The sequence below is a fragment of the Crotalus tigris genome, unplaced genomic scaffold (assembly GCF_016545835.1).
Source record: "Crotalus tigris isolate CLP2741 ecotype Arizona unplaced genomic scaffold, ASM1654583v1 scf7180000024362.2655971311:6658466, whole genome shotgun sequence".
Lineage (NCBI taxonomy): Eukaryota > Metazoa > Chordata > Lepidosauria > Squamata > Viperidae > Crotalus > Crotalus tigris.
This window is the reverse complement of record NW_024100530.1, coordinates 6,392,347-6,536,525: the sequence shown is the minus strand read 5'-3', so window position 1 is coordinate 6,536,525 and position 144,179 is coordinate 6,392,347. Positions and strand designations below refer to the sequence as shown.

At 37.8% G+C, this 144,179-nt stretch overlaps 1 long non-coding RNA gene across 1 annotated transcript; it reads right to left on the bottom strand.

The window, feature by feature from the left end:
- Positions 1–50,024: 50,024 nt before the first annotated feature.
- LOC120300920 lies at positions 50,025–118,266 on the bottom strand. The gene is made up of 5 exons (XR_005554782.1): positions 118,133–118,266; positions 90,231–90,320; positions 62,103–62,408; positions 58,755–58,852; positions 50,025–51,068 (listed from the first exon to the last, which is right to left on the bottom strand). It is a non-coding gene; the product is annotated as an uncharacterized LOC120300920 (long non-coding RNA).
- Positions 118,267–144,179: the final 25,913 nt, after the last annotated feature.

The following is a 144,179-nucleotide window of genomic DNA, read 5'->3' as shown; positions in this document are numbered from 1 at the left end:
ACTGAAATTAAGAATAGTCTTAGGGTTCCAGGCAGTCCTCAGTCTAATTTTAAGTTTATATTACACCAGAAAAAGGAAAGTTCAGACAGCGTTCCAAATGTTAATTGCTAAGGTATTAATTGCATAAAATGACATAAAATGGCCCTCTTTCTCCTGTTAGGCATAGAGAAAGGTGATATAAAACCGCGTATACTGCCTTCATTCAGAAGAATTACAATAATATTAATTAGGAACAGAGGTTTATTCCCATAAATGCAAGGGGGTAGAGGAATTCAAAGTGTTACACAGATACGGTTACACAAATGCTGTGGGAGGGGAAAATTTGATAAATGAAGTATCTACAACCATTTGTCATTACAAAACAACCTGAATTTTTATTTCACTAGGAATAAAAAAAAGAAAGGAAGGAAAAGCAGAAAGGGAAACCAAGTATTGTGTGTCTCTGGCAGCGCTAGTGGCTAGAACACTTTCAATTTAGTGTATTATTAATTGCCATGTGAACATATATTAATGCAAGTACCAAGGAATCACTTCCTCTGATTGTTATTCAAGAGCACATGTAGGAAAATACAAAAATGCAACCTTTGATTTCCTTGCCCCTTTTTGTTTGTTATTAGCAGGCTTTCGTAGCAATACAAATAATATATATTCTCTCCCTCTCAAAGAAAAAAAACACATGATGATTTTATGATTTTATGTAGGTACAAATGCTAACATGAATGTAGCATCCCATCTAGATTCTGATTAGGCACACTGTTGCCGATCCCTTCTCTTTCCTTCCTCTCATCACAGTCTAAATGCGAAATCAAAAACAGTAGCCTGACTTTAATTTCTCAGCTTTGCACCTGCTGCATATCAAAGCAATCTGGCTGTGCATTGCGTTGAAAAAAACAGAGCAAAATTACCATTCATTTCAGTATTTTGTTCTTGTCCCCACACAAGTGCACGCATGCATATTTGATGCCCAACATATTGCTTTCTAAATGATTACCTCCAAACATAGATACACAGAATTTTTCAGCAGATGCCAGCGTACTTGGGAGAGGAGGGGGAGCACCTTAATCTTTGATCTAGAACTGTGATGATGTGGTGGAATAAAATCTGGAGTCACAGGAGAGGATGGAGGATTTTTCCCCAAAGGGCAAAGACACAGTGGAGCTTGGAATGTCTGGTGGGCAGGAAGAGGGAGAGGATGGACCCTCCTTAGCAGCTTCCAGTGGCTACCTAAGCACCCAATCTAGCTGCCTCCACTCTGAAAGCAATAGCACTTAGACTTATATACCGGCATTACAGCCATCTTTAAATAGTTTACAGAGTCAGCCTATTGCCCCCAACAATCTGGACCCTCATTTTAGCAACCTCAGAATGATTGAAGACTGAGTCAACCTTGAGCTGGTCAGAATCGAACTCCTGGCAGTGGGCAGAGTCAACCTGTAATACTGCATTCTAACCACTGTGCATCATGTATGTATGTATGCATGCATGTAAGGATGGATTGATGGATAGAAGGAAGGGCAATAGCAATAGCACTTAGACGTATATACTGCTTCACAGTGCTTTACAGCCCTCTCTAAGGGGTTTACAAAGTCAGCCTATTGCCCCCAACAATCTGGACTCTCATTTTACTGACCTCGGAAAGATGGAAGGCTGAGTCAACCTTGAGCCAGTCTGATGGTAGAATAATTGTTTGCTGTTGAGCAAAAGGCAAAGTGCATTCCTAATAAAATTGTAAAAATTAGACTATGTCGCCAGATAAACTGGAGAGCACTACATGAAATGAATTGGGTGCTTTAACTGAATCTTCTCCCAGGACAATAACTCTAATGTGAAGACAAGGTCTGGGGAGGTCATAGTTGGAAATCCTCATGAGGCCATTCAGAAGAGAAAAGAAACGTTATTTTGTCAAATTCGCTTCACTTCCTAATATATCTGAAGATCTGCATTGAAATTAGAATAACAGAATAAATAGAAAATAGAATAAAATAGAATAAAATATAGTGCTCTTATTATGGGTCAACATTTAGATAATAAGCACCATTAGGAAATCTCCAAAGGTGACAAACTTAACCCTTTATGAAGTTAAAAGAGAACATTGCTATTAATAAGCCTGGTTTATTTTAATCATGACTGAGGTAAAATATGGCTTGTTATAACTCTCAAATAAAATGTTTCACACTGTTTCACAATCTGCAATCCCGTAATTTTAAGTGAATCTGGTGACCGCTGATATCCGTTGACCATTAAGCTACCGTAGAATGAATTTTATACTTGAAAAAATAAATAAATAATAAATATTTATTTAAACATATTTAAACATAATTAGGAATTTGTCTTAATCAGCTGTCTGCATACATCTATTTATGCTTTTTTGGGGGATGCATTCATTCTGTGGGGAAATAGGAGTTAAAACTGTCACACCAAACTCTATCAAGTCCATATCAACCTGAGTGGTACTTGGGAAACAAAACAGTGCTTAAATTTTTGAAAGAATTTATTTTTAAAAAATAGAATATATACTTGTGAGTGTGTTCCAGTAGCCTACATATATCTCCTAGTTACTGGGATATAAATAACAATACATTAGATTGAAAAGTTAGCATGAGTGTGTTTTTGTAAAACTTGACTTTGATTCTATTGGTGGTGTAGGGCCAAATGTGTGTCAGAACTAACTGATGGCCTGGGTGTGATTAAAACTGACACCCTAACTATGAATTCTCTGTGTCACTAAAAAGCAGATAATGTAGATATTGCCTTTGCTCTCTAATCCAACAAGTCAACTTAGCTATTTCAGAAAGTTTTGTCATCTACCCCAACCATTGCGCCATTGTAGGTATCGCCAAATATTTCCATCCTTGTGCATGCAATAATCTTGTGGCAGTTATCATATATAAAAACATGGCTGTTTTCTAACTATCAGTCCTCAAAAGAAAACAATCTGGTTTCAATTGAATATTAATCTTCAAAATCCTCTGAATCACTATGTGCGTTTGAACCCAAAATTTTCTAGCATTTTTATATATTCACCAAGCATGATAAAATGGTCCCTCTTATTGTTCACATTTTCAGCAATTCTAATATCTCACAATATGTTAATCTTGTTTAATCATTTAACTTTGCCTATTATTTCTCTTCAGCAATGTGAGACTGTCTAAAAATCACCAGCAGGATTTTCAAAGGACAAACACAAAGAAATTGCCCTAAAATAAAACATAGTTTTTAAAAAGGAGTCACCAAATCTAGAAACAATCAAATAAAAGCTGTATTTTCCCCATATGTTGAAGATCGTATCATCTTTGTAACATCGGGCTTCAAAGTGTATCTCATTCTTTTCAGAGAGATGCTAGCCGCCAAAACTTGTCCATCTCTGTTGTTACAAAAATGGGGAAAAATGCATACCCCAATATCACTGGAAGATTTATTCAAGTGAGTAAAAATTTTGAGTGTCCTATTTCTTATTTGGTGTGAAAGATTCTTTATTTTGCCTGCTGTCCTCAGAAGACAATTGCTTCCAGAAATGGAATAGGCTGATTACAATAACTCAGCTCAGAAGCTTCCATCAAATATGATGGCAGGTTATTTGTTTTCTGTCCTGTTTCCTTCACTCGCCCACCCCCACACAGCCTGTAAAAAAAAATACCCTGTGATATCAAAGACAGAAGAAATGAATTCCTCTCAATGTATTTACAAATGTGGGAAGCTTTTCAAGTTGTATTTGCATTTCTCTTTCCAGCAATGACCTCTATTTTCATAATCCTTCATGGAGTATCATGGTTTTACAGCTCTTTTCTTTCCCCGCTGTTTTTGTTAAATGGTTTTGTGGAGGACCTGTTTGGTAAGGCATTTGAAAAGTCAGATGCTGCATTTGAATATTGTCTTTTCACAGTGATAATATTTATTTACACGCCATCTCTTTCTTCCCACCCTTTGCCCTACTCATTCAAGCAATTTTGCTCTTTCTTGGTCATTGTTAACAAAACCATGAAAGCATGTGGCATTAGCTGGGATGGCAAAGCAGTGAGGATTACATTCGCTTCCTTGCCTGTGCCCCCAAAGAGAAGTGATGGCCAGCTGCCTTGGGTGGGAGTTTTATGGCAAGGAAATTGCCTGGCAGCTTGACAGCTAGGAAAATAGCTTTGAGTCACTTAAAGGCTGCCATGTCATGGACACTTGCAAAAAAAAAAAAAATATCCAAAACTGCTTAGTTTTTTTTTTTGCTTGCATGCTTTCTAAATCGATTGCATTTGAAGAGAAGGGCAATTTATACTCGATGTGATGGATTTGCATCTAAATAATCCCCAAATCAAGAGTGGCAAAGAACAAAGTATGTAGGTGTGATCAAAGAGAAGGAAGAAGAAGGAGGGAGAAGGGGAGAGAATTTGAAGCTGTTGTAGCAGGGCAGGCAGCCTTGTTATAACTAGAGACTAGATGGCTTGTTTAGTGTTTAGTGTCACTGTCAGCAGGCAGAACCTAGAGGTTGGGCAACTTATGACAGTGGCTTTCTTCGTCCAATAGGTTCCACTTGTCACCTACTAATTTAGTTATAAATCTTCTCTGTTGGATTACACAAAGCACAATAACCATCCTTTTGGAGAAGGCAGAGTCCCTGCTTATTTCTTCCAGCCCTATTTTGGATCCCACAAGCCTTCAAACGGGGAAATTACTATATCATTGGCAGCAAGGAGTGAATTTTGAGTACTGCAGTCCATTATTTTCTGGGAGATGGCAAGCTTTGGCAGCAGCCTTTGTCATGGAAAAGCATTGCTTTTTCAACTGCTTTACCATTTCATCATTTTCTTGAAGTTTGGAAATGATTGACTGGATTTAGACCTCCCACAATGTGGCTGATCAGGGAAAGGCAAATGGCCACGTGTCATTGGGGTTTAAAATTGCATTGTCCTCTCTAGTCTTGGTTGAAGGCTGTCTTCACCCAATACAACATCTCCACATTAATACTGTTTAAATGTATTCTGAGAATCAAGCCACAATATCTTAACACTGATTATTTTATTTCATTTTTTAAAACGGGGATGATTGTGGTTATAGATGTCTCTTTCAAGTTCAGCTCACCTTATCTCTCTAAACCAGTGAGAAGTGACATGATTGATATGTCACTGCATTTCTACAGTGGAAAAATGGGGGGGGGGGGGTTCTAGGAGCTGCAGATAAGGCAACTGAGGAACTAATGTAGGAGAAGAGCAGGCAGAGCTAGAGGCAGAGTTAAATGCATCATCAACTTAGAGTTACTACATTGCCACAAGCAGTCCAAGTTCAGCTCCCCTTGAATTCTTTTGACCCTTATGTGGTGCCAATTCAGTACTGAACTTTAGTTGACTAGATGCTAGAATTTAGGCTTGAGTAATCCATCTTCTGAACTGCAATTTAACGTATGGTCTTGATCCTTTGTTCCTAACAACTACATATGATCCATGCCAGTATGTTGCCTAACCCTGTTAGATGAATTTTTTTTGAAAGATAACGATATTGCAGAAACAATATTAAAAACCCTTACAGCAGTTTGATTTTCATTAATGTATTCTGGCATAAACTCAGTTTACTTCAAGTAGCCAAAGGATGAACAGAACAGAATAACAAAGTTGGAACAGACATTGGAGGTCTTCTAGTCCAATCTCCTGCTCAGACAGGAAACCCTATACCATTTCAGACAAACGGCGGTCTAGTCTCTTCTTAAAAACGTCCATGGAGATGCCTAGAAAGTCTTGTTGTACAGACATAAAGCTTTCTTTATAGAAACAGAAATATTTAGTAGCGTATATTCCAAGAACAGTTGTTTATAGCAAAGGTCTTTATTGGCTAACGCTGCCCTTCTGTATTTTGTAATAGATATAGAGATATGAATTTTTTTTTCTCATATTAGTCCTTAGGCTAGCTTTCTGTCAGTTTCAACTATTTCTTTAAACATATGTCTAATTGCTTTTTTCTTGTCTTCTCCAAAATTCTGCTGAATCCAGTGGGCTTTAACTCTGCTAAATATAGGAATGAAACCCAATGAAGTTTAATCTAATTTTAATGATCATATACTATTTTTTGTTAGATTTTATGCCATAAAGTGCTATATTAAAGGAACTTCCAGTTGAATAGAGATATTAAGTTTCATACCAGCTTCAGTAAGATCTAAGAATATACTAATCCTTAATTGATTTATTTTTTGATTAGTGTGCTGGAGAGATCATTTATTCATTTCTATTCATGGAATTTGAAAAAAAAATCTTGAACATAGTGAGATTTCTTATTCAGTGGAGGCAGAGTTTTGGATGGGACAAAAGCTTCCTACAATAAGCTAAACATAGGGCAAAATGCAAAAAGCTTCCATTGAGATATATAATATTAGAAAGTTTAATTCATTTTTCCAGCATATAAGACACAAGGCTATTAAATTTTTAAAGCAGTGTTTTTATGAAGTCTTTTCTTTATGAGGGTCACCTTTATAAAGGTAAATGGTTCCTTTTGCTGAATCAAATGCATATTTGAAAGAAATTAAGTTAATGTTCGACAATGCAAGGTAGAATGGATAGGGAAACTGTTTTATTTTGCATTGCAATAACCATATACCCCTAAATCAATAGCTGTGGAGGTGGAAATAAAAGAATCTGGCAATAATTGCAGAAAATGAAATATAGCAAGATTGGGTGATGGGAGCATAGAGGAAGTAAACTACAAAAAGATATGGATTGGGCATTTCATTTAAAAAAAAGGGGAGGAATGAAATTGAATATAAACCATAACCAGTAAATTTTATTTCTTACAATAACACAAGATGAGTTAAAGTTGGCCACTTCTTAAGATAAAACATTTTTTTTTATCTTTGTCTTATATTACCCAGTGGTTTTACATTTAAAATCTCCCTAGCAGTGCTGAAGAAGAAGTGAACACATTTAGAAAATATATATATTCTAGAAGTAGGCACAGCTGTCCAATTTTGTTTAGCTCTTTTTTCTAATATTTCCCACTTTAAGTTTGGTCCAATTCATTTTTGCAATGCTCTTTTTAAAAGGTCTATGTGAAAATATACTTTTCCCAGCAACGCAAGTCAAAGGTCTTTTAACTGAAGATGAACCTGGCTGGCACAAGCCTATGCAGAGGCCACTTATCATACAAAGTTACATTCTACTGAATCAGAGGACCTGGCTGTTTTTTAAATAAATCATAAAACAATATCACTTTGCTATCATTCTCGGGCAAGAGTTCATCTAGAGAAGAATAACTGTGGATGGATAATCTGTAGCTTTGTTATTCGTCTACATTTTCTATCAGCCTTAGCCATGCTGGTTAAGATTAAAAGAAGGCAGCAACATCTGGAGGATACATATCATACACCCTTTTAAGAGAAATATCTTTATATCATCACTGAATCAGATTAATCACCAACCTATTCCAGGATTCTGGATGCATAGATTTCTTTCTGGAATACCATGATGGATCAGATCTCTGAACCATCTAGTCCAGCAGCCAATGGCCAACCAATTGCACTAGAAAATCCACTAGTATCAAGGTACAGTAGATGTCCTTCAGAAGCTGTCATATTGTCATCGGCTAATAGCCATCGATCCTTTCTTATGTTTCCAAATACTGCTTAATAATTGCTTTGAAGTTTAGAATATTGTCATGTTGCGTTCTGAATTGTAAGACAGACCAAGTTCAAGGAGATCCACGTGAATAATCTTAATGACAATCCTCAAAACTGTAATCATAAGTTTCCCTCTAGAAACCACCCTGACCACCCAAATCAGCTTTGTCTTTACATATTTGGGCCCTGCAATTCCCCCTACTCACCTCAATATAATCATCACCATAATCAATCTGCACTTAGCAGTGACATTCAATTATAAGGACACCTTCAGTAGTCAAAAATTCAATCATGGTACGTGGCTTAAAGCACACTGATGAGACAACACAGAAGCTCCTTGCCAGCTGAAGTGAAGAAACCGATGCTAAAGAACATGACAGAGTTTCTGGAGCATCACCATTGCCATCTGTTGACAACTTATAACACTGTGGGTGCTCCATCACCGGAGGTTTTTAAGAAGACATTGGACAGCCATTTGTCCAGAATGATATAGGGATGGACTACAAGACCTCCAAGATTCTTTTCAGCTCTGTTACTCTGTTGTCTACTTGTCAAATATAATCATTGCCTTTGAAATATGCACAGTTAATGATGGAGTTTCTGCAAATAGGAGTAGCCTTTTTAATATTTTACTTATTGTGATCTGATTTCTCCTAGCTATCGGTGTGCACAATTTCTTTGCAGTTCATTTGCTTTAATAAGAGGCAGATCAAACTCTGAATGGAAATAAATACATATTTATTTGAAGCAATTCTGGCACTTTCATGTTTTAAAAGAAATGGAATAATGCTAACACTTTCCATCTGCTTTCTTCTGCTTGCTACATCAAAACCAACATGTGAATTCACTGAAGCAAAACTTATTTTCAAAAATATTATTAAATCAATATCTCCTACTATCAGCTCATAGTGATATTGTTACCTATGAGCAATCTAGCAATAATTGTATACCATTATGATGATGATTGTTGTAATTGCTGTAGTATTTTACTACCATGACCTGTAGCTTGCTTGTAAAATATGTTTGGCCACATATTATTATGATGCATTTATTTCCATTCAGAAAGGAGAACTGTCAAAGGGAATCATTTTCCTCTGTAAAATTAAAGATGTATAATAAAAATGACTATACTGGTATCCATACTGGTATCCATATCTCCTTAGTTCTAGGTTGTTTCTCTCCTTGGTTAGTTTCCATCCATTGCTTCTTGTCCTGCCTTCAGGCGCTTTGGAGAATAGCTTAACTCCCTCTTGTTTGGGGCAGCCCCTGAGATATTGGAAGGCTGCTATCGTGTCCTCCCTCGTCCTTCTCTTCATTAAACTAGACACACCCAATTCCAGCAACCGTTCCTTATATGTTTTAGCCTCCAGTCCCCTAATCATCTTTGTGGCTCTTCTCTGTACTCTTTCTAGAGTCTCAACATCTTTTTTACATTGTGGTGACCAAAACTGGATGCAGTATTCAAGTGTGGCCTTGCCAAGGCCTTGTAAAGTGGTATTAATACTTCAATAGAAACCCAATCATTGTAAAAATAAGTAGTGGCCTTTTTTTATTTTTTGGAGCCACTTGGAAATCAAAGTCTTTCAGGGTGAAAGCAAACAATCAGCTTATTTATTTCCTGCGTTGTTCCACCAAGCTGGGCTTTAAAAGATATTGCTTTAATGAGACGAGAAAGCACTTTTTTTTTTTAATTAAAAAGAGGAACGAACTCCCTCTATCAAACCTGCGCCCCTCTGAGCTTAAGTATCTCTTCGAACTCAAGCCTGGCTGATATTCGTAAGGTGTGAGGATAACCCCGTTTGATCCTTAAGCGTCTGCAGTATCTTTTTCATGCCAGCTCATTCCTTCGACTTAATTAAAACCTAGTTCACTCTTTTATTCAATTTATGAGTCCTAGCCAGTCGGATTAAGCGATTACAGGCAAAAAGCTCCATTTGTGAAACACTCATAAGCTGAGGCTATTTGGCTGTTCAGCTGTACTCCATTAAATTAATAAGGAATGAACCTGATCCATTATGAATATAGCAATAGGGAGCCGGGTCATTGCTTCTTTCCTGGCACACTCTCCTTAGAGAGTGCAGGGAAAAAAGAAGAAGATTGTGCTTATATTCCTTCCATTGGAATTCTGCAAAAGGGGAATACATAAATTACCCTAAAGATTGGGAGGGGGGTTATGCCTTAAAAACTTAATTATTTCTGCGAAAGAATAAGACCATTATAATACCGTTAGCATTCAGATGTATTTACCTTTGTGCGATCGACATGAAAACCAAATCCAACAGTTTCTGCTAATTGGTATTCTCCTTGTGTGATCAAGCTGTGGTTCATTTTCCCTGGTAGTCAAAATATTTATGGACCGCAATTATTCTATTACAGATCCAAGTCCCTCCCGCCCTTTTCTGAAAAATGAAATGAATAAGATAGTGTGTTTCAAAAGAGCTGGAAATGCGAGAGAGAGAATGAGACAAAGAGAGAGATCCTTGTAGATACATGAATAGGAGTGAAAATGGTCCATCAATGGGTTTTTTTTTTTAAAAAAGAACTAATCACATTTCCCAGCTCTGTTTAATTTAATAAGAAATACTTTCAATTATGCATCTACTGAACAATTGATCTTCCAAGAATTCTGTCATAGTGCCCTAAATTTAACAGCCTAAAGTGGGTTTTTGAACATTACATTTCTAAGTACATTTTTAGCATCCCACTCAAATAAAATGCAGGTTTCAGGTGAGTAAATTTGCTCAGATTTGGGCTGTCAGCATCAAATAATGCAATGCTAAAATAGATTTATTTCAAACTTTAAAAGGATCCCTGATAAGTAGAATCTGAATTGCCTTAATCTTTTCCCATTGCTTCCTTTCTCCAATGGCAGAGACTGTGGTAAAAATAATTGGTTTCACACATTGTCTCTCGATGCATATTTTCACTTCAATAGCATACAACGGGAAGGATGCAAAAATGCAAGACATAATAACTGCATTGGGTCTTTAGCAGTGGTTGCCTAACTTAACTGGCACAGGCAGAACTAATGATGATTAGATGTATTATGGTTGTTGCATGTCAGCCAGATAGTAAAACTGGATTTAGTATTTTTATCCACCTATCGTGTCCTTCCCAAGGACCTGAACTATATTTTTCAAAGATCCTGGAACACAGGGGAACTACCAGAGGACTGGAAAAGAGCTGATGTAGTTCCCATCCTCAAAAAAGGAAAAAAAATGGATCCAGGAAATTACAGACCTATCAGCCTGACCTCAATACCTGGGAAGATCCTGGAAAAGATAATCAAACAACGAATCAACGAACACCTAGAGGCAAACAAAGTCATTACTAAAAGCCAACATGGGTTTGTCAAAAATAGATCATGCCAGACAAATCTTATTGCATTCTTTGACCAAGTGACAAAATTAGTGGATCAGAGGAATGCTGTGGACATAATTTACTTGGACTTCAGTAAGGCATTTGATAAAGTAGATCACAACCTACTACTTGACAAGATAGAAAAATGTGGGGTAGACAGAACCACCACCAGATGGATCCGTAGCTGGCTGACCGGCCGTACTCAGCGAGTGGTCCTCAATGGAACTGCATCTATATGGAGGGAAGTGTGTAGTGGGGTGCCCCAGGGCTCTGTTCTGGGCCCAGTACTCTTCAACATCTTCATCAACGATTTGGATGAAGGGATAGATGGGGAACTCATCAAATTTGCAGACGACACCAAGCTGGCAGGAATAGCCAACACTCCAGAAGACAGGCTTCAGATACAGAAGGATCTGGACAGACTTGAACACTGGGCACTAACTAACAAAATGAAATTCAATGGTGAAAAAAGCAAGGTTCTACATTTAGGCAAGAAAAACCAAATGCACAAGTACAGCATAGGTGGCACCATGCTCAATAGTAGTAACTGTGAGAGGGACCTCGGAGTCCTAGTAGACAATCACTTAAATATGAGCCAGCAGTGTGCTGCAGCTGCCAAAAAGGCCAACACAGTGCTAGGCTGCATTAACAGAGGGATAGAATCAAGATCACGTGAAGTATTAATACCACTCTTCAATGCCTTGGTAAGGCCACACTTGGAATACTGCATCCAGTTTTGGTCACCACGATGTAAAAAAGATGTTGAGACTCTAGAAAGAGTACAGAGAAGAGCAACAAAGATGATTAGGGGACTGGAGGCTAAAACATATAAGGAACGGTTGCTAGAATTGGGTATGTCTAGTTTAACGAAGAGAAGGACAAGGGGGGACATGATAGCAGTATTCCAATATCTCAGGGGCTGCCATAAAGAAGAGGGAATTAAGCTATTTTCCAAAGCACCTGAAGGCAGGACAAGAAGCAACGGGTGGAAACTAATCAAGGAGAGAAGCAACCTAGAACTAAGGAGAAACTTCCTGACAGTGAGAACAATTAATCAGTGGAACAGCTTGCCTCCAGAAGCAGTAAATGCTCCAACACTGGAAGTTTTTAAGAAGAGACTGGACAGCCATTTGTCCGAAATGGTGTAGGGTTTCCTGCCCGAGCAGGGGGTTGGACTAGATGACCTCCAAGGTCCCTTCCAACTTTACTACTATTACTTACCTGGGATAGGCAGATGTTGTCTGATGGTTTTAGACGTATCGCCGCAGGATGTGAGCTGTTCCAAGTGAACACTTCCTGGTTGAAAGGATTGTACAGTGACATCACCATTGCCCAAGGGACACCCAGTTGGGGGCTCCTTTCATGTCCCCATTATTTACTCAAGTTGCCCCCTTTCAAACTGCTGGATCGGCAGGAGCTGTAACATGTCATGGGGTATGAGTCCCTTAATGACTGCATTGCTTATTCTGACCCTAATTGTTATTATAAGTCAAAGACTACCTGTACTAAAGACAATAAACAATGAACAGACCCACAAAACAGAACTACTGTTTGGCTTAGCCCAGATTCAGCTTTACTCCATTTCTGTCAGGTGCAAAAATTAGGTTCACACATGAAGGTTCCAATAAACCGATTTAGTGCTATAGCCTAAGCACAAGAATCTTCTCATCTAATAGTCAGCAACTGTGTAGAGTTAAACAAGGGTCAACAGCATTCAAGGAAGATTTTTGTGAGTACATAGGGACTCTAGGCTGAGCCCTGTTTTTACCCCACCTTCTCCCCCAATTTCACTCCAATCCATTCTCCATATATCTTATTCTTATTATGTATTCCCTGATTCAGCAGAGCAGATGATGGAATGGGGTGGGATAAAGGGGGAAAAAAAGGATCTCCTTTTTCATGAAACTGAGTTTTACATGAGATAAATTTTTATAAAAAGAGAGTGAACCATTGGATAACCATGGATGCTTAAGTTATTTGATATAATACAAGGGTGGTTTCTTTTTTGGGGGAGGGGTGTAACTTTTAACTTAAGGGGGAAAAAAAACCCAAGAAGTGCCAAGTTGCTTGCTGTCACTCAGGCAAGACCCAGCGTTATTTAATCCAGGCTGAGTTGGAAGGATTAATAAATGAATTCTTGATTGAAGCTGCATGCAAAAATTATATTGGAAGAAGAATTATCCTTTGGCTCTGCTCCAAAAGAAACTAGTCGTGATGAATGTCAGAAAAATTTATAATGGTCTTTTCTCTGGAAAGACTTAAGAGCAATAAAGTTCCACATGCGTGCACTCCCCCCTTCTGCTATGGATGGGGGGATGGGGGAGGTGAGAGATAGAGACAGAGAGTAATAAAGCAGAAATCGGAGAAAGTACATCATTTATTGCATTTAAATATTACTTTTTACCACTAACATGGGAAGCATGTGTCCAAAGGTATGCAGATTTATTTATCGCATTTCTACCCTGCCCCAATCAAAAATGACTCTCAATGCAATTGTGTATATTTCATGACTTCCCTGCTTGCCCCAGATACCTTCATTCAAATACACAATAACAACTTTTGCATGATGTCCCTGCATGCCAGTTGTCATTCTGGCATAAGCACAACCTGCTACAGATGTTGCTGTCCATAGGTTAAAATTTATACTAGTTTTAAAACTTCCCCCAGTTTTCCAATATATATATATATATATATATATACGAATGAAGGCAAATACACCTGTCCCAGGATAATGTTGCAGGATCCAATCTAGGTCGGTCACCAGAACCAGAGGTTTAGTCTTCCAAGCTTTTGGATTCCTGCTGGAGCCCATCTTCAGAGAATTTCTCTCTAACAGAGTGTGTGCTTTTCTGTGCGTGGTGTTTCGAGTCCGAAAGCTTGGAAGACAAAACCTGTGGTCCTGGTGACTGACCCAAATTGGATTGGATCTTGCAGCATTATTCTAGGACATGTATATTTGGGACTAAAGAAACTGTTGTGTCAGAACATGCACAGTCTTATTGTGCTGAGGTAACCCAGGAGTAAATACAATAAACAGTGGTCTGTATTAAATGGTGGTTTATATTATAATATCTATAAATATACACTAGAAACAAGATGCATACACGTGGTCATTCAGCAAACTCCAATACACAGCAATTACAGCAGGAAATGGACAAGAAAGACTCCAGCAAGGCCTTCCCTTTTATACTCAAGCTCTTAAAGGGATACAGACACAGTCCCTGCTGAGTCGTTCTTATCATCGCATCATTCATCTCACATTATACAAGCTGGTTAACTTCTAAATCATTACCTTGACATGTTGTAAGTCAAGGACTACCTGGATGCTGAAGGAGAAAACTCTCTGAAGTTCATGTTATCCATTCTCGCATTTTCAGCTTTCATGGACTGCATAACTAAAGCTTATCCTGTCATCCGCTGAAATATTATATGACAGTCTAGGTTCTGTGCAATTCTCCAAAATAATTTTAAGAATTGTTTGGAATGGTTAGGCTGCAAGTGTTGGAAATGGCAAGACGTCGGAGGACTCTTTTGAACAGGCTGGCTGTAGAGCATGGATTTCCCTTTGCTAAACACTAACATAGCCTCATGTTAAATGAACCATGTACAAACACTACTTCAATTTAATTTAAGCACAGTAATTTTGAAATTTGGGGGATTCTCCAGAGTCTTTTGGAATGAGCAAATTTATAGCATGTTGAAATCTAAGATGCTGAATAAATAGCCATGTAATTTTATTATATCAAATAAATCTGAACAGATGCAAAAGTATACATGCCTACAGCAGTATGAAGTATATAATCTAACATCAACATTAATCATCATCATAAACATGGTGAAAAGGCTTGGGAAATTATACAGTAAATAGATCAACTCTATACCATATTACCTGATAGCTATTTTGTATATGTAGCTTTTTTAAAAAAATATTCTATGTTGAAAATATTTCTGTACCTCATCCTGCTGTTAAAATTATTTAACATTCGATAAAATCTTGAGAAGCCCTTCTTTTTGTTTATAAGAAAGAACCAAAAATGCATCTTGTTGTTATAGCTACACTATTCTTTTAATAAGCATAAGATAGCAAAAATAACGGAAAAAATGGCAATGTACTATCGGCATGGTCTATTGCATGCAGTTTTATTTGGAGAATAAATTCCAATTCCTCTTCAAACATTTCCCTCAAGACTTTTTCTAACTTTAATCTAAAAGCTGCCTTTGGAGGGATCTAATAAGGTATGAAATGCCTTACTAATATAGGAATGTAATAGGGAATTTTGCTCATCAAAGAGATACCAATTGTTATTAAAAATCTGGGGTGGCTGGACCTGGATAGGTTTGGTCTGATCCACAGTCCTTTTACTTTGTTTTGTTTATTCTCTTGGCCAAACTCTATCACAATATGTGTAAGAAAACGGCCGTCTCATGGTCAGTTGATCAGGCATTGTAAATCTCTCAATGTATCTTGCCAGGGAACGCAAGCATGAGGCTTTTCTTGGCTTCCTGATGCCTCTTGGATCTCACCAGCATGTTGTTAGAATTCATAAGCTTCTGTTGGGCTAGCCAGGGGTAGGCAATCTTGGCTCTTTTATGACTCGTGGCCTTCAACTCCCAGAATTCCTGAGCCAGCCATGCTGAGGGGAAAGAGAGGTTTCCAAGCTGAGCCATGCTGGCTCAGGAATTCTGGGAGTTGAAGTCCATGAGTCATAAAAGAGCCAAGATTGCCTACCCCTGGGCTAGGCCAATTAGACCCAGGATTCTGTGCTACACAGTGGACAACCATGCACATCTGGGAAAATCATAAGAAAGGCAGACGTCTCTACCATTTTTGTTTCTCATCAATAGTATTTAAATAAAGTTGTCATGACTGATTCAGGAGATAGAGTGCAGCCATCATAATTAATCAAAAATGATAGCCTGGTCCCCCATGAATAAGCTAACTTTTCCATTAAAACTATCAAACTATATGCTTCTAAGGCCCAGCACAAAAGACAAAGTACTTTGTTGCATTCCTATATCTATCTATCTATCTATCTATCTATCTATCTATCTATCTATCTATCTATCTATCTATCTATCTATCTATCTATCTATCTATCTATCTATCTATCTATCTATCTATCTATCTATCTATCTATCTTTCCTCTGCCCATGTTACCCAGCAAGTCAAGACATTAACAGGGGCCACTATGCTTTTAATAACATCTATATATCCTTTCATGCCAGGATAGAAGATTTAGAATGTGCCTTAGCAGGTAAAATGCATTAGGGAATTCATCTGGGAGGTTTAGCAAGGTAACTGTGGTAACCCAGAGCCATTGCAAACCACCTTTTGTATATAAATCACAGCTTGCTTGGTTGAGTATTACAAGAGAGCAGGGTTCCCTGCTGCTAACAAGAGAAAACCTGAGCTGCATTTTATACAAGGTTCACTCCAGGAGGAGGTGAAATGTTTTAGGAGAAGATCATTTGCCTTACCAGGTGGAAATACCCTCTTCTGGCTTGAATTATGAACTTATGGACTGAAAAACCCATTCTAATGACTGGTTAGTCTAGGCTTCCAGTGATCACTTTTGCAGAATGGCAGTTCTTCTGCAAATTAGTATTTCATTCCAAATGTGGATGGTTTGCTAGTCATAAAAGGGCCAAGTTTGAAGACCCCTGTCATAGAGTTTTCCAGGCAGCAACACATTTGCCATCGCTGTCTTCCGGATTCCTCTCTCTCTCTTTCTCTTTCTTTCTTTCTTTTTTTTCCTCCCTCTCCTTTCTTTCTTTCCTTCCTTCCTTCCTTCCTTCCTTCCTTCCTTCCTTCCTTCCTTCCTTCCTTCCTTCCTTCTTTCTTTCTTTCTTTCTTTCTTTCTTTCTTTCTTTCTTTCTTTCTCCATCGTAGATACATTATCTTATGACCCAGCTTTCTGGAAAAGAATCTAATGCTGGGAATGCATTAGATTCCCTTCCTCCCTCCCTCCCTCCCTCCCTCCCTCCCTCCCTCAGTATTGAGCTGAAGGCCTTTCAATGATGTGATAACTTAAGAAACTCAAGTGCTTTAGTCAATCTGCCTGCCCTCAGTGTTCCAGGATCTTAAAAACTAATATTTTTTTAGGAAGACTATCTTTCCAAGCCAGTAGCAAACTAAAAACATCCAATCTCCTATAAATGTTAACCTTCCTATGAACCCCTTCATTTTCCATGCTGCGTTCCACTTCCATGTCTATCTTTTGGGATAGGCAACAACATTCCTTGTTAAATCAGGCCACACAATTAGTCCTTGCCAATTCTTGCAGTTCATAAAGTATATATTATTAAAATACTGACCTCCGAATATTCCAGTGGAATTATTTGCTTCCAGAGAAAGACTGTTTGCTATTCAGTTACAATAGCTAACCACAGCTAAAAATACTCCTGTTTCATATAAAAAAATCATATGAAGGAATCAGTTCTTTATCAATTCATACAGTCAAATTTTTCAGAAGTGATCTCTTTTCCTATGGGCAAAACTGGATCCTCACATTCTGATTTGACCCCACGTCAAAGCTATATGGAGTCTGGGTTCACATATTGTGCTGTAAAAACAAAAAAATCTTTGAGTTTGATTTAGAAATATTGATATAATGCAAAATTTAACATACACAAACGTGCCAATTGTGGCATGTTAAACTGTGGCATAGCACAACGTTTATATCCAAATCAATCAGATATTCCACAAATATTCACCCGTCCACTCTTCTTTGTTGAAAATTGCTTTTAGAAAATCTGTCATATTGCAAGAACATTGATTAAGTGCTTTATTCTGAGGTTTACACTGTCAATCACATTATTATTAATAATAACCATCTAATTTCACATAACTGCAAATTGGAATATTAAAGCCTTTACCACTTGGGTAACAGATGGCGAGCCAGCAAACAGAAAAAGATTGTCAGCAGGTAAATGTAAAACGTGGCTGCAAGGAAGCCCAAAAGCAGTTGCAAAATTGAGATTTGTCTCAATTAAATTTGATAGATGAAGTACATGCACTAGCAAACTAAAGACCTATTGGAAACGTTCTAGATACGAACTGTCCAAAATACTAATAGAAAAGAAGCGCTAACATTCTTTTCCTTGAAAAAGTGACTCTTTGGCACACACAATAAGATTGTTGCACTATAAATATTGCAAATGTACACACAATTAAACTAAAGAAACCCTAAATCATGGCTTTCTTCATTAATGTCCATTACTGAGGAGACTCCAAATAGCTTTATATCACCCCATTCCTATATGCCAAGCGGTTGACGGGGAGCTTGGGGCCAGGTGGTCACAGTGGCATGATTGTGGGAGTCTTGCAATACATTAGATTTAGCTCATCTGATTGTGTTTCCTATCTGGCTTATCTGGGAGGGTTGACACTGACTGAGATGCTGTTCTAGTTCTGGGCAAAAACATCAAACATGCACAAATACATTTGGAAAGGATGACATGACCACATTGAAGCTGTAGGTAAATTGAGTGTCAGAAGTCTCTGCATTGAAAGCCCACAAAGGACTTTGTTTTAGAAAGATATCGTCAGGTGCAAAACATCAGGAACCAAGGTTGTTCAAATCAGTATAAATGTAATCCATGCTAGCTCTCTAACAAGAATCTGAACTACTAAGTGTCAAGGCAAATTAGCGGTAGATAAGAGTCAACAGAATTCTCTTAATAGAGTTTTGCAAAGAAATTTTTTGTTTATTGCCAATACCTGCTTTAAGCAACTTAAATGTAGATTCTTCATCTGGATATAATTGGAAACACTGGGATACAATCAACTAAATAATAGGAAACAGGAGACAAAAAATTGTAATCTAATCAGCCATGACCATCAGATGCAGATTGTGGAACAGCCTATGAATTTTTGGTGTCAAATATTTGGGCTAACCTTAGAAAATTGAAAGAGTTGTCCACAAGGTTTCACCTGAAGGACATAATATGAGATCAGCATAAGAAAGAGATTTAGTATACTTAACCCATATAAAATATAACCTGAGTAAGAGGTAATAGATATTATGAAAATTGAAGCAGAAAAAATATTGCCAAAATTTAAAGTAATGATCCAAAGAACAAGATAGAAGATAAAAAGATATATGATGACTGAACACAGACATAGAAGATCAAGCAATAAAGGACAAAGAAAAATCTCAATCAAGAAAAAAAGGAAAATAACAAGAAAAGGAAGATGAGATATTCTGAAATCTTCACCAGAAAGTGAAGTATAACAATTAGTAGACCAACTGACAAATAACAAAGTGCCACGCTCAGATAAAATAACCTCTCAATTGTTTAAAAATGCACAAGAAGAGACAGTTAATGGGTTAACATTTCCATATCAACAAATATGGAACAAGATTACATGGCTTACAGACTGGGGAAAAACAGTGTATCTATTCATGCAAGAGAATGTACAATTTGTTCAAACATTGCACTAATTCCTCATGAAATCAACATTTTCCTGAAGATCTTACAAGGGATAAATGAACGTGTAGTTTTCAGGAAAAGCAAAAACAAAAACAAAAAAAACAACAACACAGTGTAAGACAGGTAATATCAGATCGATAAGAGAAACACCAAAACGATATAAGAAAGAGGTTTTCTTTTGACTTATTGGTTTCATTGAGAGCTGGATTGTGTAGATCATGCATGGATGGGTGGTGTATCATGGCCACTTGGCACGCTAAAACAGCTGAGAATCTTTACAGTGAACAAAAAGGTATAATAAGAGCTACATCTGAAGAAACAGAATGACTCAGCATAGGAAAGATATGACATGTAGCAAATATATTATAAAAGTGACAGAAATGGAAGGAATGTTAGCAGTAATAGGAGGCCCAGACATTTGTAATTTAATGTGTTGTTAGCCAAAGATAAAGAATACTTAAGAAGGATTGCAATGCAAGTAAAAAAAATAGAAAGTGAAATATTAAGGTTAGAACTAAATATTAAGAAGACAAAGATAATGTCACCCAACCTGATACATGAGCTTCCAGTTGATAGCAGAAACAGTGACAATGGTAGATAGCTTGTTTTCCTGGGCTAAAGCACAGATAGAGATGGGCAGTGTACTAGTAAACAGGATATTAATCCCATGAAAGAAGGCAATGATAAACTTAGACAAGATTGCAAAGGATAAAAATATTTCTATGACAGTAAGAATCGGAATAGTTAACATAATGGTTTTTCTAGCAGCTGTGAAAGTTGGCTGGGTATATAGCTGTGAAAGCTCAAAATTAAGAGTACTGATGTTTTTGAATTATGGATTTAGAGTATTGTGAACTATCAGGAATGATCTGGACCAAATAAAGACTGACTTCTTTTTCAAAGCAATGATCTGCCAGAAGAAACTCACATATTTTGAGCATGGGATGCAAACAGGTGAGCAGAGAACTCAGCTCTTCAGGATTGAGAAAAGAAGTAGGAGAATAGGAAAAAAAAAGATAAGATAGATAGATTGGATAGGTCAATTTATTTTCCGAAACACCAGAAATCAAGAAGCAATGGATGGAAACTAAACAAAGAGAGAAGCAACCTAGAACTAAGGAGAAATTTCCTGACAGTGAAAACAATCAACCAGTTAAACAACTTGCTTTCAGAAGTTGTGGGTGCTCCAAAACTGGAGACTTTAAAGAAGGGACTGGACAACCACTTGTCTAAAATGGTATAGGGTCTCCTGCTTTAACAGGGGATTGGATTAGAAGACCTCCAAGGTCCCTTCCAGCTTTATTATTCTATATTCTGTGTTCTGGATCAGAGATGTCTTTGATAGATCTACTGTTGCTAACAGATCAAGGGAGTGATCCATAACTCTGTAGTTGCATGGAGACAACTCCAACCTATTAGCATCCAACAAACTAACTTCCTGCTATTGTAATCCAAGAAATTTAGTCTTTAAGTGAAAAGGAAAACAGCCCATTCCTTTCAACACTTCTCTGCAGAATTAAATAAAATCATTCTTAGGCTGATAAAGCGAAGGAACAAAAGCAAGTACTTTTGTATGCTAGCCAAATAAAATAGGAACGCTTCTTCGTAAATTCCCATTAGAACCTTGTACTTTTGTAATCAAGTACTTCCAGCTATTCTTGGCTCCTGTTGATGCAATTAACTTGAGCTTCAATAGCTTGGATTGCATCAATGGAAAAAGAAATATGCTTCTTTTTTATTACTGGTGTTAATATCACAGTATGGTTAAACCTGCTATGCAGAAACTACAATCAAAATTAGATAGTTGCTCATTAAGCTGAAATGAATTGCATTCTTTTAGATGTGGTGAATGTCTCTTGGGAATGTCTTATATTAAAGTGATCTTCAGTAGAAAATTGAGGAATCATTGTATGCTCTGTAGTTTTTTTTAGAGAAGTGGGAAAATCTATTATTAAACTACATCTAACTATTGTACAAATATGGGCAAATCAGCCTGTAATTTTTTCCTGTTATCATATGCTACTTCATAAATCTATTCCAATCTGTTCCTTATCCATTAGATTTTCAATACCTTGAAAATTTGCATTCTTTGAGTGTGTTTTTTCCATAAAATGCACAACTGCAGATATTAAACACCAAAGTATGCAAATTAATACTTTGCACGACATATGTTCACAAAATACATTTCGGTATGCTTATTTCACTTAATATCCATTCTTTCTATAAAAAGCTCAAAATTATTCTTATTTTTTTTTCTCTCTTCTCACAACAACCCAGTGAGATAGTCCAAGTGAAGAGCTGGTGATTGGTCCAGATGAATTTCATGGACAGAAAGAACATTATTATCCAAAACTGCTCAAAACTAAAGATAATCTTGCTTTACAAATAATGATACTTTCAGAAACGATCTGTAGAAGAGCAGGCTGAGCTGGGGGCAGGGGTGGTGGTGGAGTTAAGCACGTTATCAGCACTTCAAGTCCAACCTCTCTTTGAAGCTATTCATCTGGTCAACTAAAGTTCAATGTGAAATTGGTGCCAAATAAAGGTCAATAGAATTAAAGAAGGGTTGAAGTTGGAACACATGTGGGAACGCAATGATTCTATAGTCTGATGATGTGCTTAACTCCGCCCCCCCAGCTTTGTCTGATCTTTCCTACATGATTGATACTATTCTTAAAGTGGGTATAATAAAACCGGGGATAAAATTGATTCTAATTTATGCAATACAAATTGTAAGAAACCAGAAAGATTTTATTTAACAAAGCAAGCAACAATTTTCATGAAATTACAATAGACTACATTTGCAGAGTTAATACTAAAAGTACAATGTTTGTCACAGCTCAGCCATGTGAGAACTTCCTGAGAAAAAAAGAATTACATATTTGAGAGGAGTTTTGCTATTAGGAAAGTATATGCATGCTTTACCCTGCAATTATTACTCATTTACAAAACTGAGGTAATCCAGTTAAGTTGATTGGTGGTAAGAGAAAAGAAAGCAATATTTTGCAAAACATACAATTAAGTCAGAAAGTTCTTGATCACATGATAGTTGTAGGGAGGGCCTCCAGCTTACATGGCAATAAAACAGGAATTATACACAACACGTAAGCCTCGTGTTCACTATTGGAGATTGAAACCTAGCAAAGTGTCTTACTTTCCCAACATTAAGCTGGTTGCATTTCCACATAAATTCACAATTTTTAAGAAGCCCCATGAAAATTCATTCATGAGTTGGTATACAGTTTCTCATTCCTACATTTCTGTTTCCACCTTTCACTGTACACGTTTCCCTAATGTAAGTGCAGGATGTGAGATGTTTCCTCCTGTACTAGCTAGTGTAGCATTACTGAGCCTCTGAAGTATTTGACGTTTTTCCAGCGGTAGCATTCCTCCCACTGACTTATGCTTTTTAAACGCAGATGACAATGTTCGTAATAGTATCCACTAGCCATTTTTAGAAATACATTTTGCTGATGTAGATGTATCTAGAGAAACTGCAGGAGACATGTACCCATTCTTAATCAAGTCTATATAAGATCCTAGTCTTATGTAGTTATGGAGGTGGGAAATTGCTTTGCTTCTAAATCAATAGTGCATTGCATACATGAGACATATTCAGCACATCAAACATCCAATGTTAAAAGAAGAGGGAAGGCAATCATGGACTTTCATATCACTGGAGGTTTTCAAGAAGAGACTGGGCAGCGGTTTGTCCAGAATGGTATAGGATCTCCTACTTGAGCAGGGATGGACTAGAAGTCCTCCAAACTCCCTTCAAACTCTATTATTCTATGTTCTATATTCTACAAGCTCTTTAAAAGGGACACACAAATCAGCACTACAAAGTTTTTCCTTATTTATTTGTTGCCACCTAAAAATGGGAAAAAGCTGGAAGGACCTCAGTTACTCTACATTCTGTCCCAACTGTGTCTCCTCTTACAACAGAATAACAGAATTAAAAGGGACCTTGGAGGTCTTCTAGTTCAATTTCTTGCTCAAGTAGGAGACCCTATAGTATACCATTTCAGACAAATGGCTATCTAGTCTCTTCTTTTAAAAACCTCCAGTTCTGGAGCATCCACAACTTCTGAACGCAAGCTGTTCCACTGGTTCATTGTTCTCACCATCAGGAAATTTCTCCTTAGTTCTAGCTTGTTTCTTTCTTTGATTAGTTGAGCCCCTCAAACATTGGAATGCTGCTATCATGTTATCCCTAATCCTTCTTTTCACTAGACTAGACATACCCAATTCCTGCCACCTTTCTTCATAACAATAGTAATAATCAGAAAAGGATGACAAAATGTCATTCTGTTTCCAGAGCTCTCTCTCTCTTTTAAACTGTTCCTGTAATATATGCTTTTATTTTTTATTTATTTATTTTTTTAAAAAAACCCTGTCCTTAATACAGATCCTTCTCAGATACAATTTTTGGATACCACCCGTTTTAGATGCTTCTTTTGCAAATATGCATGTTATGACTGTGTGCAAGAAAACTGAATTCTGATGGCTGGTAACCTTTGGATCCCATGGAAACATGGTCCAAACTCCTTGACCTGCCTTTCTTTCTCTGGTTCCCTTCCCATCCTGATTTAGACCTGCTGATCACTAAATGATGACACACACAATTTGCCATCTAGGAATCTGTACGTGTGGTTCAGTTTCCAAGGAAGTGTCTCCGAGTTTGGGATAGAAAAGGTTTTACAAGGAAAGAAAAAGGGAGAACTTCTCCACCCTTTCAGAGTAAGCATTTCGCGCTGATGGTTAAAATACATACTTTTTGGATTCTAATGTCTAACTTTCCAAGGAGTATCCAGCTGAAAACCTCAGGGAATTTTATATAGTGCATGTTGTCAGTATTTTAATCATCCCCAGCTGTCAAAACGCTTGTAACCCGCCACTTCTATTTAAAATGTGTCTTCTAGGCATAAAATAATTAAAGGTACAGGACCATAACGTAGGTTTAGAGTCGCTGCAATGTGACAAAAGCCTACATATGAAAGGCATTATTCCTGGAAGTTTTAAATATAAATTTTGTTTTGTCAGAAGGCTGCAGGGCACACATTTTCTATACTGTCAGGCTTGATAGTAACAATATTTATATTTCAAATAAAAAGATTAAATTGCAATCTGATGTGTTTCTGGCTTTTCATATGGATTGAACCAGTGTATCATAGTGTTTCACATCTGGGTATCACCGAAACTTTCTTATTTTCCCCCCTCTTCTTCCCCCCTCCCTGTCTGCTGACACCGTTTCTGCTTTTTCTTATAGTATTAAGTCTTGCACTGTCAATCCCTGAATTGAAATAATGAGGCTAAGCTATACAATGGTGTGTATGTGGGTGGAGGAGCATATAGGTTTTAGTTAATTTTGTTTTGTCCACTTCCCTGTGTCCTGCTGGAAAATTCCTACCCCCTAAATTATAGCAAGAAAACATCTCAAATCACATTTAATATCTTTTCTCTCATTCTCATTCTCTCTTTTAAGAGTTTGAAATTTATTTATTTGTTTGTTGAATTTATTTGTCGCCTATCTCACCATGGGGCTACTATAGGGCAGTGGTGGTGAACCTATGGCATGCGTGCCAGAGGTGGCACTTAGAGCCCTCTCTGTGGGCATGTGTGCCGTTGCCCCAGCCCTGCCTCCCCCTATGGTTCCCTCCTCCCCAGCAGCCCCCCAGAGGAGAGTCGTCCCCGGGTATGGCCCACGCAGAACAGCACAGCCAAGGACATGGCAGCTGGGCAACAGGGTCAAGACTCCGCCCTCATGCCCCATCGCGTGCAGATGATGCTGCGGAGCACGGGCAGAAGGCGTGGCCACCATGGCACTGCTGGCCACCTGGGCATTCTGTGGCAGTGGGCCATGTAGGCGGTGAGTGGGCGGGCAGGGGCAGGATGGGGGGCAGGGTGGGAGTAGGGCAGGGGCGGTTTTGGAGCACTCAGTCTCTAAAAAGTTTCGCCATCACTGCTCTAGGGTGTTTTACAACTATAAAAACAGAAATGAAAAGAAGTATAAATGTCTTCAGAAGGATTTGAAAATGAATTAATACACATATCATGGAAAAGTAGAAAGTATGTAGACTCAAAACATGGCCAAACCTACAGCTGTGGAAAATAAATATCTTTCTCTTTCAGATCTGCCAGAAACTATGCTAAACTATATTGAGTCAAAAAAGAAAAAAGGTCATCTTTGGCAAGAATCCTAAACTTTGTTCGCTGGTCTCTCAAGAGTGCATAAATGTTGGTGAGTATAATATGAATGCATGAAATGGGAAATAAGTTATGATCAGAGCAGAAATTGGAACATGGGTTATGTCCAGATCGACTTTGCTAACGTTTTTTTTCTTAGTCTATAATGTCTTGACATTATAATGCGGTATCATTTATTCCTGAGGACAGGATTTTATCTGCACACAAGAGTTAGTTTTTGTTAACAGTTTTGATGAGTTGGATAAACCTTCCACAATGAGTCCTCCTTCTCCTTCTTCCTTGTGCATGGCCACCAGGAAGATATCAAAAGAATTTGTTTTCCATTTTCAGTTCACTGAACAAATGAAATCTGACATTGTCCTGATTTGTGCAGCATACTCAACTTTAATTCGTGCAAGTAAAATGGATTAAATAAGCCTCAATTGGCTAGGTTCCAAAAACCTGCCAGAAACAAAAAGCCCAGATTACAGCTTAGTTGGCTGCATGGACCTATTGTGGAACCAGTATAAACATATTCTTAACTGGTTGCATGAAAGTGAGCTGGGTAGTGTTTAATTCAAACAAGCCAGGATCAACTCTGATATTTAAAGCTTGAGCAAAAGAATAAAGTCTATTTATCTGGAAACCATAATGGAAGCTTCTGATATCCTTCCTGCCACTGAACTGTAAGAAAAGAATGCAGATTTCTAAATGTACAACAAGTGAAAAATTGTACTTGTTTTAGCTTTTGTGTCATAGGGACTTTTCATTTGTCATGATTTGAGGATCATGACAAAGTTCTGCTTCATAAGTGGGCGAGCATGGACAAAGAGGCAATTTTTAACTGGAATAAAAATAACTGAACTTAAATCAGTTAGCTTATTAATTTTACGATCGTGTCAAAATATAAACCAAAAATAAAGTACAGGATTGTAAGTCCATGATAAAACGAGTAAAAGGAAAATACAATAAACATATGTGTTAAATACAAAGAATCAACTTTCAGGTAAATATACGGCCTTTATAAGGTACCCCAATCTGTTCGATACCCTGGCATTAAATCAGTTAGAGACAATTAGTGTCATTATTTTGCCTATATTTAAGCATCCCATGTTATGTTAAAAAATTATATTTAATGGTTTGGGGGACTCCCTAAAAACCACATCCAAGATTTTCAGAGGCCACAAACATCCTTGTAACTGCAGATTGTACAACACAGTGTTATGTTCTACACCGAGCTCTGAAGATCACTGATCAGAATTTAGGGATGCAAAAGAAATCCATCACGTATTTTGGAAGCACTGAAGGGTTATAATTTTGATTACAACACATTCAGGCACTGAGGAGCAGATCTGGTGAGTTTGTGTTATTCTCCAGTGAACTATTTGCATTGGAAAGACAAAAAGATAGCAGATGTGCCAGCGATGGTGGCATTTGTTCGGATTTACTTCCTGCCTGCATCATTTCTTCAGCCCCATTTCCTCCTTTGCATAAGACCAAAGAGATGTTTTTAACCTTGGGTGCTTCCTTTATGGTCTGAGGGGGTTCCACATTTATGCGCCCTGCTTTAGAGGGAGGACATTTTTTCCCACGCTTTGTGATTGACAGCTAAATCACATGCAGATTGGAATATAATATATTTCTATAATGATGCAATGGGTATTTGAATAACACCATTAAGGATGACATTGCAAGGCACAGGAATGAAGGATGCCCTCATCAGAACAGTAAATAGCTAAATTGAATTCAGATTGTTCAATCAATTTAAATGCAAATTGTACAGATCCACCACAAGGTTTTAAAACACCAACATTAATGACCATTAGATGGCATGATTTGGCCTCCAGATAAACTTCTCATGGAGATAATAGAACTGTGTCTACTAATATTAATGTAATATTTCAGGTTTGTACAAGGGTGAGTTCCCATGAATAAATATTTTTCCGTTAAATCCAAAAGAAACAAAAGCAAAACATTTGCACATAGAATATGAAACTTGTCGGGAAGGGGACCAGTGTAGAAATGTCCCCCTTATCTGGTATATTATTATTAATATTTGCAAATGAAGAATAATTAATCACGACAGGTCCTATTTTAGTCTCTGGGTTTCTCAAACTTGGCAATGTTAAGGCATGTGGACTTCAGCTAATCTAAAAGTAGTTTTACTAGTCTTAAAATAGTTTTACTATAAAGTAGAATTAGCTTATTTGTCTGTGTTTCCAGTCTGATCTCTCTGGTAAGGCAGACATCAATCTCGTAAGCTAGAGTACAATTTTCCCCGCCTCTTTCATGGCCAGAGAAACTAGGAACAATCCTCCAGAGATTCTTGCTCCATTCCCTATGCACTGGGGATTGTGTCTTCTCCTATCTGAGTATTCCCTAGGCCAGTGTTTCCCAAACTTGACAATTTTTAAGGCATTTTAAAGCGTTGCTGGCTGTGGAATTCTGGGAGTTGAAGTCCACATGCCTTAAAATTGTCAAGTTTGGGAAACACTGCCCTAGGCTTTACCTGATTTCCCAAGGTCATTCACATACACCATTACAGAGATGGTGCTTCAGTTATGACATTGTGGACTCCATTATTGCAGTTTTTAACCCGATACCGCTGATTGCTGTTGGTTTCTGAGAATTATTAGCCAGCCTGGCTTTTAGTATTGCTGAGTATTGCTATATGATCGCATCTGGAGGTTGCAGAGTTGAACTTAGGCCATTGCCTTCTATTTCTGTCATGATTTCTGCTGTACAGACAGCAAAACTTTGGTCAATGTCTATGCTGGCTTTAAGGCTGCAAGGAACACCTGGCTTGTTAACCAAGAAGCACCTGCACAAAATTATATCGGCTCTGAAAGTTGTTTTGCAAACTTTGTTAATTAACAAGAGGCAATCTAATCAGAGAAAAGTGTAAAGAAGGTGACACATTAAGCATATTCTTTGCCATGCAAACTGCTATAGTATCTGCTTGCAGTTATTTATTTAAAGGCTGATCCTCTCCCTTCCTTGAATTTCTTGGGGATTTCATCTAGAAAAAATGATAACTAAAGAGTAAATTTCATAATCAAAGTTGATAGTCTTGTCAACCAAGAATGTTGGGGGGAAAGGGGATTCAGAGATACATTTTACCAAACAGAATCTTCTTCAAATTTCCTTCAGACTGTTAATAGCAATGAGGAGATTCCGTTTCTTTCCAGTGTAGACCTTTGTTTTCCAGTTGATAATCCCTTCATTTGCAGCTTTGTCTCGTGGGAATAGCCAGTAACACATTGCCAACATATCCTCAATATGAATGAAACATTTCATAGAACTATTCTACACATCATATTCTAATGGCCCATCGCTCTAATTCCCAAAGCAGAGAATTAAACATCTTTGAGCAAATTTAATTATTAATGTATTTGTTCCCCTAAAAGTCTGGGAATTTTTCATATTGTATTGTAGCCAATGGTTGCACTTTGAAATGTGTGTGTGGTCCAGTGTGCTAAATAGCACCTTGAAAAATGTCTTTCAATGCATAATGTGACTTTCTCAGTTGGTTTCTGACAAGCAAAGTCAGTGGAGGAAGCCAAGTTTGTTTGATTGTAGTTAACAAATGACAAAAAAAAAAAAAAAATACATAAAATTGGCTGGGACTCACTTAATTTCATTCCTTAGCAGCGGAGGTTCTGATCCCAATTGTGGTTGTAAGATGCGAACTACCTATATTTTTGTTCTGTTTTAGCTCCAGTTAGCAAAACCCATGCCTTTTCCTAAGGCCCAATTTAACAATGTGCAGCCAAACTCTCTGCCCTTTTACTTAGAAATAAGTGTTTAATTTGGCTTACTACTTGCATGGACCCACCTTGTAATCTCAGCATGTTGATCTGTTTGCTATCAGAACCAAATTACCAGGCAGTGAACAAAGTGACATTGGAGGCTGTACAAAATGTGGGATGGGAAAAAGTTGTATTGGATGGATAATTCAAATGCTTTTATCTACTTCTGTAAAGGACTGGAATTCATTGCTCACATTATGGTTTAAGGTTCCTTTACAACAATGTTTGACAGCATTCCATAACCTAGATTCTTATTTTTCTAAAATAACCAGGCTACAAATAGACTGCATTTTAAAGTTATTTTTTTAAAAATTACACTGTTAACAAGGAAAGAGGAGATTGCACTATCCGAGCTTTGATAATACGAGAGTGAAACTAGTTTGAATGCAGTGCAAGAGGGAAACAAGAACATTTATTTTCATCTTACTAGGGATAAAATAAAAAAATAAAAACAGAATGAAACCCCATCCATTATACATTTTGACTTAATACTAATATATTCATGAAGAGTTTGAATATTCATAGGATAATATAACTCTGAAAATATGTGCTGAAAATGTAGATCATGCTCCATATTGTATTACTTTAATTAACCAACATATTATTTTGTATTATTTGCCCTAAGGGGGGATGGATGGTCATGAGAAAGGACACTTGTGGCTCTGATGGTATAATGGTATGTGGGAATGATCTTGGGAGACAGGTAGAAATGTTGCAGACTAGACAATGGTCAGACAACCAGCAGCTGAGTCTGCAGAAGGAATGTGGATGTGACACATATCTCAGAAGAAACTGTCCCTAGTTTTTTTTTGGATTGGAAAGGCAAGGGGGGAGAGATGTAATTTCAGATTTGCAAGATTGACGTCAGCCTTGCAAGATAGTCCAGATGAGAACATAGAATAATAGAGTTGGAAAGGACCTTGAAGGTCTTCTAATCCAACACCCTGCTCAAGCAGGAGACCCTATACTCTTTCAGATAAATGGTTGTCCAGTCTCTTTTTGAAAGCCTCCAGTGATGGAGAACCCACAACTACTGAAGGCAAGCTATTCCATTAGTTGATTGTTCTCACCATTAAAAAAAAATATCTTTAGTTCTAGATTGCTTTTCTCCTTGGTTAGTTTCCATCCATTATTTCTTGTCTTGCCTTTTGGTGCTTTGGAAGATAGGCTGACCCCCCCCCCCTCCATTTTTGTAAGAGATCTTCAAATATTGTTATACATTTGTTCCAATAAAATATAACATAAAATAGAAGTATATCTAGAAGGACTAGCTTTAATTTTCATCTGTCCTCCCTCAGGAGAAAGTAGGGAAGGTCCATTCTGAGATGTTTGCCATGCCCACAATTTTTTTGTGGCCTAAGTTGCCACTTATCTGATCATTTCCCTGGCTGCAGGTGTTCTCTCTGTCACCCAAGACGATTCCCACATACCATTAGAAATTTAATCAGATCCACTTGTTGAATCACATACTATTGTTCATGGTGACCAGCCAATAAGGTAATCTAGAGTAGATTATTTTATTTATTTCCCTCAGAGAACTTTAAATGTGTCAAGTATTGCATTTATTTAGTTACAAGGAGTGAAGGGGTTGGAGGTACGAGTTCTGCCTTTCGTAGTGAAATTTTCTCTCAAGAAGTCTTCCATTGCCTTGTTTCTCCTCCCATGAATAGTGGCTGGTTTGAGAAAGGTACTCAAGATCATAAAACAAGATTTTCACTGCATATATTTCTCAAGCTGAAATGCATAATTTTATATAAAGGTGTCATGTAAAGTCAGTTCCCAGGACTATATCAGGGAGCATTTGTCTAGGACAAGGTTGAGCACGTACATGTCATGAGTGTGACACTTTATGTCATTGCTTCTCCTGGTCCACAAAAACCCAGCAAATGCAGCCTTCAGGCGGTGAAATGTTAGACTTACTGTGCTTGTTTGGCTTCACCTCTATAAAGCAAAGAAGTAATTTGAATTGATCTCAAGGAGGCGTTTTGCTTTGAAGCATGAATCACCAATTCCATTCACCAGACAACACTTCAGCCCTCGTGTTGACCATGCACTGTGCATTAAATAGTTTTCCAGTTTTTGGAATTAATCTCAGAAACCAAAAGGGAAGCGACAGAACCGTGCCCTTTGATTCAATAGCATCAACATTGAATCCAGTCCTGTAAAATATGTGCATCTCCATTCTACCAAGTAAAGATTCTGAAATTGCATCTCTTTTATCTAGCCATGGTCCCACTTTACAGAAAGTGCCTCAACTATGAATGCATTCTCCAGAGCCATTTTAAAAGTTACTACTGACTCATAACAGAAGCTGGGAATCATTAAATGCTTGAGAAGTAGCCCTGTACACTATAGATTATTTGTTTAATTTGGATTACATTTTAATTAAATCCAAAGTTACTACAGGTAAGTCCTTGATTTATGGCCACAAATGCTGAACACTTTTGTTGCTAAGTGAGAAAGTTACTAAGTGAATTTTGCCCCCTTATACGACCCTTCTGCCACAGCTGTTAAGTGAATCACTGCATTTGTTAAGTTAGTAGCAAGGTTGTTAAGCGAATCTGGATTCCCCATTGACTTTACTTGTCAGAAGGTTACAAAAAGTGATCACAGGAGCCCGGGACACTGAAACCATCATAAGTATGAATCACTTGCTAAGGGTCTGGATTTTGATCATGTGACCTTTGGGATGCTACAATGGTTGTAAGTATGAAAAACAGCCATAAGTCATTTTTATTTCAGTCCTGTTATAATTTCGAATGGTCACTAAACAAACTTGTAAGTTGAGGACCACCTGTCTTTCCATCGCTACTATTTTCTCCTGTACTAATTCACTCTTTGGTATGAATTCCACCCCCCCTCCCAAATTCCTAAAAAAAACCCCTCAACCTAAGTAGATTAAAGCTGGGACTTCAGTGCTTAGTGTTCAAGTTTATTCTGGGAGAGGATCCTGGGTTAATGGCTCCAACTTGGTCAATCTTATCTGGTAGGGTGATGATGATAACAAATGTACCCCCTTGGAATGATCCTCTTCAGAGCTGTGGGAAAATACTCTAGTCTGCTTGATGAAACAGTGGGGGAAACTAAATAAAGGCCTACATTCTCATGGAGATCATTTGAATAGCAGACAGCTTGTCTTTCCACCTATGAATCAGTCCCCTCAACCAGGTCTGTTTCCACGATCTTGAAACGTGATGGCTGAGTTTCCTTATAACTGTCTGGTATTTCTCATTTACGAGCTTCCTTCAAGTCCAGAAGCTCAGAGTAGACGATAATTGGTTTTCATTGTACAAAGTGGTGCTTGTCTGTCCCGAGGGTTGAGGTTTTAATTTCCTAGCAGCAGAGTAACTGATCTGGTGGATCCTGTTTTAGCAGAGGGAGCACGATCAGATTACATTTTGAATCCTTTCTATCTCAGCAACTCTATGGTTTTTATATACAGAAATGAAATTGATCTACAGATAAACCAAGGCTTTCATAAGTCATGGACTCCAGGAAGAAGTCTCTAAGTAGCTGGGAAAGGACCTTAGTGGCTGGGAAAGGACTTTGTTACCCATGATCAGCAGTGGTAGGCAGCCATAGAAGGTGCAAGCATTAAAAACAAACCCCCAAAATGCATCAGCATATTTTAAAAGCAATGAATAAAAAAAGGAAAAATCCATAACCACACAGCATGCTTCATTTTTTTTTTCAAAATATCCAAAATGACCTATCTGTTGGGCAGGGTTCCTAATCAATTGCTGTATATTTCAATCTAATTTGGTTTACATAATTTGTACCAGAGACTAGAATTTGCCTGCAAATCGCAGTCAGTTCTGTTTATTAAGGATGGAGAGAACTGGGAAGAGAGACAGAATAACAGAATAACAGAACTGGAAGGGACCTTCCGCTGATTAATTGTTCCAGTCAGGAAATTTCTTCTTAGATCTAGGTTGGATCTTTCCTTGATTAGTTTCCATCCATTGCTCCTTGTCTTGCCTTCAGATGCTTTGGAGAATAAGTTGACTCCCTTTTCCTTATGGCAGCCCTCAGATATTGGAACACTGCTATCATGTCACCCCTTGTCCTTCTTTTCATTAAACTAGAGATACCCAATTCCAGGAACCGTTCTTTATATGTTTTAGCCTCCAGTCTCCTAATCGTCTTTGTTGCTCTTCTCTGCACTCTTTCCAGACTCTCAACATCATTTTTATAAAACATAAGAGGAACAGTTGCAGGATTTGGGTATCTCTAGTTTAATCAATTGTCCATGGTTGAATATTTTGACATTAATATGTGAGATAAAGAGCCCAAATCTTTCAAAATACTGGGCACTTGTCTCCTAAATTAATGCGAAAGTATGCGAATATGAACAGTCTGGTTCCTTGCTTTCTATTGGGACATTATATGCTGGGGCAGTACCTGCTTCAAAAATGATCAGAAATAAGATTGAACAAATGTCTCTCCATTGTTTATCAACGATTATTTTTCAGGCCTTGGATCAAGACCTAAACTGAACTGAAAAATACATAAGAGGATCTTGTTCCATGTAGACTTGTTCAGCAGGTCCTGAAATAAATAAATGTGTCTGTGTGTGTGTCCTGCCCCATCTTGTTTCATAGCTTCTATAGTTGTCATAGTATAGTGTACCATTGTCCCATCATTCCACTTCATTGTTCATATGTCTTCTACTACAGTCAGATGCAATATTGTAAGAGTTAATGGCATAATGAGAATATTTTGCCATCCTAAAAACAGGGTACAGCAATTTTTGTTCAAATTACTTCTACCCTACTTCAGGAAAGTCTGCCTCAATGGTGCATTTCCAATATATACTATTACAACTGTCATTATCTCAACACCAGAACAACCCAACACTTTGTTGTTTGTGTTATAATGTGAATTGTAATCCTATTTTTTGAAGAGGTAATCATATTGAGGGAAGCATCCTTAACACCTCCATCTACTTTTTTAAAATTTGGGAAGTACGCAACATTTTTAGGCCATTAAAGAATGTCAAATGTCAAAACATTGTGTTTGCAACTGAAAATGGATATGGTCAGTCATCATCATTCGCCTGGACACTAAGGATGATGTCCTTTTAGACATATTTGCAGCCTTTGAGTGTCAGCCACTTTGACTATCAGGATTGAGCCACTTTAAGTATTAGGATTTGGATTTGGCTAGTCTAGGGAAAAGATGAACTAGGGGGAACATGATAGCAGTATTCCAGTATTTGAGAGATTGCCACAAAAAGGAGGGGGTCAACCTATTTTTTCAAAGCACCAGAAGGTAAGACAAGAAACAATGGGTGGAAACTAATCAAGGAGAGAAGCAACCTGGAATTACGAAGAAACTTATTAACAGTGAGAACAATTAACCAGTGGAACAACTTGCTGTCAGAAGTTGTGGGTGTTTCATCACTGGAGGTTTTTTAAGAAGAGACTGGACAGCCAGTTGTCTGAAATGATACAGGGTCTCTTGGGCTAGAAGACCTCCAAGGTCCCTTCCAGCTCTATTCTGTTTGAAGACCTTCCATTTTGATGTAGTCTATTCACTTAATTTATAACCCAAATTTCTGGGTTTTCTATTGGTCCAAAAACATCCCAAGACATGATGCTGATGCTGAAAGCTTGTGCTTTGTTTTGTAGCAGCAAAGCTTCCCATATAATATTAGAGTCTTAGATCAAAGAAACAGCCTTGGGATCTTGATAGCTATCAGAGATACATTGGTCCTTAAGGTGCCTCACTGTCTCTCCCTGGACTTTTCAGTGGTATTTACATCTTTTACTTATTATTATTATTATTATCTTTAGCAGCCTCCAAACTGGTAACCTGAAGATGTGTTAGAGGACAATCCTCAGAATTTACAGTGTGGGCTTCTTGCTTAAGAATTCTGGATGTTGTAGTCTGACTCATTTGCTGAACATCAAAGTGGAGAAGGCTGAGCCACAGTGTTCTGTCACATTATTGTAGTCTCATTAAATAACTACTAATATCCTTTGGGGGATGGAAGAGACCATGTTCAGCTGATTGGTGGAAGATTGTGATACTGGGACAATAAACTAATGATCATGTGGCTTAAAATGCAACTAGAAACTTGAAGGTGAGGGAAGGTTTGTGTTACAAGAGTAATCTCCTTAAGCTCAGTGAACTTGGAGGGTCTAGGGCAGGGGTCTTCAAACTTGGCCCTTTTATGACTTGTGGACTTCAACTCCCAGAATTCCTTCTGGGAGTTGAAGCCCACAAGTGATAAAAGGGCCAAATTTGAAGAATCTTGGTCTAGGATCTTCTTCCCAGCGAACCGCAAGGGATAAGAAGCAATATGTCCCTCACTACAGTACTGCTCTTTGCATTTTGCTTTCAGATGTGTATATTAATGGCATGTCCACAATTTCTGCCAAATTGGCTTAATCGGAATGAAGCTATATAGTTGTCCCTCTTTAACGCTCAGCACAACATGGAACTCTTGCAATGCTCAGCTTAGTGCTGGCATGGGAACTGTGGTTAGGATCCAAGCTTTAGAAATTATAATTGGCATTGTTGGTATTATAAAACTGCCTTGAGGCAACACTTAATATTAAGAGATGGTGCCTTCCTCAATACACATTTTAACAGACTAAAGTGAGGAGACAGACGAAGTGTGGGAGGAGAAGCAGAGAGAATGGCATGGAAGCTGGGGGAATTGCTCAAGATTATTTCTTGTGACAGCCAGAAACAGCACCTGAGTACTTTTTGGTCTAGTCTAGTCTGGTGCTGGGAGGGGGTGGGAAACAACTGCTTGCCTTAATTGACTGGGCTGTTGGGAAACATCTGCATTGGACAGCCATCAGTAATCCTACTTTATTCTAAGGAAAAGCAAAGTTCAGTTATTAGAAAATCAGAACACTGAAATTTCTGTCAGTCCTTCAAGGTCGTCCAGCCAGAAAATCAAAACCACGATTATTACCTTTCTTGTAAGATTATAATAACATGCATGTCTGAAAGAACATCTTGCCTTTATCTTCCAGAGAATTATGGAGAGTCCCTTCTGAGATGCTTTTTCTATCCTCCTTTGGACTTAAAATTCTCTTATGAGACTATTGCCTAGACTGAAGCTCTTCCTCCTGTCTCCTGTGTTATTCTCACAGCCCATTACAGGTTCCATTGCAAGAAAAGATTAGAGCAATGTTTCCAGATTTTCTCCTTCAGAGCAAAAGAAAAAGGGATCAGCACAAATAAACCACGGTTCACCATTCGTTCATGTAGAACTTGCGCTCTCCATTCAACTTAAATCAAACTTAACGCAATTTTTTCCATTCCCTCCCCCATCCTTGTTCTCTGCTATCTATTCATCCATCTTTCTTTCTCTGTATTCTCTTTCACTGTTTATTTTACTGTTCTACTATCTTACTTCTGCTCATGCTCTTTTCGCGTCTTCCTGTTTATTATTGTAAGCCGCCTAGAGTAGCCCCACAGTGAGATAGGCAGCAGATTAATTTAAGAAAAAAGTAAAATAAAAATAATAAATCTGAAGAGATTAGGATCAAAAAAACAGAAGGACTTCCTTTTGCGGCACAGGGCTAAATGTGGAATTGGCTGCCAATTAAATTGCTTGAATGGTGACTGGTCAAATTAATGGTGGGTCAGCAGTTCATAGGTTAGTGGTGTTGTGAGCTGTATATTGTCTTTTCAGTCACAAGTAAGCTTCTTCAGAAGCTTCTTGGATGAGAAGCAAAACATCTCCATGGAAAAACAAAATCCAGTTGCCTTCTGAAAAGGCACCTTTGGGACAACGATGACCTGGATGACTTTGAATCTCCACAGATATTTAGCCTGCCTTAAATACTGCTGCAAGAGAGTAAGCCTGGAAGAGCATGAGCAGTTTGTCAGCTTCCTATGCATTTCTCATGGCTTAGATCAGTTCCAGATCCGCTAAGGTTATTCTTACTTTTATCATCTTACCTTCACCTTCTTGTATTCTGGCCATCTCCTCTTCCTTCTCATTCTGCAGCATGCTAAAAGCTGAGCCTCCTACACCTTCACCTGTGCTTCTTTAAAAACTGGAAATAAGTGTTCCCTTGCTACTTACAGTGATATACATATATTTATACAGACAACATACACCTTCAACATTGGCGGTAAACTTTCAGAAACCCTGCCAGGATAAAGATTTAAAGGACTGACATTTTGCATTCTCTCCCTCTCCTTTCCTCAACCGTGCTCATTATTTCTGCATATCTTTATTTTCTAACTATTTACAATTCCCAGCTAAATTTACAGTTTAATTTGCTGCATAAACTCCTTTATGGACTGATAAAGCTCATTACAGAGGCCTGGCTAGGCCAAAGAGTGCCCCGGCCGTTTTAATTCCTGTAGCAGCAGGTGATTGCAGGAGAAAAACAATCTTGTCACATTAACGGCAGGGGTCTAAATTATTCAAATGCTCTAAATCCTCCCAGAATAGTCCCCTTGCTCACAATTTGTCTTTTCTTGCCAACAATTAACTAGCAAGATTTGAAGTTAACTATGCCAAGTATTCTGAAGCACATGGAAATATGTACATGCAGTCAAAAGTGCTTTGATTAAACTACTTCACAGCAGGAGGTGACATCTGATCTGCTCCTGGATATACTACCTTCTTACCCTAGGAGTATGCAATGCCTGCTTTGCTTCTTTGTTTATTATTTCAATCGGGAGGGGAAAAAAGCAGCATCCATTTCATTATTCATTCATTAAAATTGCATTTGCACTTTTACTCACTTTTATGCTGGGCTTGTTTTCCTTTCCTTTCTTTTCCTGCTAATGTGGCCATGGACTTTTCAAGACTGCCTATTAGCAAATTGTTGTATTTTTTCCCCCTTGAAAACCCTAGGTGCTGTTATTCTGGAATAATCTTGAAAAAAAAAAACCCTTTTCTATATAACAACAGGAATATTCTAAAACTATCTATCTATCTATCTATCTATCTATCTATCTATCTATCTATCTATCTATCTATCTACCTACCTACCTACCTACCTACCTACCTACCTACCTATCTACTCACCTACCCACCTACCCACCATCCATCTTATCCATCCATCCATCCATCCATCCATCCATCCATCCATCCATCCATCCAACAATTGCTAAGGAGTTTATATAATTATACATAAGGCTTATAAACCATTCCACTCCAAACTGTTCTCTTTTGCCACTAGATAAGAGTATGATAACCTGTATTACCTATTATTACTGTAACAATGACTGACTTCTTTTAAGGGTAAAATATAAGCTAGTTAACTGTCAATCTCATCTTCTGTCTTTCTCTGGCATAGATTGGAAGCCTACTGCTTTTGCATTTTCAAAACCAATGTTTTTAAGACTAATAGTTAAAGTCTGCACTGAAACTGAAACATAGCAGTAAAATAATATATAAAAAGCATTAGGGTGGGGAGATGACCTTGGATAAATTCTACATTAGGAAAAAACACTGCAGTAAAATAGAAGACTCATGCAGCAATGCAGATGTTAATTTTTGTACACTTTTAAAAATAAATCAAATTAATAGTGGAGTAAACTAAACTAAAAGTTGGAAATATGTGAACATGGTAGAAAGTAAAATAAAAAGATTTTCTCTTCCTGTCAGGCAGGTGAAGAATTGTTTGGTAACATGTTGGGAAATTTCCAATAGTGACTCTGGGCAACCAACAAAGCTTAAAAACTCAAACACAACTAAATAATTTCAAATATTTAATGCACATATAAACCCACAATATGGTAACCAAGGATATCATCAATCATCATCAGATAATGTAACTCTGGTTTTCTTATTGAAACAATGTTCATGATGTGGAACTTTTTTTGTTAGGGAGAAATTTGGCCCTAACATCTTCTCCCTGATGTGTTAATTTTCCATCTAGGGACCGGGTTGTCTATAGAAGCATTTAATGATGTGAACACTCTACCTGAAGGCAAAATGGTATAGCCCAGTTACATCCCAGGGTGGTTTCTACAAACTAGCTTATAAGACAACTTCAGATGTTCCTATGTGTATAATAGGAATAACTTTGTGTTATAAGACAACTTCAGATGTTCCTATAAGACAACTGTTATAAGACAACTTCAGATGTTCCTATGTGTATAATTATTGCAAGATTTTTTGCTGTTGCTAAAAGGAGATGTTAATGTACCATCAAAAATGATGGGAGGAGAAACTGCTGTGATTATTGCTATAATTTATTGAGCAATAAATATAAATGTAGAGGAAGCTTTTATTAGAGTATGAGTATTTATAAAATGCATTTTGTAATATGTACACGCTTCCTTTCCATTTCAAAATAACTCCTGATTGAAACTGGAGGGAAAAGAAAGAATTTCCAAATTACACTCACTTTGTAAGCTAGAGACTAAAATTAGTTAATGCAGTGGTTTTCTGGGACTTCATAAAGTTATGTCTCATTATTTTTCTTTAAAACTCTCCCTTTGATCTTGATTCAAAAGAAGTGGGTGGGTTGTTAGCGTCTTAGCTGTGTGGCTTTTACAAATGAAAAGCCTACTTAGAATCGGTTATACAATATTGGCTTGTGTTTCTTTCAAACTGGGACCGGACCACCTTTGATTTTTTTCCTTTTCCTTTCCTTTTTCCAAGGATCCATTACCAGTACAGGAAGGTTGTAAAGGATTTCTTTTAAAATAACAATTAATATTCAAGATGAGGTGTTTGTTGAGAGATTTAAGGACAGAATCAAACAAAAATAGTAGTTCCCGCAAAATGATATCATTTACCCATAATTACCCGTAATTTATTATTACCCATAATAAAAAGTCTCTCTGTGAAGGAGATGTGTGATTGATAAGTTTGACAGATAAACAAACAAATAAACAGCACACCATTATTTTAATGTGATGAATTTATAAATGCATTCTGAAATCTCATGGAATTTTTTTATGAGAAAAAGTTATAGGAATCAAGTGTCTCAGTCATCCAGGTTATGATTGTCCCGAAGATGTTTTTTCAAAAGGCAACTGGTTTTTCTTGAAGTTAAGTCCAGTTGCTTTTGAAAAAACACCTTTGGTATTACTAGATGCGAGGTTAACATGCTTTTGCAATCCAGATTAATTCTGGATTGAGCTAATCTCTTTCAAGTCAAGCTGGATTCCTGGTGATTTCATGGATGGATACATCCATGAATATTTTTTTTGGGGGGGGGTGGAACAAGATGGATGCAGTTTGCTAATGCGCTTGTCCCACTTACTTGCCACGAGCTAAATAAACAAATAACATTCCTCTGGAGAGAAGTTCCCTGAAGATGTCTCCAACACCAGTCCAAAAGCTTGGAAGATTAAATCTCTGCTACCTGATGACAACCCAGATTGGATCCTGCAACATTATCCCGGGACACATATATTTGCCTTCGTTCGTAAATAAATCAATCCCAGCCTAGTTCACAACCTTGGAATTTCCTAGTGGCTTCTATTTCAAGTATAAGCCAGAACTGATCTTTTTTTAGTTTTTTATTATTAGTCATGATCTGCAACAAGTTGGCTAATTGTGGATTAGAGTATCCTAAATCCAAGGAAATTTGGAAAGACAACTAAATTCAAGCAGAAGATCTGGGCTGTGATCCAGAGAAATTTACATCCTTTTTAACCTAAAGGGAGTCTTACTGATTAACTCCCTGGTAAGTTTGTGTAAGATTGTGTTCATTTAAGTGAGAGGAAAATTGACAATATGTTTAACTCAAAGGAATTGTATTTCTGGGGTTACAAATCTTGACAAAGATAGCCTCCTAATTCTATTTAATTTTAGTAGAAGAAAATTGGTACTCATTTAGCCCCCTGAATGAAACTAACAGGGTAGAAAAGTACTTAATTTGGCTGGATCAGTGTTAATAACAACAAAGAACTTCGGCCACAGTTAATCATTTTAAAATCCTATTGATTTTGTCAGTTGAAATGAACTGCAGCTCTTTCTCACTGAAATCAAAGACTCTGAAATGCTAATTTTGCTTGTGTTATATCTATCATTTATGGCAAGGAACGCAGCAACATTTTTCTTTGAGAGCAACATTTGGCCTTGAGGCTTTATATAAAGCCCACATTTTTTTTAAAAGTTGGTGGGACCAGGACAAGGAAGGCAAGGAGGCAAGATAAACCCTAACTATGATTTAATGTAAATGTGAACATAGTGAATACAGTATTATGTTAAAATAATAAACATGGGTACCACACAAATGAAGGCAAATATATATGTCCCAGGATGATGTTGCTGGATCCAATCTGGGTCGGTCACCAAGACCATAGGTTTAGTCTTCCATGTTTTCAGACTCATGCTAGAGCCCATCCTTAGGAAACTTCTTTCTCATCAGAACATGTGCTTTGGGCTATTCTATATGTAGTATTTATATGGTCTCTGGTGGTGTGTGGGTACCACAGTTCTTCACATAACAAAGGGTTTCTCTTGTCATAGAACCTAGAACTGTGGTGGCGAACCTACAGTGGGCACGCGCGCCATTGCCCCAGTCCTAGGCCTTCAGCTGGGTTTTATAAAACCTTTTCGCTTTAGGCCTCCGCCGCCAAGTGCAAAAAAAAAAAAAAAAGGTTCAATCAATCAATTTCAACTTCTCATGGGAAAAAAAAAGATCTCGCAAAGTTGGAATTGATTGATTGAACTTTTTAGTCCCACCCAGTCTGCCGTTACCATCACAACCACAACCACCTAATGGGCCACACCCACCCAATGGGCCGCACCCACCCGGCACCCGACGATACATAAGTGGGTTTTGGGTTGCAATTTGGGCACTTGGTCTCTAAAAAGTTCCCCATCACTGACCTAGAATCATAGGGCTGGAAGGGACCTCAGTGGTCTTCTAGTTCAACCCGTTGTTCAAAGCAGGAGACCTTACACCATCCTGGTCAAATGGTTGTCTAGTCTATTTTTGAAAACCTGTAGTGAAGAAGCACCCACAATTCCAGAAGGCAAGCTGCCCATTGATTAATCATTCTCACTGTCAGAAAATTTCTCCTTATTTTTAAGTTGAATCTCTCTTTGACAAGCTTCTACCCATTACTTCTTGCCCTGCCCTCTGGTGATTTGGAAAACAAGTTGACCCACTCATCTCTGTGACAACCCCTCAGATATTGGAAGACAGCTATCATATCACCCGTAATCCTCCTCTTTGATAGGCTAGACATACCTAGCTCCCTTAACTGTTCATCATACAATTTAGCCTCCAGACACTTTATCATCTTTGTTGCTCTTCTCTATACACTTTTGAAGGTCTCAGTATCTTTTTTGTTTTGTGGTGGCCTTAACTTGAGGCAAAATGTGGCCTTGCTAGTGCAGTAGAAACTGGTTTTATCACTTCTCACGATCTTGATGCTACCCCAGAACTGCATTGGTTCTCCAGTTAAAAAACATGCCACAGCAGTGTGTGTTGTTTAGATTGCCACATGCAGTCCCAAAATCAGAAATCTGACCCTTTGTTGGGGTCTTTTCTCTATCTCAACTATTTATAACATACAAAGATATATAAGAGTGAAACTAGCCACTTTTATTAATTGTACTTAATTCAACAAACTGTGCCGTATTCCATGACTTGCTTTACTGGATCAATGAGGCAATTTAGGCTTTATTGAACTGTCAAAAGAGGATCATCTGATTAATCAACTAATTCCTCAGTTGGTCAGATTTAGTTCCAAATTAATTAGATATAGTGCTGATAATTACAGTAGTTCAACTCAATCACTTAAATTCCTCAGTGCTGTGTCAACTATTGCTAGAGTTGTCCATATAAAAGCCTAGAGGGGGTACTTGGATAATAAGGCCTCTCTAGATGCTCCATCATCTGGGTCTTTTCCAGTCTTGTACCAGTGGCTACATGGGAGGAATTCAATATCCTTATGACCCTTTCCATACACATGCCAACTATGATTGTATCATCACAGATATTTATTATTTGCTTCTAGTGTGAGAAAATAATAAAAAAAACAGGGAGGGAACTGTGACATGGCAGCCTTTCAGTCTCCTTTATAGTAGCTGAGAAGGCTAAACACATAGCAACCAAATAAATATTCCAATTATTTTCTGTCACGTGTTGCTAGTATGCAAAGTGAGCTAATTGTTTCTCCTATGTGAACAAGACTGGGGGCCAGAAGTAACGCTGTTTTTTAGCATCTGTGTAAGCCAGGCAGCTTACAAGGATAAAAACCCAATATAAATAGAATAAAAAAGCAATAATCTCCCCCTTCCACTCCTCTGGCAAAAACAATCAAATGAACCATTTGATGGGTTCCATCCCACCCCAGGCCTGGTGACAAAATCAGGTCTTCAGATATCTTCAATGTTCAGCTTGAATATCTGTCAGATATCAGATGCCTATCTTTAGATAGCTACTGAAGAGGTATGCACAAACTCAGTATGTAAAGACCAATTAGGTAACTTGCATGTAAAAGAAGAAATAGCTAAGGATAAATATTCAATAGCTTTTCTATAGCTTTCTTACGGCTAAACTCAAAACATAGTTTGCAAACTGCAATGGAAACAGATCAAAGCAAACGTCAGCCTGGAAAAGTGACAACTTGGAAGAAACTAAAATGATGGTCCATTGAGAAACTTTAAATCTTTTTTTCCCCTCTGAATGCCATATTCTCACATGTTTCAGCACTGTTGTTAAACTGAAAATTCTTTCATTTAGGCTGAGAAAGGGTGGGAGGGGGGAAGGAGAGAATTAATACATATTTTTATGTAACATTAAGCCAGAGTTGGAATTTAGGGGCAGTAAAGCAATTCCAGAAATATTGTTTGTTGAATTAATTCAGTACATCTGGGAAAGACTAAAAATAGCTGGGAAGTGTTCCAGGTTGGATGGCTGATGTGCCAAAAAGCTATTCATTTTTATATTGGTGAGATAGCAGTCCTGGTGCCAACACACATGTCATTTTGCAAAGATAACTAAATAGACTCAATTTTTTAAGTCTCTGCACCATGACATCCTTTCTTTTTCCCGGCTTGCCTTTTTATCAGCATCTATCACAATTTTTTGTCTTGGTGATATTAACATTGTATACTAAATAGCAGAGAACACTGAGAGCTGATATATCAATCTATTGGTACCTAGTAGTATTTAGTGAATAATTCCTTATATTCCTTATATTTCTGCTAAGTCAAAGGCATTCAGGGTCAACAGGATACATTTTTCTGAACATGGAGTGCGGTACCAAAATACCTTCTGGATTTGTTTACAGTTTTAACCTCTGGTTTCTTCCTAATCACAAAAGAAAGTGGTAAATGGTAAATTGTTTATTTGTGTCAGAAGCATCACAATTAAAATAAGGCAATTTATAAGACATAAAATTTAAATTTTAAAATACAAGATTAAATTATGTAGCCGTTGAACAGATCTTGCCCAGGAACTAGAAGCATTAATTGCAATCTGTCATGCTGCCATAAGAGCAGTAAATTAATAATGGAAAAAAAAGTTGGGTTCTTGTATTCACCTTATGTACAAGGTATCCAGGAAAGTTATAGAATACAGAATATCAGAATTGGAAAGGACCTTGGATATCTTTTAGTCTAACCCCCTGCTTGAGCACAAGACCCTATACTATTACAGACAAATGGTTGTCCAATCTCTTCTGAAGGCAAGCTGTTCCACTGGTTAATTGTTCTCATTGTTAGGAAATTTCTTCTTATTTCTAGGTTGGCTCTCTCCTTGATTAGCTTCAATCCATTGCTTCTTGTCCTGTTTTCAGGTGCTTTGGAGAATAGGTTGACTCTCTCTTGTCTATGGAGATTCTCAGTCATCCAGGTCATAGTTGTCCCAAAGATGCTTTTTCACGAGGCAACCGGACTTTCTTGTTTTTTCTTTGAAGACGTTCCACTTCTCATCCAAGAAGAGAGCTGAAGAAGATTCTTGGATGAGAAGCTGAACATCTTCAAAGAAAAAACAAGTTGCCTCGTGAAAAAGCATCTTTGGGACATCTTCTTTGTGATGTTAGATATTGGAAGACTGCTATCATGTCATCCCTAGTCCTTCTTTTCATTAGAGTAGACCTACCCCATTTCTGCAACTGTTCTTCATATGTTTAGCCTCCAGTTCCCTAATCATCTTTGTTGCTCTTCTCTGCACTTTTCTAGAGTCTCAGCATCTTCTTTTTTTTATTAATATCATGACAACCCAAACTAGACTCAGTATCCCAGATGTGGTTCTATCAAAGCAATATAATCACTTTATTTATTATTTTATTTATTATAACCACTTATATGTATGCCTCTTAGTCCTTTACTATCACAGATCTCATTATGGAACCTTCCCTTGTCAAAATGAAGGGCCCTGGCTCCAGTGGGTCATCCAGCAAGTCTACTACCTGAAGAAATGAATTTGAATCCAGTAGTTGGGTTGGTCCTACCCACTGAATTCACACCCATCCATACATATCTGTGCAGAAAATCTACTAAAAGAGTCTGCAATTTTGAGATTCCATTCAGCCTCTGACAGGAAATCTTACTGATTTCCAATATTAATCCTTTCAAGGTACTATTTTATTACTCCTAGGTGTTTGTTTTAGTAGATCAGAACATTGACCTGATTCTGTGTCAGTATAGTGTGTATGTGTGTGTGTGTGTGTGCATGAATGTGTGTGTGTGTGTGTTTGTAAGAGACAAATGTTATTGTTGGCCCTGTTCTATTTGTGACTACTGAAGGATCCATATTAAGTATTCTTTGAGGGGGGAAATGAATTGGAGTTATATTTTCTAGAGTTGGAAATTGCTTCGGGGTTTCAACGATGCACTTGCAAATTTTTAGAAATGTAGCTTAGCCTGTCAGGAAAATGTCCAATTATGGCCTGTGTTCTGTGAGATAATGACACTCCTCTAAAGGTACATGAATAAGTCAGTCAAAATGTAAGAGCAGGAAAAAAAAGATATAAGTACCGTATTGGAGAGAAAGATGACATCGCATTTTGTGCGGAATCTTTATTTCTGATCAGATCACTGGTTCTTGCGTGAAAGCAATTCCTGTGCTTCAATATGTCATGCAAACCTAGAAAACTGGATTATTTTAACAAACTATGGTTTAATTAACCAAGGTAAGCATGCTATGCAAGTTACATGGGTGTAACCAATTTATGCAATAACCTTGCATGGTCTATTTAATTATATGCATGTGCATGTGCTAACATTTATGACTTTAATCATCTTTTTAAGAGGATTCAGGCTCCAGCTTGGCCTTTTGTTATATCTTTGTCAATTTTCTACCAGTATATTCAGAAAATATATTTCTAAGGCAAGAAAGCATCACTTTTTCCTCCCTAGATTGAGATCCACACATCTTTTGATGAAACAATAACACTCCTCAAAATGGATGGGGCCAGGACAAAAATTAAAGTTGATTTGATTTAATTTAATGAAAACTACATTCAGTTAATTCAACATCTAGTGCTGTGTGAAGATTTCACCCAAGGAAGCCAGCTAGGGGCGATTCGCTCAATTCCTTTTTCAGATCCAATCTTCAGATTGGTTCACGGTATTGAATAAGGTGCATTCCAATCGATTGATTCAATTGTTTGTTTGTTTGTTTGAAGCATTGATGGACCTTATCAAAACAATTCTTAGAGCAACTCAATATACATTTGTAAATTGGATCTGAGGTGATCTTAACATTCAATACATAGCATCTTTTTTTAAAAAAAGATCAGAGGCACATTTTAGAGATCCTCTGAGGATCAGTTTTGGTTCCCTCCTATAGGACCTCAGGGTCTTCCTGAATTTTACCATGAAAAGGGTGGAGTGTCTGGCCTTCAGAAAATTGTTTCCTCTATTATTCTCTATGAAGGCTACTCAATCCTCATTTTCTGTCTATTGTACGCTCATTTACTGGCTGAAAGGCACAACAAAAATCTTTGGAGACCTGATCAGCCTGCCTATCTTTGGATATTAACACATCACTCTAGGCCAGAAGCTCAAAGCATCAATCCTGCCCTTAGCTATTATTGGGGTGTTATAGATTTAATTCTCGTAAACTATTTTGAACATTTCTACCACCCTCAGTTGTGGCAGAAGAAGAAAATAAAAGAGAGGGAGTATTCCATTTCTCCCTTTAATATGCAGATGAACCTTGAAATAATTGTTTGATAATGACACGCTGTTTTGGTATATGTTTGGAAATATCTCTTGATGATAATTTATCCTGCAATTATTGTTCCTTAGCCCCATCCTTATAATTACGGCAAAGGAGTATTATGCATCACTTCATTTAATATTTTCTTTGTCGGCAGCCTTGCCTCTTTTTAATACAGCTCAGAGCTGATAAAAAAACGATTATATGCAAAGCCAGGCAGCCTGGAAAACTTTGATCTCCTCCCCTCACTTTTCCTTGATTTCAGAGAATATGACTTTTGTGTGAAGTGGGTTTCAATACCGGTTTTCAGATCATTGTTTTAAACAACTTTCAGGAGTTATAAATATGCACTCGCTTTGATTTTCAAATGGCCTTGCAAGAAACGTGTTTTCTTTTCGAGAGCATTTGGAGAGGAATGTTAGCATGGTGAAAAGAATCTTGTTCTGCATTTGTTTGTAATTGCCAGGATGATTTTACAGGATCTGTAAAATCCTGAGATTCCATTCATGAGATTCCAAGGTTCTGTTAATGTAATGTGCTATTTGGAAGCTACTGTCAGGGGCAGGAAACCATAAGCCAAGGGTTCAAAAGCACTGTTGAGTTTATTCCATGCAATCTATAACACAAGGATCTGAGATACTAACGGTCAAGGTAAATTGGCACCTTCAAAGGGAGGGGTGGAATTTAGATCTCTTCCAGGGATGTAGGGATTCCAAACAGATAATGTGTTTGACCCAGCCCTCAGGCTCTGCCTGGTCATCTCCTACTGCTACAACTGGTGCAGAATGAGGTGGCATGGGCAGTTCTTGGGGCCCCCAGGCTGGATCATGTTACACCACTGTTTTGCAAACTGCACTGGATGCTTCTGGGCATAATTCAAGGTGTTGTTTATCACCTGGGTCCAGACTATCTGAGAAAGTGTCTCATCCCAATTAGATTGGCTTGCCCCTACCATGGGGCAAGGAATTTTGGCTGACGGGGTCCAGAAAAAGAGCTTTTTCAGCCATGACTCCTGCCGTTTGAAATATTGTGCCCCTCCTTCCCAAATGAGATCCTTCTGACCTTCCATAAAGGCATAAAGACCTGGCTCTGCCAGTTGGCTTGGGACCCTAGCAGGGGTAAATCACTCTGAAGGTGACTATCAGATCAAGAGAAGACCCCACCTTTCCTCATGTGCATCTTGCTCTCTTCGTCCCCATCTTTTAATTGTAAATTATTGGTTTAATGTTTTTACTGTCTTTTAATGTAAGCAGCCTAGAGTTGTCTTTGGAGGGGATGGTTGACATACAAGTCAGATGGATGGATGGATGGATGGATGGATGGATGGATGGATGGACAGACAGACAGACAGATAGACAGACAGATAGATAGAAATGTAACTTTACAATAAAGAGCTAATAATCCTGACTGTGCTTCTTGGACTATCTCACTAGGCTGACGTTGATCTTATGAGTCTAGGGAAGATCTCTTCTGAGATGTGTGCTACACCCCTATTCCTTTTGTGGGCTAAACTGCCTCTTATCTGACCATTGCTAGTCTGCGGCTCTTCTTCCTGTCCCCCAAAGTCATTCCCACATACTATTACAGGTGTTGCCTTTCAGATAATTACCGTGTTTAAAGGAACTTTAGTTTAATTAAGGATTTTGCTTCAGTTCCATCAGCCCGTGATGGCTCACTAACCCTTTTCTATGCTAATAGAGCTAATGGTAGTACATTATGTTGTCAAGCCCTGTAAGTGAATCTGTGAGGATAGCTGCTCAAGGCTAGATTTTGTTTTGGGTTTTTTTTTTTTTAATAAAAACTCACCTTGAGCCAGGCGGGGTAAATTTAGGCACCTCCATAACTGAAAGCACAATGAAAGCAAGCCAGAAGAGAACCCCAGGTAGAATTAAAAAGAAACACAATTTGGGCACTGTGTTATATGCATGCACACCTGCATATTGCGGACTTATTTTTTATAATATTTTATTAATTTTCCAATTTTACATTTAAGTATTTACAAAGCAATGTGGTGGCTGGGTTAGTCAATAGTTTGATAACAAAATCTTTAGTACAAATCTCAAGTTACAACATGAAATATTTCCTCTCTTTTTTCCCTTAACATTTACTATCTCATATTTAAGCTAATACAGTTATAATATCAACTCAGTAAAAACATCATTATTACATTTATCAATAAATTTTTAGCTTATACGTAAATTATTTTTACATTCAATTTTCATAAACAATCCATATCTGTTATTAATTTTTTCCCAATTTTTAGTTTCCCATCAATATTCCAATTTAACCTTTGATATTTATAATTTTCAGGCTTTAGGTAACCAAGATTTCCCTTATCTCAATTCATAACAGAATCTAATATCCAAAATACACATTTTATCTATTTGAATATAATCTTGTTCTATTTCCTAAAAGTTATCTATTTCCCACCATACTAAATCATCTACTTAATAATACAATATCCCCTTTAATAAATCAAAACCATTATATATGTTACCTGGGTTAATCAATAAATCAAACATATTCATAGTATTTGTTTTTCTTTTAGGTCTAATTTTTAAATATTAAACATATAAAATCCTTATTTTCAACTAATTTCCAAATATTTTAAATCTAATGACCAGAATTCCCCTTATCTCAACTTCTCCCTTTAACCCTCTAATTAATAATACAAAATCCCCTCTAATAAACCAAGACCCCAATTTTCTTGGTTGGTATGGGTGCTTGTTATGTTATCCTTTTAAATCTGTGTCCTTGAGTTAATAAGAAAACTTAGAATAGTTTAATTTACTGGTGTGTTATTGTCTTTGGATCCAAAAGAAACAATTGCCTGATCACTGTCCTGATAAAATAGTATGTCATTTGGGCAATGATATAACATTTTTATGGCATCATTATGCAAACCTGTAATTGATCACAAATGATGGACTTTGGGATTTAATGGACTTCCCTCTCCCTTTCTATGAGATTTTGCTTTACAATGGATAAACTGAAGCCATGTTTCCATTGAATTTTTGACATCTTCCGAAGATGAACAAATCTATTAAATCTATTTTTTAAATCTCACTCCTTTTCTATCCACTTTATGATAAAATGTATATCAATTTATGGATGTGTAACAGTTTGTTAAGTGCTCATTCAAAACTAAATTGATTGTAATTATTTCTCTCTTAATGAGCCAAAATCATAGAGCTGTCTTTAACATGAAGAAGACGAAAGAAGATCAGCCTGTTTCATGCTTCTTCTGAATCCCAGTTGAGCCATCCAGGGAAATATAGGATTTTAAAGACAGCCTCTTAAGAGCAAAACTCTTAAGTCTTCTTCTCTGAAAGGATCAAAGTATCACTCTCCATTGTCTTGCATTCAGACTTGTTAAGATCTTTCCATCCTTTGTTGTTGTTGTTGTTGTTAGTTGCGAAGTCGTGTCCGACCCATCGTGACCCCATGGACAATGTTCCTCCTGGTCTTCCTGTCCTCTACCATCTTCTGGAGTCCATTTAAGCTCCCATCTACTTCTTCAGTGACTCCATCCAGCCCCCTCATTCTCTGTTGTGCCATTCTTCTATTGCCTTCAATCTTTCCCAGCATTAGGCAATCTGTAACTGTTAGATGCAAGTAGCCAGAATAACTCTGTGAATGGATCAAATAAGATTCTTTATTGTTGATCACCAGTCTACAAGAATCTCACCAGACTGCCTGTCTTCCCTTGGGGAAGGGTTTGATTTGAAATGTCTCCTAGCCCTAATGGACTCTTTTAACACCCCACCCCCCAAACTGGGGCCTCCTCGCCTTCAATCGGTGGCTGTACCACAATGTTTATTATTTGCTCCAAAGGAATGTAAGAAAAAGAACGACATTCTTACCCAATCTTTCTAGTTGAAGATCAGCAATTACATTTCTAATAAAGGTAAGTATCATATTTATCTAATGCAATTACACATGGCACTGATGTTATTTAGTGAAGGCAATGAATGCAGCTGGGCTCTTCCAGATAACGCTAATTCCATCGAAAGCACTCATGTTGGCACTCCTTGTCGGGAATCTTCAGGATCTTGAGGAATAAGCACGTCTCTCCTTATATGACACTGGCACTAGCATCCCAAATTATGACACGGAGGAGTCCTGAGGTTTTACAGGCTTGTTGTGCAATAATGCTTTGTGGGTTTCTTTGCAGACTGAGCGAAACTAACATGGGTTCATGAACTTTACCTTCACTCTTCTTGCTGAAACCTGTGTGTTTTTCTCCCCCAGGTGTTTCAATTTTTGAAAAAGTTTTCTATCAAAACAAGAAAGCTTGCTAGTGGCGTGAAGTGTCTTAGAAAACTAGCTTTTTTTAAAAAAAAAAAAATCTTGCCTCTTCTGAATAACTCATAGATTTGGTTCAGTTTTTCCTCCAGATTTCTGGCTGCTTGTCTGAATGTAAACATATTTTAAGTGTTTCACTTTTAAAACACACACTTTGGTGTCCTTCAGTAATATTATTCCTAAATAGATTAGACATTTGCATGCCAAAACAACTAGACACAGAGACAGTTTTTTTTTTCCTTGTGCCATCACTCTGCTGAACACCTAATTCCCACAGGGCTGTCTTATGTCTAAGGATATTTACCCATGTAATAGGCTGCATTACTATTATCCTTCTCATCTTTCTTACTACCTTCTCTTATTGGTATCTTATCATTATATTACTTTGTTGTTTGTATGTATACTGTGAGCTTATGCACTGGAGACAAATTCCTTGTGTCCAATTACACTTGGCCAATAAAGAATATTCTAATTCTTATCAAAGTATTATACAGGGACACAGCTGCATACAATAATTTTTGTAGTCCCTGTTTTACAACACACACATACACACACACCCTTTAATTATACAGTTGCTGAAAACTAGTGAGATAGTTGATTGCTGTTTTGAACTGGAGAATGGAAGAAGACTCCATTGGAAGTATTAAAGCACTAGAGCAAAGAAAACCAGCTTGCTGCTGCTGCTGGTAGTGGAGAAGGAGGAGGAGGAGGAGGAGGAGGAAGAGGAGGAGGAGGAGGAGGAGGTGGTGGTGGTGCTGGGTGAGAACTGCAGACACCCAGATTCAAGTCCACCATCACTCAACGTGGGCCAATTTTTCTCCCTCAGCCCACTTGCTTCAGAGAGTAGTTCTTATGGGGAAAATAGGAGCAGAGACTAAGATGAATGTTGCTTTAAGCTCCACAATAAAATGCAGGGCAAAATTTTAAAAATGTGTAGTATAAAATATATATATAAAGACTGGTTTAACTAGTGCTGAGTAGAAAAGTTCAACTGTTTCCCCATCACTAGTACCGTCATCGTTCACATTCAATTTGATGGAACAAAATTTTCTTTAGAATGTTTTTTTACAGAGGGAATTCTTTTGGAGAAATGTTTAAAGGTAAAGCATCGTATTCTTACACCTCTGTGGTTCATGAAGGGGTGTGGTGGATGCCTGTTTGGTCTTCCATTTTAGGGGCAACTGACCCAGGGTCTGCAGCTTCCTTGTCACTCACTATTCTATAAAGGCCTTTAGGCTTCATGAGGGATCCCTTATCTCTAGGGGCTGGTTTCATTAATGGTGCTGCTCTGTCTGCTAAGGGGGATGTCTGACTTTGACAAGAGGCTGGGATATTTTCTTTTCCCTGGAAAAATTCTAGAATAATTGACCATAATCTTGTTCTTGTCTCCAAAATGATGGACAACTTCAAAGGCCAGCAATAGCAGCAAAAATCAGAACATTTGTTTCCTCCATCCTGATCGAAGCAGATAACAATTTTTAAAATGCATCCTGGACATGCCAGAGAAAATAGGAATTGGTTTTGACTGCGTTATTGGAATTCAAATATTAACTCACATGATTTGGGCTTGTTCTATTGTTGGCTTATTTTGAATTGATATTCATAGAATTATTCAACTCGACTGGAATATCATTAGTCACCCAGGATTAATAAATACCTTTTCAAATTTAATTTAAAATTAAACTTTAAAATAATACATATTTATACGTTTTAGAATTTAAAAGCAAGACATATGGATTGAGTAGGGGTAGGGAGTGTCCAAACATTTGAACTAGATTTTTGGGACAAAGGGAAGGGAAGATTATTTATCTACCTTTATCAAAGTTTTCTACAGTTATTATTTTTTTTCTCAATGCATTTGTAGCCTTTCTTTGTTTCTTTTCAAATTGTTTTACAGTTGGATCCTTTATATTGGAAACATCTTGACCAACCTCTGCAGGATAGTGTAAGATGAATTTCGTATCTGCATAATTTTTTCCACTACTGCCACTATTATTATTTGTGTCTTCCATAAAGCACAAGTGTAACTCACAGGACACTTTCCTATTTGACTCTCCCATTGTAGGCTGATGGAATCGCACCCCACTCCTCTTTTCATTCTTAAGCGCATGAATTTTCAGAGCTATACACAGGGAGGCAAGCTAATGCTTTTGAAGAGATACGAATCTCACACTGCGCTGCAATAACCAATTAAAACAGCCTTAGCAGGAACCACATGCCGTTTATAGCTCTGAAAGACCAGTTAGAGGCACTGCTAAACAGAGCCATGGATGTCAGCCCACAAGCAGATTTTAGCATGAATTTCCACTGCACACAAGAATGTCATAACGCTCTTGGCAGACTTACTTTTGTCAGCTCATTACAGCCTACACCTGCAATCTATTGGCAATGCCATGAAGGATGTAGAAGCAGTTCTGAAGATGAATGGGAGAAAAAAATCTTTTCCTTTCATTGCTGTTTTTTTCCCCTCCTAATAAGAGAATGCAAGGTAAATTCTCTCGGTAATTGTATTCTCTTCCATATCTGAATATTGCAGTCTAACCCTTCTAGCTGGCATTTATGGACTGACCGTTGCTGCCACAACATAGGCCCAACCTAAAAGTCACTTCAAATTCTACCCTTTTTAACTGAGCCCATCCCAGTACATACATCCTGTTCATTCAAGATTGATTGAGGTGGTCATTCATGGAATTTATGATGCATGGGAATGAATGCCATGACAAGGTATTTTGCTCAGTGAGTTTTGTAAGTTTTAGAGGATTGATTAAAGGCCCAAGTGATAAAAGTCCTTCTGAAAAACTGGATCAATGTTTAAGGTGCTAATGATATTTTGCAGAGGGGAGACATTTTGAAAAAAACGAGGTGCCCATAAGTGTTCATCTATTTTTTTTTCTCTTTCTGTTTCTTCCCCGTTCTTTCTCTTTCTTATTTTTATAGGCAAGCTTGTAAAAATCCTAAGAAATTTCCACTTGCCCCCAAACTAAATCAATATTATATAGGATGCAGAGAGTTTCACAAGGAAAAAAAATATTCTGCAAAAAGGGAGGGAATATTTTGTTTGGATTGAATAGGAAACTGCTGCCAGTCTTAACTCTCAGGCAATGTGATATAAAGGATAAAACGATGGACTAGGATCAGGGAAGGAGAGGCTGTAGAGCTCTCTCATCCATAATAATTACCTTTCTGCTGTAGACCCCTAACCACCAAATACAGGGTAGATAGCACCACGCAACTTTCTTTCCTTCATTTCTAATGCAAGAGTTTTGAACACCTGGAAAGGCTCATGGATTGATTTTAAAAAAGTACATTAAGTGGGTGTAGATGAGTTAATTAATGGGTAGGAGGTAGTGTGAAATTGAGGATCAAGGAAGCATTAGGTGTTTCAAGAAGGGGTGGCATTAATGTGGCTCCAAGGGGACAGACTGGTTGATCCAGGGATAGGAATCGATGTGAAAAAAGTGTGAATGGGAAATAAGGCTTTACTCAGCCTTTATCCTGTTTTGAACGTCCTCTTCTGAAAGGCTGTCAAAAACAAATTGTAGCTTGTTTCTGTTCAAGATTAATGGCACAAGAATTATTTGACTAATAACAGCAGTCAATGAAATTATAAATTTGGGAGTTGAAAACAAGAGAATTCAAGAAACAAGAAATATCTTTTACCTCTTCCTCTTCCTCCTCTTCTTCTTCCTCCTCCTCCTCCTCCTCCTGCACCAGCACCAGCACCAGGTTTATTTAGATGCAAATGAAGTTAAATTGTTGCAAATGTCCTGTTAAGTGCACTTGGCTTGACAGTTAGAAAGCTAATTTTCCTTAGTAACCAACAATCCCAGTGAGAATCTGCCTGCTTCTTCCCAAGAGGTCACTTTCCTGTAGTTTCTAGAATGTTTCCTTCATGATTTATCCATTCCTATGTTTAAAAAATAAATCAATTGCAGTTGACCCTGCACTGAAAATTCTATTATGAATGGCTGCACACCTCTTAATACCCATCTTCTTGTAGGAGAGGCCATTCCTTCCTTGACTACATAATACCAATATGAAAGAAAGTTAGGGAGCATAAATATAAATTTAAGTGGTTTGTGACCTGTGACACTGACTTTGTATGTGCTCTAAAGATAAGCACCACTCAAGGATGCCGACTGTCTTGACAAGGTTAATAACATGCCCTAAATCTCATATCAAACTCAAATGAGCATCAAAAAGGGCCTTGTTTAAAAGTCATGAAGTTGCACATTGCTTACATGCCTTAAAATTAATAGGGATATTTAGACACTTGCTTCCCTCCCTGTATCCATATTCATAACTTGACTGAATGATGGCAGGTGTGCCTTCAAACATTTTTCCCCCATTCCAGCTTCCTTGAAAGACATGGAGAACTAGGCATTGTGCTCACAATTGCGTTGAGTCTATTTTTAAATCCAATATCACATTTTGATTTATGGTATTGATAGGTCTTCTATTCTTCCAGAAAGACTTTTAATGTTCAACCCAGATTTTGCTTTACATATTAAAATAAACACAGAGACACACATACACAAAGATGTGAGAGTTTATTAAGTTTTGGACTGTTACTCATTATCTTTGTTTGTCCTTTTTCTGAGATAAATTGAATTCTGCTTATCACCTTTTCTCTTACACACACACACACACACACACACACACACACACACACACACACGTATACATGTACTTTCTTTTCTGCCTTCTGGTTGCCGCTCCAAATTACCCTTTGAGGAAGGCTCTGACCTCAGACAAAATTTCTGTGCCCTTGCACTGTATCTAAGGCTGTCACCTATTTGGAACTGGACCATGTGACAGGTAGGCCAGCGTGCATGCAGCTCAACCTGTGCAAGTGGTGGGCCAGCGTGCATGTGCATGCACCTCAACTTGCAGTCAAGCTGCATGTGCATCCACATGCACACTGGCCCATTGCTCATGTGAGTTGAACTGCACATGCGCACCAGTCTGCCGCTCACATGGCCCGGTTCCTCTCTCCCCCTGTAGCTGGGCCACCAAGCCACAAAGGTTGGGGACCACTGATCTAAGGGACTTGGACATTGTGTCAAATTGAATCAGTTTCAAGAAAAACCAACAGTCAGTTCTCCCTCCCTCCCTCCCTCTCTTCCTCCTCCTCCTCCTCCTCCTCCTCCCTTCCCTCCCTCCCTCCCTCCCTCCCTCCCTCCCTCCCTCCCTTCCTTCCTTCCCATTTGCATTTCTATTTCCATCTTCACTGTCCTATGCCAGTATGGGAACAAAATATTTTATAAGAAAAATAAATACCAAAGCAATTTAATATTTCAGTGGCCAGCTCCTGAACTATAAACATACTATAAAAATTGACAAAGAAAGGATATTACCGCATAAACTCTTGAAGTAGCCCATAACATTCCAATACTAACAGTACTATCATTTCCATCACTGCCTGCTTTTTTAACTGCATTCACAAAACATGTTAACCTGCTTACTCAATTTACCAGTTTCTGGCTTCTATGTAAATATTTTGTGTATTCATGTGCTTTCATTTTGTAAATGTCTTGGGAGTTTTGTTCCTAATGGAAATGATACCCTAGTTTCTAGGTATGAATTATATGGTGATTATTTATTAAACTGCAGAAAGTGCAGTTGATTTAAGAAAAGTGAATATAACAAGCCAGTCTGCTTCCCTTCCCTTTGCTTTTGATTTTCTGAAAGCCAAAATAATTCCGAGCATTTTGCAGTATAGCTAACATTCTTTGAGCAAATATTATGCCACAACATGGGAGATGGGGAAAAAAACACCTTCAAGTCAGTTTACCTTTTGAGTAATCCTTAGACAAAATTAGATATAAATTGCCGTGCTGTGATTGGGATGCAGAAATGACCTAATTAATTAATTCTCCCTTTACATATTGTATAAGAGGTATGATAATTTGAGGCTGGACCTTTATGCCTTGAGTAAGAACTCAAGGGTTGATTTGCTTTGATGATCCATTTGTTTTCTTAGCTCCCCATGGTGTTCTCAAGAATCTTTTCCAGTAACAAATTTCAAAAGCATCCAAGACTTGTAAACAGATAGATGACCTTGAAGCAAATTTTCAAAGACCATTACAAGCAGTCCTCAACTTACAACCACAACTGGGAGCTGAATTTGGATTGCTAGGCAAGGCGATTATTAAATGAGTCGTGCTTAATATTATGATCTTTTGTTCAAGGGTTGTTAAGAAAATCACTGCAGTTGTTAAGTAAATAATGTGGTTGTTAGCTTCTCCCATTGACTTTCCTTGTTGGAAGTCAGCTGGGAAGGTTACAAATAGGGATCACATGATCCCAGAACGCTGCAACTGTCACAAATATAGGCCTGTGGCCAAGACTCTGGATTATTTTCATGTGATCATGGGGATACTGTGAAGGTGGTTAAGTGAGAGGACTGGTTGTAAACCACCTTTTTCAGTGTTGTTGTATCTTTGAATGATCGCTACACAAATGGTTGTAACTCAAGGACTACCTGTACGGACAAAAATAGACTTATCCGGAATAGACTTATTATGAATATTAAGTATTCAGAATTTTTCTGTTTTTATATTTTTGTAGTATTTTATGCTTATAGCTTTATCTTTTTAATACCGTAAGCCTACCCAGAGCTATCCTGTGGTAAGATGGGTGGCCGATAGATAAATAGTAACTTAATATTATGAATATTAAGAAGAGAGGCAAGTTGGCTCCCTGGAATATAAGAGGAAAGGAGGAAAAGTATAGTCTACAAGATCCTGTTACTTTAATGTTCCAAGAGAATATAGGTCTAGCCTTCCCGTGGAGTTGATTTTTGGGTCTGGTATCTTGTGGGGTTGATAAATCTCTTTCTGTCCTGCTTCTTCAAAGTCCAGCTTTCTCTTCCATAGATTCTGATCTTCGTTGATCTAGACAGGTTCTGGTGTTTGACTATCCCGTCCAAGGCCTTCATTGCAACTCTGTCAAATGCTGGCTTATATCTTGACTGCTTATTAGTGATTCTAAAAGGCAGCTGCTACTCACCAGTTCATTATCTTCCCTGTCTCCTAAGGCTGGTTGCTGCATTTGTCCAGTTTGCTCTTTTTCGGACTAAATCTTAGTCTCCTTTTGGTGCCATCAGGCTAGCATAAAATAAATAAAAAAGAGGTTATTTATTCATTTCTACTCTTCCATCTTTCAGAAGTTCAATTCTCTCCCATCCTATCATTGGAATGATTGCAAGTGTTGGAAACAGCACAGAGAAGGTGAACCTGGCAAATATTGTTTTAGGTGATTAATTTATCATCCTGCTGACAAATGCATGGGTCCATGTTTTGTCCATTTTAAATAAAAAGGGGCCTACAACTGGGAATTTGAGAGGGTCAGCAGAGACCCTTTCTCCATCTTTCTGTATATTTTCTCCCTTGGATTCTTTGGGCCTCCCAGCTTTTAAATGCACTGCTGTAACAAGCTCAAGCAATTATATACTGTAGTAATTCAACATGGCATTATTTAATTTTCTACATTTAGCACCCAATGCAATGTGACAAGAAGTAAATTACTCAGCCCTAAGCACATTGCTTTAGTGTTATTCACTGCTTCAGATAAGTTTGTTTTATAGTTGTCAGTCTTGATTTTCTTCTATACTTGCTGTCTTTATTAAATGATAAAGCAACATGTTTATCTTTACTAATCATTCCTGGCCAGGCTAGTAAGAAAAAAAAAATCTAGGTGATTAATGGATTTTTTTTTTTTAAAAAAAGATAATTTAATTTCTTTTGGTTTTCATGATCTAATTTGTCTGTTAGTGCTGTTCTGTACTGTTAAAACCAAGCAACTGCTAAAGGAGAAGGGAACAAAGAGAAAAACAAAGTAAGACCAATAAATTTTGCCTCTCGAGTTGCTTAGAAACTAAAGCTCATTTCATTCAGTTTTCCATTAACTGAAAATGTAGCCACTTTATAGATTTCAACAGAATTAAACTTAAACCTACAGAATTGGGTTTATTAATTTCTGTCATGGTTCAATGGGGAAATAAGAGAGGACATTCATTAAGTATACACAATTATCAGAGACAAAAAATGAAGTGCAGTGCTATTAAGTATAATAAAAACGTTGAACACCAAGGAAATTTTCATTAAATAGAATCTATTCTGTATATGACTCCACTTAATCCTTTCTGTCCCTTTCCCCCATCCCTTTGCCTGCTGCATCCTGTTTAATTTTTATTGCTTAAATTTATATATATATATATAAAAAATTCTTAATATAATTATGATTAAATATTTGCAATGAAATGTGCTCTTATTTAGTGAAACAAGCTTTTTTCTGGCCTTTAGCTCTTTAGTGTTAAAATAGTTGTGGAGACAACTTGGGTACTGAAGAAGGCAAAGTTATTATGGGAATTTCTGAATACAAAGAAGACAATGCCTTGGGAGGAAAATGCCTTATAATCCATGGCACTCTTCATGGTCTTTCTCGGGGGCAACCTGATATAATATTAGTATTTGCAGACAATTATTTTTCTCCATCAGATACAAATGTTGGATATCCTCTGTCCTGGCTCACAAATTAATTCCATCTGTGTTTTTAACATGAAAGTTCTCATTTGCATCTCTGTACGTAAAGGATGGGAATAAGACAAGGTGGTCCATCTTAGTAGATCATATTAAGCCTGCAAGTTGGAATTCCATAGTTTTGGTTTCAGGACTGTCTTCAAGAGGGCCAAAAATCAAGATTTACCTTAGAGAAAGTGGGGTAAACAATGTTGAGATGACAGCTATGAACATGGGATAACAGCCTTGTTCCCTTCCACTTTTTTTACAAGAATTTGTTCCTATTCTTACTCTTCCCTACAGGCTCCCCTACCTGATCAGACCTATTTCTATTTTTATTTCAGCCCCATATGAAACCCATTTGAATACTTGGGTTTGCAACACTTTCTGTCCCAATCACTATAATATGCTAAAATTAAAAAAAAACCTTCCAGGTAGACGGTTTAAATGTTAATTTAAATGTTCTTACAGAGTTTTCTTTTTAAGACCAAGAACCTCAGACAATGAGCAAATCAATCATTAAGTTATCCCCAAGAGATCTGTGGGTATCGTATGCTTTTCTGCCTCAACTGCCATAATATATCTAACATCATAAGCTTGAAAACAAACAATTCATCTTAAGGTTAACAATACAGGGAAAGTCATAATAAAATGAGAATCAGAGAAGATAAGGAATAAACTACCTAGCAAACATGTAGGGGGGAAAAATGATAGTTTTTAACAGCTATTGTAAAGAAGAAAGCAAAGTATAATAATTAACACTGCACCAAATTGTGTGTTCCAAGTTCCACAATGTTTCCTTTCATTGCAAAAGAAGCTTCTGTGTCTTGTTGACTTGAACATGTTTAATGATGTCTGAGATTATTTCATAACTGTCAAGTGACCAAGGGTGCTGATGTTTTCCACCATTATGTGTATTTCCATCCCATACTGCTGGGTCTGAAAAAGTCCAGCCAGAACAATTTCTGATATCTTTACAGATAGTGCTTGACTTATGATTACAACAGAATTTCGCTGGTTATTGAGTGAGTTATGGCTGCTTTCATGACATGGTTTTTGACATGGTTGTTAAGAGAATTATTGCAGCTGTTAAATGAACTGCAGGATCATTAAGCATGTCAGAAGAAAAAAACACCTTCCTTCCTTCCTTCCTTCCTTCCTTCCTTCCTTCCTTCCTTCCTTCCTTCCTTCCTTCCTTCCTTCCTTCCTTCCTAACATATCCAATGCACCTTCCTCCTATTTTCCCCATAGCCACCCTGTGAGGTGAGTTGGACAGAGCACCAGGTCACCCAGCTTTCATACCTCAGGTGGGACTAGAACTCAAGGTCTCCTGGTGATTGGCCCAACATCATCCAGTTAGCTTTCATGCCTAAAACTCACCATCCTTTGCTTTCTACACCAGGGGGTCAAACTGCCGGCCCGCAGGCCGGATGCATCATATCAAAACCACGCCCACCCTATTGCTGGCAATGGCAAAAAAGTCACGATACATCACAACACGTCACGTGACGTTGCGAGTTAAGGCCAATGCTTTAACCACTAGACCAAACTAGGTGTCATGTAAGATACAAACTTATTCATACTGATTTTGGGAAATGCTGTTTGACCAGAATGAAATTCAGCTCATCAGACAGTCAAGCAACTTTTCACAATTCAATGATTCAAAAAGTCTAATAGCAAATAGTTCGAACAAAATTAAAAAATGTGTCTTGAGCCATACTCTCTTTCCAAAATCGCATCTCGGCAAACCCGATATAAAACTCTAATTCAGTTTCTCATTAGGGCTTGGCAAGTCATGCAGTCTTTAATTTCGCAAAAAATAAAATAAAATAAATACCTTTGAAATGAACTCGGAGGAGGGGGGGGGGTGCTGGAGAACTCCTCCATTTCGTCTGCAAATCATCAAAGCCAACCTATCACATTATGATTGTTGAATTCAGAAAACATAAACAGTTTATGTCAAAGATTAAGAGACAGAGCTGGTTTTACTTTTGACATATCTTGTCTCCAAATCTTCCCTTTGGATTTATGAAAGCGCTATCATGTCAAAGCAACCTCATTTATATGATAACACGTCAGTCGTATTTTACGAGGGCTGCACTCTGGTGCGGAATGTTGCTTTTTAAGTCCAAAATTACAAAACCTGAAGAAGGAGACATAATTAAAATACATGTTAGCAATGATAGCATGCGTTTGGCCTCTGGTGGTCTGCATTAATCATCCCCTGTGAGGGTGCGATAAAATCATAATAGCCTTTTTAAAAGTTAAAATCTAACTTGAAATTCTATACATTGCAGTGAAACCTTTGAGCACCTTCATTGGCTTAAACCTATAACCAAACTTGGTGTCCCACCTTGGAATTGGCTCGAGCTGCGTGTGCAAAGCAAAAATTAAAAAAAAAATGAAATTGATAGGGACAGCCCAGGAATAGACATCACACAGCTTTTGACCACTGAAGGGAGCGAACAACCAATTCTTGTAGCTTTTTGGTCCTGTTGTTCTTCCGAGGAGGCTTGCTTTAGCAGCTGGCAGTCTAGAGCAGCTGCTGGGGCTCTCATACAGTAACCTGGGTTTGCTAAACATCATTTATCATTTTGAGAAAGCTTCTCCTTTTTGCAGTAATGACAGCAGCAGCTTCTGGTTATCCTGAAAGGACTCCATCCGTGTTGGGCGGCTCTAATAAATTTAAAGAAGTAAAATAAATAAGTTATTGGTGCTCCTTAAAGTTACAAAGTTCCATCAGTGTGACAGCCCCTCAACCAAGATATGTTTTGCTCGAGACTTCCTCTTCTGGTGCACAAGTTGCAATGTCCCCCTCTGTGCCAATCATGAAGAAGGTGAATGCATTATCAAGAAGGGGGTTCAACTAAGGTGCACGCAAAGATTTAAACATGTCTTTTATAATGCATTTTCATTGATTCATCCATTCCGAATAGACTGATGTTCCAGAGCAAATTCAGGGATTTGATAGTTTCAGTAAGAGTTAATGTGGTGTACTAGTTAAGAAGCTGGACTTGCATTGAGAACTCCCAAGTTCAAGGCCACCATCAGTCACAGAACTTTAGATAAGTTTTGGGCAGTCATTCTTAGATCAACCTACCTCATGGGTTGTACTTTTCTACAGAATGACCTCAGCCCCGAAACCTCCAGTAAGATTTACTATCCTGGCAGTTTAGAGATAGAAAACAGATGGGAAGATACAAACTACGTGAGCTGTGCCAAAAAGTTGAATCCAGTGTGCAAATCGAGTGATGAGAGTCAAGACACACATTCATTCTAAGTGATAAGAAAGAGTAGTTGGATATATGTTGCACCATTATTGTCAGAGTCACATCCTGATAAAAATATTACTGAACTGGTAGATACACAGATGAGAAAGCTTTCAAAAGGACTGCTAACTGGAGTAGTTCTACAAAAGCCAACATACAGTCATAGAAGACAAATAACAGTAAGGACTCATCACATTCTAACCTGGTTTGCAATTCCAGAAGAAGTTGGCTATTGAAGACATGGTAGAATCCAGGTTCAGTCATGTTTTGCACACAACCAATCAAATCAACATGGTTTAAAGCTGGTAACCATTTTCTTATCCCAATAATTTCAGTGAGTTAGCTCTAACCATAGCTAAATCAGGATTCACTCCAAATATTTTAAGAAGACAGTTTTTAATATTCTGATGGCCTCTTAAGCTTGTTATGACATCTTAATAATTAAATCTGTGTTACGCTGACATGCAATCAGAGTGGGGGTAAAGGGAATATGATGTACAGAGATGGCTGGAAAATTTGTTCAGTTCATTTTTTAAAATCAGAACTAATAAGATTTTAGAAATTTCTTCATAATAAAGTTGGGAAGGACTTGGGATTTTAAAATTTTGAATGGCCATCCATAAAGTTGCATATTTCATCTACTTGTAGATTTCGTAATGCTGCTAACTCAGATTAGGATTACCTGTTTCTCCTTTTTATTAACAATCTCCTTGCCTTTAACTTCCAAGTGCTAGTAATTTATAATACCTCCATTGTTTCCATCCTTTAAATTGCAGTGTTTGGTTCATAACTTCATTTCAAATTTTGGTTTTTTTATTCTCTTGGTTTTCCTTTACAATTTCTTTCCAAGAGAAATAAACATTTTTTTTTCAGCTTGGTTCATGCAAGCATATACAGAGCTTCCAGGAAGACAGAAAGTTGTATAACAGGGTAGTTGATGGTAGTGGAAAATACAGTTCGTTTCACAATAAAATAAGCTAAATTAATATCTCCAAGAGATGTCCAAAAATAAACCCAATACCATGAAAATAAGATGGAAAAAGAGAAGAAATTTTCACAGGGAAATTGCGATTATTATGGTTGTTTGCGCAGTCAGACAGATGTTTAAACTGGATCTGGCATTTTTATCCACCTCTCGAGTGCTTTCCAAGGACCTGGGATAGGCAGATGTTGTCGACTGATCATAGTAAAGGTATTGTTGCAGAATGTACAGTAAGCTTTTCTAAGTAAAGCTGCCTTTTGCAATTGACTGGTAGGGATTATTATTATTATTTTGAGAATTTGAAAGGCAGACTTCACCATGCCATTATTTTGTGCATAGTAAAAATTGTTAATCCAGCAAGGTGTATGCTATCTCAATCGCTTCATAAGCGGGGGGGGGGGGGAATGACATCAGCTGCCTCTGGAACAATTGGATTTCATTCCCATTTGCAATTTAGCTCTCTATTCGTCTACAGCTACAGTGAATCTGTTCTGCCTTAACCATCAACAACACTCTAAGTGTGAAATGTTCAAATGCTGCTCTCTAACACAAACCCTTAATTATAGTTTGGATCATTTTATTATCCTGCCAACACAGAGTTGTCAAAAGTAGCTTACTTCTAATTAAATCCACCAGCTTTGCCCACTATCCAAACATATCTTATATTTTCCTACATGAAACTATAATGATTTTATGCTTCTTCAATTGCAAAATGTTAGATTCGACAATCAAACAAGCCGGGAAGTTGTTAAATATGTGTTTAAGTCACAACTGGGACAATGTTTCCCAGGGGAAAAAATAGGACCCATAAATATTTCTACTGCACGTCAGCTACATCTTTTATTTTGTAATATTGACTGTAGTATATTTTTTGAGGGAATATTTCAGAAATAAACAAGATTAGATTGAGATTTTGTTAGCTTCAATTACTAATCTACCGCTATACAATTAATGGAGCATTTCCTTGTCATATGGAAACATAGATAATTTAACAAAATGAATGTCTATAATATATATGTTTGGAAACATTACCCAGTCTACTCATAGTATATTGATCATTTTAATTTAACAAAATTACTCAGAATCTACAGTTATACCACCTTAGCAGAGTAAAGTAGAATTCCTAGGATACTTTATGAAAAGGAAATGATGGTTTAAAGAATAGACTTTCTTCAGTAGATATACTGAAAAAAGCCTTATTTTAATGATGTTTGCTGTTATGATGGATATATTAAAAGACATGGTAGAAAAAATCTCATATCTGGAGAGGTACTGATTATTCATAATGGACCTTGGTGTTTTTCAATGGACTACAGGATTTTACTTCTACATTATGACTTGGGTTCCATTCCTTCTCTATGCTTTTCAAAATCTCTGTGAAATTGGGAATTTAAAAAGAAATCACGTGGAAATTTGCACTAAAGAGAAGCCCCCCCTCCTTTTAAAAAAAACCTTTTTGTCTAATGGAGACCATCAAATTCCTGAACAAGTGTCAAAAAAAGAATTGGAACTGAGAACAGAAGATAGGTGTACCTTAATTCAAATAAAATGAAAAGACTAATGTTCAGAAATTCTCCAATTTCAGTGGATGCTTACAGCTGATTTTGGATAGGGATTGTCCATGTCTGATGTGTGGGGTGGGGAGGCAACCATTCTGTTGCATTTAGCACCTCTTTTGAAGGTATAATTAAGAGAACTTCTAATAGCAGCCAGATATTTATAGAGCCAGATTGATATAGTGGTTAAGTCATAAGGGTAGAAAGTAGAAAATAGTGCGTTTTAGTCCTGCCTTAGCCATGGAAGCCAGCCAGGCCACTTTTGGCCGATCACCAGGAGACAGTGAATTCTAGTCCCACCTTAGCCATGAAAGCCCACTGGGTGACTTTGGGCCAGTTCTTCTCTCTCAGCCCAACCTACCTCACAGGATTGTTGTTTTGGGGAAAATACGAAGAGGAAGGTGCATCGGACATGTTAGCCACCATGAGTTATTGGTAGAAATAATAAAGCCAGTATATAAATGAATCAATAAATTTAAAAAAGCAAAGCTGCCTTAAGAGTGAACATTCTTTATAGAGTAATTGAACTTTTTTTCTTGTGATGTGTAAATGAACCAACATTCTTAAAGCTTCCAGTGCTTTAATTAAATTGGTCCAACCAAAGCCTAGAGTTTATTTTTTTAGAAGAAAAAAAAAAACTTTCAAAAAGTTTAGTATCAAGAGTTAAAAACTCAAAATCCTACTCATGCCCTTGACAGCTTTGCAAAACACAAATAAAAATAAAAAAAAATCTGCACAAACAGTGATTGAAAATAAGTAAAGCATTCATAACCTGAATCAAATACGACAGTAAGATGCCAAGATGCTGTGATCCTTTATGACTGGGATAACACTGTGAATCTTCAATGAGATGGACGGAAATGTCCAGGCGGCAGAATGACACAGTCAGCAAAAGATGACAATAGATCGTCCAACATTCCTTATCACTACAGCAAGAGCTAACTTGGACTGACTGTGATGACCATTCCATAAGACCAAAGTGACATTGCACCAGTGTAGGATGACAAGGCCAGAAAAGATTTGGCGTTTGTGATTAACATTCAAAAGACACCAATGTAGACAATGTAAGGCAGATTACATAAATCTGATTGTCATTTCTAGAATGAGCAATCTTTTGACTGCTCAATGAGCAGAACGTGCAATCTTATTTTATTTTTTTTTTAACAGAGGATTCTTTCCAAACATTTTAGCTGTCTTGGGCAATGGCTGGAAAAAACTTAGAATTATTTGTTATTAATCCAATGTGTATTTTCTTGCAATCATAAATAGTGGCTGACAGAAAGACAATGGATAACATCAATAATAAAAGGCATACTGAACACAGTCCAAGAACAGTGTCTGGTGTCCACATGCAAACGGCCTCTGCCAATACTTTGTCTTCACCTGTTTCTGGAAGGCAGATAACATTGGAGCCAATGGTGTGTCAACCCAACATGGTGAAAAACAAGTTCAACAGCTCATCTATATTTAACTCAGAATCCATTGGTTTTAGTAGCCTTCTTTATGTATGATTACATACAGATTGCTCAGCAATCTCTACATCACAGAGAGGCAAGCAGAGATCTCCTTTCCTACACTCCAAGTTCTTGGCCACTCAGTTTTGTTTATATATTTTTTATCTCTTTTGCTGTAAAAAATGACAGAGAGAATGGGAAACCTACAGGGGAGGCAATGCAGGAAATGATGGAATGTGCAATAACAACATCATTATACAAATGTCACAGGTTATGCAATTAGGTCAAATGTTGAGATGCAAATCCATAAGGGTGGCTGTTGCCCGAGGATATCATCAGGCATAGGTAGTTGTTTTGGCTTCGCTGTGAGTTACTGTAGAAACCAGGGAGAAACTGGCTGATGCAAAATATTATCTTTATTTCCATTCTTGTCTGGCACATAATTCAGAGGGAGGAAAGGAAGGAAGGAAGGAAGGGAGGGAGGGAGGGAGGGAGGGAGGAAGGAAGGAAGGAAGGAAGGAGGCAATAATGTAGATATGTATATGAGTCAGGGAGGGAGGGAAGAGGGAGGAAGCAATAATGTAGATATGTATATGAATCAGGGAGGGAAGGAGGGAAGAAGGAAGAAAGGAAGGAAGGAAGGAAGGAAGAAGGAAAGAAGGAGGCAATAATGTAGATATGTATATGAATCAGGGAGGGAAGGAGGGAAGAAGGAAGAAAGGAAGGAAGGAAGGAAGGAAGGAAGGAAGGAAGGAAGGAAGAAGGAAAGAAGGAGGCAATAATGTAGATATGTATATGAGTCAGGGAGGGAGGGAAGGAGGGAGGGAGGAAGGAAGGAGGCAATAATGTAGATATGTACAGTATATGAATCAGGGAGGGAAGGAGGGAGGGAGGGAGGGAGAAAGGAAGGAAGGAAGGAAGGAAGGAAGGAAGGAAGGAAGGAGGCAATAATGTACATTTGTATATGAGTCAGGGAGAGAGGGAAGGAGGGAGGGAGGGAGGAAGGAAGGAAGGAAGGAAGGAGGCAATAATGTAGATATGTATATGAGTCAGGGAGAGAGGGAAGGAGGGAGGGAGGGAGGGAGGAAGGAAGGAAGGAAGGAAGGAAGGAAGGAAGGAAGGAAGGAAGAAAGGGCAAGTCAATGCTTGGTTTGAAAGAACTCCATCTATTGACGCAGCCTCCAGTGTGAGAATTCTTTTTTTTAAATGCAGAGAGAACCATCTCAGGTTATGTTGTGGTGCAAGGCTGCCTTGTGGCTATTGCCCCACTGATTTTGTAATGCAGTTTTCCACTTTAAAAATAGAATGTGCACAAATATACGTGCACTTGTGAAAGCAATACACAGAAAGGTACTGTATCAGAAAAAACATCTTGCAAATTTGCTGAATAGGGAATAGTAGATAAAAAATGAATGTTAGGTCATTTTTTTAAAAAAAATCTAGATTGATTGAAAATAGGGTGTGTTTTGTTTATGATTTGAAAAATAGAGCAATAAAGTAATCCAATGTTGGAAAATGGGGATTCCCCCCCCATCTTTTATCCAAAGGAATTACTTTCAAATTCATAAGGATGAAATCTAAGCGACAACATAAATATATTTCAAACCATCAGAGACTTTTTATTACTGTCATTGAAATTTTTCTCTTGAAATCCTCTCGGTCTTTTGTTCAAAAATTTGTCATCTGCATTTCATGTAACTTGTTACGGAGAAATGTTGGCATCCCCTCTAATAGTATAGCATAAAACTAATTGTACACAAGGATATCTCACTTCTTTCACAACTAATAGTAAGGCTATCACCCATCACGACATGGAAATAATGCCCCATTACAGTTCATATGGCAATCAACATTAAAAAAAAACAACAATGAAAAATCATAGAATCAAAGACAGGGCTCATTCCAAACCTATAGATTTAATGTCTGAGCTAATAATGATGAGTTTGATAGCATCATTGGAATATACTATGCATTTAAGCTGTGAAAGATACAATGTGAATAGATTATGTGCAGTAGGTAGATAGCTCTATTGATTCCAAATAATACATTGGGGTCAACAGCCTCTCAGGCACTACTTCACAAAGGAATAAAAACTCCTTTCTTTTAATTAACCATTTTAAATAACCGAAATGCAAGATCACCAATCTCACCCAGACATCTTATGAGTTTTCCTGTTTTTGCCTGAATTCATGCAAGGTTTAACAGTGTCTGGGGCATTTTTTTTTAACTCTTTCAAGTGTTTTGTTTATTATTGGGATCCAGTTCTGGTCACCATGAGCACCCACAACATCTGGAGGCAAGCTATTCCACTGATTAATTGTTCTACCTGTGAAGACATTTCTTCTTCATTCTAGGTTGATTCTCTCCTTGATAATTTTCCATCCATTGCTTCTTGAAGCACTTCCTTCCCTATTCTAATAGAGATGGGAGGGGGGGAGATTTAAGTGTCTCCCATTTTCAGAGAAGCTCAAACAATCCACACGCTTCTCATTGCCAAAATGTCATTTGATTAATCCTAGCTCCCCTCCTTGAATGTTTTCTAGCCATTGCTTCGGTTGCATATGAATTCATGGGGTATTATTCTCTCATTTCCTAGTACAGATTGCTGATTTTTTTTTAAATGCACATCTCTTTTGGGATGTGCACAGCTTTTGAAAGGGAAGGGTTTTTAATTGGGAAAACAACAGAATTGAAAATTTGCAACAGCTAGTATAACAGAGCCCAGGGATGCTCCTGGGTCTACACAAATAGCCAGTTTCTGAATTGGTCAAATGTGGCCCAAGACGCCATTGAACAGACTCCCTCCCTCTCTGGTGCCTTTGCTTTCCTGAAGAAAATGTTCCAGCAACTCTAATTGGCTATGCTAATTGCTTAATAAGCCTGCACTTTATTTTAAAGGCATGCTTTTCTCCCAATTAGCAGTAGTCTTAAAAACAGAAACAAAATGAGGCAAGATTCACTGTGAGAGATTTTGCTTTAGGGATTTAGCAAAGCCAATCCTTACCACTCAGAAATTCTTTGGAGGAAAAAAGGAAATTGCTGTCCACCCCCAGTATGATCTAGGCAACAGTGGTCTAACTATCTCCCTGAGCTTCATGCACATGGCTATTAGATCTGGGCAGAAAGAAAGAAAGAAAAGAACATCAGAATGTAGAATTTGACTTTCGGTCATCTAGTGACCATCTGGATCTTTGCAGGAAGAATCTGGTAGACTTTTCCATATGGACCAAGTTTTATTTTCAGGACAGGGAAGCAATTTAAAATGAGGGGGGGTACTGGAATAAGGAGTTAATTGCACAAACAGCCCTATTACTCAACCACATACTTTTCTACAGCATAGAACATGTGCAGAATAAGTTCCATTGTTTCCATAAATAGTGAATTTAACAATTAATTAATGTTCAAGCTGTTATTGGAGAGAGGAAGATAGATAGATAGATAGATAGATAGATAGATAGATAGATAGATAGATAGATAGATAGATAGATAGATAAGGGAGGGAGGGAGGGAGAGAGGGAAATAAACAGGGAGGGAACAGTGGATGGATGGAAGGAGAGATAGTTGATAGCTAGATAGCTATCTATCTATCTAGCTGGATGGAAAGAAGGAAGGAAGGAAGGAAGGAAGGAAGGAAGGAAGGAAGGAAGGAAGGAAGGAAGGAAGGAAGGAAGGAGGATGAATATACATTCAGACAGACAATAGTTTTTTTTATGCTCAAGACCAACCTCTAAATATATGCAGCTACTCAAGGCTCAAAATACTTGGATAAACTTTCATCTGATTTTGCAATTGCTTTGGGGAAGTCCAAGCCTCTGCAAAATAGTTCAGGCTGATCTCTCACAATAAAATACATTTAAAACCACTGGCTATCTGAACACAATAAACCAGTAGTTGAGTGAATTCTATTTTTAATGTTGTCCAGTTGAGTCTTGATGTATTATTACTCATGGCTTCCAACTGATTTTTTAAAAAAGTTTGCAATTTGATGTTAATACCCACCCGGATATAAGCCTTTCTTAGCTATGAGATTAAAACTAGATTTACAATGTGAAGTTATACATGGCTACTCAGAAGTAAGCCTCACTCAAGGGGCTTACTCCCAAGTACATAAATAATTATGATTTTAGTGGATTTAACACCTTATTTTCCTCCCCTTTTCTCCATTTGGGAAGACATGTCAATCTAAGGATTAGAGTTTTTGTGGTTGAAGTTTAAATAACAGCTCAGGCCTGAGTTTCAATGTTAGATTATCATAACACTCTGGATAGTGCATGGACCTGTCAAGGAAATCTGTTCAATTTATGTTATTACAAATTCACATTTTTGACATGTCTCTCTCTCTCCTTTATGACACAGTTAGATAAGCATCTATTTTCTCAAGATCACATATAAGAAAGTCCATTTTAATTATTTCATTGACATGAATAGGCTATTAGAAGAACTCAGCTCTGTTAGGGGCCCAGCTAAATCACTCTGTCTTGTAGCTATTAACTTATTTACTAGCTTGTCTTGGTTCCTAAATGTGAAACAAAATCAGAAATAAATGGAAACGGAATATAGACTTCTTCCAAACTTTTCCTTGATTTCTTTTTTAATATGATATTCCCTAGAATGCTAGACTGATTTGTTACATTGGCTTCCAAACATCTATATTCAACTACCCTATGAATATTAGAATATTTTTAATCAGTGGTGTTGATTCCTGATGACTGCCTGGACTACCATAGTCCCTGCAGATTTCAGAAGCAGTTTGTCATTGCTTTCTTTCTAGTACTGAGAGAGAAAGATGTGTTATAACTTTTATTGTTTTGTGAACTCAGCAAAGAGAGAAATTTCCTATTGAAGATTTTGGTGATTTTGGTATCTCCAATTTCACTTAAAAAAAAAAAAAGTGCCTAGATTCTATGGCAAAGAAAACATTGCTGAAGCAAAGTGTTTTTTTTAAAAAAACAACTTCATTTTGTTGTGGCAAATTGTTCTATGCTGCATCCTTGGCAGCTTGCAATTTGCAAACATTAAAACATCCATGAAATCACACTCCAACGTCAGAAATGTAAAGTAATATGCATTACTTCAAGTCAGCATTGACTCCTGGTGATTACAGGTTTTTTTTGGCAAGGTCTTTCAAAAAAAAAAACTTGCCATTGTTTTCTAACTAGAGCTGAAAAAATGTGTCTGGCAGAAGGTCACCCAGACCTTTTTTGTTCTTAAAGCACAGTCCCCCATTTCTAGCCTGGTGCCTTAACCACTACACCAAACTCCCATTACAATCAGTTAATAAACCTACTTAGTTAGGGTTCTTTTATATAAAGTTATTTTAGATGTATGCACTATTAAGATATTTAAATTAGTAGCTGGAACAGTAAAGTGTACAATAGGCCAGAACACATGCTGTAGTTGTAGTTGATTAATTAGAGAGTGCTGATTCATGCATGAGGCTATGATTGGTTGCTGTAAGTATAAAGGGGAAGGTTCCTTTTTTTCCCGCCTTTTTCTTCTCTGTGTTCTGTTTACCTCATGATGTTCCTGTGTTCCTGACTCTCTTGTGTTTTTCCTTTCTTGGATGATGACAAAGACTGCTGTAAATATGAATACTAAATGTATTTATATATTTGTCTCCAGCTTCATCTGGATAGCTGCCGCTGCACAATTCCTTGATATGCACTCAGTGGAGAAATGATATCTGAATTATTGTTTATAATTTTAAGCCATCATAATTTCACAAAAAAAAAAAATCATTGCAATCCAAGCACCATCTTACAATGAACAGTAAAATACCAGAATAAGATGCAAAATAATATGGCTTGTAACTGACAAAAAGGAAGTGTCTACAAGTGAACTGAAAACAAACTAAACATTGTATCATTATTGATTCAAACAGTGACAAATTTACGCACAGATTGTTTTTGGGTTGAATTACGTATGCTGCAAACACAAACACTGTAAAGAAAAAGTGTTGGTGTTAGATGTAACTTCTTCCATTGACAGAAAAAGCTCCAATGAGACTAAGCTGGCTGAGGAATTCTAGGAGTTGAAGTCCACAAGTCATAAAAGGGCCAAGTTTGAAAACCCCTGGACTAACACAATGTGCCTTCACAGGGAAGAATTAATTGTACCTCTTTTTGATGCTATCTATCAATCATTCATAATTTTTGCAATCCAAATGAGGTAATTCTTGGTTCCAAATACTTATATAGGAAGCTGGTTCAAAAATTATAATACAAACCAAGATCTCCTGGTCATCTTAAAGAAAGCTCAACAAGACCCATTGAAAACTTGGAAAAGACACACCAGAATATCCAGAAAAAGAGAAAATAAATAGAAGCATTGAATTTCAGGAAATCAGAGGATAAATCCTGCTGAGGTATCAATTGCTAAATTACAGGACATTAATATGAAAACTATTTGGTTAATGGGACTTCAAATTTGAGAATTTGCCAGTGGGGTAAAAAAATATTATCTTGTTAAATATAATACTCTCTTTTTTTCTTTTAGGTTTCTCTTTTTTTCTGTCTGTCTTAGAAATGGGAACGCAAGTGGTCCCATAGATTTATTCGACCTAACACTCTTGGCAAGATAATTGAATTATTGTAGATCCTCCAAGATAGAGCCTAAATGATTTTTAATGAACTATCAAAACCATTTCTACATGGGATATGTGCTTTTTGGATTTTCAAAAAGGAAAGTCAAATACAAAACGCAAAACCACAAAGAATCAGCCAACCTGAGCCTTAAGGGCCAAAACATGCATTGCTTTCTGTTTGACCTTGAGAATTTTCCAGATGGTGCCTCATGTTTCTTAAATTCTTCTTTTTTTAACAAGCCCAACCATTTTCTTTCCTTACTTCTTATTTTCTCTTATGTTCTCTGGTGACTTCCAAAACATTTTCTTTTTGCATAGTCTGTTCCATCTTGAATGACTATTAGACTCCATCCTTGTTCTCTGGTTATGTTCTACCATTTATATTGCAAAATAATCATGTTCAATGTTTTATTATTATTATTATTTAGTTTGCAGTTAAAATGATCTGCATTTCTCCCCAGAAGATAGTATTCTTGCTTCCAGTGTTCCTCAGCAATCAAAGCTCTGCAAAATAGATTGGGCTAAGAGATTAAGGGTTGGGACAAAATGAGTTTTAGTGGAGTTTATGCTCCCATCAGCCTGAGTCAGCATGCAGAGTGGCAATTGGCATGAGACTGCAAAAGCTGGAGTTAAAAACATCTGTATGGACCATCTTGCTTATCTCTAGTTTACATTATAACTTTCCCCAGATATAGTCATCCATGTATGTGTCACATTTTTGTCACCAACAAATGTTGATTTCAGAATCAAAGCTTGGTTAAATGGAGTTGTTTGCATGAAATTCTGAGCTAAGGAATTATTTGGGTAGAGGAGAAGATGTTTGGGCTAGATCTGAGTGAAAGTTCAACTGAAGGAATAGTCAATGATTACAGCTGGAAATTATACAGTCTTCCTACCCACAGAATTGTCTGGCTATAATTGCTACTCTATAACTCTGGATTGATGATGTCTGTTGAATCACTGAATTGCATTGAACCTTCAGCAGTTCTTTAACCTACTGAACTGGGGTTGGCAGTTTGCAAATGGTATCAGGACATCATGACAAGGTTGTCATAATATTTACATGGAATGATTGTGTAGTTTAAAATCCAATGGGTTTCTGACACAATGCAGGTTTGGTCACATGAACAATAAATTTGAGAAGGTCAGGCTGTATTTTCTTTTGTTCACTGGGTGTATGAGATCATGTCCCATGTGGAGGCTTTCACTGACCCTAGCTCCATTTTGGGTGAAAGCTTTGAGTTAAGAAAAGAAAGAAACCTGGGCAAAGTGTAAAACTGCATAAAATGTTAGCTGTAATGTCTGGTAACTCAGTTAAAAGAATTAATCACCATTATAGGAACAAGCCTAGATTTGAAAAATTGATCTTGGGTAAGGCAACTTTCTATATAAAATATTGATTCAGAATACATATATACTAGCATATTTGTGCCTTCCCAATATGTTAGTTTGTGATTATCACAATTCCCAGGGAGCAAAACTTGCTGGGAGTTAGTTTGCCTATTGGATTCGTATACACACATATAAACTCACAAACAAATATGTTTATCTAGGTATCTGCTGAATCTCTGGTAGTTCTTTAACAGCTGTTCATGTCTTAATCCCTGCTTGCTCATAGTACTACAGTATGGGAATGCCTGCAACATCTGGAAGTGCAACTGGTGCAGATTATGATATGCTGGTCAATAATAATACTTATATTTTATATATCTGGGTGACTTGATGCTTGGGGAACTACATTGGTTAGCAATTGCCTTCCAGGTGTGACTCAAGATGTTGGTTATCAAATATAAAGACCTTCATGGCATGCTTCCAGATTATCTGAGGGATCACTTTCTCATGTATTCATTTACCTATCCATCCAAATCAAGTACATTTTCTTGAAATCTCATTTTCAGGATTATCTCTGATGGACCCCTGAAAGTGGGTGTGGTTCCCCCTATATTTTGGAGCCCCCTCCAAAATATGTTTGATCTTCTTCATCCTTCCTAGTCTTTAGAAAAACCACAAAGATCTACCTATTCCACAGATATAGGATAAGGGTACATTTTGATTGGAAGTTAGGACTATAGGCATGAGGTGTTTATTTATTTAAAAATACTTATTTGTATTATGGTCTGTTTATAATGTATTGTTAATCAAGAGTCTATAGGAATGGGCAGCACTGAGCAAAAAAAAAAACAACAACTGTAATTTTAGATGTTGAATTACAGGTGTTCCTAGTGGCTGGGTTTTTGCGGTCCAAAAGTAATTTTTTTCTCATCTTCCATCTTTTAAGTAGCAAAGCTATTCCTGAAGGCCAAGTACCATTTTCTTGTATATCAAGAATGAAATTGGACAGAGCTGAATTTATGAGCATTCTTCATCTAACCAGGAATCCAAAAAGTGTTTATTTCCAAACAAGAGGATTGCTTATCCTTATTTACCATTATATTTGGAATGGAGCTGAAAGGCATGAAGCTACTGCACACATGATCCATGTTTGCTTCCACATTCAAATATGAATATAATTTAGAATTCTCCTTTCTCTCCTTCTCTGCCTTCACCCTCTTTTTTTTCTCTTCTAGATGGAAGAGCAAGGAGCTTGGAGAGCAAAGAGTTGATCACTGTGAGCTGAAGAGAACTGGGACTTAGTTCAGTGGACCAAGGCTGAGGAACTGACTCACTGATTGCATTTGTGGAGCACCAGAGGCTGCTGGGAGAGCAAGAAATTGCTCAACATGAACTGCAGAGAACTGGGACTTCATCAGTGGACCAAACTAGGGGTTTGGGAACTGAGTCACTGGTTCCATTTTCATAGCACCAGAGGTTCCTGAGTCGATCACTGCAAACTGCAGAGACCTGGGTTTTTGTCCAGTGGACCAAGCTAGTGATCTGGGAACTGACTCATTGGTTGTATTTGCATAGTACCAGAGATTACTGGGAGAGCAAGGAGTTGCTCACTGCAAGCTATAGAGAACTGAGGCTTTATCCAGTGGACCAAACTAGTAGCCTTAGGAACTGAGTCACTGGGTGCATTTGCATAGCTTTAGAGGTTGCTGGGAGAGCAAGGAGAGGTTGCTGGAGAGCTCACCACAAACTGGAAAGAACTGGGACTTTGTCCAATGATGAATCTAGTGGCCTGGGAACTAAGTCACTGGTTGCACTTGCATAGCACCAGAGGTTGCTTACAACTACTACTCTATGAAGTTACTACCGCATGTGAACTTAACAACTCTTGAAGCTACTCATTGTTAGAGCATCTGACTGAAAGAATGCTTCTGAGCAAAAGAATACTCTTAAAAGCATCAGCACTTTGAAAACAGCAGTGGTTCATCCTTGGTAAGTACTTATTGCAATTTTATTTTTAGGATGTCTGGTTTGGTTCAATGCAATGCTTGTTGTGCGCTCTGTTTTTGTGGTACTCTTTTTAAGTTTGGGTATTGTCTTATCTTTATGCCGATTGCTAGTTTACATGAACAGATTGCTTGTTTAGAGTCTTTAGTTTGTGTTTTTCAGGCCGAAATTAGGTGGGTGACTCAGCCAGTGTGTTCTATTGAACAGTTCCACTTTCAGCCCCCTTTTCCACAAAAACCGCTTCAGGAGAAGGGCAGTATGGATAACTGTTGGATCTGGCAATGAGGGCTTTGAATCATAAACAAGATGCTTTTGGTATGTTCCTGCATACTGAATTTAATGGGGTTACCAAGGTGGCATGTTCACCTGTTTCTCATGATGATGATTCAACTGGGCAGGGGATTCTGGTCTATGAGGAAGTAATTGTCTTGGATAAGGGAAGTTGTTGCAAATCAGCAATGTGTGGTGTACAGGGTATCTAAAAAGAGAAATCATCTTCTGGTTGGTGATTCAACTGTAAGAGGTGTCTATTTAAGAAAGGATATGGAGGTTTTGAAAGAGATGAGGTGTCTGCTTCATGCTATTGCCAGCACAGAAAAGAAGCTCATGATTAAGATTATCAAGAATACTAATAAGGATTTTGAGGTTGAGATTGTTTTGCATCTTGGTACTAATGATCTATCCAAATGAAGATGTGTTTTCTATGCAGAAGAATTTCCAGAGTTTGGGGCACGAACTTAGCAGTATAGGCTTACTTTTTTGGAGATAAGAAGCAAAAAGGAAAAGATCAGCATATACCTCTAAAATCCCTTCCAACTTTATTATTATTGTTGTTGTTGTTGTTGTTGTTGTTATTATTAGTATTCACACAGTCAGCCAGATGTTCAGACTGTATTTGGCATTTTTGTCTACCGATCGAGTCCTTACTAAGGACCTGGGATAGGCAGATGTGGATGTTTGATGATATTACAGATATCGTCGCAGGATGGAAACAGTTCTTAGGCTGCCTTTTGCAATTGACTAATAGCGAATTTGTCAATGCCAATGGTGTTCAAGTGGTGCTCCAGTTGTTTTGGGATTGCACCCAAGGCGCCTATGACGATTGGTACTACCCTTGCTTGCTTTTGCCACAGTCTTTCTATTTCTATTTGTAGGTCTTTGTATTTTGTTATCTTCTCCAGTTCTTTCTCGTCTATTCTGCTGTCTCCAATGATAATAGTTGCTGGGATCTGTAATCCAACATCTGGAAAGCAATACATTTCCCACTCCTATAGTACTCAATATATTGGAATCCAGAATAGCATGGTTCAGAAATTCATATTAAGAAAAATTGCCACTTGACAACTACATTTGCTTTCTTACTTCTGAAGTTGCTATAGTTGATGTAATTCTTAGAGAATGTCTCTAAATCCCTGGTCACCATCACATTCCTGTCTAACTTTTTATTAAAACATCTATGCAATCTGGATGGATGGAAGGATGGAAGGATGGAAGGATGGATGGATGGATGGATGGATGGATGGATGAATGGATGGAAGGAAGGATGGATGGAAGGAAGGAAGGAAGGGAGGGAGGGAGGGAGGGAGGGAGGGAGGGAGGGAGGGAAGGATTGTAATATAGTCTTTTTCATCATTTTTTGGAAAAAAACTGGCCTGAGATAATATTTATTGCTGTTGAAACAGAAATAGAAATACATTTCCCATATGGGGTTCATTTAGAATCATATTATGATCAGATGTCCTGTTAAGTGGGAGAAAGCACAGATGGAACTCCGATGATGACCTTTCCTCAATATACAGTAACCAAATCAGACAGCTGGTCCTTGTTACTGAATTTATTGTCTCTTATAAACCACTCGGCAAGGATAAGCCTAATAGGAAAAACCCACTTTTTCACTCTACTTTATCTCTGCATATGGTTTCATTTGTTCAGATGCCAAAGAAAATGACAGCAAAACTTCTCCACTTGCTGTTCTCTGGAATTGGTCTTAATTTAACTTTTTGCTAAACGTGAACAGTATTTCTTAGGTCTAAAGAGCTATAAGGGAAGCACCATTCAATGATTTATGGGGAGTGTTTACAAAGGAATATAGTCTAATTTTTGAAAGCCTTACTGGTTTCACTTGAGTTCTGCAGTTTGTTCACCCAACCCCATCTGTGGTGTCCCAAACACCAATGGTTCCTATGGGCTAATCTATCAGTTATTCCACCCATTTGCACTAGCCTGAAGATTTAATCAAATAGTTTTTAGAAAATCATCAAGATCTACACCAATAAAAACTGCTGCCCCTCAGGCTTCTGAAACTAAATTTGAATGCTTCTTTGTCCACTCTGTAAAGGAAACAAGGGGGCTGCTTTTAGGTATACGCATGTTCAGCCTGTGGACCTATGTAGCTTCCAACTCTTTCATGACTGCATTATCAGAGCTAGGCTTGATTGTCTAGACAAGATTGCATGCAAATAATTTCAATGGCTGCTTAGTCTTTAAGGCAAAAATGCCAAGAAGCACATGGGAATAATTTATCTGGGCAAAAAGGCTGCCTGTTGCATGAAATATTTTTGCCCAAGGGGAAAAAAATGGAATTCTATTGATTAATGAGGAGTGGACTAAATCTTTCCAATGAAAACAATTGTTGCAAAATTTCTGCTTCAGATAGATGACTAGGCAGGTCGGTTCTAATCTATTAGAAGATTAAGAAATAGATGTGTGTGATTTGAAGATTTCATTTGGTTAATGAAATCAAATTCAAAAGAAAGAATAACAATCCAATTTGGTCACAGATCACCATGGAGCACTCCTTTCCTGAGAAAGATGCCAAGATCTCAATTTCAGGATACTTAACTAATGGCCACAGGGAAATGAAATTAGCATACCAGTGCATTAATTAGATTTACTAGAAAGGGGAGGGGGGAGAAGAGTACCTGTCTGAATCAAAAGAACAGTAGGTAAAGCTATCCTCATAAAACACAAAGCACCAAAGCACAGATCATTGGCAACTTATTTAAGAATTCTCCCCAAATTCAAGAAATATGAGTGAATCTCAGATGTAGATTATATTACAGTGATGATTGAGCCTTTTCTTATTGCTATTAGAAATCACAAAGAAATTAACCCTAAGGAGGAATCTATCAGTACCAGTTCCTGCTTTTGTAGAGATGCTAGTGTAGAATTTGTCTTCACATGTACTATTGTCATTTGTCATTCACGGTCTATACTGCTGGATCCATGCCACTCTAACTCCCAGAAGGAGAGGACAAAGTGTGCAAAAATTACTGAGCTGGCATCTTGCTTCCATTTCTGTACCGAAGAATAATGACATGAGAGTGGGCAATAAGAGGAACTAGAACCAAATTGTGCTTACGTTAAGCATAGCAGGCTGACACTAAAAGATCTCCTGTTATGCAAATACAAGTGGCAATATAAAGTAACATTTGTGATCAGAAGTGGCTGGTTCAAAGAGTTAACAGATGGGACCTATTTGTATCAGAATTTAATTTCAGAATGTGTTTGACACTGATTCGGTGTGTGAAGGAGTAGTTATTCATTTAGTATGATGGAATGTAGCAAAGAGATGAATGTAAGATGACCTCCTTCCTATCTTCATCTCCTGCAATGGCCTTCCTTTGGCCTCCATGCTGGCTTCATTTTCTAAATGCTGTGGATTTTTAATTCCCTTCTGCCTGATACTGGATGATAGTTCCAGTGTAAGAATAAAAATTCAGGATGTTGCTTGTCCAGTTCTAGTCAACCACTCAGGTATGCTCCTTGTGTAATGTTAATGGATCTGCATACACAAGACAGTGATTAATAGGACATAGGAGACACTGCACAAAGATTCAGCTTCTTCTCCTCTGGTTCTTTAGTAATAATCATTTAACACACTATCAGACAGTTTTACATAACAGATACAGAGCAGGCCCATAAACACTACATCTGAGACTCTAGCTGAAAAAGTATTTGATTTATTCATTGTAAAAATAGAATAAAAAAAATACATAAATGGTATCATTACAATGCAATTGCTCTGTCTTTCAAAAAAAAATCTGGTGCATATTGCCTGTCACAACAATCCTACTCTGCCCACCCACCCCCAAATCTTTCTTCTTTTGTCCCCTTTCCATAATTTCCTGCAAGTCTTTAAAAGAATCTGTATTTCTTATTGTGTAGTCTTGGCATACCACCTAGTTAGATAAATACTCAAACAAGCATAAATTAAATGTTCACGCTAGTTCATGCTGCAGCTAGATATGTAACTAATTAGATAATGTAATAGCTTAAATAAATAAATACTAACCACTGCCACCTCACACATAGAAAGAACAGAAGACACCAAGAGGCTTCAGGTTGTTACTAATCACTCAGAGTCTGTGCAACCTAAACTTCTTTGCTGGAAATTATTCCCCATTTAGTTGATAATCTAGTATAAAGTTGTACACTTTATTACAATTGGGCTACAAGCCCAGACAAACTTCGAAGGGAGTATGTTCTCTGGTATTTATAGGATTAAATTGCTTGTATGTCGCAGTTCTTACATTATGACAGAAGTGGACAATTCAATACGTTAATTCTATTTTTTTATCCTCCTCCCCAAATACTTAAGATTGTCCTGCCAATTTTCAACTGCAAGATTTTTAGTTTATTTTTAATCATATTTATACTCAACATTTCCATTTTTGATTTAGTTTTTTTTTCTTATAAGCTTATCATTGTTTTTGAAAACACCTTCCTGCAATCCTCAAACTAACAAAGAAAAAAAAAGTAGAAAATTCCAGTTCCATCTTGTAACTACACTGTCTCATCACAACAAGCCTTCAACCAAGCTGAAAGTGTGTTTGTGTGTGTGTTTGGGTGCACACTCATGTGTATGTTAAAATAGAGCTCCCATTTTCCCAACCACAGAAGCTTGCTTAGCTTTGCAAAGAATCCCATGAAATACCCTAATCTTTTCAAAGCTGAATGTTTTTGCTTTCCTTTTATGTGAAGCATTACACAGTTAAATAATAACAGGTTAATTGTAGTTAAGTTATAAAATTCATTGCCACCACATTTTCTATGATTCAGCTGTGCAAACAATTCAACATTTGAGCCAATAACCTGGAATGTTGATGGGCTCTCTTTTCAGAGCACAGAAGGGACTTTGGAGGTCTTCTAGTCCAACCTCCTGCTCAAGCAGGAGACCCTACACCATTTTAGATAAACGGTTGACCAGTCCCTTCTTAAAAGCCTCCAGTGTTGGAGCACCACAATGTCTGAAGGCAAGTTGTTCCACTGGTTGATCTTACTGTCAGGAAATTTCTCCTTATTTCTAGGTTGCTTCTCTCCTTGATTAGTTTCCATCCATTGGTTCTTGTCCTGCCTTCAGGCGCTTTGGAGAATAGCTTGACTCCCTCTTCTTTGTGGCAGTGCCCTCAAATATTGGAACACTGCTATCATGTCACCTCTAGTCCTTTTCACTAGATTAGATATACCCAATTCCTACAACTGTTCTTCATATGTTTTCATAGATATCTTCAAGCAAAGGCTGGGTAGACATTTCTTAGGAATGCTTTAATTTAGATTCTCGTACTGAGCCAGGAATTCAATAGCTAAATGAATTTACAGAATATAAGATAGCTTTCCTGAATTTAAGCCAATGATGACTGTTAAGAAGGTCACTGGTATTCTTTGACTACCAGATGCTAAGGAACATGATAGAAGGATTTAATTATCCTCATAATCTTCCCCCCAAGAACTTCCCAACTACTAAAAATGGGACCTTGCTCTAGATCCAGCCAGCCTTTAATCCTACGTATATTCAACGTCAAAATTTGCTAGAAATGCATCTCAAAGTATTTTTTTTCCAAAAGGAGTATTCCTGAAAATATTCCTGAATGTTTCCACCTGTCCCACTCTATTATAAAATAAATCTGTTTATCTCCTTTTCCAATATTCCTCACCGTTCTTATATAAGAGAAATAGACATTTTGTGAATTTTCCTAAACAATTTTTGGAGTGATCACGGATCAAAAAATTCCAACACTGCTATAAATTTGCGATTAAAATTATACAAAAGTAAAAAATGGCCTTTTAAAGCTAATAAAATAATTGACACATACATGCCCTTTCCTATATTTGCATTATAAAATGAATCAATAGTTGGTCAAATCAGAAACCTATTTCTGAAAACTGATTGTAATGTGGAGAAATCATATCCTGGTCAATTAATCCCTGATTGCCACATATTTTTTTCTCACAGATTTCTTATATGTAAAAGCCACGTGACAGGATAGTATAACATCGTCAATTAGATGATGGGAAAGAAACATGCTTTCATGTTTTTTTCCCCAAAGAGGAAAATAAAATAAAATTGATGAATAGAGAGAGTATTCTGTCTTTTGTTGCTCCTTTTTTCCCTTCAAAATGTTGTGGTCTCCCTGGTTTTACTTGGTCCATGGAATCCCAAAAGATATTACAGGACACCTTTTAAGATCAGAAATCAGGAATAGCCAGAGAGACTGCAGATTAAAGGAGTAACAGAATAAAATAAACCTCAACCTCAAGGTGTCCTACAACAATGGAGTATGTTCATAAAGATCATCAAAAGAATTTTTAATAAATTCTATAGCACCAATAAAGGAGACTATTTGTAGCTCAGGGTTGAAAAGAGACTCACAAGACAAGCTACTAGAATATAAACTGAGAGCAAATCCCACTCCTTTCTAGCACTGATTTATGTTACCTAGTTTGGGTAACAAAATGTCTGCAAGAAAACAACTAAGCTCAGAAAGCGCCAAGGACCCCTCAAATTCTATAGCAGAGGAGGAGGAGGAGGAGGAGGAGGAGGAGGAGGAGGAGGAGAAGGAGAAGAAGAAGGAGAAGAAGAAGAAGAAGAAAAAGAAGAAAAAGAAGAAAAAGAAGAAAAAGAAAAAGAAGGAGAAGGAGAAGCTCTGCAGAATAGGAAGATGCATTGTATTGATCCAGTTGCCGATGAATTAGTAGGAAACTCCATTGAACTCAGATCTCTAATCATAATGTTCACCTATTTTCTGGCTTCTAGAGCTGGATCAGAGTCAGTGTTCTCTGTACTGAATGATAATGGCACAGGAATGAATTTCTTTTGTCCTTACAATAATGGGATTATTCTCAGCTCTTCAAAGTTAAGCTGCTCTGATGACATCAGCAAACAACTACTGTTTATACCAAAATATAGATTTCCTTTGTGCTTTAGTTAAGTCTTTGGTAAACCATATTTATGTTATTATTGTTTATGTTTTCAAAAGCCAGTGGGAAGGTGGCATTGTTTCTGCTTATTTGGTTTCATGAGTCATGCCCATTGAGGTAGTTATTAAGTCCAAGATGTGGGGAAGAACACTGAAAAAGGAGTAGCTCCTTCAGAAGACAATATATATTGGGCTAGGTTTTGGGAATCTATCATTCACATGATTATCTAAGATTCTTGTTTTGTTCTTCTAAAATGAGCCCACCCAGGAAACAGGGTTTTTTTAAATTTACAGTTTGATTTTACACTAGGATTCAATATGCTTATACAAATAAATGGGATAGGTTTAAATAAGGCCTTGAGATTAGGGTAAGATATGGAATTCTGAAGAACATTTTCACCTAAAGATCTATCTTCTCCAATAGAGGAAATAATGATGGGGAAAGTTACAGTTATGAAGAAATTACCAGCATCCCATGATACAGTAGCATCCCCTGCTACAGAATTTATTAAAATTCTTTTGATGACCTTTATTAACACACTCTTTATTAACACAGAGAGTGGAAGGAGTCAACTTCACTATCCGCTTTCTGGGAATTGTGGATTTGATGTCTGCCCACATCTATAGGAGAAGAGCAGGCAGAGCTGAGGGGGTGGAGTTAAATGTCTCATCAATTTAGAATCCGTGTATTTCCACAAAGATCTAGGTCCAGCTCCCCTTGAATTCTGTTGATCCTTATTTGGCATCAGTTTAGTGCTGATCATTAGTTGACCAGATTCTGCCATATAGGCTTGAATAAATTTTCTATGCTGCAACCTTACGAATGGTCCCGATTCTGTGTACCTCACAACATCTACTATAAGGGCCATTTTGTTCTCCAAATTTGAAATGCCTTGCTAGGTCTCAAAAAAGTTCCCTGTCCCTCAGACTGATCAATTTGCTTTGCATCAGATGAAATCCCAGCTTGTAGTTAGCTCATGCTATCCAAACATGGAAATCCCTTTATTTTATTGTTAATTATACTTAGAGTTAGAGACGTGGTGATCTTCCTATCCAGAAAACATATGCTCTGCTGCAGAGCATCATCTCCCTCTCCTGAGGGCCACTTTCCAGCATTTTTTCTTTCTTCCTTGATAAATAAACAAGCACCAACCAAATTATTTGGCCAAAAATGCTGCCATCGTTTATTGCCTTTCTGGAAACATTTTCTTGAAAGTGAAATTTACAGTTAACTAGAAAAGCATTTTGGAGGTCAGGAAAAATGCTCCCATTCTAACCACAGGCTTGCCAGAATTTACGCAACAAGACTTGACTACAAATTGAAAAATAGGCTAAGTATTATTCCAACTCTCAGCACATCTATTTTGACTACATTATAATTTGTGCTTCTACCCAAACAAATGCCTTTGAGTCTCCCTCCCTCCCTCCTATTCTGTAGACAATGAAAAACACATCTCAAAAAATATCAAGCATACTGGAGAGAGAGAGAGAGAGAGAGAGAGAGAGAGAGAGAGAGAGAGAGAGAGAGAGAGACCAAACTGTAAATATAAAATGCAAATCAAGAGTTTGGCACATCGAAGAAAGAGATTTGGATGTAATTCTAACCCTCTGATTAGCACATATAATTAAAAATTATTAGATTTTGGAGAGGAGGAGATATGTTAGAGATCTTATTGTTCATCAATAGAAATGAGAAGTGAGAGGGAGGGTGAGGGAGGGAGGGAGGGAGGGAGGGAAGGAAGGAAGGAAGGAAGGAAGGAAGGAAGGAAGGAAGGAAGGAAGGAAGGAAGGAAGACCTGCTTTGTAAAGAAGAAAGCTTCCAGAAACATAAAAAAATGGAACAGCATTTGTTTTGAGGCATGAGGAAGGACCACAATTTTTGATTGCCTTTGAGCTGGAATGGAGCATACAACTGTACCCCTTCAGCCCTTAGTATTCTCTCTTTCCCTCCCCCTTCTTTCCATTAAAAACCCGTTTCTTTCTCAGTCTAGCACACTCTCACACACCAACACTAGGGCAGGCCCAAAAAGTCAGAAGTGCTTTCACCAGGCCAAAGGTCTCATTTTCGGTCCCCGAATGTCGCCCTTTTCTTCCCCCGGTGTTATTTTCATCTTTTGTATCCACAAGTAATGCATACATTGTGTTTGCCTTTTGTAATCCAGCTCTTAACAAGAATTGCTTTGTCCTGCTCACAATGGGCCATCAACTTCAATGTGCCAATGAGCTCTCAGTAACCGCTGGACATTATGACTGATTATAATGCCACAACAATCCTTGAAGACTATAAATGTATGTTGAAAGGCCGTTGCAGGGAGAGAAGTGTGGGGTAGGGAGGGGGACGCTATTGAATGACACAGTACTCATGTAACCCTGTGGGGGAACACGGGACAAGAAGACTATTGATAGTTGTGCTAATACATAAAAGCCGCATAGACGGAGAGTCATCCAAGCCGGTATGGTGCGGGGATGACCACGGCGTTCCAGTTTTAATGCTGCTTTTGTTTTCTTCTCACTTTGAGGCAGACAAAACCCACCGTTCAATGGACAGAGTTGCTTCTGTTGCCCAGAGAAAGAGACAAATAAATAAGAAAGTTTGTAGACACCCCCAACTGCTATTGCTTCTCTCGCTCTCTGTGGCGCACAGGGGGGAGGATGAACTCAGTCTGGAACTGGATTTTATTTGAGCTTTGAAAATGCGGATGGGAAATAAATGGCCTTCCATTGGCTGTGAGACTAGCATTGCCATTAGCATAGGGTTTTCTGTTTGCACGCTTTCCAGGCTTGCTTTGGGAGTCTTGTTTCCTATTAACCAAGAGCCAGAAAACCCTCTGCTCTTTCCAAAAGCTTCTGCCTTCTCCAGCTAAAGACATTTCTTTCATTTCTACCAAGATTTTTTTCCCTTGCACTATTTTTCTTTCTGAGCAGTTCTGATTCTCTTCAGTGGAAGAGAGATTGTTTTTGAAATACATTTCAGAGGAGACTTAGGGGACCAGTTGAGGGCTGGAGCGCAGTGTGTTTGTCCTTATTTAATTTTGAGGTGCCTGTGTCTATAGGTGGGCAGGTCTATGTCCATCTTCCGTGGTATTGTCATTTTTCTAGCATAGACATGATGAAAGAAAGATGAAAAAGTGTATTAAGTCTGGATCCAGGGAGCATGTTATTGATGATGATTCTATCTAGCTATCTAGGTTTCTATCTATCTGTCTACCTATCTACCTATCTGTCTACCTATCTACCTTCCTATCTACCTACAGACCAACCTACCTACTCATCTACCTATACATCCATCTATCTATCAATCCTCTATCTGTCTTAGCATCACATAGACACAGTGAGATAGTACAGTGAAATCTCTAATCTTCCAAGATTTTCAGAATTTTTTTAAAAAAGCGGAATCCTTCAAAGCCAATGAAAACTTAAATATTTTTGGAAACAGGTGGAGGAATGGAGCAAACAAACTAAAAGAAGGAGAATTCACTCTGTATAGTATCATTTGATTGCGGATCCTACTATTTTGACAAATAAATATGTTTCAATGCCCCAGGCTTAAACCTTATGCAACCCAGTCAGGTCTGCATCCAAGGGAAAGTCAAGCTAATATTATATTGACTTCAGGAATGCTTTCTGTTTTCCAGCACTGAAAATGTACTCCAATTTCCTCTCAACTTTCCAGAGGACATCAAAAACAGGAAGTATAAAATGAATGTAGAAAGGAGTAAAAAGGAGAAACTAAATTCCATTTCCCAGATGTGGAGAAAGAGAAAGCCTTTGGTTTATTTACTTTGAGGTGGCATTGTCAAAGGACAGAGGTTATTTTCCAGAGATGTTGAATTTTCTATTTCCTCCCCTGCCTTGAGCGCCCCAGTGCTTTCTCTCACTGAGAGATTATGCATTTTATTTAGTAAAGCAAATACTTCAGTCTTCATCTAATGCTACAAAGAGGACAACCTACTGATGGTTAATCTTGTTTTGAGATTCTCCAGCTTCTTTCTTATCCCCATAGAACTCATTTCCGTGGGGTTTGTGCTGTGTTTCTCCATGCATGATTCATCACAATCAGTAGTGGATATCTACTGTACATTTAGCTGTCCATCCATCTCACTTAGCTTCCATTCATGAAATGTGAATTACTGTGTTATAACATGAACATTACTGTATAATAACATTAACATAACATGATGGTGATGATGATGATGACAGCTTAGTTTAGAATTTTGAGTCTAAGCCTTCCTCTGCTAAATCAACAGAAGCATCCTGTAAACCACACAGTTTGTTTATTTTTAAGCCAGAGACTTTAATGTTCTGGGTAATGAACTGTTGCACTGAGCTCATTAAATGTGCAAAAGGTTTCTCTCTCTAGCTTTTTCCAGTTTAGTAGTGTGAACTGAGTTGCTGGTAAATTACCTAATGAAGTGATAGCATCATGTGGAGATGTCTACTCCTTCTAATAAGAATTTGTCTGCCTTTATTGCTGCGACATCTATCTGCCTCATAGGTGACTTAAGTAATGAATGTCCAGGTATTACTGAATGCACAGGGACAGACTTTGAACTAAACTGAGGGACATTTATCTAGTTTTACATATACAGTACATGAAATATGGACATAAACAAAATCAAAGAAATATAAAGTTTTCTTAACTAACATTAAGAATTTGTACCACTCTTAAGATGATCTAGCTTTTTCAAGTCTGCCCCACTGATTTCTGCAGTAACTTCCTAAAGTCAAGATGATCTACCCATTGGGATCTGGCAGATCTGGTTTGGAGAAAGAGCAAGACACTTCAGTTGATTACCCACAAGTCATGAGTGGCTATTCAGTTCCTTAACTTTTTCATCCAAGAATGAGCTTTAAAGCCATGAATATAGATAAGAATATACAGATCAGAGCATGACATTTTTAAATATTTTAAACCCAGGAAACTATTACTTGCACTCAATCTTTCGTGCGTGGGTGACCCAGGGTCACCAGAGGCAGGACAGAAATAAAATGATGTCACAAGACAATGTTATAAGTACAGAGCACAATAGAGGGAGGGAGGGAGGAATGTAATCATTGCGGAAACAAAGAACTGATGGAAATAGACTGGCCCATTCAAAAGATTGGCCATCTATCCATTTCATATATGACAAGGAAAAGTCACACAGGAGTTCTAAACACCTTGTTTCTGTAGATAAGATGTGTTCTTGAAACACAGCAGTTGCTAAATTCTTTGATTATCACATCCTCTCTTGTTGGTGTTAAAAGCCAAGGTGGTATTTACCAGCAAAGTGATGGAGGTCAGTGCCATTCCTATACATAGGCTGGAGCTCTATGTATCTCACTTGGTTTAGCTCCATTTTGCATATCATTATTGTATTGAGGGAATTAGTGCTCTGAGCAATGGGTACACCCTCTCTAGAGGTTAATTTTGTGTGTCCTGCCAAGGGGAAGATATATTCAAATGCAATAGGAGGAAGCTGTCATTGTTCTTCTTGGACTACGCCTTAGTCTCCAATCAGATGAACTCAGCAGAAGCCACCTTATTAGAAAGAAAAGACTAACAGTGACATAAAGGCAGCATTTGCATTTAGGCATAGTTCTCACCACATCACTGAATTGTCTCACTGGTCCTCAACCGATGGTCACCCCTGCTGTTGACTGGTGGAAGGATGAGTTTGTCATTCTCTGGCAAAGCTGGTGAGAAAGGAAAGGAAAGTTGATGTTGGCCAGGTGAATGAGACTACATTTGGATCAGGCAAGCAGGCCCTGAATTGATTTTATGTCCAGTCCAAGGACTATAGAGGAGGTGTCAGAGTTTAAGAAACAGCCAACTAATCTTGACAATAGATATTACCAGGAAACACCTGGGGAAAAAAGGAAACCTGGGATAATTTCAACTGTTTGAAATTAGGATTGCTTTCTACAAACTTGTACAAACATTAGCACGGGAAGCACAATCAACTTTAAAAAAAAGGTGAGGAGAAATGCTGTGTTTTTCTGATTTATTATTTTTAAGTTACATTTTAACTGTTGCTATCTGCATTTATGCAATATTAGAGATATTTAATTTTTAAGAATCAATTAGAGATCTTTCCCCCCTCCTTTGATCAGGCAAAGGAGTGCAAAAAATCTAGTATTATAGATAAAAATCCAAGCACAAGCACACAGAAGAGCTCTGTGAATGGGTCAAATAGGTTTCTTTACTGTTGATCATCAGTCTACAAGAATCTCACCAGACTATTTTCCTTCTCTTGGGAAACAACAGATGCAGACCTAAAGGTTTCGTCTCAAACCTTTTCTTTCTCCAATAGACTCTAAACTGGAATGTCTTTTAACCCACCACATCCTCTCCTTCAACCAATAGTTCAAGTCTAACTAGAGATGATCAACACGTGATCTTCAGATATTGCTGAATCTTCCTTCCCATCCTTCTCACCATTGCCTTCCTTGCTGTAGACAAGCAATAAACTTCTGAAAAAGTGAAACTTTTGGGTGGAGTATCAAGAACACAGGAAAAGGGTAAATAAGTATTCTCTACCACTGTAGTGCTGGATTTTCTTGTTGTACTGCCATCCTCTTTGCCAATTATATAAACTATGCTGGAGAACAGAAAAGAAGGCAAGGAAGAAGATACCTTCGGGATACAGCAGAACTGATTTTGTCATCAACATCCTCCAGCCAGTTGAGGAGAGCTGGCACTTTGAAGGACATTTCTCCTGAGGCAGCAGGAAGAAGTCTAGTCGAACTGGCTGCTGTCCCCAAATTTCCTGTCTCTCAATTATCATTGCCCCAAGACCACACCAGTTCTCTGCCTATGGGTGTCTTCCATCAGTAAACTCCTTGTAAAGGATGTCCTGTGCTCCACAGTCCTCATAGACATTCTGGCGTCTGGAGGACCAAGCATCCTGCTGTGGTCAGAAGTTCTAACACTAATTTAAGCTTGACAAAAGAGAGTATGACCTACATCCCAAGAGTGACACACCATCCATCTGTCAGGGTTGCTTGAATTTGCATTTCTTCAAATGGAACTTGGAAATGGCAGAAAGTGTAAACTGCTATGATTCTGAGTTTTTTTTTCCCCAATTTTTATTATTTTATTTTCATTACAATCATAAGAAGAAAAATTCAGATACATAAGAAGTTAAAATACAACACACAAATTCTGACATTGCTCACCCATTTCCCCCCAGACCACATCCCCCTCTCATCTCTTCACTTCCCCCTTCCTTCTACCTCCTCCTCTCCTCCCCTCCCTCTCTCCTCCATCTTTCTACTTACTTATCCCTCTCCTCTTCTTCTCAATGATTCTGAGTTTTATGACACATTTTTTTTTCCAGCATTCTGAGGATTCCCTTGCTATGTAATTTCCCAGTCTAGGAAAAAAATGTGAGGAGTTCCCTCTTAATTTCTTCCCTTGAGAAGCATGCAAATCCAGAATGTGCTGATTTACTGGGGAGAATATTGTATAATTAACAAGATAATCACACAGGTATTTCCTTCACTTTCTTAGAAACTAGGGGGTACTCTTCTCTCCAAGGAGAAGGGTTTAATAGTGACTACATAAGTTTGTGGAACCTATAATAACTTACCTACTGGATTTGAAATTGTGGGAAATAATAATTATATACATTAAAGAGCTTGTTGGGAAAATAGAGCAGAAGATGATTATTCTCAGTTAGACATGTGTTTAAATGGTACCTTGCAATATAGGAGTGTCAGCCCTTCAAGGTAGACCAAACTGGGAAACCAAAGTTATGAATGCTAATATTATCTTTGTTATAGAATTATAGTGATAGAATCTTCCAAGTCTGAATGTCCTTAGAAGCTTTCTCTAATTGCATTTCTAGCCAGACTTAAATTTCTGTTGTGTTGTTCTTCCTCAAAGTTATTCCTTTTGCCAATTACAAAGAGAGAGGATTAAGTCACCCAACTCTCACATATTCATTCAGAAACAAGAGGTCTGTTAAAAAAAAAAGTAAATTTGCAGGCTGATAGTGGCACAGGGTGTTTTATTTGGGGCTCAGTCATGTTATACAGGCTTCTTCATCAAATTGTTCTTCTCTCTGAATCATACTATAGACATTCTCCTTGTCTCTCTCTATGCATAATAAATAGAAATAAATCTTTAGTGAGGATAAGTATGTGAGACATGATTGGAGGAATGAATTCTGGTGTTTTATGTGCAAATTCTAAAAACTCCAAAGCTAAAATGGGTTAATTAGAGAGCCTTGAATCAAAAGAAAATATAGGCATAGGAGGCATATCAGAAAACTGATGGAACAATGAAAATCAATGGGACATTGTTATCCCTGACTTCACAATCAATGAAAAGTACAGAATCGGTTGAGCTGGAGGGGTTTCCATTATATGACAAAGCATATTTTTAAAATCTATTTTGATAAAAATCTAAAAAAAAAGGGCAGGCTAGCAAATTCCAAGACCTTAAAACAGTTGTTAGGGGTATATATTCATACAATTGACCAAGAAGACAAGGTAAACATCTAAAGAAAACAGAAGCAATAAAAGCAACAGAAGTGATAAAAAAATGAACAATTATAATAGCCCAACTCCCTTCTGGATTTATTAGTTAATTTACTTGTAATCAGATTAGATTGACACAAAGCAAATTTTGTAGAGTCTATCTCTAGGTTACTACGGTAATTCAGGTTTCTCCCTTTCTTGTATTCCAAGATTTGTACTAATCATAAAATGTTGTGGCTGGAGAATCAATGCCATATGATATATTTGCATATGGCTTAGGATCTTTGTACCTATTATCAACACATAGCATCTTTAATTAAAATCATTTAGTAATACATTTCCACCAGCACACATAGACATTCTGTAGCAGCTTATTTAGGGAAGGGAAGTGAATTTGTACTAAAAATAACTCATTTTAGATGAAAAATCTGATAGTCCTTTTTTTAATTACCCAACTATGTGCTTGTGGTTACAGCCTTGGATGACTTCATGAAGAACTGTTAGTTGATACCTTTTAAGTGGGATTCAATTAAATCCCCATAAAATGATCAATGAGAGGAGAGTTGACATGTCTCATCAGTTGAGGCCCCCAAAAGGCAAATTGCCACGTTAAAAGCATCCTACAGGCATGTGCTAATATTTCATGCAAATTATACAGAGTTTCACTCATCACTTGACACATGTAACAGAATTAAAGATGGCGAAGAATCTGCATGCCAGGAAAATTCATGTGGCACAGTTTGGTTACTTGCCTGCACATGCACGAACACACACACACAAAACCCTCCCCATCAACACATAAAAACACATGGAACCTACAGATCAATATAAATCTGGTTCATTTTTATTGACCTACTAGCAGAGTAACATTTATGACCAAATAATAATAATAATAATAATAATAATAATAATAGAGTTGGAAGGGACCTTGGAGGTCATCGAGTCCAACCCTCTGCTCAGGCAGGAAACCCTACACCATTTCGGACAAATGGCTGTCCAGTCTCTTCTTAAAAACTCCCAATGTTGGAGCATTCACCGCTTCTTGAGGCAGGTTGTTCCATTGGTTAATTGTTCTAACTGTCAGGAAGTTTCTCCTTAGTTCTAGATTGCTTCTCTGCACTTTTTCTAGAGTCTCAACATCTTTTTTACATCGTGGTGACCAAAACTGGATGTTGTATTCCACGTGTGGCCTTACCAAGGCATTGTAAACTAGGTAACACTATCCGTGCTAGAATCAACTATATCCACTGATGATGTTACATAGTTTGGGTCATGAAACATCACAACCAAAGTCAGAGGGCTACAAGGACTCCTCATTTCAACCCTGAACTGCAAATATTCTCTTTTAAAAATTTGGTGCTAGGCCAGCTTCACCCTGGGAATGATGATAAAGACTAAGGCACACCCAGGAAATAGATGATACGCCACATGGAATTAAATCCTGGAAGACTGAGACTTCCCTAATCATCTCTCCATGAAAGAAATATTCAATTATTTTCTCTAAACAAAACTATTTGTTTGTAACCCATCACCATAGGCACCCTACCTTTGGAAACTTTGGAAGCAAACCCTTCAAAGCTCTGCAGAAATTCCCATCTCATTGTAAAATTGAAATTGAAATTCCCATTGTAGTTGTTAATGTGCCAGAAGCAGGAAATGATTAAACAGTAACCACATCAAGTGTATTCAATTAATTTAGTTTAAATTAAATTAATTGAATGCGGTTTAATTCAATTTAAATGTAAATGGACTCAAATCAAATGAGGTTTAGGTTTTGTTCTGGCCCTCCTCCTTTTTACACTGGCCCACCTACATTTTGGGGTGCGCTCCCCCTCCTCCCCCCAGCATTTTATTGTGTGGCCAAGAGTAACTCTGGATGAGAGATCGATGTGTAGCCTAAGGTGCAAGAGATCATTAAGACATGCAAATGTCTATTTGCAAATCAGTTTGGAGAAGTGTGACGCTGTGCTTCACAACTTAGGCCCTTCTAATGGGGCACATTTTTTGATTAAGATTTGGAAGAATTAGGTGGGTATCCTGAAAAATTCACAAGCTAACCTCCTCTTCTTCCTTCTCCTCCTCCTCCTTTCAACAGGACAACATTAGTCATGAATATGTTGGATAAATATAGATTTTTTTTATTTTAAAAATGCTGGGAATGACCTATTATTAGTGGCAGGTATTATAAGAAACACCAACCTATCATTACAATGGGGTTATACTAAAATCTAGGAAAATATACTACACCTTATACTAACTGTTTCTTTAGATTATATAATTACAATTGTACACTTATGCTAATTATTTTTTTCAGATTGTACACAACAGTACACTGTTGTTTTCAGATATAACTATACTTTTTGATATGGAAGACCGTTGATGATAAAAAACCATGCAAAAATCTATGCAACTTCTATAAATAATTCTAAGAAAAAAATTGAGTGGCACACTGTGTAAGTGTCATAGATTCTTTTAAAAAAATAAATATAAGAATTTTTTTCAGGAATTAAGGCTCTGAAAGAGCAAAGGACCACATTAATAATACTTCACATTTGATCCCTATATTTGCAACTAAAAGGAGTTGGAACTGACAGGAAAGAACATGCCAGAGACAAAAAGAAAAAAAATAAATGGCCCTAAGCCACAAGTTTTAATTTGATATAGATCCATTGAAGCAAAGGTGTGGCATATCAGTCAAGGATCCAGTTTCTTCAATCTAAGTGCCAAGAGAAATTATCCGATGTTTGGAATCATGTTGAATAGAGAAAAATAAGTAAATGCAGAACAACTGAATCTAGCCTAGAACCATGCCCTATATTCAAGGTTCCATTGCTGTTTTTTCAAATAAACCATTATAAAAAGTGAAAGAAAATCTACATGAATTCTTTAATAAAACTTGTATAATACTTTTTCTATATAACTACCCTAGATCTTCCTTTCTTTCTCAAATATAATTTCCTATAATATCGATTTTAAAACACAGCTCCCCATAATATAAGTAGAGAAGTCTTCAGAGAAATTGGTGTAACCCGTTTAATGTAACCAACATTGTTTGTTTTCCTTTCTTTTTCTTCCTATTCTTTTCTTCAGAGTGGAGCTCCTATTCACTCTCTGATACTTCCAGGCAGCTGACCAAAAAAGGACAGTCTTTATTGCAGGTGAATTCACACATTTTCCTTTAGCTGACACCTTATTTTGTGTTTCTGCAATTCTGCATTTAAAATTTATGCAAGCAGGTCTCCTAAACTTTAGCTGGAATGGAAGAAAGAATGATGGTATGTTAAAGATTTCCATCCAAACACAAAATTAATTATGTTTATATGCTAATAAGCAGCATCTTTCTCTCTTTTCTTCATCAGAACCCTTCTGCTTTCTTTGCCCCATGTATTTTAACTATTGATTATTGGTTAGGCTAATTCATATTTGATGCAGATCCATAAATTTCATTTGGATAAATGTTTTAAATGCTCTATTATGAGGCTTAATCACCGCTGTATCATAGATGGCAAAGTCACGGTGGCTACACTGTTTCTTAACATATTGGACAGTATAGCTAAATGTCTATGGAGATTCTCAGTCTCCAGGTCGTGGTTGTGCCAAATGTGCTTTTTAAAAAGGCACCTGGACTTTTTGCTTTTTCTTGAAGACATTTCGTTTCTCATCCAACTGAAGAAGAACTGAAGAAGCCTCTTGGATGAGAAGTGAAATGTCTTCAAGGAAAAACAAAGTCCAGATGCCTTTTTGAAAAAGCACCTTTGGGACATATTGGAGAGGAAGTCTGGGTGGGTCCGGAACAATGTTTGACGTAGCACGTTCACATTAACCATGGATATTCCTGGGAATACTTATGATCCAATGCTGAAATTCTGACAGCTTGATCCCCCCCGCCCCCCTCCCATAGTGAGATAACTGCATTTCAGGAGATGGGCAACCGACCTTTATTTATGGCTGTTTTTAGCATCCCACGTTTTATCGTGGTTTTTCTGAAAACCTGCATTTAATTCTGGTTCTCAAGAGAACCAGTCTATAGGGAACAAAGGGGTGGCCTAACAACTACAACGTTCACTTAACAACTGTCAGTAAAGTCTCAATCTTCCAGGGTTTCGTTCTACAATTTAGTTTTATCATCAGTCCCACATGGAAGATGTCCTAACCACAAATATTTTAATCAGTAGAAGATGCATATAATGAGCATTCTGTCAAGGGAATATCCATGGCTATCCCAAACAAATAACATCAACATGCAAACAAGAAGGGAGACATTTCTTAGGAGATATCCCAGTTGGGGGACAAAGGAAAATATGTGACTTGAATCACATATTTACCAGACTAAGCTAGTAAGGCTTTAGTGGATTGAGTCAATATACATTTCAATGGGAACATACCATCTTAAATTAATTTCCCAGAGTATCTGTTTTGTGAATCAAGCAACCCATCTAGCTAATGGGTTTAGTCATTTTCCAAATATCCACAGAAAGCATTTGCTGAGGTGTCAACATATCCCATGAATCAATGCTGCCTGTTCAATAATTTTAGGGAGAAGACAAAACCACTTTGAAAACCTGAGAGTTTGTCAATAAGATGTCTTACTGTTTTTGACAACATCCATTTTGTTGACTCTGTGGATGAAGAATTCTGACATAATGTATTGTGTCAACTGCGTAGATTAAACTATTGTCCAGCCACATGCTAAATTCTACTCTTTCATCATTTCCCCTTTGATTAAGTTGTACTTCTCCCTCCCTTACAAAGCCAACAATAACAAATCTTTGAAAGTAGAACTGTTTCCTTTACATCTGAAGAACAAAAGTAGAACTATTATTCGAATTCTATTATATTAAGTTCTCTCAGGATTTTAATGGTCGTTATAAGTGATATATATATATTTTTGCAAAGTTTATTCAAATGTCAAATGTTTAAAGCACTTCAGAGCAATGGAAGCTGAGTTTTGGCACAGAAAATAACAATGATGCTGAATGATTCTTCAAAAGAGAAGATCTCTCTTGGGGAAAAAAACCTTGACCCACTTAAGCTTTATAGTGTGCCATTTTTTGGTCAACAAATAGTTTTAACTGCAGACATTCCTGACTTCTTGAAATCTAGCCATAGTTAATCTATACATTGCCTTCAAAGGTGGATTAACTGGTTCTGTACATCTCAGGTATGTATGAGGGCATGGTTAAAAAAAAAGATGACAGCCATGAGGGGAAAACTAGTGAACGTGTTATTGGTCAAAAGATAGCTCTGCATCAAATTGTTGCAAGAACATTTAGTAGTAATTTTAGGAAGTTTTCTTTCCTTTTGTACTATGCCTTTTGGAATGTTGATGGGATGCAAATTGCGTATTTTGAAAAAGTATCAATAGCCTATGATAACTACATAGACAGAGAGATAATAATCTAGCTTTTAAAAATGTTTTCTTTTAAAAACCAAACAGTTTCATTCTGGACCAGTTAATATGTACACTACTCTTACAAACTTTTTTCAAATGACTTGGCAATGATTATATTATTCAGCTTGTGAAGTCCAGGGAATAATGTTGATCATTAACATGTGATCCCAAACCTTTGAAGTTTCCTAACTCTGTGAAGACAAATACATTAAACAATTACCAAAATTCTCCAAAAGTGAAACAACAAAGGAAGCTGACTGATGTAATTTCCCCAGGGAATCAAATTTCTCTATCAAGAGAGCCAGCTCTCAAAGTTTTGGCACCAAGATCTGGACACTCAGCTGTCAATTTCTTTTCGCATTTATTCTGAACGAGCACAATCCATCTATCAGTGCTTAAAGAGTTTTCTAACAGTACATTGACCTTGAATGCGGCATATTGATTTTCAGTAACGCTTCACAAATAGGGTCGTTACCAAGTCATCCAGCAGTGGATGTGATTGGGAACAGATTTCTGAAATTCCAATATCATACCCTGCCCCCGCCTCCAATGATGGATCGCCCTATTCTTCCCCATCAATCTTTACAAATCCCTAAAAAAAAGGGACACCTCTATCAAATGTATCACTTTATGTATTTTATATGTATGCATCGTCTTCTTTGAAACAAGTTTGGGTTTCTGTATTTGTTTACAGTAGCATTTACTTATAAAAACACTTTGTTCCCTGGCTGAGGGTTGGGAGGGGGTGGATGTAGGAAAGGAAATGTAGTGGTATGGATAGTGACAAAGACATGTGAGCACTAAAGGGAATTAATGCTGCAGCTGAGACCGAGCAATAGATAAAATAAAACCAGTCTAGGTTGCATGCTTTCAGAGGTTAAGACTGGATCAATTTAGGTGATTGTTTCTTAGATTGCATTGGACAAATAGACACTCACATAACAGTGGTTAATAGTAAAATGGCAAAGGAAAAACAAATGGGAATTAACAGATGCTAAACCTAGGGAGGTGATTAATTCATCACTTACACCATTGGCATTCTACTGCAAGCCTGTAAGACTAGTCCAATATGAAAGCAGGGGCAATGGGGCAAAAATAATAATTCTCATTGAAGCCCTTTCTGAGTTGGGCCGAAGTATCTGAGGAGCTGTCTTGCCCCAGTGGGGTTGGCCCACTCCATGTGCTCCAGAGGAAGGAGTTGATTATGGCCCTTGTCAGCCAAGGAATTTCAACTAATAGGGTCCAGAAGAAGAGTCTTTTCTGCTATGGCCCTTGGCCTATGGAACATTCTGCCACTGGAAATGGGACCTATTCTAGCTTTCTGAAAAGGTCTCAAACTCTGGCTCTGGCTACGCTGAAGGTGTTTGACAAGTTCAGAATGAAGATCACATACCCAGGCTGTCCATCTCCTTGATTTTTATTCTCTGTTTAATTCTTATTAATTTTAACTGATTTTATGTTTACTTTTTTATCATTTTGTAAGCCTCCCAGAGTCACTCCAGCAATGAAATGGGTGGCATATTAAACAAACAAATTTAAGTATATGAGCTAGGATGAAAAGATTATTATAATATGTTTCAAATACTGGTGAAGTGTAATGGATGTTGGGTTGACAAGGTTAGACAATGGACCATTGGTAGAAATTAGATATTAGAAGGAAGGAGAATAAGGTGTGGAGTCCTTGGTGCACTGTGAACCTGACATTTCTTGCAGATATTTCATTATCAAACTACATAATGTCTACAAGACAATAATCAAACTCAGAGAGCACCAAAAATGTCACGGTTCAAACATTCATCAGAGAATAAAGATGTTGGTGACATTTTCAAGAATGGGTAGTTGATTTCTATGGCTGCGATGGATCATCTCCTCCAGTAATTTGCTGGAGCTTCTCAGGCTGCAGTTAAATCCTAGAAGAAGAGATCCTATAGGATTTTTTTAGATCGGCAAATTAGCAAAGTTGATGGAGAAAGGGCAACAGAAAGAAACACCAGCATACGCTCATACCTCCAGCTGTCTCGCAACCGTAAACTAAGGGCAAAGTCATAAGCCGAGGTGGTGCAGTACTGCAGGCCACTTTAGCTGACTGTGTTCAGCAGGTCAGCGGTTCAAATCTCACCGGCTCAAGGTTGACTCAGCCTTCCATCCTTTTGGGGTAGGTAAAATGAGGACCCAGATTGTTGGGGGCAATGTAAATATATATATATATATATACATTGCTTACTGGTGTACACCGCTTAGAGAGTGCTCGCACTTAAAGCGGTATATAAGTCTCATAAATAAATAAATAAAATAAATAAATGACTGAAAAAGATATTCTAATGAATTCTCAGCATCTGGAGAGTGAGGCAGGAAAACAGATATCTCTGTTACAGCAGAAGCACACTTTTAAGAAATTGGAAGGTAGAATTCAGCACCAGGTTACAAACAAACAGGCAATGAGGCTAGGTGTTCATTGAGCGATTACATGAATTAGCAAATTACAACTTTCTTCTCATTTCTCTACCAGATGTTCCTAAGAGCCTCCCAAGTAATTACTCTAATTGTTGAGATTCTTTCCTGGGTTTTAGCTACTTTTGCCATTGGGGGTTTCCCCCCTTTCAGTCAATTTCTTGGGGAAAAAATGTATCCAAGATGTTATCATTACTCTTAAACTAGCAAATCGTGATTGCCAAAAGTAGTCTATCTCAACCAGATCGTCAATGCAAAAATTCAGATGATGACTAATGGGTAGAGAAGATCTAGAGCACTATTTGTTTTATGTGGTCATCTACTAGTGGTCTGGATGTTTACAGCTCAGATTAGGTGAGTCTACCCTGCACACCTCTAGTTCACCCTGAAATTGAAGGTTTATGAGGTATTGAATCTAATTTCGGTAAGAGTCCAAACTGCAGCAGCCTCCCACAGTATTTCTTTGCCAATGTCTCTACAGGTTAACTACATTATCCTGTAAAAATATATAGCTGCATCTGATGTGCCAAAGTGATATTGTTCTTACCTCCTGCCACTTACTCTCGACCCTCTTTCATCTCCTTGTATGATTTTTTTTAAAAAAAGACTTGCATTATGCCAACAGAAGTTAATGTTATTGCTGTTAAACTTTCTATACCTGTACTTGAGGCTGATTAGGGCCTTACATAAGGATGTGTGTGTGTGTGTGTGTGTGTGTGTGAGAGAGAGAGAGAGAGAGAGAGAGAGAGAGAGAGAGAGTGAGAGAGAGAGAGAGCACTGCACACAAGATGTTGAATACAATGTCTACTTTAAGGCTCAGTTACATAGATCCTCTTATTTGTATGTCCAAACAAATAATAAAACTACTAAAATATTTAGACAGGATGTTGTGCAAACAGGACAGTAAAGTGCTCTCAGGGACTAGATAATATGCAACTTGGAAAGGCAATCCAATACATTAATTCCAATTACTTATGTCAAAACATCAAATTGCCCAGCAAATATATCTCTCCACATAAAAATATGTGCATTTATGTGCGTTTAGCTATTTCTCTATATCTATGTATACATACATCTACACGTGTCAGTATAGGTGTATAGGGGTGTGCTTCTGTTAGTATCCCTATCTAGTGAACTTATTTGATGATGCTTTCAGTGCATGGAGATGTTTTATTGGCTAAAGAAAAAAGGGGAAAAAACCTTTTGCTGCTTAGTGAATCTGCAAAGAGAAGTTCAATATTTTTGTGGCATTAATGGTCCATGCACTCACATGAGAAACTTCTGATAAGAGGTGTCTAGCTAGAAAGCTATGAGAGAAGGATTATGAGGGGACATGATAATTGTTTTCTAATACTTGAGGGGCTGTCATGAAGAAGAGGGGATTGACTTATTCTCCAAAGCACCTTGGGGGGTAGGACAAGACATAATGGGTAAAAGCTTGTTACTGCAGAGAAACTTCCTGAAACTTCCTGACAGAGAATAAATACAGTAATCAATGGAATAGCTTGCCTCTTGGAGTTGTGGGTGCTCCATCACTGGAGATTTTCAAAAATAGACTAGGCAACCGTTTGCTGAGATGGTATAACTTCTCCTGCCTTAAGCAGGGGTTGGACTAGAAGACTCTGAGCTCTCTTCCAGCTCTATAATTCTATGTTCTATATGTTGACCATATGGTGACTGTCTGGACAAGTTCCTGCAGTGTTCTTGGCATGATTTTGGGAGTGGTTTTCTATTGCCTCCTTCCTAGGGATACAGAGCATGACTAGCTCAAAGTCCCTCAGTTGGCTTTGAGCCAAAAGCAGAACATGGTCTCCTGGTTTCTAGTTTGATGTCTGAACTACTACTGCAAACTGGCTCTCTTAGAACCTAGCAGACACATACATGAGAAGATCTCATCCACAAAGTTCAGCATACATTCTTTCACCATAATCTTCATCAAACCTAGCGTGATGTCTAAATAACTAGTGCCACTTCTGTTGCTGCCAGTTGGATTTTAGTTGTCTTACAGACACACTCAAGGAAAAGAAACAAATGACCCCAGTGAATATCAAATGGAGATTGCACTCCTACTTGGAAAATTCCCTTGAGAGAGAAACCTCACTCTCTTGACTGTCTCCTCAAAGTTTAATTGTGCTGGATTTCTTCTTGGAAGGACAAGTCAGCAGGTTTTCTTTAAGCCTTTTAGTGGCTGGGCCTCTTGAAGAAAATGTTCTCCATCACACCCCATCTCTATTTTTAATTTAATTTAAGATCTGAAAGGGAAAGGTGCTGGGAACAAAATCTCTCATGCTAAAAGAATTTTTAAAATGACCCGATTTATCTTGTCTGCTTCCTTTTTTTATATGGATTTGGTCTTTCACGTCTGAAAAAAAGCACTTTCCTGAAGCTTGCTTCACTCTCCAAATTAGAATTGGGTCAAGACTAAACTAGAAAAAAAGGCAAATCACACAATTTCAACCAGCCTGAAAACCTCAGTCAGTTCCAGTCTTCCTATCAATCAAGTTTAATATACATTTAAGTAAATTCTCACTTCAGTGGGAACAATAACCTCTAAACTCTATTAAAGGTGTTATTAACTTCATCTAATTGTCAGTTAACTGTCTGGGCAAACCCACTGGAAAACGATCCAGATCTAATAAATTCATGTTTGATTTCAAGGGAAACCAAAAATATGTGCTGATGTCAGCCTCAGGTATTCTGTGAATGGAGAGACAAACTGATCCAAGAACAAGAAGAGGCAAAGGATGGGAACAGCAGTAGAATTTACCTTCACTGCAGGCATGATGTAACATTTCAGGTTTATAATTCAATCAAGAAAAGCACCGAAGGCGATTCCTTTAAAGCCCTTAAAACACCACCTTCAGCCTTCCCACGCACTTTTGAAAATTAAGGTCCCAAGTCAATAAAAGGAAGAACATTTCCACAGAGACATAAATATTGACAGGGATTGGTGTGGTTAATCTAATCTTCTCCGGTGTATTTCTCCATCACTCTCCTTCCATGGGAACTTCTCATCCTTCCTTTATGGAAATTGCATTCATAAATTGTAATTTTGTAAAGACAAAATTGATGCAAGGCTGGTCGGTCCCATGGTTAAATAGATCTAAGGTAGATCTGATTTCTCCTTTTTCTTAGATAGTAAAACCTTCTTTGAATCAAACTCAACTTCTAGTGAGGTCTAGTGAGGTTTTCTTAACGTGGAATATTAGTATTTTGTTACTTTTTTCCTTTAAGATTTATGAAGAAATAGGAAGATCTGTGCACCATTTTATACCTTACTTCACCGTGAACTAATAACTGTTTCAAATTCAATACTCATTCCAACTTTATGTAACTAAAATACTTTCTAAAAATATCTCCAAGTAAACAGGAATACATTGGTTCTTCAGTCTATCAAAAATAAGGCTCATACCACTACATGTTAAGCATAGTGTATTTTGTTTGTTTTGGGTTGAGTGTGGCATGCTATCCTACCTTTGAGGCTTGAAAGGCACAGTGGTTTATGAGCTAGAATTCAGATGGCCATAGCTTATTCAACAAACCATAATCAAATATGATTTAGCACAATATATGATGCAATCAATTGAGTACCAGGAATCATTGGCTCTGGATGTTGGGACTGTTGAACTGGCAATATGAGTATGAATATGTTGTGTGACAGGACAGAGTTATCATACAACATCCAGAACTGTATTCCAGATGAAAGGTTTCCTGGGGATTACAACTAAGATTATGTGGTTTGAAAAATGATTGTCTTGATATCTTTGATGCATCATTATCATCATCATTATCATCATCAGAGTTGGAAGGGACCTTGGAGATCTTCTAGTCCAATACCCTGCTCAAGCAGGAGACCCTTCAGACAAATGGATGTGCGGTCTCTTCTTAAAAGCCTTCAGTGATGGAGCACCCACAACCTCTGAAGGCAAGCCATTCCACTGGTTGATTGTTCTTATTGTCAGGAAATTTCTCCTTAGTTAAAACTGATACAGTCTGTAAAGTTTCTGTTCTGCAAATTTTCTGGCAAATTCCTATGGAATTATCTTCCTCCAAGGGAGCAGACGGCTCTTCTTCTACTATCCTTCAGGGAAAAAATGTAAAAACTGGTTTATTTCTGTGGAGTTCTTCCATGCTGATTAACTTGCCACACCCATGGAAAAAGCCTTAAAGCTGTCAGGATTTTTTTAAAGTGAAGGAATCATATTTTTATTATTATTTTCTAATTTTTAATAGAAGATATTGCGAGTGATTGCAAAGTTATCGTGAATCATCTGAAGCTATTTTGCAATCTGGTAGTATACAAAATTTGTAATAACTAAATTGTGGTCCAATTTAAGCTATGTGATAGAAGATACAAAGGGCTAAATCTTTCTAGAGATGTTGGCCTTACATGAGTCTATGATGAAACTAGAACTTCAGTACAGATCTCCCAAACCTTGGATGACACAATCTCCTTCTTTCAATTTGTACCTGCAAATAAGATACTCTGGATGTGGAAGGCATGTTTATCTAAAAGCAGCATGACCACACAGGACCATCTAAATCCATTCTACTCTTTGGAAAGTTACACCCTGTTGTTTGGTGCAAAACTACTGGTTTTCATTTCAAATGAAATGCTTAGCTGGAAGGTTTAATGTGAAAATTACTATCTATTTTTGCCAGCCGTTAGGAAGAAAACAGTGTTTAGAACACAGATGATGGCTAAATCTCACCTCATCCATTTTTAACAGTTAGGCTCCTTAAGCCACAGAGAGAACTGAAGTAAGACATTAAGTCATCTTTAGAAATTACAGTGCACACTGTTCCTTCCACAGACTTTGCTTCCCAAGACAGTGTGGGAGATTTAATTAGTGCATCTGCAATGTTTTCACATGCAAAATACAAGAAAAATATCATTCTAGCATAAGTGTGTTCTACAGGTTGTCCAAGAGGGACTTCAATCTGGCCATCCTGGAAATCAACATGTGCGACAGACAGATTTGGGTCTTTGTTTCAATTACATATAAGGAATTACATATCTATATTCAGGCCATTTTGGATTTGATTTTGTAACTTAGTACGGGAAGTGAAAGAAGGAAGATTATCTGGAAGGACTGTGTTTATATAACAGAGACCTCACTCCTAAAAGATAACCCAGCTATCTGATTCCACAGTCCCAACAATGATTTGAGCAACCAAATGCCATGAATTGCAAGTATTTTTTGTAAATGTGTCCATATTATACTCCTAAAGAGAATCAGGTAGTCTTTGACTTAATTACCACAACTGAGACCAAAATTTCTATTGCTAAGAGAGAGTCATACCCGATTTTATTAACTTTTTTTGCACTGATTGTTAAATAAATCACTGCAATTAAATGACTCACATGGCTGTGAAGCAAATCAAGGTTCCTCCAGTGTTCTTACTTGTTGGAAGCAGTCTGGGAAGGTCGCAAATGGTGATCACATGACCCCAGGATGCTTGGCAACCCTCATAAATACATTCTGGTAGTCAAGTGACTGAATTTTGATCTTGTGCTCACTCCACAGTGGGATGCTGTGGAAGTTCTAACTGTGAAGTCAAGTCATGGTCACTTTCTTCAATGCCACTGTAACTTTGAATAGTTGCTAAACAAATGGTTTAAGTCAAGGACTACCTATAATCACAGCTGTTCGAACAGCTTCATTTGGCGTTTGGAGATGTGAGGAATATTTAATGTTTGGAGATGTGGGAAGGTTTTCAGGAATCTACTCAAGAGCAGCAGCTGCACTTGCCACAGTACTTGTTCTCAGTTTGGGGACATTCCTGTGAGAGTTGGACCATAAGGAAGGTTGTGAGCGTCAAAGAATTGATGCCTTCAAATTGTGGTGTTGGAGAAGACTCTTGAGAGTCCCTTGGACTGTCAGGAGATCAGATCAGCCAATCATAAAGTAAATCAACCTTGACTGCTCTTTGGAAGGATAGATACTGAAGCTCAAATACTTTAGTCACCAAATAAGAAGAGAGGACTCATCGGAAGAGACCCTGATGTTGGGAAAGATGGAAGGCAAAAGGAGAAGGGGACGGCAGAGGATGAGATGGTTAGATAGTGTCATTGATGCAATAAAGATGAATTTGAGCAAACTCCAGGAGACAGTGAGGATGGGAGGGCCTAGAGTGCTCTGGTCCATGGGGTCATGAAAAGTCAGACATGATTTAGTGACTGAGCAACAAATTAGCTTAATTAGATCTACAGTTTCATTAACTTCTCAATTGATAGCCTCAACTGGGGAAGAGGCTGTGTTATACAGATGCTGCTGCCACTCCTTCTCCTGGCCCCCTAAGCTGTTCATCAAGAAGCAACAGGAAAAAGAAGAAATAACAGGGCCAATGATGGCTCCGGCTTCCGTAGGTTTCTCTGATAAAGAAAGAGGAAGAGGTTCCATTTGTACTTTATGCGGTATTTACTTCCAGAACACCAAGCCAAACTCTCTGATTTTGCACATTGCTCACTCACATGGTCTCCTTGAAGAAAAGACTCATGTCTATCAAATGATTAGAGTTAAACTGATTGTTTTAAAATAATTCAGGAAACATCTGAATGTATTTACATACATGATGCTATCTGCCATAAACACAGCTGGAAGCAGAATGCCCATTTAAGGATATTTTTGGAATTTCCGGGTTGATCTAATGGCACAATTATCTGATAAACAGCTTGATTGCAGATTTTCAAAAAGGAGTGTGGATCCATTCAAACTAGGCATTGTTGTTCTTCCAGCTCCAGTACTGAGACCTCCTCACTTCATTTTTGCGTGCATAGTTTTCTTCACCTCTCTTTGGATTCTGCTGGAAGTTGAAGGTTAGAAGACTAAAGAATAAAATGAAGTTCTGAATTTTATTGTCAGATGCCACATCAGCTTTCTGAGAGGCAGGACTTGGGGGATACCATAAATCTTTGGGGCTACATCTAAAGATTTCAGGGGCTGCCATCACTAGAACCACAGAATAGCTATCTTTGTTCTATCTTCTCAATTTGAGTATGTGCCATGAAGCGTTTGTTGACTCTTATTGATCACATAGATAGATTTCTCCATGTTGATATATCCCTAACCCCATTTTTCAAAAGTGGGGGCCTTTAATGGGGTTCACCCCTCTTGCGGCTGGTTGTCCTCTTCTTCAGTCTTTCACTTGTCCCATCATCATATCCTTCTCCAGAGAGCAACGTCTCTCATAATTTATTAAAAGTGGGGTAATTTGAGCCATGGTTATTTGTGCCTTGACTAGAACTCGGTTTGATTTATTCAATGATCTATTTCTTTGTTTTCTTGACTGTCCATGATATTTTCAGGGGTTTTATCAATTATACTAACCATAAATGTATGACTATCATAACATCATTGTAGACTCGGCAACTTTACAATAATATACACATATTTTCTTTATATCAATCAAACTCTCTTCACAATTGTGCATATGGGACAGATATTTAGTAATAAGGATGGGGTTTATGTGCACAAATCTTTTATACCTACTAATTATTCACTAATCATGAAATTGTTCTTCAAAGTTAAAGAAGAATATATACAAGTCCAGATTTGAGATCCCACAAGAGGTTGAAGAATAAGGAAGTTAAGATCCTAGGGGACTTCTAGATTCAGACAGACAGGCAGGTACTAGCCAATCAACCAGACATCATGGTAGTAGGCAAGGACCAGAAGACAATGGTAGTGATAGATGTACTGGTGCCAAGTGACAGAAACATCAGAAAGAAAGAATATAAGAAGCTGAAGAAGGTCCAGGGCTTGAAGGAGGAACTGGAGAAGATGTGAAATGGAATTTTTATATATCTATATCATTGAAGTAATAGATGTAATATTTTATCTCTGCAAAAACACAATTAGTGCAAATCTAATCATATGATTTTGTTTCAGATCCCCTAGATCTTGGGAAAATTGTCAGTACTTTCTATAATAAGTTAAATGTATAACGATATCCATCATCAACCAGCATAATTTTCTTTGTCATAAACCCAACCATTTCAATTTAGCAGGCTTGTTGATTGGGCAAAACTGCCATTGCTGCCACATTAACAGGAGAGTTAAACCTAGCTGTTCAGATTAGAAAAGGATATATTACAAGTTTTCCCCAGAAATTTTAGAGAAACAAGACACTTAATTTTTCAAGTAAGAGCTCTTTTGGAAAGATACCTTCACATAGGAGTAAAACTGCCAGGATAAACCCCAGTTACATGTCTTACAATCCCATCTTTCCAGCTGTTTTACAGATGGAAATGCTGGAATTTCAAGCACAATGCAATCTGCATATGGAATCAAGCTCTGGACTATTGCATTGCATCATACATCTTTCTAACCCAACCCCCTTCTTGGAGAAGTATGTGCTATCATTAGCTGCTATCTGGAATTGTCAGTAGAGTAATTTGAACTCTGTCTCCCAAGGGCCTACTCCTTTAGTTCCTGCTCTAGGAGTAAGGTGTGTATTGATTAGATATCAGGCTGTAATTGGTCTCTGGTCTCTTGGGCTTGAGATATATGATGGAAATGACAGGAAACAGATACTCTGTTGCTTCTTGTAAATAGTCTGGTTGAACAAAATGGTTTGTAACCTCTTCAGTGCCATAAGCCTTTTATTGCCAAAAGATGACTGCTTTACAGTATTATTTCATTTGATGCCTTTTCTCAGGGCTTGGGAAAGTAAGGGGTGTCTTTTCCTACAGAGATGAAATAATTCTGATTACATCCAACTGCCATACGGGGGTCCAGAATAATTACAACATGGTTCACAGCTTGGAGTAATTACAGCACCGAGCGAGTCAAAGACATAAAATTAGTATGTCTGCGTCTCCCATTGGCATTCGCTGAAGAGTAGGAAAAAATACAGGTAGCTGTTGGTATGATAATAATATTTTGTTAGCCTCCTTATCCAAATCTGGTGTTCAAGAAGAGATTATTTGTCATAGGTCTACGGAACGGATCCCACAAACATGGTCCCATTTTGCTCATGTTAGAAAGGAATTATGCAAAGGACTGTCCATCTATCTGCAGAATAATTTCCCCCAAACTGAACAGAATGTGACAAAATTTGGCATGGTAGGAAAACCTGGCAAAATAAAGAATGGGTTTGAAATTGTGCCAGTTATAGCTGTGGATTGCACAGAAAAATATTCCAGAGAAAATTCAACCAAACGTGATGTGTGTGAGAGGCAGTTTGGTAGTGGCTTAGACTGGTGGCAATGTAGTCCATTCTTAATTTCTCTTTCACCTTCCTCCTGAATGCACTGTGCCATGTGCCACCCTGGGGATATACTTATGCACAAACACACACAGATGCAGCATGAGGAGACTGAAGAAATTAAACACAGATGCCCTCTATGATCAGCCCTTCATTGTCTAGGGCTTTCAGATGAAAGATGGTAGTATGGCAAAGCTACAAAAACAGAAATTCTTAATCCATTTATTTAAATGTAAGATTTATATGGTCACCCATCTTGTAAACTCTAAAGACAACTCTAAAGTCCATGGGGTAGAGTGCTCACCAGAACAGGGGCTGATAGAGAAAAGAGACACTTCCTAGGTCACTATCTGATATGGGTAGAATCCATATGTGTAGATAGTAGATGCTGGGAGATCCATGGTAAAGCCGTGTGTATAGTTGGGTAGATCCATGGAGAGGTGGTCCCATGACTAAAGCTCTATTAGGTAGAGCTTTAAAGCTCTCACTTCTTAAAGTTTATCCAGGAAGAAACTGGAAGCCAGTGCAACTCACACAGCAGAGGCATAACATGGACAAACTGGGGGAAACCCAGCACTGTGTGAACTGCCATAATCTGGACCATGTATGAATGATTATATGTCATAGAAATTCCTGAAAAGCTTTTGAGAACCAGATAAGGTGCCCACTGAACCTTAAGATTTGCTTCAGGATAAAATGTTAGGTGACAATAAATGGCAAGCTAAGGCTCTATTCACACATTTAGGAGAACATTCTGATCCCCATCATGCTTAAAACCCTGGATATGTGCACAGATATATAAGCACATGGTAGAAAATATTCTGCATTGCTTTGAGCACTCTACATATAGTCACATTTCAGACTTCTGAGCGATGAGAGAATTTACATTATTTGAGCCCTAGTCAGTTTTATTTCCCATTCCACTGCAAAATTATCTTTTAGGAGAAAGTCCTCCCCCCCTTTTTTTTTCTTAAAAGCTATCAGGAATTTGATAAGCTTTTAACAATGTCACTTGTGAATCATTTGGGGCTTAAAGAACAAGATCAATATCCACTAAATCTACCAAGTTTATGCATCTTCTAGATGATCTTCAGACACAATGCAAGAAAATGGATAGCTTGATTTTTCACCACTTTGAAGTGAGAAATGCCCAGAAATGACCATTTGTGGTCTATACTACCTTCTTCCTGGAGTCACTGGGCAAGTTACCAACAAAGTGCTATCCGTGGAGTAAAAATTCCTCTAGACAAGGCCTTTCTCCTGGAGATACCCAAGTATGACATCTGCTTAATCAGAGTATCTCCTGGGGAAGCAACCAAATAGTCAGTGACACTAAATGGCAATGACTGCTACTTAATGGGGACAGTAATTCTGTTTAATGGCAATGTCTTGGGGTGATTTAATACAGCTTGGGGGCCTTTGCATTATGCCACTTCTGTTTGTTTTCTCTTCTGACAACAGCCCTCTATAACTCTACCACCCTGATAGATAGATAGATAGATAGATAGATAGATAGATAGATAGATAGATAGATAGATAGATAGATGTGGGATGTTCATAAACAGTCTCCTTCTCTATCCATTTTCAACCAGTTTTAGAATCCCTCCTGGCATTTCAGTTTAAGGATACTTCATTCAATAAAACTCCATAATTTATCCATTCAAGTAGAGATGGACAGAGCAGTCAGTTCCTGTTCCAGCTCACTTTTTCTTGTGTGTTTTTTTTTTCTTTCTAGATTGGTCTGATTTTATATTGATGTGCAACTTGAAAGAAAAGTTTGCCCAATGTACGAAACATGTATTCTGGAATCTGTTTTTTATCACACACATTTTAAATAAATATAAATATTATCCAATATCCCATTTCCCACAGAACATCCTTTTAACCTAATCATCAGACAAAGAACTTCACTGCCAAAATGCACAGAAAGGAGAAATCATTCTATTCTGTTCTGCACATTTACCCCCCAAAAAGTGCAGCCTGCCATTGTGTCAGAAACCACAATAATCAATCTTCTCAAGCATTCTCAGCTTCCAAGAGACCAGATTGATTATATGATCAATTATATATAATCATTTTAATCAAACATTGCTCTATTTTTAAAATGAAAAAAAAATTCATCTTACAGTGATTTTTTTTTTAGATTAAGGGGTTAAACAAATAGAACTTTTTGTATTAAGCTAGTCTTAAAAGCACATTGCAATGGGTTATCTCCATTACCCATTTATTTCACAGTTAAAGCAGACTATAAGCCCATAGTTAACTCTTCAAATACACAGGAATTACCATGCCCCGCCTGCATTGCACAATTCTTAAAAATAGTTTATCAGCCTCCCAAGGGGGGGGGGTTACTCTATTTTTAAGATAGTTATTTCAGAGAAAAACCCAAGAAGTTGGTTGTTATTAACTAAGGAAGAAGGGGAAAGAGTTTTAAAACAATTTCATATTCCAAATGTTTTCTTGAAGTCCACATTTCACATAAGTTTATTATCCAATCGTACTGGAGTATAAATGGATTTGTAAACAACACTACCAACCATAAGTGAGTGTTTTTAATCTAAACTCTTCTGAAGGGCACGGTGGCCCAGCGGTTTAATAGATGCCAGAGAATGTCTATACTCTGTCAGTTCAAGTTCTACCACTTCATGATGGAGTGAGCTCCCATCACTTGCCTCAGCTCCTCCCTACGTAGCACTTCAAAAGCTTGCAAAAATGCAAATAGATAAATAGGTACCACTTTGGTGGGAAGGTAATAGCGTTTCGTGTTTCACCATCTTCTCCACGCTGCATAATGTCATGCTGGCCACACGACCATGGAATCGTCTTCAGACAGCACTGGCACAAATGACTTACAAATACAAGAGATGAGTACCACTCTCTAAAGTTGCTGTGACTAGCAGAGTAAAACCTGCAGGGACACTTTCCCACAGTACAACACAGAAGATGCCTAACACATTTTTTGTATAAGTGTGATTTATGTCTACCTAACTCTGGTTTGAAAGAGTGAAGTAAGTCAGTGTTATTTGTTTTTGTTTTTGCAAGAAGAGTATTTCTTATCATAGTGTGTTGCATTGCTTTCTATATTTCTTAAGTGTGCATTTCTGGCAGAGTTTTTTTTGTTCCTAGAGGATGGCAACATCTTAAAAGTTGAACAGTACCCAGAGGACTATCTTCCAGAAGGTTTTTGCTGCCAGGACAAAAAATGCACAACAATTAATTTGAATTAAATTATATTTACATTTAATTCAAAAAAATAAATCAAATTAATTAAAAAGAGGTAGCTTCGATACTCCCTATGGTATTTAAACATTTTCCCCTTTCATCATTCTGGAAATGACAGTGCAGTGGCAACCTTTTGGAAGGACTCTGGAGCAAAGTTTTTCAAGAGTTTTTAAGCTGCCTAGATAGATTTGGACTACACAATATCAAAATGCTACAATAAGTAAGTAAGAAATGAATGAATGAATGAATCAATTAATCAATCAATCAGATCAGAGCTGCATTTGACTCTGGAGTCACAGATTATGCATTTCTGATACACTGAGCAGGAGCTGGATTTGAAAGTCTAGATCAGTGGTTCTCAACCTTTTTAATGCCGCGACCCCCAACCGGTCGTAAGTCGAGGACTACTCAACCAGTCATAAGTCAACTGGTGCAGCACCGTTTGCAGACTGGGGCTTTTGGCGGTCTCAGCAGGGCAGAGACAGCCTGGACAATTCCTATTGGCTTTTGAAAGCCAATAGAATTAAACTCTCTTCAAGAGAGTCTATTCTATTGGCTTTCAAAAGCCAATAGAATAAAAGGGAGTAGCACAGCTAAGGAAAAGGGGAAAAAATGGTGGACTGCGTTGTTTGGCGACCCCCGTGAAATGGTCGCTCGACCCAAACGGGGTCCCGACCCACAGGTTGAGAACCACTGGTCTAGATAGACCTTGCCAACTCGATGATTCTCAAATTCTTTAATTCTTTAATGCTGTGCAGTGACTGGGCATTAGGATATCATTTTTAGCTAAGGACTCTCGTGCAGGAATTTACAAAGTGAGCAAAATAAAATGAAAATGGTGCAATACTTAATAAACTTCTAAATAAGATAATCGGATAAGTTTGCAAACAAGCCAAATTCAAGAAGGCAAGATGAAATTAATCAAAAGAGACTGGACAGCCTCCAGAATGCTTGAGCAGGGAATAGGACTAGAAGACTCCAAGGTCCCTTCAAACTCTATTATTCTGTGTTTTATGAACACTAAGAAGTCAGGATGGGATTGGCAGATAAATTCTTGGATGATTCATTCCATTTCTTTCTCAAGATTTCTAATAGTTCTCGCCCACAGTTGTCTTCACAATGAAAAATAACTTGTGGCTAACATAAGACAAACAGAGTTGTCTATCATTATAGGAAGCAAAAGATTGTTGGAATCAACCTCCACAGTGACCTCTAGACAAAATCACTTCCATTCACTCTATTAATTTTGGCCTGTGGGAAACAGTCAGCATTTTAATGTCCATTTATCTCAACAAACTGTATATATGTATTCTTAAAAATAATACTTAACCAGTTCCTGTTGTAATGAACTCCACCAATAAATGAACAGCCCCTTCAGTGTTTAGAACGGCACATTCTCCAAATATTCACATTCTCTAAATACCAACTTCTTCCTTATTTTCTCAATTCTTTATTTGTTTACTTTCAAAAACAGCTTTATGACTGCCCACACTGAGCTGTGAACAAGAGACTTTTCTTCTTTCTTTCTTTCTTTCTTTCTTTATTTCTTTCTTTCTTTCTTTCTTTCTTTCTTTCTCCTTTTTCTTTCCCTTCCCTTGCCTTCCCTTTCCTTTCCTTTCTTGAAAAATCTTGCAATTTTCTCCTAGATTAGGAAGATAAAAGGTTTGATGAAGCGATTGATTAAATCACCATCTTAGCATTAATGCTAACAGCTTTAGCCTCTATATTTCCATTGGAAAACATAAATGAAAAACCAATGAAGGATTTTGCTGTGTCTCATAATAAAACACAACATGATATTAAAATAGAGGCACAAAAAATAAACATACCCCTTTTTATAATAAATTATTTTTTGCTGTTTCACAAAACCATTTAAATTTAATGTGGAAGCATAGCTTATAAACATATTTTATCTGCTACCATTTTTTCATCATTCAATTCAACATATGTGCACTATTTTACAGAATGCTTTCACCTTCGTTCAGTTAGATTGTCTTTCAATTGCACATAATATTCATAGGAAAAAGAGGTTCTAGAACTGAAGCTGGTTCTTTTGAAATCTGTTTCTTTCATTCAGAAATACTTGGAACAAACATTTTGTTTGCTGTCCGATACACTTTCTGTTGCATTTTTAACTCATTAGATTAATTATTCTTTTATTTCTTGATGCTCATAATATTGTGACAGCTCCTCTATTTTATTGAGGAACTAGCTAAATTTAGATAACATGCTAAAGCCCAATTTGTTCTGACCATAATTAAGATCCCACATCATGGCATGAACTTTTCATTATATAGCAATAGCACTTAGACTTTACAACCCTCTCTAAGCAGTTTACAGAGTCAGCATTTTGTCCCCAACAATTTGGACCCTCATTTTACTGGCCTGGGAAGGATGGAAGGCTGAGTAAACCTTGAACCAGTGAGATTTGAATTGCTGAAGTGCTGGCAGCCGGCAGTCAGCAGAACTAGCCTGCAATACATTCTAAGGACTGTTCCACCATATGATTTAGAATTTCTTTTGTTTTTATTTCCAACCTTCTCAACATTTATAAATGTCCTCCTATTCTTGTAATGAAGCAACCCTATGAAGCACAGGACCAAGATTTCTCCAAGATGTAGCAATGATCAGAACTCTAGTTTATCAATGGTAATCAGCTTCAGTTTGAAAGCTCAGGTTGTGCGTTTTTATTTCTCTGACTATATATCATTCCTTCCTTCCTTCCTTCCTTCCTTCCTTCCTTCCTTCCTTCCTTCCTTCCTTCCTTCCTTCCTTCCTTCCTTCCTTCCTTCATTCCAGGATTTGTAGTTCAAATGTAAAATAAATAAGTTTCAATTTATAGAACTTGGAATGTTGATTCTTAAATGCAACCAATGATACTCTTTCTGAGAAAGTACAGTTATTTCTTCACCAACTTCGTGCCGGCAGTCTTTCCACATATCTAACATCTGCATCCATAAATAGTCCTCATGTTGCAATTAGAATTAATTGTGAAGTTGGCCTCCTTAATAGCACATGTGCCACATTTTCAAGGATAGCCACGTTCTATTTCTGTATTTTATAAAGCTTCAGAGCTAGAATTTTGGATGGCTTTTCTTTCCTTACCTAATGCTATAAGGGAGGAGGAGGAGGAGCAGGAGGAGGAGCAGGAGGAGCAGGAGGAGGAGGTGAAGGGAGGAAGAAGGAGGAAGAAGAAGGAGAAGGAGGAAGGGCGAAGGGGAGGAAGAAGAGCAGGAAGAAGGAGAAGGAGATGATTATCATCCTTGGGGTTCTCTGAGCTTGTTGTTTTCTTGCAGATATTTCATTACCCAAACTAGGTAACATCAACATGAAGTAAAACTTTTAGCAGCAATCTCTCCCATAGCAAAAAGTAAAGGAAGCTAGAAGACCACATAATTTCCCCATGATCTAATCCAACATCCTGTTGGTCACAGTGGCCAACCAGCCGACGAGAGGTACAAGGGTATAAATAATGTCTTATAACATTGCTTTTGAATATTCAGAGATAATGTTGTTTCTAAAGCTGGAACTTGCAAATGAGTAACATGACACATACCCCTTTAGAGTTCTCCTTCATGCATTCATACCTGCTCTTCTTGAAATACTGAGCTGTATTAATTACTACACGGTCCCATTTTCCATATGTATGCCAGTTCTTATAGGTGCATTTCCTTATTTGGATGAGGAAAATTTCCAGAAGGCATATACTGAATATTTAGGATCTATCTCAGAGAAGCTACATGCAATATATGTCTAAAACATTCCTGGTGGAGCTATGCTGGGCCTCAGAGAGGGCACGGACCCAGAGGGCCTAGCTGGCAAGTGAGCAGAGAAAATTATAGGTCTTCGTGTATCTTCTTGGTTTGGTATGGACATCCTACAATAAAGTTTTGTAATGATAGAGTCAGCTTCTGCTCCTACAAGAATCAGACCACTAACAACAGAGAGGGCATGAAAATTAAAAAAAAAAAAAAAAGGGGGGGGGGGGAGAGAAGTGAGATCTACAGCCAAGCTGGTTAGTTGGCTGAATCACTTGATTATACCACCAAGATTCCAGAAACAGTGTAATTCAGGCTTTGCTTCTTAAAATGTTTGAACTAAAGTCCTTCTTGTAAACTTACTTCTCAGTTCTCTAGTTCTCATAACTTAAATGAAGCCATATACATGCAGCTTATTTTAAATATGAAGGACCCATGTGGTAGGACGTTGCAATCAATCACAGACATTAAATGATGCCTTTCTCTTTCTCAAAGCAATAGTAGGATTGCTATATCCTATCAGTTCCTGTATATTTATTTTCTTATAGCATTGCTATGAGAGAAAACCTTCTTATTTGCATTAAGATGACTTTGGTTTTTTTCTTAGAGCTGAAACTTCTCCATCTATGGAAATTCATATTTTCCAATCAGGTGTTTTGCAACTGATACAGTTGGCCCACATGGCGTAATTAAGATAAATGTCTCTAATTTGAGAAAATCAGGCTAAGTAGGAAATGTGGTTCACTGTAAACAACTGTACAGTGAGGCTTATTATGCAAGGAATACTAACTTTGTCTATATGCTGGCGAGGACTTAAATGGACAGTGATTCTTAAAGAGTAAGTCCTTAGAGTTGCAATGGAACTTAGATTGATTAAAACGTCGCCAAGACACTTCCAATTTTACGCGGGAGAAAACCCGAACAACCAAAGACCTACATACAAACACCCGCGAAAACCTCAGAAAACATATATATATATATTAACATTTCACCTGGATTTAGGTGGGCACAATTCAGCAGTTTGAGTCTCACCGGCTCAAGTTTGATTCAGCTTTCCATACTTCTGAAGTCAGTAAAATGAGGATCCAGATTGTTTGGGGCAATATGCTTACTCTGTAAACTGCTTAGAAAGGGTTATAAAGCACTATGAACCAGTATATAATAGAATAGAGCTGGAAGGGACCTTGGAGGTCTTCTAGTCCAGCCCCTTGCTCAAGCAGGAGACCCTATACCATCTCAGACAAGTGACTATCCAGTCTCTTCTTAAAAACCTCTAGTGATGGAGCACCCACGATTTCTGAAGGTAAGCCATTCCACTGATTAATCGTCCTCACTGTCGGGAAGTTTCTCCTTAATTCCAGCTTGCTTTTCTCCTTGATTGGTTTCCATCCATTGCTTCTTGTCCTGCCTACTGGTGCTTTGGAGATAGCCTTGACTCCTTCTTCTTTGTGGCAGCCCCTCAGATACTGGAATACTGCTGTCATGTCTCCCCTGTTTCTTCTTTTCTTTAGACTAGCCAAACCCAAGTCCTGCAGCCATTCTTCATTTGTTTATTTTATTCATATATAATTCTATTCATATTCATATTCTATCTAGTAGGTAAGCTGTGGTGTTCTGATGTTGCTTTAAAACAGGATGAATGAAACAGTAAAGAGAGGGGGAAAGGATATGTCCAGGAAAGAGCCACTTGGGAGGGCAACAAGGAATACTGAGGAAGGAAGTCAAGGCCAAATTTCTTGGTTACTTCCTAGTATCTAGCAGAGTTTTCATTGTTTATAGGACAAAGGTCTCTTTCCCACAACCTTGCCTTCCTGAAATAGTCACTTTCAGATCTGAATATTTTCACTAATGACTTTCTTTCTTTTTTCTTTCTTTCTTTCTTTCTTTCTTTCTTTCTTTCTTTCTTTCTTTCTTTCTTTCTTTCTTTCTTTCTCTCTCTCTTTCTTTCTTTCTTTCTCTTTCTTTCTTTCTTTCTTTCTTTCTCAAGTGAACAAATATCTATTTTCTTTTTCTGTAAAGGAACTTTATAAGCAGAATTTTGCATGAGAAACAAGAAAAATCAGTTTCAGGCATCTTAAACTAGAGACATTTTCTGCCAAAGTTAAGCATTTCAAAATCCTACTGATTTAAAAGGAAGGCTTAAGTAAGTGCAAGCTCCATAAACCACTGATATGGGGAATCAGAGTATTTAGCCTGGGCTAAATGCCCTATCTTTAGATGCTACAGAGGCACAAAGTGAAAGATAAGGTATTTCCTATTGCTAAAAGCAAGGCACAGGCAAAAGAATTTTTCCTGGAGGTTAAGGAAGGAAAGTTGGAAGCAAATGCAATAAAATTATCTGAGGAGGCAAAGGAAGTTATGAGCTATGTTGCATTGTCATTTCATTTTGCCATTGCTTGGATGGAGAGATTTTCCTCTAGCACAGTTGCATTGATTAGTATAGCCTTCTTCACCTTTAAAATGACCCAATTAATTCTTTGAAAGCATCAGTGATGTAACTCAATCTGAATAAATGTACCTCTAAGAGAAAAACAATGCAGATGAAAAAGAAGACAATTTTGCTTTCTGTTATAAGAAATGTCTTGATCATGGTAGACAATTGGAGAGAGATTGCTTTTCACTCTCACACATGTCTCTTTTAAGTTGCTTACTGCCATTTGTAGTATTTTTGTCTGTTTGTTCGCTTTTCTGTGCCTTTGAGTCAGGGTTGACTTCTGGTGACTGCCTGGAAAAATCCCTGCAGTTTCCTTGGCAAGATTTCCGAAGTGGTTTGCCATTACCTTCTTCCTAAGGCTGAAAGAAAATTGCAGGCCCAAGGTCACCCTTTGTCCCTAAGGTGGAGTTAGAAACTCATGATCATCTTGTTTCTAGCCTACCATAATGCTTTAACCTGTACACCAGACTGACATTCCAAAACATCTTAACCAACATAAATGAAAAATATATTATCACTTTGCTATTATTCTCACTACAGCATCATGACATAGAGAAAAATAAAGATTTGATAGTAGAGGCCACCTTGAAAGTCTTCTAGATCAGGAATACATATAGATGTATCTACCCAACCTTTCTGAGCTTGGAACTATGCATGATTGTTGTCGTCCAATGGCTGGGAGACCACCAGGGAATATCAGCTTTTAGGCTTGATGGCAATAAAGAAGGAAAATGCCAAACCTTTATTGTGCTATTGTCAAGAAAACTATATGGATGTGTCCAATCCTCACCAAGGATTGAGCAAAACATGAAAAGAACTACTTTATTATTTTACATATGTATAACCAGAAATTCCTGGACATACTTCAACTACCAGGATATTAGAGATGGAGAAGATTCCTGAGAATACTGTGGACAACTGAGAAAACAAACTGAAGGATCGTTGAACAAGCCAATCCAAAGTTCTCACTTGAGGCACAAATGGCCAGGCTCAAATTAATCTACTTCAGTCATATCCTGTGAAGACTCAGCTCTCTGGAAAAGGGTCTAATGGTGTGAAAGGTGGAAGGAAAGAAGAGGATGACCAACAGCAAGGAGGAGAAACTCAGTTATAATTGTGATGTGTACAGCATTGGAAGACCTGAAAGTTAAGGACAGATCGTCATGGAGGAAATTTACTTATGTGGTTGCCATGAGTTGAAATGACTTGATGGGACATAATCAATCTATATAAGTTTGTGTGCTCCAAATTTATGGATCCTGGTCTTTAAAAATGGCTGTAACAAGGCATATAGGTTTATAATAGCTCTTCCTTTCTGTTCTTATGAATTCTCCACAAATATGCTGAGACTAAGAAGTTTTCATGTGCAATTAGGCTAACAAGGCTGCATGCAATGTTTAAGACCTTCTTTCTGAGAGATTTAGGAAATGCAGCTGTTTATCAGATGGAATGAAATAGAGCCACCAAATTTCTTTTGCAAATGGATTTGTTCATTTTAATGCTGAAAAACTAAGGTTGGCACATCTCTCTCTCTCTTCTATTTTTTTTTCAAAAAATAACCAGCATACTTTTGAATTAATTTCATCTGTGAAGTGTGTTGCAAGCCTCTGCCATAAAAAAGAAACTATTGGAAAATAGATATTTAGGATGTTTAGGGGATAACTGGAACAAGAGTCTAGAGCAGTGTTTCTCAACCTTAGCAGCTTGACGATGGGTGGACATTAACAGCTGGCTGGGGAATTCTGGGAACTGAAGTTCAGACATTTTTAAATTACCAAAATTGAAATGCACTGCTCTAGAGCAGGGTTGTGATGCATCCATCCTGTGGGCCGGCAGTTTGACACCCCTGCTCTAGAGCAAACTTTTTTCATCCGGGTTATTCCGAATGTGTTTCCTGGCTGCACTAACTTTATATTTGTGGAGCTGTAGTCCTAATACATCTGAAGGACCTCAACTCTGAGCCACTATTGTCTTGCCAACCACATTTTTTCCTATGTTTCAGCAGATCCCACTTTTCCCAGAAGGCCTGCAATATAAAAGTGACGTTAAGAACATGAAAGACCTTTGAATAATTAGTGTTTTTCAAAGTGGGTTAGAGCAGACTTAGAGTAATCTGACATGATGTAATCCTAACAAAATTGCAGAAAAGCAGAAAATAAGTATTTATTTGGAGGATTAAAGCATCTCATGTAAGATATTATTAAGCACTGTCATTAACTTAATATACTCTACAAAGAAATAGGAACTCAATATCTTCAGATTTTGAAAGCATAGTTGCTGTGCATGTATAATGCAGACTTTGCTTTCTGTTCACTTAATTATGCTTGAGTGTCGGAGCTGAGAGTCAAGAGTATTATGGGGTGTAGGCAAAACTCAGCCCCCTCTTGCAAATAATGTTTTGGTATGTATCTAAATGCACCATTTCAGGCAACGGCGCTGATTACATTGGAGCATACTTGACAATCTATACATTGATAGTCTATATAATTCAGAAAAGTATTGGTTCAACTAATAGCTACAAGCCAAAAGCAGAATAACAGAATCAGAGTTGGAAGGGACCTTGGAGGTCTTCCAGTCCAACCTCCTGCTCAAGCACAAAACCCTATACCATTTCAGACCAATGGTTGTTCAATCTCTTCTTAAAAACCTCCAATATTGGAGCACTCACAACTTCTGGAGGCAAGTCATTCCATTGATTAATTGGAACTCCTAACAGGAATAGGAGTTTAATCCCAATTAAATTTCCTAACTGTCAGGAAATTTCTCCTTAGTTCTAGGTTGATTCTCTCCTTGTTTAATTTCTATCCATTGCTTCTTGTCCTGCCTCCAGGTGCTTTGAAAAATAGGTTGATCCCCTCTTCTTTTTAGCAGCCTTTTAGATATTGGAACACTGCAATCATGTCACTCCTAGTCCTTCTTTTCAGTAAGCAAAAGAAAATGAATGGAACTTTTTATTTGATCAGTAAGATTGTCGGTATTAGAAAGAAATGTTGGAAACCAGACAATAAAGACCATGAAAACATAACTAGTCTTAAATTATATTTTATGGGATAAACCATGGTGGCCTAGCCACCACATGCTCTTAAATTGTAGCTAATAATTCGTTCAAATACCATTAATATGGGCATCCCCTAAAAAAAATAAACATGTTTTTTTCACAGTAGGACTTTTCTGAGATTGTTTGTAGAATAACTGTCATTTTATGCTGCTAAAAAAACTTGTTATTAAATAGAAAGTCCAATGGTAGTTCCTGTTGGTGCATTAAGATCCCAACTGTATCCAGACAGAATGTACCATTCATTCTTTTGCAAGATAATTTGGACATTTCATCCTTGCTATACTTCATAGCTGTACAAATTCTGGCAACAGATGAAGACTTCTTACTTCCCTGACCAAAAATCAGCCAAACAAAAGTGACAAAGAAAATGAACATGTAAATAACTGCAGTTATATTTCTAAAAAGAGTATACAGGGAGGAAAATTCTGCTTGAAAAGCCAGCAGCTGGAAAATTTACACATCAAGCAATCCAACACATTGATTTGAATTTTTTTCTAAAAAGAATTTGGGCAATTTGTATCAATGGTTACATACATTAGAAGAAGATGCAAGCAAAGTGTCAGGATGTTACAAGATACCACCAACATTACAGACTGCTACTTTTTTTCTACACTTTTTTTAAAATAAATCCATAGGAAAAACCTGTAAGAATTAGACTATTTCTCTATCAACCCAGACAGAATTTTGAGTAACTTGGACAGCTTAGCCCCACCCTACTCTCCTAAACTGTATGGTTTAACTAACTTAATGGCTTTGTGCATTCAATGCACGTAATTTGACTGAGAATTAACCATTTTCGTGGGCTCAGACTATACACTGAATCCCAAATTAAATAGGTTGGGTTGCACCATAACTAAGTCTTTAAAAAGAGCTAAACCAAGTTTAGCATGTTGCATAAATACAAGCCCTAAGTTATTACCTGCTTTGGCATGTTCCATGAACAGAACTGGAATGGAGAAATTTGGGGCATTTTAATAAGGACAATTGTCATCACCTTGGAAAAAAATATGGATTTGTTTGTTCAGATTATGTGCAATAATTCAGGGTTTCAGTCAAAAACAATAATCCCCCAAATCTATTTATGGTCTTTCCAGTGTTCTTAGCCAAGACAGAGAGCGTGTGCTTTAGAAAACCTTGACTTCTTATTCCAAACACTTCAACCTGTCTTAGTTGTCCCCAGATTAGGAGAAAAGTAGAACAAAATTAGTTCCTTTGGTGCAAAGAAAACAGACTTTAAACACACTGTCCTGACCTTGAACTTTGAAGTATCTATATCATACAATAGGAAAAGGAGAGCCAGTTTTTGAAAGCCCAGATTTATCTCTGACCACATAGTCAGCAGGGCAATTTTGTACTGTAAATAAACTCTGTTATATGTGATATCAGTTTGGGTCAAGGAGAAAGAAGTACCTTTAGACAAAATAGTATCACTAACAGGAAAACATGAAATTTGTAGAATCAGTACCGTGTTTGCTGTATCCTGACTGAAATTCCTTAACCATTTCTTATCAAATCCGAATACATATCTTTTTTTTTAAGTTTTGGAAAACAGCCCAGAGAATATTTTGCTCCAGTTTTTCCACAATGATGCCTACTCTGTGTACATCTTCCCTTTGAAGATCAGAATGGCCCCAACCCTATTAGCCTTTTGTAAGACCTTAAAAACCTGGGGTGCTGAATGTATTAAGTGCCGCATTGCTAGCTGGCCAAGTATCTTGACTATTATGTATATTTAATCTGAATATTTTTAGTGTTTGAATTGTTTTAAAATGTTTTTAGTATTTTTAGTTATATATTTTTTGAATTGTTAGCTGCCCAAAGTCATTGACTGAGATCTACATCTCAGATGTAGGAAATGAATGAATGAATGAATGAATGAATGAATGAATGAATGAATACTAGATTCAAGGCTACACAGCTACAGGTAATCAGTGGGAGACTTTGAATCAGGAAAAGAATCGCTCACGCTCTACCTAATTGATTGATGTAAGATAAAGGAGGGAGATTCCTATACAAGCTGCCTTGAGATTCAGGAGGGAAAAAAAGAGCTATACATCTATTAAATAAATGGAACTGTGCTGTGAAAGGGACCTGTGACCTAGAGCAATAAGTCCCCTAGAGACAAAGTCCCACTTGCATGTGCATCCCAGCAATTTTTACTCACAAATGCAATTGTGCAAACAGAGATTATTCACTTATCTCTGTCTTCAGTTTAATGCAACATGATTCACACCGTGCATCTATATAAGTTTTCTTGTCTCCAGGGCTTTCCTTCAACTGTCTTGAACTCTCAGCACTCAGCTCTTAGTCTTCGTTCCCTTTTACCTTGTGGCGCCACTCTTTTGCCCCACATCTTGTGCAATTTTTCTAACCTGGGGCAAAGGCACAGATGGCGTGGAGCAGCTCCTGAGATGTACGCTTGATGAATTTTCTCACAGCACTGAGAAGGTGCCAACCTTGGTTCGGCTCTGCTGAGATTGTAATAGCTGAATTGTCATATATGCACTGGTTATGGAAGGCCACTGCCAAAGCTCTCCTTGTAATTTGCTGAAGGAAAAATCAGAATTAGGACTAGAAGACCCAAGCAGCTTTTCATTTTGAAAGATGATCCTTTTTCTTAATGTTTACTTCCCTTATGATCATGGTTCTAACTACAAATCTTTAGATATCTGTCAGAATCCAATTATATTTCATCTCTAGTTATCGACTATGGAAAATACCATTTCTGCCCTCTCTGGATTCTGTCATATGATGAAGGGAAAAGGAGGTGAACAAAGGGGTTTTATGGCCCTCACTTCCTTTGGTACAACTTCAAAGGAATTGAATGTGGATACCACCAAAAGGACTAAAGCATAACAATGGGGCCATCAGCTTTCATCTATTCCTCTCTGAAGTCTCCCTTCCACCGGCACTGAGGAAAAAGGGGGTGGAAATGTAACGCCTGGGATTGTCGCTGGAAAGATGGTGGGGTGGGGCTGCTAGGGACCCCTTAAAATCTTGAACCCTAGGGCTTGGGCCCCAGGTCCTGTCTAGAACGCCTGCAACCATTTTCTCTTAATAAAGGATGCCTGTTGGAAGAAATATTCCAAGAGTTCTGTCTTCTTAAGATGCAAAGTGGGGTGGGTCCTTACAATATCATTGTTATTATTACGGTTCACCTCATAGTCAGCCAGATGTTTAGACTGGATTTGGCATTTTTATCTACCTATTGAGTCCTTCCCTAGGACCTAGGATAGGCAGATGTGGATGTTTGATGGTGTTTATTGTAATTGTAAAACTAATTTACAAAAACCAGCATAGTACAAAGCAAGGGAAGTAGATGAAGGAAATCTAAAAAATCAGTTGAAACCCCAAATAACCACAAACTGACGGAAAACGTCAGAAGAAGAATTTTTAAAAGCTTTTTCCATATTCTGACTTTCAGATCAAATCAGACATCCATTCTCTGACTTTCTATCAGGTGGGAGTAACAGTCCAGTGAGTGTAGGATAATGAGTGGATTGAAGGTTATATCAGTTGAAGCCTGGGGTGCCAAGATACCACAGTGAATAAACTAGACATACAAACAGAAGTCTTGGAGCCCAAAAATCACAGAAGTATATCAAGAGGGGAGGGTAGCTTCTTAAATATTGTGGAAAGGGGTAAATCTGATGATCAAGTGACCAGGCATTAGAGATTCTGGCTGTAGCTGTATTTATTCAAGAGAGATTGACAACTTGTGGCCTCCAAGCTACATGAAATCCTCAACCAAATTTCATATGATCCCTGGAATAATTTCAGAAGCTCCTGCATGTGGGATGGCAATAGCCAGAGGAAGTTTTCTGGCATCTTTCAAGGCAGGGATGGAGAGAGAAAAAAAGAAGAGAATAGCAAAGAGAGAGAAGTAGGGAGAAAGGAGGAACAGCATTGAAACAGGGAGAGAGAAAGAGAAAGGAAAGGGGAGAGAACCCAGAATTCTCCATGAGCCAAACCAGTACTCAATAAAGGAGCACATTTAAGTTATTACTTGAGTCCATCTCGGTGAAATGGTCCTGCAGACCAATAGATGTCTGTCTTGTTGTATGTTCTTCTAATGCTGACCAGAACAGTTCAAGGGAACAACACACTTTCAAAACAACAACATAGTACTGACGTGGGTCAAATGGCTACTTTGGTCTTAAACTAAGAGGACAACAGAATCCCCCAGTTCACCTACCTTCTTAGTTGCCTCTTAGTAGACCTTGGTATAATTTATCATTGTATTCAGCTGAGAGAAACTTAAGGTCTCAGGGAGAATAAATTGCAGCTCTACAAATTGCTAGTTCACCCTACGACGACTGAATTTTCAGTGCCAGATGGGGAAAAATATACTGTACTGCAGTGATCACTTACTTGTCCCCTTTCCCATTCATTTTCCTATAATGCACCATGCCAAATGCAATTCATTTCTTTTCACAGATTTTTTTTATTTATTTTTTTATGTATTAAATGTATTGGCTGCCCATCTTACCGCAGGGTAAAATTGGCCCCTAACTATTGCAAGGGTAATAAAAGAATTGGTTCTTGATCCTTTCAACAGGCAGAGGAGAAAAATAACACTGAGCAAGCTACACCGATAGGACGCCAACACTGTCATTTTCTAATTAGAGGGAAGGAGACCCTTGCTTCCTCCCTCACAACCTAGATGGGAAAAGAGCAGGTCAGAGAGGAAGAAGGCAAGAAGTGTGCACAATTTTCAGGGGGGAAAGAATACAATAGCATTTTTTTTAGTGGTTTCCAAATAATTTAACGTTTAGAACAGAGCTGTCTATACTAGTCCTTCCTGCCAAAAGCTATTATCTGCCGCTGTGATCATTTGCCAAATTCTAGACAAGGTTGAGACGTGTTGATGTTGATGCAATAATGCTGGAGTTCCTCCTTTTACATGGCTTAAAATAATCTGTCTGCAAAACAGAGTATTTGCAACACATTTGGAAATGAAGCAAGTACCTGGATCCTCTTACCTGCATGGGAAACGAAAAGCAACTAAGAGACTTTAGGAACATCCTGTGATTTGTGTCCACAGATCCATAAGTAGGAAACAGTCTTCCACCACCTGGTGTCCTTCAACTCTATATTGGACTTCAACTCCTGCAATCTACAACCAGTCTGGCCATCCAAGATCCCTTTGACCTCTTTTCTAAAGACAAGACAAAAGAGAATGTTTTGTATCTGCTTCAGAAACACCATTCAGGAGGAAACTATTCTCATCTTGAGTGTCTTGGGCTTCTCAGAGCCTGGGGGAAAAGATGGAAGCTTGCCAAACATTATAGGTTAGAAACACCTGCAAATTTAGCAGAAAAATGGGGAGCAACAGATAGTTAACAAGAAGATCAAGGAATTCCAATCCTAACAAACTTAGAGATAAAGAAGATGCTAAGAGAAATGAACTAAGATTTCAATGACTCTAGTTAATAAGATAATGTGAATCCAGCTTCACCTGATTGTGAGAATGGGGGGGGGGGAGATGGAGAGAGAATTTTAACCAACAGAGCAGTCACGGAGAAAGTCTAAGGAGGGGAAATCACTAGGAGTCCTTCCATCATAGAACATACAGGTCAGGAAGAGTTTATTTGGAATAAATTCCATTTAATTTATGTGTGCTTGAAGACTGCATGAAAGCCAGTTTGGTGTAGTGGTTAACGTACCCAGATAAAAACATGGAGACCGTGAGTTCTACTTCCTCCTTAGCCACAAAGCCAGCTGGGTGACCTTGTACCCAAAGGCAAGGGCAAACCACTTCTGGAATCTTATCAAGATAATTGCAGGGACTTGTCCAGGTATTCACCAGGAGTCAATGCCTTCAGAAATCGTGGGCCCTCCAGCACTGGGAGTTTTTAAGATGAGACTGGACAGTCACTTGTCTGAGATGGTATAGGTTCTCCTGTTTGAGAAGGAAGCTGGACTAGAAGATCTCCAAGGTCCCTTCCAGCTCTATCCCATCCCATCCCATCCCATCCCATCCCATCCCATCCCATCCTATCCTATCCTATCCTATCCTATCCTATCTCATATCAATAAAAGAGCCCTGAGAACTTTAAGGATAAGACATGGAAGCAGTATCCTCTTCAGCATTTGATCCTCAGAGGTTGAGTGGGAAGTCACCTCCTTAAACTCATCTTGTCAAATGTATAGTTACCCAGGGTGCAATGTAGCCAAGTCGTCCAGGTGTGCAAAGCCTACACAGCTACTCTACTCTGTTGCATTTGTAGAACACATTCAATAGCTATATCTCAGTCTGCAAAGTATCACTCTTGTTCTTATTTAACATACATTTATAGAAGGACAAAACTAGAGGCAAGTACGGTATATTGGATTCCAGATCCTTAAGGCTTCGTGCATTCCTAATCACAGCACCTGTTTTTGCTTCCTTGCTGCTCCAGAGTCATTCAAAGTTCAGAGTTCTTGAACCCATCGCATGAACATCCAAAAATAATTTGTGGTGTCCCTGTTGATGTTAACATGATGCATAGGTTCAGCTGCACTATCTGCCACCTCCTTCTTCCTATAGCTGTTTCAGATTTGTTTTGTTTCTTTATTTCTACATCAATTCTTATTCCCTCCCTTTTTTCCCTCTAGCAAAGACAGAGACACAAAGAACACACGTTAACCCCTTGACTGACCTTTCAAGAGATCTGTGGAAATCATTTCCCAACATGTCTGGGCCCACTGAGGTCCCTTCTTGATCAGACAGCTGCACTGTTAGCTCTGGGAACTTTTCTGCCATCTGTATCCATACCAAAAGTGTGAGGAATATACCAGAGGAATCATGAGGGATTTAGCCTTGAAAGTTAATCCTTACCCTCATAAGCAAGACAAACATCTTCTTTGTCTCTTCCAAAGAGGATGGACACACGAACCATCCAGTCATTTTTTTTTCTCACTGTCCTACTTTGTCACCTGTGGGACCATTTGCTGAGCTTGACCAGTTTAAGATGACTGGAAATCAATTTGATTTGACAGCTTGGGGAAGCAGAGAGGGGTAAAAAAAATGGGGAGGAAGAAACGAGGCTTGATTTACAAGCTGTTGAGCAAGGAAGACTTTCTGAGTCAATGCAGACTGTAGCCTAAGATGAGTTTATTGATTGCCTAATCTAGCTGTGAGCTTTCTTGTTATGACAAATCTTTCTCTTTCTGACTTCTCTGCTGTTTCCACTCATTTTCCCAGTACAGATGCATATGGCAGGGGTCAGTGTTAAGGATGTGCCAGTTGTGTGGATCAGCTATCTTGTCTTACAAAGAAAGGCTTTTGAGCATGACCTGTGCATGACATGCTGGGCAAGGTGTCTATTCTGCTCAGAAGGTTAGAAATAGATGGAGACATTTTAAAGGGGTCTATCTTTCAGATCATCACCATAGCTAAGTCCTCCTTCAAAAATATGTATGGCCCCCAAGTGGGCATCCTTTCCAGTACCTAAGCATTTTATCCCAATTGCCCCAAATCTTGTAAACATTTCAGAGATTCTTATCACCCATCATCATTATCTTTCAAGTGCACAGTCACCCATGCCCTGGTTATCTCTTGGTTGGATGATTGAAGTGTGCTCTACGTAGGGTAATCCTTGAAGCTACAGCTAGTACAGAACTGGTATTTCGGAAGCTACAACTGGTGCTGAATGCAAAGAGTTCTGGACACTTCTCAGGTGACACATATAATACTGAAGTTATGTGAGCTGCACAGGTTGCCAGTATGCTTCTGGGTCCAGTGTTGGTCATTAGCTTTAAAGCCCTTTATGGCATGGGTCAGAGTGTCTGAGGACCCATCTCACCCCAATTGGATTGGCCTGTACCCCTCAGTCCAGTGGAAGTAGCCTACTTGGGATCCTGTCCTCCAAAGAATTTTGGCTGGCGGGGACCAGAAGAAGAGTCTTTTTTTCTGTGACCCCCACCCTTTGAAATATTATCCTGCTGCAGATGAGATTGACCCCCACACTCCTGGCATTCAGGAAGAGACTTAAAACCCCAGGCTCTGCTGGCTGGCCTGCGGCCCAGTGTGGCACTGTATGCTGGAGGCTGCTGATGGTGTAGAGAGAGGATCCCCACCTCCATATTGCCTGATTTTTAGTTTTCTTATTTAATCTTCTTAATTTTAATTACTTTGCATTACATTTTTTTACCATTCTGTAGCTGCCCAGAGTTGTTATAACAATGAGATAGGTGGCATACAAATATAATAAATGAATACATTGATGATATAGGACAGTTTTCCAAGATTTGAGGCGTTTCCTCTGTTTTTTCTTTCCCATGGAAATTTTAATTAATATGGATGAGTCATGGATAATGTTTCAGGAGAACCTCAATATCTTGGGGCTTACGTTGCCAATTTTTGCATAGGACCTCCATTTAAATTTGCTTGCAAAACAGCAGGGTTAAAAAGAAGTTATAAATGTCACTCAAAGATTGTATGAGAAAACACAGCCAATCTGAATTCCAGAGGGTGGATCTACGCTATTCCCCATATATTAATCATTCTCAGATCTGTTTTCTTAGTATTACATACAATTCCAGCTTTTCTGTTTCTTTTCTGCTATCCTCCCTTCTTCCATTTTATAAGTCTTCCTGTGCCTCTGTGTACTTGCATTTTACCTCATCTAGCTCAGAAGACCCAAAGTGGTAGACACTCCTTTGTGGCATTTTATTTAGTTTTAATAAAAAATATTGCCTAAAGGTGAATTTTGGAGACATTGCAATTTCTAATCGCTATGGCTATTGTATCGTCGTGATGGCAATGATGATGTATTTCCAAGCCACATTAAGCTGGCTGCTGTAAATTAATGACTTAACTCTTGGTGAGGAGTGTTACAAATCTTTAGCCAACCTTTGCTCATGTCAATAATAAAACAAGTAATTGATTGATTTGCTAACAGTGGCATCGATTAACAATTCTATACTGGAGCAGTTTGATAGATAATACATTCTCTTCTAGATGCAAGTTATAAAATAATAATTTAAAAAGTGGGTGGGTGAGGGTGGATGGGGAAGCGAGCCAGCTAGCCCGAATAGTGTTCTTAGTCTCACTGAATCACCAGATGTTTCTAATAACCGGGATTCAAAGCAAGTGCATGGCTCTGATTTGAGGTATCTTAGTTTCTCTCTTTTTTAAGAGCAAGACATGAACACTTTAATAATTCACACATAACAGAGAGCTCTTTCCTGTTGGACAATAAGAGAGACCATGCATGCACATGTTGTCTTGAAAGGTTAGGTTTAAGGTCAATTATGACAAGGTTCAGTAGAAATACTGGCTGGTTTGCTAACTATGTACATAGCGACTGTTAATGGTTTAATACTACATAACTCTACAAAAAAAGTGTCATGACAGAAAACTTTAACCTTCTTCTCTTATCTAACCATTGTCTGGCATTTTGCAATCCAGATGCAGCATTCCTAAGCAGGGCCTATCAAGTCAATTGGGACTTCAAGGCTTTTGGAGTTTGCCTGGCTGAATAACCAAGTGTCTCTTCAAAAAGAAAATTCCTTCTCTTTTTTGACTAAAGATCGCAAAGATATAAGTCTGGCTGGAGTTGCTGATTGCTGCTTAGAATAAAAGAATTGCTTCCAAAATGACTGGCTGGTGGCCATTGCCCACAACGTTTAGTGGCTGGTACCACTTTTATTTATTTATTTTTGGCTTGCAAAAAAAAAAGCTTTTTTATTTTTCAATTTCAAGAGATCGAGGGTCCATGCAAACAGCTTTAAAACAGCATGAGCCCTTGGTGAAAGAGTGCCTGGGTGCTTGCAAAGTGTAATCCTGATCCATCTATGATTTTGAGAAGAACTCAGATGAGTTCTCTATAAGTTGCTTATTAAGGGTCAATGTAATGTGTTTCTCTCTCTCTCTCTCTCTCTCTCTCTCTCTCTCTCTCTCTCTCTCTCTCTCTCTCTCTCTCTCTCTCTCTCTCCTGGCATCAGTCCCAGCTTAAATCAAGCCTCCCTGCTTCATCTCATATGGATGTGCAAGGCAAACTCCGCAGATTGAAAACATCTGTATAGGGAGTGAACGAACCACATAGTAGGGATATCATGCTGCATTTGGCTTCGAACCATCTCCTTTTGTCTGATTTGAGAAAAACAGCACAAATAAATACAGTAGGGGCTGTTTAAACAAAGAGATCTCAGATCAATAATTTCCATTGCACACCCAAAAAACCCACCCAAGAAAGTAAACCTTAAGAGTCTTGGGTCAGTTACCATTTTGTTCCTGGCTGGACTGCTAATATTTTAATTGCCTTGAGCATCAGAGGCCTGCTTAGAAATTTGGCCCTGTGTCAGTGTGTGTGCTTTTGTGTGAGGTGACATGCAAAAGGGTTAGCCATTTAAAGCAATCCAAATATTCCATGTGTACGAATGGCCTCACCATCAGATGGCATCATAGGTGGCATCAACATAACCATCTTAAGGATCCTCTGAGTTTATCCAATCACACACACAGCCCAACTTGGCAAACTGTGCATTTTTGGGTTACTATAACAGCAGTATGTGAACAAAGATATATAAAGTCTGGGGTTTCCAGGAAGAAATCAAAAGTCCCAGTATGTTTATTTAACCTAACCCTCAAATTGCTTGCTCCATCTGACATTTTACATTAAAAACACTTTGATTAAACATTCATAAATGAACGAGAATCTGCCATGTTGCAAAACAAAGTAGCAGCCATTAGCATCAACTGTATTTCCAAGAATGCCTCTTGGGTCCCTGAGAGACCTTGTAAATTTTCTTGGAAACACAAAATTTAAAAAGGGAGAATTGCTAAAACTCTGGACTTTGTTTTAGACTGTTTACCACTCAGAGACAGGAGCAAGATTGATTCAGCCATCCCTTCTGAATATTTGCTTTCAAAGAACTGAGGGAAATCTCTTTTAAACCTTCCACTATCATATTAGTGTGCTTCTTATTTAATAGGCCAAGAAGCCATGGCAATGATGTTGGCCTTCATATAATTAAATATTAGAAGGAGTTCCAGAACTTCCAAAAAGATTGATTGACAGCCATACATTGTCCATCCCCTGTTTTAGCTTCATTGCTGGCCCAGATTTGACTATTCAGAAAATAGTCAAAAATCTCTTGCATTCTTTCTCATTGAACATTCAACCGGTCTACTCCGAAGTCAACCCTTGCAGACATTTAGCATGAAATATCTACATGCATACATCTAAACATGCCTTCCATTTAGAAAGCCACTGACTCCAGAGGTCAGACTTGGACCACATGTGAAATGCCCCTGTGAAAAAAAGGGGAAAAAAATCTGACCAGGGAAATAAAGATGTATGAACCCATCTTTAGTTTATTGGAACTGTTGGAATCAAAAGCTAGAGATTCAACATGTAATCTCAGCAAATTTGCTGTTCCCCATCATTAAATAATTACTACCCACTTCCAAATGCAGAGACACTACCTCATAGCTGATAGGTCATGGGCAAAAATAAAAATTAAAAAAAAAATTAGGAAGGGTGAAGAGTCTGGGGAGAATTATAAGCAGGATGTTAGGTTATGCTTCAGATTTCTGACCATATAAAGTTCAAGTCTGGTTTTAAGGTCAAGAGAGAAACAAAACGGGTTAACCTCTTGCTACCTCTGCCAGCCCTCGATGGCCAAGATTGGTTGATTCCTGGCTAGCCCTTGAAGGAACATTAACCAGGAGTTTGAACATTAAAATGAAATTGGAAAGTTTTTCCCAAGCCTCCTACCGTTCATATTTTGCACATAAAAATGAAAAGCCTGGTTGTACTTAAAGGAGAAAGGCACCCTTTCTTACTGTAATGCTAAAATAAGGGGCAGATGCATGACCATGAATATTTTATTTCCATTTTTTTATTTTACGGATCTTTTAAAAACTTTTTATTATTATTATTTTTGTCTTTATTATAATATTTTTGGAGGAATAAGTATTTTTGCAAGACAAAGTCAACATGTAGGTAACAGACCAAACAGCAATCCAAGCCCAATGAAATCAATGCAAGCGATTCCAATGGCATGTCAACAGAAGATAGATGTAATATTAGTGGAAATAGAAATTCAATCTAACAGAAACAGAAATTGAATAAAAAAACTAAACTATGGACACCTAGGCTTAAACATGTGGGTGAATATCCCGGCCTCCACTGAGTAGCCAAAATGGGTCCAATCTGATGGCTTCCTTTGCATGGACATTTTAAAATTTACTTTCACTTTGATGGAACTTTTTAGAGGTTATTTTATTATAAAAAAGGGAAAAAATGATGACTGGGTCCATTTATATTAGCTTTCCAGAGGCCTACCCAAAGGCTATTACAGACATTTCAGCATGATTGATTAAATATTGGGGCAAAGTCCTCTTACGTCCTCCCTATACAGATGCAAATAGCAAAATTGAGTGGTTCTCAAAACATTTTTGAATGAAAGGCCATCAAGAGCCGGAGGTATTGGGGAGTTTTGGAATATTTTACTAAAAAAAAAAGATGAAAAAAAGCAAAAGGAAAGGATCCCTGGACATCTATAGCTGACTGTATAAATGAGAATGCATAATATTTCATGCTAATAGAAAATTAATTTAGTTCCATTTAGGAATGAAATACTATTTTTGTAGATAGGCATTCAGATCTTTCCTTTGACCCCTTTCCTGATCTGATGAAAGCTCACAGAAGACTCTTCCTCCTGATGTGTTCCACTCCTGATTAAACTGAACAAGACTTAATTAGGATTACAACAGATGGCTGGAGAAATGCCTATCTACTGTGAGGGAAAAAAAAAATACCTGGGCCAATTTGTCCTGAAGGAAAGTACCAGAACCCTGTCCCCCATCCAAAGTGTTGTCATTTTTTTCATATTAAAGAACACGTAAATCCTGAAAACATTGCCTTTTGATTCTAAGCTTCCTTGGTTCTACCATCAATGCCACCTACTTAGCCAGCAAGATCAGTTGAATCAACCCTGATGATCAGTGGGGTGACAGATGTTGCAGACAGATGGCCCTCACATCCAAGTTCTAAGGCTAATCCAAGCTACCTTACACAGACCAAATTGATATGAATGTGAATTGAGGTGCTAGATTGAATGGTTGATTTCCCACTGGTGTGATGGCTGTGGAACTTCATGAGGAGAACATGGACTTCAGCATTTGTCATTGCACCACTGTTAGTTGATTAACAAAGTAACTAGGCAATGTGCTGGGGAAGGGAGCCTGCTTCTGAAATACATCCTGAAAATTCATCATCCCTTAATAAAACCTTAAATGTTCTTAAAAGCCAGAACCACACAATAACACACACACCCTCCCTCCCTTCCATTCAATAAAACTTAGTAGAAGAATAAAAAAAAAGAAATCCATAACCATTAATTTTAATAGCTATAGCAGCAAACACTAATATTTTATGAGGTTTGGAGCTATCAGCTTTTTTAAAGGTAATATCCAGTTTTACCCTTTTTGTTTTAAAACAAAGATAAATCTGTCACATTACTGTTAGAAGAAAGCCACATCATGGTTAATAGTGCTCTCATTTATGAACAGAGCCATCTCTCGGTTTCCATTTGTCAATATTTTGAAAAGCAAACTCATGATCAGTCTCTTGTTTTTCTTTTCCAAGACAGCTTTCCCAAACACCTTTTTTTCTCTTTCAGAAACCATATTTTTCTCTTCAATAGCCCTGTCACTTTTAATACCAATCACTCTTCAGGGCTGCAGATTATAGATTGTCTCTATTTAAATGCCAATTTTCCAGTTCTTAATTCTTTATAACTTTACATTTGAAAGCCCAAGTTACAGGTAGAAACAACAAACAATAGATGCTTCCCATTGCCCTTAGCTTTCTTCTTTACTGGAAAGGCTGCAGGAGTTTTAACAGAATAACAGAGCTGGAAGGGACTTTGGAGGTCTGCTAGTCCAACCCCCTGCTCAAGCAGGAGACCCCATACCATTCCAGATAAGTGGCTGTACAGTCTCTTCTAAAAGCCCCTTGTCAGGAATGGTATAGGGCTCTCCTGCTTGTTCCAAAACTGTTAACACTTTTCCTTTTCTTTAAGTTGAAAGATGAAATATTTTTAAGAGTGCAAATGATTGAATCCAAATAAAGATAGCAGTATGGATTGGAAAACAGATGCTTGCCACTATCTAAAGGGTGTATGGTCAAATGGGGCTTAAGAATAAGAATGTCACGTCTTCTTCTCACCTCCATTCCATAAGAGGACCGACCTATTCCTCCCTTCCCTAGAGACTTATCAGGGTTAGACAGGCATCCACATGTTGTAAAATGTCCGTGTGGATCTACCCTATGCTGGATAGTTTTTGCCTTGGCAAAAGGGGAGGGAAGGAGGGGACTGTGGTAGGAGAGAGGAGGGAAGGAGGGAGGAAAGAAGGAAAAAAGGGAGAGAGGGAGGGAGAGGAAGGAAGGAAGGAAGGAAGGAAGGAAGGAAGGAAGGAAGGAAGGAAGGAAGGAAGGAAGGAAGGAAGGATAACAGAATGCTCTCTCACATTTGACTTATGACAAACAGTAGTGCATATATAAAGGAATGGGAAGGAATGAGAAATAGGGAAGGAGTAGAGGAATGGACAGAAAGAAGGGAAGGGAAGGGAAAGGGAGGGAAAGGAAGGGAAGGGAAGAAGTCAACCTCAATCAGATTGAAATTTCAACCTGATTTTGATCATAAGGCCAGTCTAAAACATTGACTCAATTCAGATCATTGACTGGATTCAAATCATCAAATCTATTCAAGTTAAATATTAAATACACAAATTTGCTTCCAGTTGGTGTATCAGAATGCATACACATAGGCACAATAGCGATTTAAATTTGTTCAAATGGAATCAATTCAGATATGTCATTGTATTCAATCTAGCTGTAACCTATTTACAAAGTTGATTCAGTTCAGACATTTGATTGAATAATTTTCAAAATGAATCTGCAGACTAAGAATCTTCTACCACTGCCCCTAAAGATGGGTTAGACTACTTCCAGAGCCAAGTATCTGCCTCCCGAACAGATGAAATGGTCCCTGCAGAGTTCTACTTTCTACATCAGACCATCTCAATTGTAGCATCCATTTCTCCCTTCTCTAACATCTTGTTTTAATAACAAATTTATACCCCTCTCCCTGAAGGAAGAACCAAATCAAATGAAAATACTTATTCTGTTGGTGCATCCGCCACACTCTTCTTTGTACACAGGGGAAAGAAGACACTATTTCTGTATATTCTGGCAGGGTTGTTCTGGAAGTCCTATTTTGCACTTCATCTGGTCTAAATATTAAGTTTATGGTAGTGGGGGGGGGAGAAGGAACAAGCCAGGAGAAATGTTGCTTTGCATTATGTGTTATGGATGCATGATGTTTATTTAAGAACTCAAGTTTTCAGGAACGTTTTCCAGACCTGCGGTTCACCGCAATAGACAGTTGTTGATATTCCAATCCCAAGGGTGTTAGAATATGTTTAGAAATTGCGACACTTTTTAAAAAACAGATGTTCTACATAAAATACACCAAAGGGTTGAGGGGGCAGGGAAAGAGAGAGACTGAGAGAAAGAAAGAGACGGGAGAGAGAGAGGGAGAGGGTGGGGGATCAGATGAGTCTGTACACAAATATAACTATCACTTGGCCTACATAGTAAATGGCTAAATCAGGTCAGGAGCTCCCTAATTAGATAAACCTTTTGCATGGGGCTGTATATTCTTATGTTTCATTGCATGGAAATGTTGCAAGAAGAGGAGGAAAGCCATTAAGTGGAAGTCATAGCAGAAAAAAAAAAGATACCCACAAAGAACCGTTTTCAACCTACTATCTATAATTCCAGTATAGATGCTTGCTTGCTTGCTTTATTTGTTTGTCTGTTTGTTTGTTTACTTATAAATCTGCCTTTGTTATTTTTACCAATAACTAAGCGGTGAACGCATCCATGAGCTTTCATGGCTCAAATAGGACTTGAACTCACTATCTCCTAGTGATTGGCTGAAAGTGACCCAATGGGTTTTCGTGGCTAAGGCAGGACTCCCACTTTTAACTGTTGGTTTTGGAAAGTTATAAATGGACTAAGGGGTCAGATGATTTGAAATAAGATTTTGATACCAATTAAACTTTTCTGTGGAAAAAAATGTCGTTGTTTAGAATTTTATAAAAAATAAACATTTAAAATTAAGTATAAGAATATCTTCCCGTTGGAAATGCTGTTGACTGGGGGGGGGGACATGATAAGATGTGACTTTGAATGTTGAACACTAAAAGGAAGTAGAAAAAAACTAAACAATTATAATTAAAGAAAAAGAGTTCCACTAATATAGAATGGAGTGTGTTATTTTAATTTGGGCTGAATTTAAGGATATTTCAGAATAACAAAGAAATTATTATCTGCTATCATAAAACTGGATTTTAAGGAGATTATAGAAGAGGCATATGTTTAATGGACAAAACTGATTTGAATGTGAATTTAAAAATAACAGTTTACAAAAATGATATGGATAAAGATGTTCCATTGGATATACAAATAAAACCAGCTGTCCCTTTTCAATATTAAGCTGATGTCTTAATATTGAAAAGGGACATACCAATTGTATTTTTATAGAAAACCATAAGTTACTGTGCTGAAAGTAAAGTGAAGGAATACAAAATTGATTTATTTAATTAAGTTTAAAACATATATGTTGCTATTTCTCGTAACTCTTAATGGACTTTTGCTGTTTAGGATTAAATAAATTTAATAATTTGTTTATAGATAAGAAATGAGATATGGGAAGAGCGTTTGCTGTAGTATCAGAGAAGTAACTGAAATTACCTTTATTTTACTATATAATTTTTTTATTCTTCTCTCTGCATGTGTTAATTTTTCTTTCTCTTTTCACACTTCTATATTTTTCTTAGTTTGTATCAGGTATTTATTTTTGTAACTGCAAAGTTTAATAAAACTATTATAAAACAAACAAACAAACAAAATATCCTGCATGTCGTATTCCTAATTGGCCAGGAAATACGGTAATCCTGGGGTTTGAAAATCAGTGCTGTAGTGTTTGCTTGATGTTAGTATGGCTGCCTGCCCCAAGCCATAAAAATGTGCTGGTTGAAATTCTAAAGACTTAGGGCAAGGAGCTATACTTTAAACAACATTGATTTTTCAAGCCAGGAACCATTCCAAACCAAGAGGGCTTGCGTTTTGCAAAGCATTGATTTTCAAAGCTTCTCATTCTCTCTCCATCACTCTACGGTATCTGCAGCAAGCCTAAAGAGTTTGCTTTCTTAGCTTCTCCAAAAACAATTTATTAAGGACACTTGTGATCATATTTATTTTACTGCTAAAGATTTAGAGCATTCAAAAATGCACGGTTTATTTATTTTTTTCTTGCTTAGGTGCTTGATTTGTTTAGTTTTCCTTTTGCTTGTGTTTATTGCTTCTGTGGGCAAGTCAGCTGAGCAATAATTCAAATCAATGCTTGCCGTTTATCTTGTTCACGTGGAATCCAGAATGCCTGCACAACCCCAGTGTTGCTTAGGCACAAACGTTCACTACTGAACAGTTTCAAATGAGGAAAATGGCAAGTGGGATAAGTCACACCCTGCAAGGAATTCTGATTATTAAAATGTCTGTTATAGCATTGAGAGAAATCATATCAGTTGATAGCAAGATAGTACCGTGTATTAAGGAAAATATCAGAATATGGGTAAGGAAACAGGTTCCCCCTTTGGGGTGGAAACTCACTGGGTGACTTGGAAACAGTCATATTCTCTCTCACTCTTTTTCTGTCCACCCTATCTCAGAGGACTGGTATGGGGATAAAATGAAGTTTCTCAACAAACAGAGGCATTAGCTTCAAAAAATGGAGGTACCACTGGGCAACTGACATCCCTCTTTATATCTTTGCAAAGAATATGATATATCCTTAAAAGCTGTCAATTACTCTGTATGTAAGCCAGGAAGGAAAGAAAGAAGGAAGGAGAAGTGAACAGTATGGTGGTTACTGGCACTAAGCATTACATTCCTTCTTTGCCCATTCTAAACCTAGTCCAGATTGGGAGAGCTCTTTGCGCACTTGAGCATTAAGAACATCTTAACATACCTTCTTAAAAACATCTTAGTAAAAACTTCCAATGATGGAACACCCACCACTTCTGAAGGCGAGTCATTCCACTGTTCCATATATTTTATGGAACCATGTAATAGATGCATTTAACATCAGGCATCTGTTCTTTTGTACTAGCACAGGCATGCATCAATAAATATCCAAGTATTTCATGGATATTTGGATATTTCACTTTGCATGACCACATCACCTCTAGAGTGGTGGTCAGGTCTAGCTCTCTTGTCTTTACATATAGAGTCCAGGCTGATTCCTCTCTTGACCCCTCCTCCCAACCCAGGATGGTTGTTTCCCAACAGTTCTGTGCATATCTCAGCATTCAATTGAAACACTAAAAAGTTTGTTATGTTCTGCGAGGCAGTCACACTAGTCACAATTTTCTCCGAAGCCCCCGAACCGTTTGGTTTCATCCCATGTACAAGAAATAAAATCTACCCCATTCCACTATAATAATTCCCATGAACAATGCTTACATTTCAACTCTATTTTTTAATTCATATTTTTTCATAAGGAGAAGCTAAAATCACTGCTTTCTACCAGGGTCACCAAGAGTTCACCAAATGCTGATAGACTGAGCTCTCTATTAATGCTGCTAAGCGAACTGCTTCCTAGTTTTGCCCGAGCCTTTTATTTAAAGAACCAGCTCTGTATTTCATGAGAAAATATTTTGCAAAGCTTTCCCTGCTGATAATTTGTCTGGGAAAAAAAAAGACAGATTTAATTATTTATATTGACTTGGAAACTTGCGCATTAGATGGCTGCAATAAGATCTGGGTTTTGTTTATATAGAAATGTATGGACAGAGATAAATATCCCAATAATGCAAGTTTCTTATTAGCAAGCTGAATATCTGCAAGTAGGTTATCCTAGTTAATTATTTAATGTTTGGCCCAATTCATAAACCGGATCACAAAACATGCATTTAAAACTGGTTAATAAACTGTGAACTTCAGTACAGGCTATTGAAGTGATAGTAGGACTTGGCTAAGGGGCTGGCAGGAAAAAAAAACTTCCAATTATTTGCAAGGAGGCCCTGTGTGACCATGAACAAGTAATTGTAATTCAGGTATTTGTTTGCCTTCATTTATTTCCATATTTATTTATTTTCTATGTAGCATACATAAGTTACAGTCCAATACTTGCTTTCCTTGCAGTGAAGGTTGGTGCTCTAACACTGAGAGAATGGGATGGTTAAAATCCAAAACACTGAGAGAATGGGATGGTTAAAATCCAAAAACTACAAATAGCCCACAAGGAAGTTGGAGTTGGATGGGATTAATCATGTTTGACTTATTTCATGCTTTGCCTTCCTTTTCTGGAAATGGCACCAAACAAATTGGGACCTTTTATATATATATATATATAAAAAAAATCATAAACAGCACCAGACTATGAGGAAAATGTGTCAGACAACAGACACACCCAATCAGGGCTAGAGTTGAAAAAATGTGGTTCTGTTAAACCCCAAGATGCTGTTAGATGCTACTGTAACCATGTAATTAGTGCTTATTCTATATGGGATTTGCTTGTCAGATAGGATCTGTCTTAATTACATGCCCATGAAAATGCTTTCTTTGTGTACATTCATGCAAGCAGTTTGCATGCAAAAGAGTTGTGCAATTGTACACCCAGAAAGAGAGAGAGAAAGAGAGAGAGATGCAAACTGATCTGATTAACATCCCTGAGGGCTGCTGGATAATTTCAACAAGATTGCTATACTAAATCTAGTTTCGGTAAAACTGGTCATTTTATCTTTTCAGATTTGAGAGTTGCATTTGTTCAGACTTTGTAATCATCTCTTTTGCAAGGGCTACAGCTAAGATCGAGACAAGCTGATAGCAGATGTGATGATTAAAGCATAAGCTTTCCATTTTCAATGTGCAATTTATAGGATGTACGCATTCCTACACTTCTCACTGGATCCGGGTTTGGGGGAAATAGGATTCCCCTCCCATTGCATCCCTGCTCTGATGGCATTTTGCAAAATGGTAAAAACATCCATTTCAGGAATGAACAACAAAATTAAACTGAAAAAGCAGAGAGGGTCCCTTCTGAAACATTTCCCACACTCTCTACCCTTCTGTGGGCTGAGACACCTTTTACATATCAATTGTCCAATCTGTGGCTCTCCTTCCTGTCTCCCAAGGTCCTTCCCACATACCTTTACATCACGTCCCACTATATCTTCATAGAATTGAATCCACAAGAAGCGTTAGTATTGCTCTATACTGCACTGGTAAGACCACACTGGGAATACCGTGTCTAGTTTTGATCACCACAATACCAAAATGATGTTGAAACTCTGGGAAAAAGTGCAGAGAAGAGCAACAAAGATGATTAGGGGACTGGAAGCTAAAGCACACAATGAATGGTTGCAGGAAGTGGGTATGCTGACTCTAATCAAGAGAAGGACTAGAGTTGACATGATAGCTGTCTTCTAATATTTGAGGTGCTGTCACAGAGAAGAGAGAGCAACTCTATTCTCTGAAACAACTGAGGGAAGGACAAGAAGTAATAGATGGAAGCTTATCAAAGAGAGGTGCAACCTAGAATTAAGGAGGAATTTCCTGTCAATGAGAACAACTAATCAGTGGAACAGCTTGCCTTCAGAAGTTGTGGATGCTCCATCATTAGAGCTTTGTAAGAAGAGATTGAACAGCCATTTGTCCAGAATGGTATAGGGCAGGGGTAGGCAACTTTGGCTCTTTTATGACTTGTGGACTTCAACTCCCAGAATTCCTGAGCCAGCCATGCTGGCTCAGGAATTCTGGGAGCTGAAGTCCACAAGTCATAAAAGAGCCAAGGTTGCCTATCCCTGGTATAGGGCTTCCTACTTGAGCAGAAAGTTGGGCTTGAAGACTTCCAAACTCCCTTTCATTCTGTTATTCTGTATTCTGTAAAAAGACATGCCAAGGAACTCGAATTTGCCCTGTTATAAATGAGATAACAATTTCCTGGAAAAAAAAAATCAGGGTTTTTTTTGTGTTTGTAGCTGGAATATAATCCTACATTCACATGTAGGTTATGATGCCTAAACCTGAGCAATAGCATTTCTTTAGCTGCAAATTCATGAGCCAGTGATACCCATTCTTCAGAGCCGACCCATAATTTAATTATATATCATTTTGGTTACGGGAAGATGATGCTAACTTTGAAGATAATATGGAAATGTACGCTACAACTGGAGTGCTAAAGGTGCTAAACAGTCTCTTTTTTAAAAAAGTAATAATGTTCTTTTATCTGTACTTCTTTGTTTTCCCTTTATATTCATAACTTTTATTACATTTGTAGACTTGTTGCAAATAGGAACAAAGCTTGAATAATATGGTTTGAGCTGTCTTGAAAACATGAAAGGGAAAAAGGAGGAGGGAGTGGAGTGGAGATCAAAGTGGGTTGAGCATCTGACATCATCCGTTCTCCATCAGCTGGCAAGCAACATGGGGCTGAAATCACAACTTCCTATTTAATCTCTAGCTAGTAAGAGATTATATGAATT